Source organism: Mustela nivalis (genome assembly GCF_964662115.1).
Source record: "Mustela nivalis genome assembly, contig: HAP1_SCAFFOLD_889, whole genome shotgun sequence".
NCBI classification, from domain to species: Eukaryota; Metazoa; Chordata; class Mammalia; order Carnivora; family Mustelidae; genus Mustela; species Mustela nivalis.
The window spans coordinates 140,610-284,788 of NW_028135775.1; the positions used below are offsets into that span (position 1 = coordinate 140,610).

A 144,179-nucleotide genomic window follows, 5' to 3' on the forward strand; every position below is an offset into this window, starting at 1 on the left:
TGAGGGTGTATTTTAAAAACAGTGGCTAGCTTTGCTACCCAGAGGAAGCAGGAAGTAGAGCAGTAACAGTTACAAGGATGGAATCAGTCTTCCATTGTGCCAAATCTGCATTTGTATGGTGCTAATCCCAAAGAAACCTTAGAGTCTTTGTGTTTATGAGCTCTCAAGTGCTTGTAGCTCACAGAGCATGCAACACTGGGAGAGGGTTATATGGTCACAAAAGAAACAGACTGGGAAATCAAATTGTTATCCAAACCCTGGCCCAACAAAAATGAGATGGCTATGTCCATTTAGAATCAAGGGTTTAGCAACCAAGTGCTACTTTGTTTAAACAAATGTTTCCGACCAAGAACAGTAAAAACACTTCAGCCTTTAAAAACAGGTGGCTGATTCTCCTTGTGAAAGGAGGGGAGGAAAGGGAAGAAAACAACTGGAAAACAACAACCAAAAAACTTTCCCATCTGTTTGGAAACCTCCTACTCAATGCTATGATTATGGTTCTACATCATTAAGTTTTACAAGTAATGTTTTCTGGGAGGATAATTATAGAACCAGCATTATACTGAGATCTTTTAACTTTGAGTCATTTAAACACATCTTCCAAATAATACAACTTTGTAATATAATTAATTTTAAGATTAATATTGAGCTTTTGGTTCATAGTCTGCACAAAAGGCTCCAGGGTAGTAAGAACAACCCATTTCTGTAGTAGATTCCTTAGGCTTTGTTAAGCCAGAGAGATTCATGCTCTTGTGATACTGGGGATAATAGCCATATTTTATTGAGTCTTGGCCTCCTTTCCTGGTATAGTTTAATAAGAAACAAAAAATGCTACCATTCAAACTATGATACAATGTTTTCTTTTCATTAATATTTTAATTTAAATGTATTCAAAAAGCTCTTTGGTAAGTATTTAGACAGATTTTTATTACATATGGCCTAAATGCATACATAAAAATAAAAGTTAAAATTTTTGGTTAACGTTTTTCCAAACCTCACATTAAGAATCTCACTACTTTTATTTACTTTCTAACTGAGAGATTTCAGTGCCCAGATTTTTCTCACAATATCTTCCTCTGAGCCACCCAGAGCTTCTGTCATGCTGCACTTAAAAAATTATTATTAGACATATAGCTGACATTCAATGTTAAATTAGTTTCAGGTGTACAACATAGTAATTTGACAATTCTATACATTACTCAGTGATCACCACAATAAGTATATCATCACGTCACCATATAAACTTATTATACTATCATTGGCTGTATTCCCAATGCTGTACTTTTCATTTCCAGATGAGAACAGGAAATTATTTTATTTATTTTATAACACGAAATTTGTACCTCTTAATCCCCTTCACCTATTTCACCCATTCATCTACTGATAAACACCTGAACTGCTTCCATATACTGCCTATTATAAATAGTGCTGCAGAAAACCTAGGAGGGCATATATCTTTTTGAATCAAGTGTTTTTATTTCCTTTGGGTAAATATCAAGTCCTAGAATTACTAAAGCATATGGTAAATCTATTTTTAATTTTTTGAGGACCCTCCATACCGTTTTCCACAGTTGTTGCACCAATTTACATTCCCACTAAAAATGTACAGAGGTTCCTTTTTCTCCACATCCTGGCCAACACTTGTTCTTTCTTGTCTTTTTAATACTAGCCATTCTGACAAGTATAAGGTGATAGATCTCCCTGTGGTTTTGATTTTATTTTCCTGGTGATGAGTGATATTGAGCATCTTTTCACATGTCTATTGGATGTCTGTATGTATTTTTTGGAAAAATGTCTATTAAGTCCTCTGCCCATTTTTCAATTGGATTATATGTTGGGGTTTCGGGTTTTTTGGGGTTTTGTGTGTGTGTGTGTGTTCTTTACATATTTTGGTTATTAATCCTTTATTATATTTATCATTCACCACTATCTTCTCCCATTCTGTAGGTTCCCTTTTGGTTTTGTTGCGGGTTTCCCTTACTGTGCAAAATCTTTTTATTTTGTTGTAGTCTTAATAATTTATTTTTGTTCTTGTTTCCCTTGCCTAAGCAGACATACCCACAAATAATGTTGCTAAACATTCTCCAAGTGATAAGTGCTTATTGACTTTTAGGAGTTTTATGGTTTCAGGTCTCTCATTTATTCATTTAATTTTTTTTTAAGTAAGCTTTACACTGAATGTGGGACCTAAACTCACAGCCTCAAGAATAAGAGTCACATCCTGTACAGGCTGAGCAAGACAGGCACACCTCACACTTCACATTTAGATCTTTGATCCATTTTGAGTTTCTTTACGTGTATGGTAAAAGAATGTGGTCTAGTTTCATTCTTTTGCATATGGCTCTCCAGTTTTCCCAGGAGACTTTCTCAGGAGACTTTCTTCTGTTACTTATACTTGCCTCCTTTGTCAAAGATTAATTGACCATATAATTGTGGATTTATTTCTGGGCTCTCTATCCTGTTTCCATTGATTTATGCGTATATTTTCTCCCAGTACCCTACTGTTTTGATTACTATAACTTTGTAGTATATCTTGAAATCCAAGAAACTGATACCTCCAGCTTTGTTCTCCTTTCTCAAGATTGTTTTGCATGCTGCACTTCTTATAAAAGTATTCTGAAGTCATCCAAATTGCCACCCGTCCATTCTGCTTGGTTTGATGCTGGTGGGATTTCTCTTTTTCTTTTTTCTTTTTTTTTCCTTATCTGAGATTTTCATATAATAACCAGTTTATTTTCTTTCTTTAAATGGTCCTCAAAAGGCCTGTGGCTTGCCATGCCAAGGGATGTAGATGATCAGTTGTGCCCTAGGAGCAGTTACCACATGGCACAGGGTCAAGCTGTGGTAACTTTATAGGGACTTCCACCTGCTCAGCCCCAACTATAAGACAATTCCTGACATTGGAGATGTGAAAGAAAATGGGAGGAAAGGGGCATCTTAAAATCCATAAAATATGGCATATTGTCTCCTGTTTGTACTTTTACAATTTCTGATTTTGCAAATGGCCAAGCTGCCGCAGGGAACAAAAATGAGGTCCTAAGGTGGCAGAGACTGACCTGGCCAGCCCTGTACTGCACAGGCTATGCGTTACACGATCAGTATGAATGGAGAAAGCAGGGGTGAGTCAGGGAAGCTGCTGCCTCTCCCTACATTGCCTTCATCACCCACAAGGAGGGGGCCCAAAGCCAAGGAGGACCTCCTGGAACTGAGACAGGGGAGGGGAAAAGAAAGCTGAACGATGCCTCAGCTGCTGATCCATGACCAAAATATGGGGGAGAAGGCTGGAGGCAAATGTGCATGGTACACCGTGACATTTGGAGTCCTAGGTGACATAGAAGCTTAAGGATCCAACCTTGCTCAAACTGATTTTACATGATGATTTTATCTACTAATCAACCCAGAGGTGCAGAGAATGAAATAGGGCAATACTATAGAAAATGCTTGAGAGAAATCTCCCTTATGATGGAGATAACCTGATATTTCCATTGATTCATTCATTCGTTCAACAATTATATACTGAGTATTATGTATCAAATCCTCTTCTGAACACAAAATAAATCAGGAAAAAAGCCCCCACAAATACCATTTTTATAGCACATGCACTCAAATAGAAGAGAGAGAACAGACAGTAAATAAATAAATATATAATATGTCAGCTGTTGATAAGAAGTCAAAAGTAGAGAGGGCCAGAAACTATGTTGATTGTGATGGTGCTGGTGCTGGCTGTGTGCAGTTAGGGGAGATTACTCTGATAAAAAGCCATTGGCAGATCCTTGAGTGGATTCAGAGAACAAGACGGGTACATTTAAGAAGAGGAAACAAGTGCAACCCCCCAAGGGAGGCACACACTTGCTGTACTCTGTTAAACACCAAGGAGGCTGGTGAGCGGAGGCAGAGACAGCTGAGTGAAGAGGTAGGAGATGAATTGAGAAGGAAGTTGAGTGTTACATTTTGTAAGACTGAATTTTGTATTGAGTGAAGTTGGGAGCCATTGGAGATCTTAGAGCAGAGAAATAACAAGGTCTGACTTTTGTCTTAAACGGATTGCTTTAACTGCTGAGTGGAAAATAAACTAGAACAGAGCAAAAATGGAATCCAGAAGACCAGATAGGAGACTATTACAATAACTCAGGCTATAGAAGACGGTGTTTTGGACCACAATGGGAGTAACTGAAGTGTGGAGAACTGGTCAGATTTAGAATATATTTTGAAGATAGAATCCACAGCTTCTACCAAAGAATTAAACGTGGGCAGTGAACGAAAGAGATGAATCAAGAATGACTCTACAGTTTCCTGTTTGAGCTATTGCAAGACCAGCAGAGCTCGAGAAGAATAAGAGCTTCGTTTTGAACATGTTGGGTTTAACTCATCTAGGTAGATCTGGAAAGCAGGCAGTGGAAGAAAGCTCAAAATCCAGGTCTGGACTGTAGGTGGAGATGTGGAGTCATCAGGAGACAGATGGTAGAAGAGGGACAGTCACCAAGGACTCAGGGAAGACAGAGGAGAAGTCTGAGGTTGGGTCCTGGAGCACATTCATACTCAGAGATCAGGGAAATGAGAAGAAACCCCAAGTGGAGGGGCTTGTCCTCACTCAGAAGGGATTTGAGTAAGGGTTCCACCCAGGTAAACTTAATGGGATTCTGTGGGTCTTCTTTCCTTACCGATTTTTCTATTCAAGATTTATTTGACAGAGAGAGAGAGAGAGAGAGAGAGAGAGAGAGAGCAGGAGCACACACATGCAGGGGGAAGAGACAGAAGGAGAGGGAGAGAATCTCAATCAGATTCCCCGCTGAGCATGGAGCCTGAGGTGGGGCTCGATTTCATAACCCTGAGCTCATGACCTGAGCCAAGATTCACATGCTTAACCACTTAGCCACCTACACACCCACCCAGTTTGTCTTTCTTTCTTTTTTTTAAATATTTTATTCATTTATTTATTTGACACAGAGAGAGAGAGAGAGAGAGAGAGAGAGAGATTACAAGTAGGCAGAGAGGCAGGCAGAGGGAGAGAGAGAAGCAGGTTTCCTGCTGAGCAGAGAGCCTAATGCGAGAGCCCGAGACCCTGAGACCATGATCTGAGCTGAAGACACCCAGGTGCCCTCAATTTACTTTTCTCAGTGAAGTCATCAGAATGGTCGGTCATCAGCTGTATCTGATGGAAGGTGTTCAGTTCTCACTCTGAACAAAATGGCTGTACATTAGAATCACTGGGAGAATTTTAAAAGCACACTTATATCCAGACCCTAATTGGATATTAATCTAATTGGTTCTACACCAATTAGATCAGATCCTCTGGAGGTGGGCACTCCTGTGTTTTAAAGTCTTCCAGGTGATTCAAAAGTGTGGCCAGTGTTGAGAAGCCCTGGCTTAAGGTTGGAGGAAAGAAGATGTGAAATAGTCAAAATATTTCATGAGAAGAGTGGAGATTCTGTCGGTCAGAGAAACATACTTGGATTTGTGGCTAAGAATTTAATGTGAAAGGGGCGCCTGGGTGGCTCAGTGGGTTAAGCCGCTGCCTTCGGCTCAGGTCATGATCTTAGGGTCCTGGGATCGAGTCCCACATCGGGCTCTCTGCTCAGCAGGGAGCCTGCTTCCCTTCCTCTCTCTGTGATCTCTTCCCTTCCTCTCTCCTACTGTGATCTCCCTCTCTCAAATAAATAAATAAAATCTTAAAAAAAAAAAAAACTTAATGTGAAAGCTTCCAGCATCGTTGCTTTTCTCACCAATCACCTTCAGCTGCCAGGGGCAGATGTAGGGTGGACAGAGGGTTGGGTTTTTACCAAGGTGCGGTTGTATCAGGTATGTATGATGTATGATGGAGGTGAGAGTATGGGACAGGGATTATAGTTATGGGAGCGGACTCTGTGCCAGCTGCGGAGGCCTGTGAGAATTTGGGGGAAGGGTCAAGAACCACAGAAAATGAAATAGGGGGACGCCTGTGTGACTCAGTTGGTTAAGCAGCTGCCTTCGGCTCAGGCCATGATCCCAGCGTCCTGGGATCAAGTCCCACATCGGGCTCCTTGCTCGGCAGGGAGCCTGCTTCTCCCTCTGTCTCTGCCTGCCACTCTGTCTGCCTGTGCTCACTCTCGCTCCCTCTCTCTCTCTGACAAATGAATAAAATCTTAAAAAAAAATTCTCTTCAAAAAAAGAAAATCAAATAGGTAAATGGCTTCTTCTGAGTGACTTATATAATTAATACTTCTTGAAATAATTTAGTGCAGCCAGACCCCTGCAAAGCAGCACAAACAAGTCTGATGAGTGCTTCAATCTACCACTTCTTCCCAGGGCTTCAATCAATTGCTTTCAACAAGTGAACCTTGAGATATTTAGAGCAAAGGAAAAACAATAAATATTGGAAGTTTGCATTTTTTTTAAGATTTTATTTATTTATTTGACAGAGACACAATGAGATAGGGAATACAAGCAGGGCGAGTGGGAGAGGGAGAAGCAGGTTTTTCCTCTGAGAAGGGAGCCCGACACGGGGCTGGATTCTCAGGCCCCTGGGATCATGACCTGAGCTGAAGGGCCGATGCTTAGCAATTGAGCTACCCAGGCTCCCCTGGAAGTTAGCATTTTACATTCTTGGAAAATGGGATTTTGTATATTTATGTCCTTTTTCTGTCCCCTTGTGGATATTTTCCCTCTTGAAACACACCCAACCCCTGCTCCACAGTTGTCCAGTAAAATAAAGGGATCTGAGTGCCATCCCCAAAGTTCACTTGCGTTTAAAGGAGAAACAATCCTGGGAAGCTGTTTTACACAAAAAGAGTAGATTGCTCAGTTGTAGAAACTCAGGTATTATAAGAAAAATGGAGAGATATTCCTTACTAGAAGGGGGACCTGCTCAGCGTTTCTAAATTCACATTGGTAGATTGTTGAACTGTTGTAGGCTGAGTGTTAAAATCACATTTTTCCCTCCGTTTTCTTACAGAGACAATGATGGTTCATCCAAGATTGTCTGTGAAAGGATAGGCACCTGCAAAACCACACATTTGACTTGAGCCATCACCCAAGTAGAATGTAATCCGCTCTCAGATCATAGGAAAAAAAAGAGAGAGAGAATCCCAAGAAGAAACACTCACGTCAGGAGTTTCATCAAATTTATTGCACGTCTCACCATTTATCTTCATTTGCGGTAATTTTTTAAATAAACACTAATGTCAAATTGCCCTGTGTTACAACGAGCAACTCAGGTATCAGAAAACCACGAGTCTCCAATGTTTGTTCTAATTACTAAAGCAGAAGAGCGGACAGAGTTTAGAAAATTTTCAACAAGGCTTAAACAAGAGAGATTTTCCACTTTTTTCTAATCAGGTCAACATAGATACCACTTTCCCTACAACCTTGTAGGCAGTTGGTATTTTTCAGAGATATCATTTGGTTCTTTATAGAAGGCTTAAAGTTGGAGGTCCATAAAAACGATAATCAACTTTTATGTGTGCCTTCTATAGGCCATGAACTGTGCTAAATGAATAGTATCTAATTTAATCCTCCTAATAAGCCCTGTGAAGTCAATACTACTGACTATTCTCACTCCAAGGGGGGGGGGCAAAGCAGATGCTTCGAGAGTTGAACTCAGTTTTCCAAGTTCATACAGCTCGTATATGATGGAATCAGGACTTGAGCTCAGTCTAATGCCAGGTTGGACTTTCAGTGGCAGCTACTATAGATTTTTGACCGTCACCTGCTTCCCTCCCTCACCCCCGCCCCCATCTCATTCCCATTTAGGGATAATCAGCCATACCTAAATGACAGTGGCCAGGCAGGAAGGGTGGCTACTGGGTTTAATTATTTATATCCAGAGGGAAGAGTCGCCTCGCCCCATACATTCTGCTTCAGCTCTTGCCCTGCCAGGGGAGTAGCCATCCTTCAAACCATCAGTGTTAATTGCTGGTGAGGGATTAATTAGGCGGCAGGGGTCACACACAGTTTACTAGTCATGCATATTTCTTTCAGAACACCTAAGTACCATTCCCTTGGAGATGAGAAGAAATGATGGGAGGGATGTTAAAAGGCACTCCCAGAAATATTTCTGGACCAGTCATGATAACTAGCCCTTATGATACTCTTGGAGTCATTTTACTGGTTCTTGAAATGAGTGCACTTGCCCTAGGATGGCTTGGCCCCTCCCAGTAATCAGAAGCTCCCAGGATGGGTCAAAGATTACTTTATTTGCTATAATTCTGCAAGTTGAATGTATCTCTCAGCCATTTCCTGTGAATGCTATTATGGGGCAGGCAGAGGGGGATGACTATGGGACAGAAACATATCAGGTGAGAGGAATCCTATGCTTTTGTATGAAGGAGAAGCCCATTCTCCTTGGTGATGGGAGTTTCCCTTCTGCTCTGACTCCTGCCCTGCTGGGATCAGTGGGGAGCCTCTTCCTTTGGGCGACAGGTCTCTTTCTTTCTAAATCCTCTTTTTTTGGGCCAAAAAGCAAGACTACCCTTCTTTTCATCTTTCAGCTTTTTCATCCTGGCCAACGACACTCAAACACCCTCGCCCCCAATTTGGGCTGCTAGACTATGCCAAGAGGCCACATACTGGGTATATTACCTCAGGCCCAGTGTTTGGACTTCACTGAACCTTAATTGTAACATCTGAGAAGGGTTGGGGAGGCGGATGTTGTGAGGATTCATTAAGACAATGTTAAATTTTTATCACGGAGTCAAGGAAGATCTCTTGTTAGGAATGTGTTCAATCTTACCAGGATAGAGGGCAAAATAGCATTTTACATATATTTTTTTAATAAAGTATTTCTTTTTTAGAAATTATTTATTTGACAGAGAGACAGAGCAGGAATACAAGCAGGGGGAGTGGGAGAGGGAGAAGAAGGCTTCCTGCTGAGCAGGGAGCCCAATGTGGGCCTCCATCCCAAGACCCTAAGATCATGATCTGAGTGGAAAAAAGACGCTTTAAGGACTGAGCCACCCAGGTTCCCTGCAAAAAGGCATTTTTTAAAAAATTTTATTTATTAATTTGACAGACAGAGATCACAAGTAGGCAGAGAAGCAGGCAGAGAGAGAGGGAGAAGCAGGCTCCCCGCTGAGCAGGGAGGCCGATGCGGGGCTCCATCCCAGGACCCTGGGATCATGACCTGAGCCGAAGGCAGAGGCTTTAACCCACTGAGACACCCAGGCATCCCGGAAAACAGCCTTTTAAACAATATTTTTATTTTTATTTTATACATATATATGTAAACATAGAATTGAATGTATACATATAAATATAATTTGTAAACACTTTTGATATACATTTATGTTTATCCTAGGATGCAACACTGCCCTCCTGAGCAGCGCAAGAGGGTGGGTTTTTACAGAGAATCACCAAATAGCTTGACCCAACTGAAGGGCCAGCCTTGCGCTGCTGTTTAAGAGAAAGCCTTGAGTTGGGAAAGGTTTGACAAATACTGAGAAAAACCAGTCAATTAATATGTTAAAAACACTACCCAACCACAGTATGAACCATTTAGACATATGGCTTTAATTTTGACTTTAGTCTCCAAAGCCTAGGGGTCCCTGGGGAAAGGGGGCAGAGGGAGAAACAGGACCAGCTTCTCTGTGGGCCAGGTTCCTGGGGTTGCTCCCAGCCCTGCCCCCAGAGGGAATGCCCCCACCCAGGGCTTTGCTCCCAGAAGGGCCCCTCCCCCAGAAAGCCCCTTCCCAAAGGGCCCTGCCCTTTGGCCACACCTTCAGAGGTCCCATTATCCACCCCCAACCCGCTCACACCCCCCTAACCGCCAAGCACCGCCCTCAGAAGGGTTCTAAGGTGAAGTCTGTGTGCTTCTCTCTCACTGTCTAGGAATTACTCAGTTTTATTTTTTACTTTGTGTTTTTTGAGCGAAGTGGGTGGTGTAAGGACCTATTTTATATTTTTATATTTTAGCCAGAGGCTTCCATTGAGGTTACACAATAACCTTGTTGTTTAACCCTTAAGCTGTCCCTGCTCCCCTTCTCCCAGGGGACTTACTTAAAAACAAGTCCCGGAAATCAACCTCAGGTAACAAAGCCCAAATACAAGGGTGGGTCAGGCCAGGTAAGATATCTGATCAGTGGAGGGTTGCATACTGTCTCCCTAGCTACCAAGGAGTATGGGTCCCGCCCTTTGTGAGTCTTTTGGGCGCCAATCCTAACCAAGGTGATAGGCTAGGTCAAATATCTACTAAAAGGTAAGTGGTCACCTAGCATCACTGTGCAGCTTTCTCTGTGTGTTACAATTTCATTGGCCACCTGTGCATGACCAGGCCCAACCACATGGCCTATGTCCTTAAAAGCTAGTCCGTAAAGGAGAGAGGGGTTGACTTCTCTGTAAGAAAAGCGGCCCTGGCTGGTCAGTTTGATTCTTGATGCTTGGTGCGAAATAAAGCTTTGTTTGACCTTCGCTTTGTATCAGTCTCGCTCTTTTAATCATGGACCCATTATTGGGGCATAACAGGTGGGACAGTGGAGCACGTACATGGCAGAGGGGACAGCCCAGTGTGGGTATCCACCATTCCTTGCCTCCTCATTTGCATGTACTGCTCGCCCTGCCCGGTGAGCACAGCATGGAAATGGACACCTCGTGAGTGGTGGTCAAGGAGACTCGCCCACCACGTGACGTCTATGACCGAGTCAACCGGAGCTCGCCTTCCCTACAGACCAGAGCTTGCTCTGAGCACCGGCAGGAGGTGGTGGCCTCTTGTGAGCAGCCCAGAACCCTGTCTTGTCCTTTCTCACTCATGTCAACTCCCTGTGTTAGCCAAGCCTTGGAAGTGGTGACTTAGGAGGGAAGGGAAAGAAAGGCAGCCCCCGGCTCCTGATCCTGTCAAGTTCCTTACTCATCAGGAAGCTGAGGGAGGCAGGGTCAGTGGAACATGTGTGAGTCCCCAGGTGAGGTAAAGATGGCAGAGCTGGTCTTGTTCAGGATTTCCACAGTTCTGATAAGAAGAGGGCACGTGGGTGTGCCCCAGCTGTGGAATCCCTGCGTGAATTATCTAACACTGACATTGCACCCTGTGAAGATGAATGGCAAGAATCATGCCCATAATCACATTTTAAAATTTTTATTTGCTTGGAATGACATTAAATGCAAATAGAAAACAGCAGCCATGCCCCTTCAGAAGACAGACCATGGAGGAAATGAGCTTTCTATTTTAGTACCTTTAACAAACACTTCCTCCCTGTTTTTGCCCAAAGGGCCCTATATCTTCATTTTGCATGGGGCTTGTAAATTATGTAGCCAGCCCTGGGGACAGCTGTGCAGTGTCTCAATGACCCAGTGCAGGGAATGGCAGGAGCCTCCCTCCTTGATACAGTAGTATTACACAAGCCCCTGAAGCTGAAACAGAACTTCAGGATAAAGTCTGGGGGGGAGGTCCTCAAATTTCTGAGTCATGGGCTGTCGTAAACAAAATATCAACAGCCGGGTGGCTTAGGCAACATGCAATTTATTTTCTCATGGTTCTGGGTGCTGGAAGTCTAAGATCAAGGTGGCAGTAGGGTTTGATTCTTCAAACGTCTCTCCTTGGCTTACAGATAGCTGTGTTCTCCACTCTGTCTTCAAACGATTGTCCTTCAGTCTGTACTGTCTGTGTCCTAATCTCTTCTTCATGTAAGCACATCACTCCTGTTGGCTTGATGCCCACCCCCAGTGAGCTCGTTTTCCCTTTATCACCTCTTTAAAAATCCTGTCTCTGAATACTGCCACATTCTGAGATGCTGGGTCTTAGGACGTCAATGTAGGAATCTGGGGGCATCCAACTAAGCCCATAACAATAGTCAAAACTGGATCCGAAACTGAAATTTAGACACATTTTAAAATGCTAAAAGTGTATATATATATATATAATTTTTGTGGTAGGCCTGAGATGGTTGGTAGGCTGAGATGTATTTGTAACCTTTGAGGGAAACATCCTTTGGAATGATCAAAGAGAGCTTCTATGTAATTCCATACATCCACAATTAAACCCCAGAGCTTTCTAATTTGGAATTTGGCTATTTTGTGCTTGGTGGCAACCAAAACCAGCCTAGGGCTTTTCTTTTGTTTTGACAGAAAAGTAGGAGGCAGAGGACTTGAGCATTTAGACATCTTGCTGCTCTTTGGTTTAATCATACTCTACTGAGTTGCCCGAAACTAATTAAGCTCTTTGCTCTGTAGAGGAGAGATGATGTTCATTACATGTCATTGGCCACATTGTTCCTTTTTTTAATTGTTGTTAACATTTGTGTTATTTTTCAGTATAAGAGGCAAGCTTTAACTTAGTTTGAGCTGATGTAACAAGAGCACCATAAACTAGGTGCTTTAAAGACATACTTATTTCTCTCAGTTCTGGAAGCTGGGAAGTCTATGATCAAGACCCTGGAAGATTCCGTGTCTGTTCAAGTGCCCAGTTCCTGTGTCACAGATGACCATCTTCTCCCTATAACCTCCAAGGTGCAGGAGGCAAGGGATCTCTGTGGGGTCTCTCTTATGGAGACACTAATCTCGCCCATGAGGACTCCACCCTCATGACCTAAACATCTCCCAAGGACCCCATCTCCTAGTTATGTCCCTTTGGACATTGAGTTTTCAACTTATGAATCCTGGAGGGATACACTGTGTACAGTGAGCTTCGTCAAACATCTTTTACGTTCAAGGCACTGTTTTTTGGCAAAATTAATCATTTCCTACACATCCTTTGAAGCAAGAGTATTTCTGCACTTTGCCTTCCTTTAGAACCTTTCTCTAGAGAGGATCCTAAAAAGTTCAGAAAAGACACAGAAGAAACCTGCTGGTTAGCTCGTTTTTCACAGTAGAGCAGAATTCATTTTGAAGTAGGTTAATCTTAGAAATCCAGGCAAAGACACTTCGCTTGAAAATCATCTCAAATGATCAGTTTTGTTAGTATGAGTAATAGTAACTATAAGATCAATAGAACAACTTTTTGTTCTACTGTGGGCCTACTGTGTGCTGGGTACCTCGGAGCATCTGAGTCGAACCATCTCGTGATCCTTTCAACAGCCCACTGAGGGTCACACTGTCTTCTCATCCACGTTATGGATGAGCCTTAAGTCTGGGCCAGAAATGACACAACTTTCCCAAAGCCATATTGCTACTGAGGGGCCAGCTGGGATCTACGCCCACTCTGGTGCCAGAGCCTGTGATTGCAAACGTGGGCTGCACTAGCTGTTCAGAACAAAGGACTGTTCATGGAGGTGACACAGCTAACCCGTGAGACCCACCACCCTTTTCCCTAAGGTCATCCCGGTACAGCCTGCAGTGATGGCCCGAGTTAAGCATTTGAACTTGGTGCTGCAGAGGGCGTGTTTTAGGGACAAGATTGGTGTTAAGGGGGTCTAATGAAGCCCAGAGGGAATGGAAGGAAACAGGACTTGGGGAAATATCTGGGTCCCTGGAGCAGTGATCTCCTTTTATTACTGTGCACCTCTCTTTCACAAAAATAAATAAATACGTAAATACATACATACATACATACATACATACAAAAATATTTGCGTACATACCACCAATTTAAGCAAATTTTTGATAAATTATAGACTCTACTACTCTAAATTATTATGCACATTATAAATGACATGCAAAAGCTAAACAGTTAAGTGGATGACATGAAATATGAATAAAACCTATAATATTTTCTTCCAGCCCCTTACTGGACTATTTCTCAAACTCCCTTTGGAGAAGACTTTTTAAAGATTTGTTTATTTATTTATTGAGAGAGAGAGAGACAGCATGTGTGTGCACATGTGAGTAGGGGGGTGGGGCAAAGGGAAAAGGAGAGAAGCAGACTCCCTATTGAGCACAGAGGCCTCACTAGGGCTCAATCCCATGACCCTGAGATCATGACTTGAGCCGAAATTTTGAGTCAGACATTTAATCAACTGAGACACCCAGGTGCCCTGGAGAAGACTTTTTAAGAAAGAGATAGGACACTTGGAATTATAGCAATAATTCCTAGAATTAAGCTTTAAAAGTGGGAAGATAGAAATGTTTTTTTTTAAATTATTTAAAAGATTTTCTTTTTTTATTCATAAGAGATGGGAGGCAGAGGCAGAAGCAGGCTTCCCGCAGAGCAGGAAGTCTAGAGTGGGACTTGATCCCAGGACCTGGGATCATGACCCTAGCTGGATATAGACGCTGGTGATACTGATAAACCAAACTTTAGGGAAAAATACTGAACTTTACTGGGAAGATGAAGCAGAACAACAGCATATGGCAGCAACATGAGTTTTAGATAGCTGTTGGTCACCCAGAAGGCTTAAGGTGGAGAGAAAAACAAAAGGCTGTAGTGACCCAAAATTGTCCGAGTTGTGTAATTTGACCCAGGAACTTCCGGTGACATATAGATTTGTTTATTTATTTTGCAGACAGCGCCATGTGGGGAAAGAGCGAGGGGGAATGAGAATTCCATACAAACGTGTGAGTGGCTCTTCTCCCATCTCCAGGGGGGAAGGAAGAAATTGGGTTTACTCCAGTAAGCATGGTGATGAGTTGGTGAGGTAGGTTGACTAGATGTCTGGACACCTGAAAAAGCCAGCTAAGGCTGGCTTCCTGGCCATCTTGTCAGTGTCTTATTGAAAGCTTGTCATGTGCAAGACTTTCTTTTAACAGGTTGCCAGGTGAATCAGACTACCGGCCGCCATGTGTCATTGCTCAGGTGGTCCATGACACAATGTCCTGCAACTAAGGGGATGCACTTAGCATTACAGACATCGTTCTGTCTTTGTTATTTTGAAATTTAGAAAATATCTTATTAATTTGTTCACTCCAAAGAGGCAATTTATTGCTTACTATGACAGTCTTTTGGTAGAGGACACAAAACTGCTTTCTTTGTTATGAAAATCAATGTGTTACACCAATTTTCTGAAAGATGGAAGTAAAGTGCCTCCTTCCAGCTGGGTCAAGACATAAGTGTACCCTATGTATTGGTTTTTCAATAGAGTCCATTTACAGAATGTACATGTCTCTCAATACAGAAGACATTTGCTCACATTTATGTGTAGAACATTCCCGAACCTGGTCCAGGTTGTGGATGAAACCGTCACTCTGACTGGCAAGGCATAACGAAGAAGAGTTTTCCTGTAAACAATATGGGGTCATGGAAGGAATCAGCACTGCAATTCGTGGCTGATTCCAAAAGCTCTAAGAGGTGGTAGATGCACAGGCAAAGAGGTGACTTTTGCAGAGGAAGCAGGCTGGGGAGAGATAGCAAAACAGAAGTTTGAGAGGGCGCTAAAATCTCCTCCTGTGGGATTATTGGCCATTGAGCTTGAGAAAGGCTATGGGGAAAACTTGAAAGAGCATCAGATCAAACCCTTGGCCACTGGAGATTGAAACTGACATGAGCAGCACTATCTCTATTCTTGACCCAAGGCCACAGGATGACAAGCTTTGCTTTTTCAATGTGGTCTCATGTCTCTATAATGCCCTATAAAGAAATTAATACAAATAAATGCTGAGAGTGTAAAATGTAAGCAGAGCTCCCCTTGGCCATTTCCTAAGCTTTGTCCACTCCGAAGTGAGTATCACTTTGGTGAGTGCATTGCAGGAAATGGCCTTAATGATCAATGGCAGACCTCCACTCCAGAGTGACATAAAAAGCAATCTGCACCTCCTTCCTGATTTGTCTGTAATGAAACTTGCTTTCCTCAGGTCCCAGCATTCGAGGCAGATAAATATGTTCCCTTTCGTTGGCTCTTACTCATACTTCAGCAAGATTTCCCATGTGCTTTCCTTGGCTGGCAGGGAAATTGGACCACAATTTATGGGATCTTAGGGGACAGGCACGTAGAATTCCAGTGGGATCCCGGAACAGAACCTAATTGGAGATTAGAGATGGTCTAATGTAAGTTCACACTGTCTATTGAAAATGTATAGACTCATTATGGTCAAGAAGGCTGGAAGATAAGTAGATTTTGGGAAAGATGCAGGTAAATTCAGGGAGGTGGCAAATTACCCCAGAGAAAGTAGAATGGCTAAAGAGTATGGCCCAAACTTTTTAAAAAGATTTTATTCACTTATTTGACACACAGAGAGCCAGAAAGCACAAGTGGGGGGAATGGCAGAGGGAGAAGGAGAAGCAGGCTCGCCGCTGAGCAAGGAGGCAAATGTGTGGGACTCGATGCCAGGACCCTGGGATCATGACCTGAGCTGAAGGCAGACACTTAACCGACTGAGCCACCCAGGCACCCTCTGGCTCCAACTTCCAAAGATGGTGTATGAGCTACCTTTGGTGGGAAGAAATGAAGATCAGCAACTGTCCTTGATTCTGCTTCTCAAGAAGGCATTGTGATGTGGTGCCCAGGACTTTGGAGACAGACACACGCTTGGTGCCCTCTGGCTCTGCCGCAAAAGCAACACCTTCCAGAGGGCAGCTGCAGGCACCGGGTGGGTGGCGTCACACAGGTCAGACCCGGGAGGCACTCAGCCACGTACCCATTCCACCTGCTAGGTTTGGAAGAGCGCTATCAAAGTCCCTGCTGCCGAAGGACCATCCAGAGTGACATGTCCCATGGGGCACGCCGGCATTCATTTACCCCTTCAGGTTATTGGCAGCAAGGCTGGAAATTTTTTAAATTGCCTGGGAAAATGATAGCAAACGTCTCCAAAAAGGAGTTTCAAAACGCAGACTTCATACTATGTTTTGAGTACATTTCATTCATTTGGCAGGTACTGACAGGGTGCTTAAGTGCCAGGTGCTGCTGCATTAGAAACGGACTTGAGAAGTTAACAGGAGGGGGCTCCAACCCTCAACCAGCACAAAGTCGATCAATGGATGCATGTGACAGACAGAGCACTGTGACGGGGAGTACTAGGTGCTCTCATAAGAAGGGTGTGCTAGGAGCTAAGGGAACACTCGGGGGGAGCCAGCACCAACACTCGGGGAGAGCTGTGGGAAATATGATGGATGCAGATGGCTCCAGGGGAAACCAGAGAACTGCTCAGTACCCTGCTTCTTAACAGCTCCAAGTGCCCGCTGCTTCAGAGTGGGGGCTGGGCGAGCAGGGAGCTGGGGTGGGCGCAGGGATGCCTGATTTCCAACCTGCAGCCCCTGCACTGTTTCACCTGTACCTTTAGGAGTACAATGACATAGGATTTCACCAACGGAGGATCTACCCCTGCATCCTGGTACTGGAAAAGCACGTGAGGGCTGCGGAGCTGAAAGCAAGAGTTGGTAGTTCCAGTAATGTGTGCAGGGTTTTAAAAAACTATATATGGGAAAATATCCAGTCTTATTTGCATGTGTTTGTATCATGCACAATTTTTAACTGCAATCCTCCTTTTACCTTCTTCCCTGTTGTTAAGACTCTCCTCTCCTCACCGCTGCCTTCATCCCTATAGTACCTGTTGACAGCCTGGTGCTCATCCATGAGCTCATTCGCCTCTATCCACGCACGCATGGGGCTCTGTCACTGTTTAACAAATATGGGCTTATTTTATCTACCTCTTGATCTAGTGCTTCCCAGTTAATAATCCCTCCTGCATAACGTCCTTCTGTTTTTACCTTCATTTTTATAAAGAATGGCCTCTCACCTTTTATCAGGTGCCTTTATTTTTTTTATCAAATGCATTTATTGCTATGGTCTTAAGAGTTTTTTCACAGTTAATTTAGTGATGAGGTAAATCTTATTGATTTTCTGGTCTTGAGCTCCCTTTATTTTCCTGGAATGAATCCAAGTTGGTCTCAGGATATAGTCCTTTGATAGATGCCTGACTTCTGTTATTTGCTAACATTAGTTCAGTTTCTGTTAACTAATCTGTCCTAAGCCAGATTTGTTAATAGCTTCCCCGTTCCTCCCTCTCAGGTTTGGGTATTAAAATTGTGCTCAGCTTCATCAAGTGAATTGACTTATTATTGTTTAATTGCCTGTTGCCATTTAACAGTAGAATGACAGTTATCCAGCTGCAAACTCGTCTGATCTTGGAACTCATTTTCTGAATTTTCCATTCTTGAATCATTTGGATGATTTTGTTTTCCTAGGAAATCATCGTTTCTTCTAGGTTATCAAATTGATTAGTATAAAGTGCCTTGCAGTTTAGTGATTCTTTTATATTATGCATTTGCTTTTATATCTCTGTTCCCAACCCTTATCTGTTTTGCAACTCTCTCTCTCTCTCTGTCCCCTCCTCCCTGAAACCCCCCTTTCCCCATCCCCCTTCCCTCTCTCCCCACCTCCTCCCACACCCCATCTTCCCCCTCTCTTATCCTTAATAGGGCATGTGAAGTTTTTTTTTAATTTCATTAGTCTTTCATAAAAACAACTTTGAGTTTATTTGCCCCTCACATTTTTTATTAGTTTAAAAATTTATCTTTATTATAACTACTTCCTTTCTTTTGATTGAGCTGCCCTTTTCTGATGGGTTTAACTGAGTAGTTTCTTTTATTCAAGAAAATGTTTGAAATTGAAGATATTTGACACTAAAGTCTCCTTAGAGTATAACTTCTGGTGTCTTCTGTAAGTTTTGGTATGAAATAGTCTCCTTTTCATTGATTTCAAGATTTTCTTCAGTTGTCTTATGATTTCTTCTTTGACTGAAGACTGTATTTCTTAACTTGTGTGTAGTTTCAATTTTTTGTTACCAGGTTATCTAATTCTGATTCTACTGGATTGTGATCAAAGAACTGTTCTTTAAATCTTTAATTTGGAAGGCTTGTAAAGGTTTCCTTTGTTGCCTAGTATGCAATTAATCTTTACAAATATGGCTTTCCTTATGTGTAAGAAAGAAATGTTTTCCGAGGGAAATAAGGATGTCTATTTTCTTTTTTTTTTAAAGATTTTATTTATTTACTTGACAGACAGAGATCACAAGTAGGCAGAGAGGCAGGCAGAGAGTGAGAGAGAAGAGGAAGCAGGCTCCCCGCGGAGCAGAGAGCCTGATGTGGGGCTCAATCCTAGGACCCTGGGATCATGACCTGAGCCGAAGGCAGAGGCTTTAACCCACTGAGCCACCCAGGCGCCCCAGGATGTCTATTTTCTGTGTGTCCTTGTTTTTCCCTCCTTCTAGTAGATACTACCATTTGAAAAGCTAAAATTTTACCTTGTTATTGCATTTTTAGAGTCTTTAGGTATTATGTTGTTAGATGTATACCTGCTTATACCTTTTACATCTTCTTTCCAAACTCTGCCTTTAAAAATGTTCCTCTTCATCTTAGTACCTATAGCTTTAGACCCAACTTGTCTGCGATGAATTTTGCCATTCCGGCTTTCTCTTTTGCATGTTATCTCCTCACCTGATACATTCTCAATCCCTTTTGCATTTTAAGTATGTTTCTTGAACAGCGTGGATCTGTAACCCCCTGATAGGTGCTTTAATAGAAAAAGTCCGTCTGTACACATTTAAATTAATGATAAACAGTCGTGATTTTATTCCTTCCATCTTATTTTGTTTGTTTTTATTTCCCCAATTTTTGATGTTTTTAATCAAGTTCATTCTTTTTCTACTTGATAAATATAGAAGTTCTTTGCATTTTTCGATGACAGCTTAATTGAGTTATAATTCACAGGCCATACCATTCACCATCTAATGTGGACAATTTAATGGCTTTCACTATAGTTAACTATACTATACTGAACTACCTACACATTTTCATCATCCTCAAAAGAAAACTTTAGCCATCACCACCAGTCTTAGGCAACTGCTAATCTACTTTCGGTCTCTGTAGATTTAGCTATTCTGGAAATTCCATATAAATCAAATTATGCAATATGTGGTCTTCTGTGACTGACTTCTCTCAATCAGCAGAATGTTTTCAAGGCTCCTCTGTGTCGTGGCACATATCAAAATTCTATTCTTTTCAAGGCTGAATAATATTCCACTGGCTGGATGGATCACATTTTAGTTATCTCTTCATCAGTTGATGAACATCTGGGTTGTTCTCACCTTTTCGCTATTACGAATAAACCCTAAACCTTCATGCACAAGTTTTTGTGTGGGCATAGTTTTTTTCTTGGCTCTATACACAGGAGTGGTATTGGTGTGTCATATGGCAACTCTGTGTTCTGCATTTTGAGGAGCTACTAAACCATTTCTAATGTGGCTGCGCTATTTTCCAAGCCCACCAGCAATTTACAGGTTCCAGCTCTTCACATCCTTCCAACACCTGCTTTTGGGTTTTTTGATAGTAGCCATCCACGAGGGTGGGAGGTGGTATCTCACCATGGTTTTGATTTGCATTTCCCGAATGATTAGTGATGTTGAGCATATTTTCACGTGCTTATTGTCCCATATATTTTATATATACCTTATATGTAGCTTTAAATATATATATTTCATATTTTATTTATATTTCAATTCATATTTAAGAATGTTAATATATTTACATAAATATGTTTATATAAATATATGATAATGTAAAATATATTTATATATACATTTATATATTAATGTATACATTTGAATATTGGAGAAATGTATATTCAAGTTCTTTGCTCATTTTTTTAAAAAGATTTTATTTATTTATTTGAGAGAGATTTATTGAGAGAGATCACAAGCAGGCAGAGATGCAGGCAGAGAGAAAGAAGCAGGCTCCCTGCTGAGCAGAGAGCCTGATACGGGGATCCATCCCAGGACTCCGAGTTCATGACCTGAGCCGAAGGCAGCAGCTTAACCCGCTGAGCCACCCAGGCGCCCCTCTTTGCTCATTTCTTAACTTGGTTGTCTTTTTATTTGAGTTGTAAGAATTCTTCACACAGTCTGAAGGCATGTTTCTTATATATGACCTGCAAATATTTTCTCCCATTTAGTGGCTTGTCTTTTGACTTTGTCAATGGGGTCCTTGGAAGCACAAAACTGGGATATTTTGGTTGAGTCCCATTTATTTGTTTATTATTTTTTTTAAGTAGCTTGACTTTGGTGTTTGGCTGAGGAGCCGTTGTTAGATTCAAGACCACTAACATTTACCTTTGTGTTTTCTTCTGAAAACTTTATCATTTTACTTTATTTTTATTTTTTAAAAGATTTTATTTATTTGAGAAAGAGACAATGAGAGAGAGCATGAGCGAGGAGAAGGTCAGAGGGAGAAGCAGACTCCCTGTGGAGCTTGGAGCCTGATGCAGGACTCGATCCGGGAACTCCGGGATCATGACCTGAGCAGAAGGCAGCCGTCCAACCAACTGAGCTACCCAGGCATCCCGAACTTTATCATTTTAATGCTTACATTTATGTCTTTGATGCATTTTGGGTTATTTTCTCTGTATGGTGTGAGGCAGGACTCCTGTTTCATTATTTGCATGTGGCTGCTTGGGAGTAAAATACTGTTCTTACCCCCATTGAATTGTTTGGCACCCTTGTCAAACATTAGTTGACTGTAATTTATTTTCCTTTTTTTTTTCCCATTGAGGAATTTCACGTGCCATGTATATTATATTTCTAGGAAAAAGGAATCCCAGGATTTTTCCTCCTGCCTGGATTCTTCCTTCTTCATGGTGCATGATGCCAGAAGAATTTTTCCATGCAGTGAAACCAAACTGAGGGGATGGAAATATTCTGCCACTTTTCTAGATCTTTCAGTTATACAAGTCTAGGGCTGGTCATGCCACACTTGTTTAACTTGCCCGTGAGGTTCACAGCAGTTTTCCCAGCACTGTGGTCATCAATAATTTCAAATTTGCCAATGTACTCATGCTTCCTCATCACAGTGAGGAAACGGGACGATGACTTTGGTGCAGGGCCTCCTAAGAACCTGGCCTTCGCCTCCCCTTTCAGCAGTGTTAATGTTTTTGAGGGCCTTCATATTTTATTAAAAATTTTAGGTGTCCGAATTCAAAAGGTTAACAATATGGTACAATAATAATAATAATAATAATATCATCTAATAATAATATAATAATAATTTCTTCTGCATAGTCACTGCTGTACACTAGTAAAATGAGATGTTTCTTTTCTTTCCTTTTTAAAGATTTTATTTATTTTATTTATTTGACAGACAGAGATCACAAGTAGGCAGAGAGGCAGGCAGAGAGCAGGAGGGAAGTGGGCTCCCCGCTGAGCAAAGAGCCCGACGTGGGGCTCGATCCCAGCCAAAGGCAGAAGCTTAACCCACCCAGGCGCCCCAAGATGTTTATTTTCATTTGGGATTATGGAGGGGCAAGGTGTTTTTGGCTCTCCTGCTGAAGGAGGGACTCAGTCAGTATTGTCTCCACCTTTTTCCCTAATAGTAGCTCTGGAAGATGAAGATGTCCCTCCATCTCCCAGACATGAGGGTTTGACCAGGACATGGGATGGTATAAACTCATTGACATAGTCTCATGAACTAAGCCCTGGTTTATTGGTCACAGTCGTTCTCCAAGTATTTTCAGGAATAAACTTCAGGTGTTGCCCTTACTCTAATTTTTCTTTCTGAGACTTCAGACTGCAATCCCTACTTCCTGCAGTCACTTGAGGAGAAACGAGGCATGTGGCAATGCAACAGTGTGTTTTTCTTTCAAGATGATAGAATCACTCTTGATTTCTGTACACATCTTGGATTTTCATATACGAACATGGATTTTGGTGTCTACCCTGAGGAGGTGATAGTACGGTGTGAGGCACACTTGTATTCTCATGACATGTCACCTGGGTTACACAAAACTTTCTGGGCCCGGCAGAAAGGCAGAAACCCGGGTGAATTCCTCATTGTTCCAGCAGGCTGTCAGCCCTCAAAGGCCTTCTGGATGTGTTTGTGCATCGCAGTGTCTGCTGTGTAAGATACAGAAAGAGCACAGTAGTTCAAGAGGAAAATATTTAGGAACACATTTTCCAGGAGGAACCAGGATTCAGTTTGGGTGACTCTTGACCATTTTTCATCTTCTGATGACTGAAAGTGGTAGTTAGTCTACAGTCATGGTTTTAACATGCATTTCGAATGTAATGTTAGTTTCCATCAACATAAAACTATAAGAACTGTCTTCCTTAAGGGCATTCGTATAAGGCCCGTTATTTTCCAGCTTGATTAATGGAAACAAAATTTTTCTGTAATGCTTTCTTCCTACTCTGTATTAGTTTTCAGGACTGGATTGAAAGTGATTTATTGTGGATAGGGTTATACCTGGTCGTGGAATTTTTTTTTGTTCCTGGGTTTTTAAAGGTGGCAGAGTTGACTTTCTGATTTTAATTCATCTTCACTAGATGAAGAATTCACAAATAGGACTTTTTCTTGAAATAACCATAGCCTGGGGGCGCTTGGGTGGCTCAGTTCATGATCTCAGGGTCCTGGGATCGAGTCCCACATTGGGCTCCCTGCTCAGTGAGGAGCCTGCTTCACTCTTTGCCTCCCCCTCTGCTTATGCTTTCTCTAATAAGTAAATAAATAAATAACCTAAAAAAAAAGAAGTTGTATTTGACTGGAGCTTCATGTGGAGTGACAGATCAACAGAAAGACAAAGGGATATGAGACAGGAAGCAATGAAGGAAAACACAGAGGCGCACAGTATAGACAGATGTTCCTCAGCTTATGACGGCCTCGGCTTCTAATAAACCCATTGTTCAGCTGGAAATCTCTTTAGTTGAAAATGCATGGAAAACACCTAAGCGACTGAACATCAGAGCTTAGCCCCGCCTAACTTAAATGTGTTGAGAAACTTACAGTATTGCACAATTGGGCAAAATCCTCTAACACAAAGCCTATTTCACAATAAAATGTCTGGTATCTCTTGTAACTTACTGAACAGTGCACTGAAAGCCAGAACAGGACGGTTCAAGTGTGTTGGTTGCTGACCCTCGTGATCACGTGGTTTGCCTGGGGGCTGTGCTCGCTGCCCCTGCCAAGCATTAAAAAAGAGGACCCTACTGTAGATCGCCAGCCTGGGAAAAGATCCAAACTAAATGCATATCACTTCTGCACTATTATAAAAAGTCAAAAAACCATAAACTGAACCAAGGTGAAGTCAGGGATCTTCTGTACCAGGTGTGTTAGGGAAGGTCAAGCACTCCTGTCTGGCCAGGAACCATAGTGGTATGGGGTAAAGTTCCACAGTAAAAAGTTCTACAGCGGAGAACCACTAGGACTCAAGCACCAAGGGTTACAGGTTGCGCAGGAAGACTGGATGCTCCCCTGTGGGCGATGAGAAGCCACAAGCGACTCAGGAAGGCTGCAGAGCTCTGGCAGGTGGGACAGCTGAGGGCTGCAATGAAGAGGGACAGGTGGAGCTGGGAGACCAGGTGGGGAGAGCCTGCTACCCTCGAACAAAAGGCGACAAAGGTCTGGACTGAGATGACGGAGATGGTGGAAGGTAATGGGATATTCATAAAGCAGAACTGGAAATCCATGGAAATGAAATAAGAGAGGGAGGGAAAACCGAACATGACTTTAATTGCCATCAGTATAAAATGTGTTGAATTAAAATGAATTGGTATTTCTAGACCAATGATGACATCACAATAATGGAAGGAAACCAATTCTGATTTTGAACCTGGTTAAGGAGAAAGTATAGACAAGAGAAAAGCAGAGGCTCTGGAGTCACACAAATGTCACAGTTGAGATTCGTCCCCACTCTTCATTCCCTTCCCTGTAAACCCAGGCAAGCGACACCTGCCTCACAGCACTGGTAACAAATAGGGAAGAGCACACATTCCCACGTTCCCGGGTCCGACAGGACACCAGGGATCAGCGGCACATGAGGAGGTGACAGGTGGTCACTAAACTGAGCTCAGGTGCATACACAGCAGTTTACATCACCTTGAGATGGCTCCTCCTGTGACCTCTCGAAGAAAGCGGCAGTGGTGAGGAACGAACTCCAGGAGCTTATTAGCATACATGATCTTCAGGCCGTCCGGATGAGACTCAACGATCTGCTCTACAATCACCTAGCAGAAGGAAGAGCGTTTTATTTTTATTTATTTGTTTGTTTGTTTGTTTGTGTTTTTGTTTGTTTTTAAAGCACCTAAAAGAGAATATGAACTATACACTACAGAGAAAAGAATCGAGTAAACCTTACAAATGCACTTCGTCCTTCCTCCTCCCCACTCAGTATGCTTTCTAAACAGGAGGTAAGTAACAACGGCATGAAAATCTAGGTCCCGGGATTTGGGAATACTGCTCCAACCCTGGGGGACACAGAGGCTGAGGGACAGAGACTGGCCTGAAGCTAAAACATCACACACACTCATCTGCTTCCCTTCTGAGCTTAAAAGCGAAATACTGTATCTGCAGACAACAGCTCTGTACCATCTTCACCCTGGCCTTATCCTCTACCGTCTCCAGAACAGGGAAAGGGCTGAGATGGAAAGTGATGGAAGAAAACACATCGTATTTTGCTTTAGTATTTTATTTTTTTTTGGTGAGGCTGAGTTGCAGGAGGTGAATGACAATCATACAATCTTAAATACTTAACGACACGGAAACGTAAAGTACTTCCCTAATTTAGCATATTAGATTCAGTTCAATGAAAAGGGCATAAATTAAACAACTAAAATATTTTCATTTAGTGACAAAGAATAATGTGATCTTTTTCACCCCCACAGAGAGAGCTATGAACTATAATAGGATACATACAAAGAACTGACAGATCATTTACTTTTAGTAGTCTTAATGAAGCTGAGAAGATTACTGAAATTAATCCTTCAATTTCACTTCTATCACTGGGATACTGTCTCGTTTTAAAACTCGAAGCCTTTCATCCTGAAGTCATGGTGGGTAGCTTTATACTTACTGGACAGAAAGAGCACTCGCACTGGCAGGTGACTGGAAGAAAGCCCTCAAACGCTGAGACTGGCTTCATGACTTCTGTCAGCCTGAACTAGATGAAACCAACGCTCTCTAAGTTGGAAGCTGCTTATTGCTGGCGGTCTCACATGGTGCAGCCCATACTCCGGCCGCTCAGAGGCAGGACAAACTGACTTCCTGTATTTAACTGTATCCTTATAGGTCAAGAACACTGGGTAACCAAGTTCCGGACTTAAGGTACTACCCCGCTAACTCGCCCTTCAAAGCCCTTTATCTTTGAATATTCCCTCCCTCCCACCTTCCTAGCCTGGCAAACTCCCCCATGGTCTTCAAGACTTAAGCCACATCAATTCTGCGAAGACGCCTCCCCTCACAGACTTTCCCTGCACACAGAGCTGTCTTCCAGCTCCTCCAGTGGGCACGGGCACCTTGGTGGGGTCACGCTTTTCGGCAACTTCATTAACGTATAACTTATGGAAATAGAAATTGACCTAAAAATGTTCTGATCCGTACCTTCTTCCTAGGCAAGTCCCTCACCCCTACTAAATTAAGATGATCCCTGAGTTATGGCATCACTGGAAGAGAAAAGAGCGCATGCCTGATTCCTGCCATGCTGATGGGCTCCAAGCGGGACCAACCTTTTCTTACATCCAGAAGAGCAGGAACTAAGAGCATCTTCAAGGAAGAGCCCTGAGCTCTCTCGCACCCAGTCAAGAAACGAAGCCAGATTAGATGCTCTGTGTTTGTGGAATGAGGTGCATGGGGGCACAAACCTCATCCATGTACGGTTTCACCAGTACTTGACCAACTAACGCCTCTGCATCCCGTGTCTTGTCAAATGTAGCTTAAGTCCAGAGGCAGTGCCGTATGATGTCCACATTGGAAGTCTGAAGCCCTTCTAGCAACAGGCCTCCCAGGGACTGCTGCAGCATGGCTGTAATGTGGGCTATACACTGCAAGAACAGAGAGACCAGGAAAGAAGGTCCAGGCACAACAGTTTCTAAAAGCTCAAATATATGTGTATAATTTATATACATATGTGTTATATATATAAATCGAGCCTCTAATTCTACCAGAATATATGTAAGATTAAAATCCCAACATTTCCTAGAGAATAACAATGAATCTCTTCTCCCCATGATTGCTTTCTTTCTTTTTTAAAGGTTTTTATTTATTTATTTGTCGAGAGAGAGCACAAGCACATAAGGAGGCATAGGCAGAAAGAGAAGCAGGCTTCCTGCCAAGCAAGGAGCCCAAGGTGGGACTCGATCACAGGACCCTGGGATGATGTCCTAAGCCAGAGGCAGTGGCTTAACTGACCGAGCCACTGAGGCGTCCCCTCCGTATGATTTCTTTGAAAGTAAGTCGGCTTCATCAAAGTGAAGTTTAGACAATTACGGAACGACAAAAAGTTATTTGCCTCTTAAGCTACGGAGTAAATCTGACAAACGTGCATTTAAACCCAGTCAAGGTCTTTGGATAAATGAACTCTGACTATATCATATGATGTGTCAAGTTACATGAAATTCAGAATTAATTTTACTTGCATAGTTTGGAGACTACGCTTGTGTCTTTACACAAAATCTATCTAGTGTGACATAATGGAAGAAGGGTCCAAAGCAGGAGATACTGAAAAAAAAATTCAAAGCTAGCTTCTAAATCCTGTAAAGTAGCAATTATCAGGGGCAATGCTAGGTCAAAGCAAAATCATCCAGGAAATTCGCAAACAGCAAATTGAAAATCGAAACCAACATTTACTGGTCTTACTTTGTCCAGAAGAGGCATGCCTTTGCTCTGAACAGCATGAAAATGTAACTGGTTAAATTCTGTGGCAATTCTCTCCAAAATCTCTCTAGTCCAGAGAGGGCTAGTAGAGACAATTAGAGAAGTGTAATTCCCAAAGTTAAAACCTGCCACCCCCACTGCCCCCCATGCCTTACAGCGCTCAGGCACTTGCACCTGCACGCCATCATTTTCAGGACAAACTGTCTGTGCAGCAGGCCCCAGGTGCGAGGGGTGAGGAGCGGGGAGATCATAGAAACCACCGACACAGCCTGGCCGGGGCCACAGGGACCAGGCAAGGGGATGGAACTATTTTAGGTCAGTGTGGGTACAACTGCATGTTTCCACCACGTTCCTCTGGCTCTCCCATTCGTGCCCTTCTTCTCCCTTCTTCTCCCATTCTCTAACCCCCTCCTCTCTCTTGCCCTGTCCTACCGTTCATACGCGAATCCCCCTCTTCTCTGCCTGCCTCATTCTCCCTCCCAAGTACCTCCCCAGTACCAACTACTGCTGTCTCCTCAATCAGCTAAAACTGACCGCCTAGCAGCAACCTGGGAAATCGCTCAGAGCAGCGGACTCCAAGTTTACATTTACCCAATGGCAGAAAGAGCAAGCTCGGTGCTCTGGGAGCTGGTGAGAAATCACTCACAGTGCATCTGCCATCAAGTGGACTGGATACACTTCCCTCTTGCCCCCCACATTAGAAAGCGTCAACCCCATTCAAAAGGAAGCCGAACAGTGAAAAACAAAACAAAACAAAACAAAGGCCCCAAAGCCCCTGCTGGGCTCTATGAGGCATCCCACATCTGAGGATGGGCAGTCAGGTAGTGAGGAAACACACTGTAAGGAAACCCAAAAATGTCTGGAGACCTGCCACGGTGTGCCCCGTCCCAGAGCATCAGAACTGGTGTGGAGGGAAGGCAGGCGCTGGGCACGACCAATGCAGAAGCCTAATCCCAACCTCTAGTGACTGATCCCATGCGCATTTCCTATTTATCCTTATCTAGGCATTTCTGGGCCTAGCAGAGCATGAAGGATTTACCGTGCGCTGACGCTGCTCTGGCTTTCCTGACTCCAGAGCTCAGAGCTGCTCTTCTGGAGAAAAAAGTCCTCCAAGGTAATTCTGAGCAAGAAAGCACACAATGTCTGTTTATCAAGGACAGTGCTGCAAAGGGACAGGATTGTAGACACAGAGCTCACTGAGGTGTTTTTATCCGAGGAGCATAGCAGCAACAGCAAAGACGGGAAGAACACTGGAGGGCCAGCTCCCCAGGGGCTGAACGTGGACTTGGCTGGAGGGGCTGCAGGTGCTGCCAAGGGCCGCAGCAAAGCAGAGCCGCTGGAGACACACGGGCTGCAGAAGGGCCGCGTACAGACTGTCTGCTAAGTGTGGACAAACCGGGGCAGAAGCACGAGTGCAACGGGCTAGAGACACAAGCACAGTGGAGGCTGACCACTTAGTTGAATGCCTTGATGTGAAGGTCCTAGAGACCTAGAGACCTAGGACCAGAGAATCGCTTCCTTTGGGATGTGTCCGTTCTTAATCTCCATCATGAGACATGTGGAGCATATGGTCTCTCAACTTTCTTCCAAATCTAAAACCTTAATTCCTAAAATTTAGAAACCTAACTCCCCCTGCAGGGGGAGGGACTGTTCGCCTCACACAGCAGAGCACGCAGGGCACGCAGGGCACCAGGCGACCTTGACGCAGGCAGCCCAGCTGGTATGTGCAGAACCAGCCCGGGCTACTCCCACTGCACCACTGTGTGTCTCACGGTGCTGACAGGACCTAACTACTCATTTTCTGAGTCACTCATCTACCCTGGAGAATTGAAAATTCACACCAGGAAGGGAACAAGACAATCACAGTATAACAAAGAGAGCCATCATCTTTTTCCTATTTCATAAGCTTTTTCTTTCCTGTTTGTAAATTTCAACTGGATGTGCCCTATACTGTTTCATAATAATATAATGCTGGTGCAAAATACATCAATGGTAATACTCTGGGCATGTCTAGGAAAAAAAATGAGATGGATGAATGGTAGGTATGCCTTAAAGATCAACAGGACTTTGCTAGTCCTCAGGGAAGGTGGTTCCAAATATACTTTTCCACTGCAAGCATAATGACGTGTTGGAACTGTGGTTTATAACCAAAGGGTTTATAGGAACATGTTATAGATTTCACCATTTCATGCTCTCCACTCTCCTGGAGCTACATTCTAGCCACAAACCTGGATTTTCTTCTTGTTTAGAAATGAATTCTAACTAAGCCGTCCCCGCCTCATTAGACTGGATGTGAAGTATTAATTTATGTGCTACTTAGTTAAAAAAAAATGCTTACCTGCTTGCTTCTAGTGCAGAGGTTTCTTTAGAACTTTGTGAATTTAAGATTTTTTCAATCTTTTCAACTGATCAAGTAACTTGTATAAGCCTCAACACACACATCTATAAAAATAAAAATTAAGCACACAAAAAACGTCACCATCTTTACTCTTAATCATCTTTATTTCCCATGCTAAATGCAGGAAAATATAAGACCAAAAGTTAACTTCAAATATATAGGGCATGCTATATTTTGAATATTTCTATGAAACACAGAATTCTCAAGAATGCAAATCTTAGTTCTAGAATAAGCATACTTCCATATTCTATTGCAAGTTTATAGAGAAAAAAAAACCCTAGACTTTGCTTTCTCATATTCTATACTCTTATTTCTTCTTTTCCCCATCCTGAATCTTTCTATGGGCATTTCTTTCCTATTTTTTTTAAAAAGATTTGTTTATTTGAGAGAGAGAGAGTCTGCAAGTGCGCGTGCAGGGGAGGGGCCGAGGGAGAGAGAGAATCTCGAGCAGACATCCTGCTGAGCATAGAGCTCAATGCGGGGCTCCATCTCATGACCCTGAGATCATGACCTGAGCCAAAATCAAGAGTCGTTTAACCAACTGAGCCACCCGGCGCCCCTCCATTTGTTTTCTTATGGCCCTCTATTCATGTTTTAACTTTGGCTTCCGATCGTACTGACCCTCTCAGTTTACATGTGCATATACCTATATGGCCAAGCACCAAATCATTAAAGACCTTTTACACTACAAATATTATCAAAGAGGTTGAGGGACATTATGAAAACTCTCATCCTTAAAGAACAAAAAAATACAAAGTCATCCATTCAATAAATAGTTACTGAACACCCCTGGGAGCTAGACATTCATTCCGACGGGGGTGGGGGAGGAGGGGGACACGAGAAAATAAAGCAAGAAATACACCCTGCTCTCATAAAGCTTACTGTTTTGTCTGGAAGCGCATGACAAGCATTCTTTGGACAAAAGCTGTGAGGAGATCCAGAGGCGAATTAAACAGAAGGTCCCTCAAACAGGCTTTCTCCCCACTGAGATTTTAACAAATATGCTAATAATACACATAGAAAACATAGTACAGAGCAGCAGGCGAGAGTCAGAAGCCCAGACTCCCAATGCCCGCTGTGCCCCTACATCGTTATGATCATGAATGACATCGGGGACACTTGAAACTGGAGATAGCACTAAGGGGCACACTCCCGGGGTGAGCCCTCAGATGTACAGAGCCGTTGCCTGTCTCACACACCTGAAACTAAGCCAACACCGCATGCTAACTACTGGGAATCGAAAAAATTAAAGTGAACACCAGAACATAAAGAACACAGGATCAGAAAATAACAACAAACCTACGGCAGAATCCTGAGTTTGCTTTGGAAAGCCCACTTCTCCCCTAGTCTCTAATATAGGCCTATTTTCTTTACAGGGCCGCTGACAATTTATACAGTCGTTAACTGTCAAGCGCTGCACCGACAACAGCTATCACGGTTTCTTGTTCTGGAAAAAGTGGGTGATCTTGAGATTGTGTGGGTACCTCTGAAATTCTGTCTTCTTATTTCAGGTAGATATCGTGACGTAATGCATAAAATGCACATGCGTGAGAGCTTTGAAAAAAACCTGAATAGTGCTGACAAGTTCGTGGAGAAAAGAGGAGAGGGCTTCAACTGGCATGCAGCATAAGAAATCTACTGGAGGGTACCTTTTTCTTCCTTATGTCCTGTTGTTTACACATTAGTTCATCTACTGCCCGAATTCCTTCACTGACTGATGACCTGAGACTCTTTAAAAGAATAAAAAATAAAACGTATTACAGACATTGTTTTGTCACATTATCAAGTTCCTACATCTCATTCAATTCCACAGAACTTAATACCTGTGCACCAGTACTATGCAGATATTGACAAAAAAAATGATATACCAGACATAGTTACTGTTGAGGGGACTCATGATCTGGGGGCATAATGACACGAAGGCAGGGTCGCATGGCCAGAAGAAGAATGACACATATACAGTGAAAGTTATGGGGATGAGGGGGCTTAGAATGGAGAACAGATAATATGAAGCAAAGTACAAGAGAGTCTGGAAATGTGACGGGGCTCGAATCGGACTCTGAAAGCCATGTGTACACAGCTGCCGAGGTGGGGAGGGGATGGGGAGCAGATGTAAGTGCAGACATACTCAGGGGCAGGGTCAGACAGGCACACAGCCATGTGCACTGCAGGCTTCCTTCTGGAGAGAAGCAAAAATAGGAATGGAGGGCCAACTTCACTGAGATGAGGTCTTTAGATTCTGCATATTTTGGAGAACGAGAGAGTGTCAAAGCACTGATGCATGATGATGAAATGTGGGTATGGAAATACCAGGAATCAAGAATGAAGAACAGAAGACCAGAAAAAGGCAGAGCACAGAGGTAGAGAAACATGTCCAGAAGCTAATGAATAAAGAGATAATTAGGAATTAGGGCCAAAACAAAGGTTAACAGAAACAACTAGAATGAAGTAGGCATATCACAAAAATTCCACAGGAAGGTGAATTAATTCACTCCATCAACATTATGAAACACCTCCTGGACATCAGTATTGTGGCAGCCCACAGGGATGCAATGAAGACAGATATAGTCGTATCCCTCAGAGGTCTGAGAATCTCACAGAACAGCTTCAGAGTTGGGACCAGAAAGGCAGGTCAGGCCTGTGGCTGAGCAGGACCAAAGTGGCCATAAAAACAGGCCATGGAAAAGGGAGGGGATACGGTGATGGTAGGGGGTGAGGTGGGACGGGAGCCTGTGTGAGTAGAGCAAATATGCCTCCAGGGAGAGAAGAGTGGGAGGCCAAAGGAAGGCTAGGCTTGGCAAACAACACCACTATGAGGCCCCGGGAGGAAGAGGCACACCAAGGAGGCAGTGGGAGAGCCCCACAGCGGCTGGTGTGGAATCCAGCAGCGGACCACAAAAATCCCCTCCATTCCAAGGAAAAGAACCTTTAACAAGATTTTGTAAAATTCAAATGAGACATAAACCATGGAAAGTATTGGCTACCTCAAGGCACAACTCAAGATTTTTACCTGTTTCACAAAGTCTTTCCTGCCTGCCCCTCCCCTAGGCTTCTCAGCACTGATATTTCCATTACTCCGCATTTTTCTTGGTTCTAACCATGTACTGTGTCTTCCCTTAAATTATGTTCTCCTTATATTCTCTCTAGGATGCAGGCACTGTCTTAGGGGAGGGATGCACGAGGCCACTCAAGCTAGAAGAGACAGACAAGGAAGGATGGTGTCGTTTATGACAAGTTTATGACAGGGCATCAGAACGGACAGAGGCCATAAGTCAGGGCACCAGACACAGACGGGGGGGGCGGGGGGGGAGACAGGGCAGCACAGTTTTCTGTTAGAAGTGATGCCACAACTGCCCCTCCACTGTTCACCCAGGTGGAGTTCCTATTCCCAGTGGCTTAGAGGTGGGGAGTCCCATTCCCACAACAGAGATTTTTCTGAGAGAACATGCAAATGTAACATTTATTAAGTATTACATTTTATTTATATTATCCTTCAGTTCCATTAGGGATTACACAGTTTTTGTAGATCAGCCCAGGAACCTAACCACATGTAGATTACGTGGGGTGGGGGGGATATTTACAAGATTACTAACTGTTAAAATACAAGTCATTCGTAAGTTAGAAACCACTTACATATGACCAAAGTGGCATTAATAAGTTGAATTTGGAAATATGCTTCCTCTCCCCTGACATTTTAAGGTTGTCTACTCTGAGAATATGTCTTCTTCAAATCGAACATGTTTTTTTAGGTTTTTAGCATATGCAAAAACAAAATCATTTACAACTCTTCTGAAGGTGAATATTATAATCATGAACCGTTAAAATACAACCACCAGTACCACCAAACTAACAGATGAAAAGAATTCTTAGAGAAAAGCCGACGAGGACAACAGGCGTCACAGCAGACTGTTTTCATAAATTGGGGCCTTACCAGAACTTCTCGTAACTGTCCCAAAGGCACATAAAGTTCATTGAGGGCTTTGTCCATGCCAACCTAAAGGCAAAACCAGGTTGGCACAAACATATCACGATAAGGAGTAATAGTGACGTATCTATTTAACGATCAAAGCGGTACCAGATTTAAGTTATTTTTTTGGCACAACTGTATTTTGCTACATAACTAGCTAAACAACAGAAGTGTTATTTGGCCATTAATGTTGTTCATAGAATATGAAAAAAATCTGTTGAAATACATGGAACTATAAAAATAAGGGAAGTCATGAGAAACGAAAGTTTCCTTAAGAACAATTTGCCTTTAGATGACATTTTAAATGAACGTGAAAAATTTTCACAGAAGGTGAACAGTTCTCTGTCTGTAATTGATGATACTCAGCCAGGTGATGTAAAAGTCTGACGGGCTACGTCTCTCTTAAACATTATTATAAGCCTTGAGAAAAATAGAAATTAAACAGAAGTAAAATTTTCTAGGTTTTTAATCCTATTGGGATATTTATCTTAGTGGTATATTTCCCAAAAGCAAATGTGCATCATTAATTTTAATGCTTCTTGAAATTCCCACGGAGCTGCAACTTTCTGTGCTTCTCTGGACAAACAGATTTAAAACAAAATGAAGCATCAACAAGGAGACTTTTCTGCCAAGTAACAAAATTCAACATTTCTAAACAGCTTTTACAAACAATTGATAAGCTCACTGCAAATCATTCTTATATTTTTATAAAACCAAACTTTTTAAATATCAATATTGGCCAATGTTCCCTCAACCTAGCTCTGGCTAACAGATATACCTGGGAGTAAATTAAACATTGTAAGAGTGGTGGACATGTGCTCCTACAAATTAGTCTAAATCAAGGAAGACTTCAGGGTAATCACTTAGCAACTAATAAAACAACCCCTTGGGTATTATTATCCTTTACTTTTCACTGTTGACTAATGAATTTGAAACATAATCAAAGTAGAGCAACCTTAAATGAATAAAAACTAAAACAAACAAAAAAATGTATTCCAAAAAGTTTAGTTCTTTTATTAATGAAATTGGTAATTTCTTCAAGTTTCTGGTGGGGTTGGTGGGGTAATCAACTGAAAGGTTTCTAAAAACTCTGCCCTTTTATTAAATATGAAGGAGAGAGAAAATGTGTGTGTGTGTGTGTGTGTGTGTAGGACTTGTGAATTTCAGGTTTACCAAGTTTGTGGAAAGGTTGACAAAATCTGCATAATCCTTGTTGATGAGCTCGACCATGGCTGTTTTAAAAGTTTATAGTAGAGTTCAGATCTCCTCTTAGTTCCTCCAGCTGGACATGCTTCCTACAGTCAGACACAAAGTGATCGACGTCGAAATCTTCCTGAAAATCAAACCAGAAAGAAAAAATGATTGCACTGATACCACATTTTACATAGAAAAATAAGATCAGAGAAAGAATAAGAGGCCGTATTACTGCAGGGGAACACACACAGGGACATCATGGGGTCTGCTCACTTCCTAAGATTATGGGAAAGGGGGCCCCCTCACCAAGACCATTCTCTCCAGTTGCCTAACTCTACAGACATTTTATTTCTTTTAATTATACATTTCAAAGAGGGTCTTCTCAAAATAGAAACAGCTTTTTTTCTTAATTTTAAAAGTAACAAATGTTCACTGTCAAACTTTCAACCAACCAAGAAATACTTATGTAAAAGAGAGAAAAAAAAATCACCCACTCTCTAATGCTCTGCAGTTAAGCACTGTTAATATTTATTTTTCTTCACTATTTAACACAGCGATTCACATCCTTCCAGACTTTGTTTTGGTCTTTCTCTTTACTTTTTTTTTTTAAGATTTTATTTATTTGAGAGAGAGAGAGATGGAGAGAACAAGTGGGAGGAGGGGCAGAGGGAGAAGCCGGCTCTCTGCTGAGCTGGGAGCCTGATGCCAGGGTTCATTCCAAGATCCTGAAATCAAGATCTCAACCGAAGGCAGACGCTTAACTGCCTGAGACACCCAGGTGCCCTACTCTTTCTCTTTAAAATATAAATTACTTTTGGGGTGCCTGGCTGGTTCAGTGGGTTAAGGCCTCTGTCGTTAGCTCAGGTCATGATCCCAGGGTTATGGGTTCAAGCCCCGCATTGGGCTTTCTGCTCAGCAGGGAGCCTGCTTCTCTGTCTCTCTCTCTGCCTGCCTCTCTGCCTACTTGTGATCTCTGTCTAATAAATAAATAATTTTTTAAAAAAATAAAATATCAATTACTTTTTAAAGAAACTGGCATATAATGGACACATGTTAGTTTCAGGCATACAACATAAAAATTCCATATTTTTATCTGTTGTGAAATGATCACCCTAAGACTAGTTAACATCCATCACCAAACATACACATTTTTTTCTTGTGCTAAGAACTCTTAAGCTTTAGCAACTTTAAATATATAATAATATACGGCACCTGGGTAGCTCAGTGAGTTAAGGCCTCTGCCTTCGGCTCAGGTCATGATTCCAGGGTCCTGGGATCGAGCCCCACATCAGGCTCTCTCCTCAGCAGGGAGCCTGTTTCCTCCTCTCTCTCTGCCTGCCTCTTCCTATTTGTGATCTCTGTCAAATAAATAAATAAAATCTTAAAAAAAAATATATATATATATATATAATATACTATGCAGCCATCAAAAGAGATGAAATCTTGCCATGTGCAATGACGTGGATGGAACTAGAGGGTATGCTGAGTGAAATAATCAGAGAAAGACAATTATCATACAATCTCCCTTATATGAGGAATTTGAGAGGCAAAGTGGGGGGTGTGGGGGTAGGGAAGGAAAAATGAAACAAGATTGGATTTGGAGGGGGCCACCTGGGTGGCTCAGTGGGTTAAAGCCTCTGCCTTCGGCTCAGGTCATGATCACAGGGTCCTGGAATTGAGCCCCACATCGGGCTCTCTGCTCAACAGGGATCCTGCTTCCTCCTCTCTCTCTCTGCCTGCCTCTCTGCCTATTTGTGATTTCTGTCTGTCCAATAAATAAATAAAAGCTTTAAAAAAAAGATTGGATTGGGAGGGAGAAAAACAATAAAAGACTCTTAATCTCACAAAACAAACTGAGGGTTGCTGGGGGGAGGGGTGTAGGGAGAGGGTGGTGGGGCTGTGGACATTGGGGAAGGTATGTACTATGGTGAGTGCTGGGAAGTGTGTAAGCCTGACAATTCACAGACCTGTAACCCTGGGGCTAATAATACATATTTCTAATAAAAAATAATAAAATTAATATACAATAATACACAGTATTATTTACTACAGTCACTATGATGTACATTACATCCCCAAGGCTTATCTTATTAACTGGAAGTTTATACCACTGGACCCCTTCATCTATTTCCTCCACAACCTCACCTCTGGCAACCACCCATCTGTTCTCTATGACTTCATTTTGTTTTGTTTTTTAGATTCCACATGTGAGGGAGATCATACAGTATTTCTCTTTCTCTGTCTGACTTATTTCACTCAGCACAATATCCTCAAGGTCCATCCATGTTGTTGCAAATGGCAAGACTTCCTTCTTTTTATGGCTGAGTAATATTCCATCGTATACACACACATTTTCTTTATCCATTCACCCCGTTGGTGGACACCTTACTTATTTCCAAGTCTTGGTTGTTGTAAATACTGTGATACTCACTACTGTGAGTGTGAGTCTTGCTGGCCGCTAGAGCCAGGTGATCTAGAGATATACCCTGGGTAGCAACTGCAAACCTCGGGGCATCATACGAGCATTCAAGCTCATTTCCAGGAGATAACAGAAAGCAGAAGTGAGGTAGAGGGACAGCGCAAAGATGGTACCCATCAGCTCCATCTTTGGAGAATACCTTACTAGGCTCCAAGATCCATGTTAAATTAGATGCCTGCCCCTCAGAGCTTTAAGATAAGCAAATGAGCCTCTTTCACAGAAATCTGAACCCATTTCAGTCTGCTGCTTCTGTGCTGAGTTCCAGTGTGGGTCAGTCTACTCACGCGACTGCTTTAGGAACTGTTTCTCAGTTTGCTATAGCCTTGTGGGTCTCATGGGTGCAAGCTCTGATGGCTTTCAAAGCTGGATGTTTTGGGGTCCTGTCTCTTAGATGTACGTCTTGGAAGTTGGGGTGCCAGAAGTGGGGCTCAAACCCTTTGCTCCTCAGGGAGAAGCCTGGGGTTTTGAGTATCCTCCAAATCCCAGGTCGCTGTACCAGGGGTGGGGTTTATGGCAAGACTGATTCTTACTTCAACATAGGTTTTTTTCCTTACTCACCTAATGTGTAGGAGTCACTCAGCTAGTTGTAGGGTTTTTTCCACAGGAAATCTTTCCATATGGAGCTATAGATTCAGTGTGTATTTCATAGAAGAGATGAGTTCAAGATCCTCCTATGCCACCATCTTAAATGGAAACCCCAGACCTTCTCTATGTATGTGTGTACACACACATATGTGTACACACACACACACACACACACACACACACACACACAAATATTCATGCTCTTCTAAACTATTTCCCAGCTAGGGGCACCTGGGTGGCTCAGTGGGTTAAGCCTCTGCCTTTGGCTCAGGTCATATCTCAGGGTCCTGAGATCAAGCCTCACATCAGGCTCTCTGCTCAGCTGTGAGCCTACTTTCCCCCCTCTCTCTGCCTGTCTCTCTGCCTCCTTGTGACCTCTTTGTCTGTCAAATAAATAAAATCTTAAAAAAGAATAAAAAAATAAAACCCATTCTATTAAAAAAAATTTCCCATCTAAAAATATAACTTGAATGTCTTTACATAAAACACATACATTTCTATTAATATTTTATGTGCATGCTGAGTGGCCCATTGAACAGATGTTCCAAATCTTTCATAACCTATTTCCAAGTATTGGTCCCACAGGATTAGCTATCCTGTGTTTCCCCTTTACAATTCTGTGATACCTGGGTAGGCTTATATGCTTAGAGGCAATAAATTACTATCTACTTCCCATGTGACTCTGATACTCCATGACATGTTTAGTCAGCAAGAATCAAATGTGATGATTCCCAAACTAGTTAAGGACACCTACACTTACTTCGTAATTATACAGCTTTATTAAACACTATGTAAACCAACAAAATATGACTGAAAAAAAATCACTGTTCTTTTGAAAACTAACACAGCTACTTTGGAAAGGTTTGATACAAAGAAATCAATAAGAAAATTTTTGCTAAGTTAGGTATGGGTGAGATGACCAAGTACCAGGCAGGGAGGGAGTGATCACAGGATTCTCACACAATTCAGTTAAAGAAACTGAAACTGAATGCAAAAAAAGACAACATAGTAAGCTTTTTAAAAAAAGATTCTTTTTATTTATTTGAGACACAGAAAGACAGTATGAGCAGGGAAAGGGGCAATGGGAGAAGGAGATTCCCTGCTGAACAGGGAGTCCAATGCAGGACTCCATTCCAGGACTCCGAGGTCATGACCTGAACCGAAGGTAGATGCCTAACCTATTGAGCGACCCAAGTACTGTGATAACTCAGAAATCTAATCTGCAGGCCAGTTTCCAGAGAAAAGACCTGGCACTGTTTCAATGGAGAATAAATGTACATATATTTTTTCCAAATAAAATGCTAAAAACTGTATGAACCATTCCCTAAGAGTACTTGTTTAAACTGACTTTTTTAGTTAATCAACCAAAGACTGACCCTGCTAGTGTCAGAGAGAAGGACTTCATACCAAACCGTAATTTCACAGTCATCTACAGAAAGCCACCTGCTTCTTACACTGGTGACCAAATTAGCCTGGACCTTTCTCTCCTGAGACCATCTCAGACCTTACATCATAGTTATGTAATACATCACGGGAGGGGGTCTCGGTTCATAATCCTGGCCATCCTACTCACCAACTGTATACCTATAGGTCAATCACTTTCCCTGCCTCAGTTACACATTGTTGAAGTTCTTGAACTTCATGATGGCATTCTAAATTGTATAACTGGGGTGCCTATGTGGCTCAGTTGGTTAAGCATCTGCCTTTGGCTCAGGTCATGATCCCAGTCTCTTGGGTTTGAGTTCCACATCAGGCGCTCTGCTGAGCAAGGAGCCTGCTTCTCCCTCTGTCCCTTCCTCCTGCTCCCGCACTCTCTCACTCTCAAATAAAATCTTAAATAAATAAATAAATAAATAAATAATATAACTTAGCCTCAGTGAACAAATGCTATTAGGTAATATTAGTACTCAACTTACCATTTATGCATTTGTTCTCAGATAAACAAAAGTTGCATAACACATGACTAAATAACTCAGAACATATGTGAATACTGGGTTAGACAGCATTTGCTGTGAAAAGCACACCCAAACTCACAGTGCCATAATAGAGACCCATTTCACTTAACCAAGAATGGTTTTACTACTTTAGAAATGGTTTTACTTTATAGTGTAGATTTCCCAAGTATTCAAAAAGAAATTATTTACAACCCATACATTTATGGTCAACTGATTTTTCACAAGGATGCCAAGACCATTTAATGGGGGGAAAAGCAGTCTTTTCGAGTGCCTACTACTGGGACAAGTGAATATCTACATGCAAAAGAATGAACTTGGAACAGCAACGTCACACATACACAAAAATATAACTCAAAATGGATCAAAGATTTAAATGTAAGAGTAAAAACTGTAACACTTAGAGAAAACAGGTGAAAATCTGTATGACTTTGGATCGGGAAAAGCTTTCTTAGACATGATACACAAAGCAATAAGAAATATTAGATAAGCTGAACTTGATCAAAATAAAAACTTTCGTGTGTCAAAGGACACTACGGAGAACGTGAAAAGACAACCCACAGAATGGGAGAGAGTATCTGCAAATCATTTGTCTGACAAGGACCTAATAACCAGAATATGCAAATATACTCTTAGAACTCAACAACAAAAAGACAAATAACCTAATTTAAAAACAAGCCAAAGACTTTTGAATAGACATTTCTCCAAAGATGATACACAGACGGTCAAGAGCACATGTCGGGATGTTCGACATCCTTAGTCATTGGGGAAATGCGAATCAAAAGCACATGCAGATGCCACGTCACACACACTAGGACAACTATGGTAAAATAAGAAAAAGAAAAAGAAAAAAAGAAGAAGAAAAGTGCTGGCAAGAAGGCAGAGAAGCTGGAACCTTCCCGTATTGTCGGTGAGAATGTAAAATAGTGTGGCTAAGGCAGCAAACAGCTCGGTAGCTCCTCAAGAAGTTACACACGTACAATTACCCAGCAGTTCTACGTCTAGGGGTATGACACCGAAAGAACTGACAACAGATGTTCCTGCCACAACCTGTACATGAATGTGCACAGTAGCGCTGCTCATAACAGCCAAAATAGTATATACCCAACGTCCATCAACTGATGAATGGATACATAAAATGTGGAAGAGCCTCTTACACAACCATAAAAAGGATTAAACTGTTATATGCTACAACACGAGTGAAGTCTGAAAACATTCTACTCTCAGGTTAAAGGAAGCCAGACACAAAAGGTCACATGTTATACAATTCCACAGATATGAGATGTTCCAGAAAAGGCAAATCCATAAAAACAGAAAGTAGATTCATGATTGCCAGGGAATAAGGGGAGGGGAGAATTGGAACTAAGAGGTTTATTTTTCGGGTGATGGAAGCATTCTGGAATTAGACAGAAGTGACGTATGTACCATATACACAGTAAATATATTAAAAACCAGAGATGAGTACACTTTAAAATGGCAACTATTATGCTTTGTGAATTATATTTTGATGAAAAATGAAACAACTTAAATATCAACAAGTTAAATGCTAGAATACATTAAAAAAAAATCCAAAGTAACACTAATCACAGGAATAATGAAGTAGCTACATGAATTTCAGACAAAGCAGATTTCAGAGAAGGAAAATTATCAGGCATAAAGAGCAGCATTACATAATGATAAAGAAATCGACTGACCAAGAAGACACAATTATCCTTAACTTATGTGTGCCTGATCAACACAGGTGAGACACAACCTAACAGAACTGCAGGGAGAAATATACAATTCCATTATCACAGCTGGTGACTTCAATACTTCTCCATCATTAATGGGCCGATCCAGCAGCAGGGCAACAAGGATCTGACAGATGTGGACATTCAGTCCAGACATGGCACACTTAACACCACCATCAATTACCGTACAACAGATGTACACAGACAATTTCGCCCAGTAATAGTGCAACACACATTCTTCTTAAGCTCACATGGAACACTCATCAAGACAGAATAATTCTGGGCCACAAAACACAACAAATTTTTAAAAATAAAAATTATACCAAGTATGTTCTCAGACTGCAGTGGAATTAAAAATCAGTAACAGAAGATAGCTCAAGAAGTCCAAAATACATGGAGATTAAATGACACACTTATAAATGACAGCAGACCAGTCTCAACAAAATACAATGTAGCAAAATGTGTGGAATGCTGCTTAAAGGGAAAATACAGTACTGAATGCAAATATTAGAAAATAAAAGATTAAAGTCAATAATCTTAGCTTCCATTTTAAGCAACAACAACAAAATCAAATCTAAAGTAAGGAGGGGCTCCTGGGTGGTTCAGTTGGTTAATCATCTGCCTTTGGCTCAGGACATGGTCCTAGGGTCCTGGGGCAGCGCCCTGCATCAGAGCTTTTTGCTCAGGGAGGCTGCTTCTCTGACTCCCAATCCTCCTGCCTGTATTCCCTCTCTCACTGACTCTCTCTGTGTCAAATAAAATCATTAAAAAAAAACCCTAAAGGAAGTAGAAAAAAATAAAAATTAGAGCAGAAATCAATGTAATTAAAACCAGGATTTTTTTTTAATCAATAAACCCCAAGTCTGTTTCTTTGAAAACATCAATAAAACAGATACACCCTTAGCCAGGGAAACAAAGAAAAAAAGGTAGAAGACATAAATTACTAATATCAGATGAAAGAAGGGAGAGCTACTGCTAACAATCCCAATCACTGTAAATTCAACCAAACATTTATGGAATAATACACAATTCTCTAAAATCTCTTCCAGAAAGTAAAACTAGAAGGAATACTTCCTAAATCATTCTAGGAGATCATTATTACCCTGACACCAAAACCAGTACTACAAGAAAAGGAACTACAAACTAGTATCTCTCATGAACACAGACACAAAAATCTTCAACAAAAATTAGCAAATAAAAGCAAACACTATATTAAAAAATTATACACCAGGTTCATGTAGGATTTATTCCAGGTATGCAACATTAGAAAATGTTCAACATTAGAATATCAAAGTGATCCATCATATCAACAGAAAAAAAAATCACATGATCATATCAATGAAGGGAGGAAAAAAATCATTTAACAAAATCCACACCTCTTCATTATTAACCCTCAGGAACTAGGATTAGGAGGACTTCCTCAACTAGATAAAGAATATCTCCAAAAATCCACAGCTAACATGATATTAATACTGAGAAAATAGAAGACAGGGAATCAAGGCAAGGATGTCCCTCCTCCTACTACTATTCAATACTATACTGGAAGGCCCAACTAATGAAATAAGGTAAGAAAAGGAAACAAAAGGTATACAACCTGGGAAAGAATAAAACTTTGTTCACAGATGACATGACTGTCTACAGAAAATACAAAGATTTCATACCCCACACCCACACCCTCCTGAAACTAGTCAAGTGATTATAAGCAAGTCTGCACAATACACAGTTAAAATACAGAAGTCAATTGCTTTCCAATGATGTATCAGACAAAGGGCCAGTATTCAAAATTTATAAAGAACTTATCAAACTCAACATCCAAAAAACAAAAAAATCCAGTCAAGAAATGGACAGAAGACATGAACAGACCAAAGAAGACATCCAAATGGCCAACAGACACATGAAAAAGAGCTCCACATCACTCAGCATCAGGGAAATACAAATCAAAACCACAATGAGACACCACCTAACATCAGTCAAAATGGCTAAAATTAACAAGTCAGGAAACAACAGATGTTGGCGAGGATGTGGAGAAAGGGGAATCCTCCTACACTGTTGGTGGGAATGCAACTCTGGAAAACAGTATGGAGGCTCCTCAAAAAGTTAAAAATATAACAACCCAACGACTTAGCAATTGCCCTATTAGATGTTTATCCAAAGTACACAAAGTGATTTGAAGGGGCAAAAGCACCCCAATGTTTATAGTCAAACTATTGAAAGAGCCCAGATGTCCATCAACAGATGAATGGATAAAGAAGATGTGGTATACAGACACACATACACACATTACTCAGCCATCAAAAAGAACAAAATCTTGCCATTTGCAAGGACATGGATGGAACTAGAAGAAGACAAATACCATATAGTTTCAGTCACATGTGGAACTTAAGAAACAACAGATGAATATAGGAGAAGGGAAGGAAAAATAGAAACAGACAGGGAGGCAAATCACAAGAGACTTAACTACAGGAAACAAACTGAGGGTTACTGGAGAGGGGAAAGTTGGGGTAACTGGGTGAGGGGTATTAAGGAGGGCACTTGTTCGGATGAGCTCTGGGTGTTGTATGCAACCAATGAATCACGAAATTCTAACCATGAAACTAAAAGTACACTATATGTTAACGAGATTGAATTTTAATTAAAAAATTTAAAAAGTCAATTGCTTTCGTATATACCAGCAATGTACAAGTGGAATTTGAAGTTAAAAACACAAGACCATTTACATTAGCATACCAAAAAAAATTAATACTTAGGTGCAAATCTAACAAAATATGCACAAGATCTATATGAGAAAAAGTATAAAATTCTGATGAAAGATAACAAGCAAGGTAAGATGTGAGGTGGAAAGAAAGTCCATAATCTTGGGTAAGAACACTCAATACTGTTAAGAGGTCAGTTCTTCCCAAACTGATCGACAGACTCAATGCAATCCCAATCAAAATGCCAGGAAGTTATTCTGTGGATACCAACATGTTGACTCTAAAATTTGGATGGAAAACTGGAAAACCAAGAGTCCCAGAGTAGTCAACAAAATATTAAAGTGCGGGGGGAAAAAGGAAATTGAGGATTGCCATCATCCAATCTCAAGACTTACTATTAAAGCTATACTGATTAAGACAGAAGGTGCCTGGCAAAAGAGACAGGTGCTTGGAACAGAGTGGAAAGCCCAGAACAACATCCACACACACAGGCAAAGGCAACTCAATGGCAAGGACAGTCTTCAACAAATGGAACCCAACAATGGGACATTGATAAGACAAAACAAACAAATGAAAAGAATAAAAACAAACTTTTCACACCTTTCACAAAACCTAATGTAAAATGCAAAACTTCTTAAAGATGACATAAAAAAAAAATGTAGGGATCCTTGGATTTGGCAATGACTTTTCAGATATAAAACCAAAAGCATGATCTACGAAAGAAAAAAATGGACGAGAGGGACTTTGTTAAAATTAAACTTCTCTGTAAAAGACACTGTTAAGAGAATGAAAAGACGGGACGCCTGGGTGGCTCAGTTGGTTAAGCAGCTGCCTTCCGCTCAGGTCATGATACCAGCGTCCTGGGACCGAGTCCCACTTCGGGATCCTTGCTCCGCAGGGAGCCAGCTTCACCCTCTGACTCTGCCTTCCACTGTCTGCCTGTGCTCATCTCGCTCGCTCTCTCTCTGACAAATAAATAAATAAAATCTTTAAAAAAAAAGAGAGAGAGAATGAAAAGACCAGTCACAGAGTAGAGAAAATATTTGCAAAACACATCCATGGGAAAGGACTTAAAATAAGAAATATAATATAAAGATGTCTTAGTAGCAACAAGAAATCAAACCTAATTTAAAAATGTGAAAAGAGCGGTGGCTAGGAAACCCAGTCAGTTAAGCATCTGCCTTTAGCTCAGGTCCTGGGACTGAACCCCACACTGGGCCCCCGGCAGAGAGGAGCCTGCTTTTTTTCCTCTCCCGCTGCCTGCTGCTACCTCTCGGTGTGCTTGTGCTGTTAATAAATAAATAGAATCTTTAAAAAAAGAAAAAAAAAGGATCTGAAAAGATGTTCAACTTTGTATGTCATTAAGAAATTGCAATTTAAACAAGGTACTATTACATATCATGTAGAATATAAAAAATCCAAAGCACTAGTAATACCAAATGCTAGCAAGGATGTGGGACAACCGAACTCTCATTCACTGTTTGGTCAGAATGCAAAATGGTAGGCACTGTGTGAGACAGCTTGGCAATTTCTCACAGAACTAAACACATTCTCACTATAAGATCAGTAATTGTGCTCCTTTGTATTTACCCAAAAGATCTTAAAACTTGTGTCCACACAAAAACCTGCACACGGATGTTTACAGCAGCTTTATTCTCTGAAGTGCCAAAACTTGGAAGCAATCCAATCTCCTTCAGTAGGTGAACAGGTACACTGTGCCACACCCACACAACGGATTATTCGACAATTAAAAGATGAATTATTAAGCCACAAGACTTTGAAGAACCTTAAATGCATATTGCTAAGTGAAAGACCAGTCTCAAAGGCTAAATACTATATGATTCCAACTCTATGGCATTCTGGAAAAGGTAAAAATTAACCAAAATTTTTATTTTTATTTATTTTTTAGGTCATCTCTATACCCAATGTGGTGGCTAGAACTCACAACCCCGAGATCAAGAGTCAGATGCCCTAGCAACTAAGCCAGCCAGGTGCCTCTGAAAAGGTAAAACTCTAGACAGTCCAAAGATCCTGGGCTGAGGGGTGAGCGAAGAGGGTGCAGAGAGAGGAGAAGAAACAAATAGATGAGATACAGGGTTTTTCAAGGCAATGAAACTAGGCTGTAAGATACCAACAGTAGGTAAATAACATACATTTGTCAAAACCCACAGAACTTTAGAAAGAGGAGTGAACCCTAATGTAAACCATGGATTATTAATTAATACTGTATCAATGCTGGTTCATCAGTTGTAACACATGTACCACAACAATGTAATACATTAATAATAGGAGATAGTGAAGTTAGAAGAAAAATATCTTCTCTTTGTACTCAGGGGTATTTCCTATCTGAACCCAGTTCAAGTACAAATCCCCCAAAAGGCCAGAAGTTGGGAGATCACAAGAGGTGTTGGAACACAGGAAAATAAATGAGCAAACCAGACAAGCTGCAGGTAATTAAGAACCATTAACCATGAGAGAAGCAGTAACATCACTCAAAATTAAAACCAAGTAGAGTTTAAAAGTTTAGCTACTTTACTAACTAGCTGCAATCAGGGATGGCAAACAAAGACTAATTCAAAGTAACCTGGGAATTAATCATTTAAAACTTACCAATAATCTGAAATTAGTAGCTTTAATGCTATGAAAATTACATGGAATTTGGAAAGATTGAAGTTCTCTAAGCTGCCAAGAAGTAAAACACTCCTTCCCAGATACATGGACTTATAAAATCACTATATACTATCTCCACGAGAAGCAGAATCCCCCAGAAGCATCACTCTGTAATGATGAGAAGTACTAAGAGGGCATATGAAATTTATGAGCTCTGCCCTGAAACATGTCCCATTTCATCGAGACAAAAAGCCAAAATAGTTAAGCACTAATCTGCACACTACATAGGGGTTGAAAGACATAGAAAGATTGTGTGAGCTCACGTATGTGTGTGTTTCCAACCATTCTTGAAAACAATGGACAACAGAGATGAATAAATGTCCCTGTATATGCCATAAATATTCCTCAAATATTTATCATGCAACTCCAGCTCTGCTCTAAGACCTGGGGACATAGTCATGAAAAGAAAAGACAAGGTCTCTGCTTTTAAGGAGCAGATATTCTAATGCAGAAATGAGAAAATAAATATGTAAACAAACATTATATTAATGAACAGTGATCAAATAGTGATTAATGAATAGTGATCACAGCTAAAAAGAAAACAGGACACAGTAAAGGTCTGAGTGACAAATGGGATGTATTTTAACTTGGATGAACCAGAAAATATAGAACAATGAGTTGAATCCAAATGACACAAGGGGGCTAGCCACAGGAAGTGTGGGAAGAGTGTTCCCGCCCAAGGTATCAGCATGTATACAAAAATGTCCTTGGAGCTCTTCCCTCCAGCCCCTGCTCTCAAATCTCTGACCCAGCTAGGTGGGGACATAATCTAGGACTTGTGTCTCCCAAAACTCATTCTAAATCTTTGTTCAGTGACTAAATTATTCAAGCTTGAGAAATTAAAAACATATGCTAACAAGATCTTCCCACCATCTACAGAGAGATCATCTTAAAAGCATCATGAAATAGTAACACTGAAATTCTAAAAAACTTCTAACATTTTCATCAATTTTATATCAAACTCCTTTCTTGAATTAATATACCCATTTGACATATTTATGAAGAGACAAAAAAATCCTCTACATTCCGTAAATGTATTTATCCATCTAACAAATATTTGAGTACCTAATTACACTCTGTTCCAGCTGATTTCTTCTCTTTATCTCTTTTTTCCCCTCAATTTAACACCAATCATAATCTATGTAGGCTTTTAGTTCGCTTTTCAAAATTAATTTCTTGAGCTATTTAAAGGAATTATCCCGTGCTAGAGTTCTCAACACTGATCACACATTAGAATCACTTAAGGAACTTTTTTTTTTTTAAGATTTTATTTATTTATTTGACACACAGAGAGATCACAAGTAGGCAGAGAGGGAGGGAATCATGCTCCATGCTGAGCAGAGTGTCCCATGCAGGGCTCGATCCCAGGACCCTGAGACCATGACCTGAGCTGAAGGCAGAAGCTTAACCCTCTGAGCCACTAAGGCAGCCCCTCACCTGAGGAACTTAAAAACAAAAAGCACAAAGGGCACCTGGCTCATTCAGTCACTGGAGCGTGCAGGTCTTGATCTCAGGGTTCTGAGTTCAAGTCCCATGTTGGGTATAGAGATTACTTAAAAAAAAAAAAAAAAGAAAGAGCCCAAGCCCCAGTTTGTGATTAATTTGTTTAAATGTTTCAAGAAATTTGATGCTAAATGTTGTAAGACTAGTTAAATAACAAAAAGATATATTTACATAATACTTCTTGCTCTCAAATTTTGAACAAAGAACTTACTAATAATCAATAACTTAGTAGGCCAACATTTTATTTAAATAAGTTTTATGGTACTACAAAGAGTGAATTAGAAAATCAAAAGCAAGGAGAAATGGGCATGGTGTGAACATGGGGAAGCAAGAGAAAACAAGAAAGTATGTGACCGGGAAGCGAATGCTTAGCTCTGAGATCCTTCTCCGAGAGAAGGACAGATTAAAACCTAAAAAGAAAGAAAAGAAGGATCCCATGCACTCAAGGAAAGAGAAGTCCCCCAACATCCCTCCTGCTTTTTCCAATATAAACACACAGCTGGGCCAACTTACCACATCCTGGTTGGTACCGACTTTATCAACTTTTCTATTTAGGCCAAACTTGACCAGTCAATGATGGACGGGCTGTGTGCCAAGTGTACCAGTTGTACAACTGACTGTGTAATGGCTGAAACTGAGAAACCGGGGTGAAAGTATCAAGAGGCTCTAAGGATTGTGAAAGAGCCAAGATTCAAACGATCATCACGTACACACAAGACAAACTATGCAGATGACTGCTCAGTACGGAAGTAATTCAGAGTGTTACACTGTGGCATCAGCTGACCCAGACCCAGAAGATTGCTGGAGTTCCCATTATGGACATCTCTAACCATACAGACGACACTGAGCGAATGCCAGATGATGATGGAGCCCCTCACTCCTATGTCTTAATAGAGTTCCTCAGCTCTCCTTTACCAACTTTTCCTGTTGCCAGTTCATACAAGCAATTCTCCTTACCCAGTTCCTCTGTTCTGAGCTATGGCAAAAGACACTCATTTTTTATGTTTTGAAACTGATTATCTTGTACCATTTTACTTTTTGTTGCATCTTTTTATAAATCAGATGACCGCTCACAAGATTAAAAAAAAAAAAAAAAAGGAATGGAAAAGATCAAAAGGGAGGACAACAACAACAAAAAAACAGTTCTTTTTTGCCGGGAACCCCACTTACAAGTGCCAATCAGATAAACTATATCTGATGTTACATCGTCACAACTCCTCTATCATCAGGGAAAGTAGTTCACATAAGAAAATATCTCTATAAAATGAGTTCCAGGCTTACATTCCATATTTGGATAATTAGAATTTCATTACGATGTCTGTCTCAAACTGATGCGGAAGAGAATGGAATCTTGTCATCAAGACGTGACATTGAACTAAGAACCCACAGGGTAAGCACTAAGCTCCTGTGATACGAAGACAGCTCCTGGGGATGGGTGACCCTGGGCAACAGTGGCTGACCTGCGGGCCTGCGGCTATCTGTCATCTGTCACTCTTCCCTCTTCCTCCTCTGTCAGCTGCTATCTCCAGCCGCCGTCAACAAAGTCCACCTCAAACAGCCATCACTTCCCTCTGGTCCCATTTACCGTAGCTAAGCTCCAGGCCAGGCATCCAGATCACCAGCCCTGTGGGAACTTCTTCTAAGGTAAGAGGTGGCCCTATTGGTGAAATGCAGGTGCCAAGGCATGCGGACATTGTGCCATCTTCTGCGCTATTCTTAATGTTCTGATTGTCCCACTTCCCTCAGTTCCCACCTGTGGCCTCTGGAAAGGAACATATTACAGTAGGATTTCCAAGGACTGATGCGTGGGGGTCAGGAGATCTGGCCTGTGATTGGCCCCAACTAGCTGTGTGGCTTTAAAGGAAGTCATCACACCTCAGGCCTCAGTTTCCTTATCTGCAAGCCAGAATGGACTGGAGTCTTTTCAGAGGAGCTGGCAAAGATCACATAGATAAGCACCACCTCATTATACTAACAAGCAAACAGAAGGTTGGAGGCGAGTGATTTGCCCCAAGTCAGACATAAGCAGGCAGAGAGCAGAGTCGAGAATGGGACCCACATCTGCAGGTCACAGCTAATCAGCGAGCACAGTACAAACAGATCTGAGCAGCTGCTCATTCTTCCCCTTTTCCGTTTTGTCCATCAGAATGCATGCTCCCTGCAAACAAGGACACACAGGACCTGCTGCCTGTCTCAAAATTCCCAGTTCACCCAATTAGAACAGGGAGGAGCCTCAAGGACTTACCCCCCACCCCCACACACGGTTCTTTTACCTATGGAACATGAGGGTACATACATTCACCGTCCAGAGGGCTCCTGCCTTCACTTCTCATGGAAAAGGTCTTCAAGTGCCTACCCGGGGTGCCAACGAAGCCACAAGTTCCAGAGAGGAACTGACACAGAGAAGTTCGAAGGAGGCAGACTGGCTCAGCACCGAAAGAAACTGTCTACCAAGGAAAACTACCCCATGGGGGACTGATTCTCTTTGAAATACGTTTGAGTGCATGGGAAAATAGTTTTCCAAGAGCTGGTGGACTGACCAGTCACCTGGTACATACAAGATCACATCCGCATTCTGACAAGAGTGGCTTGCCTGCAGTGTAGACCAGGGGCCAGAAAGACAAGGAAGGCACATGGAGACTGGGTGAGAAGCTTCTACGGTGTGATGGCAAGGGCGCACTGCAAAGGTACGAGAAGAGATGGAAAGATGTATATGGACTCAAGAGGTTTAGGAAGCGAAATCCACAGGACTTGGTGTGACAGACTAGATTTTGGAAAGGTGACAGAGTAGGAGTTGACTTCTGGTTTCCCGACTCCAGGCTAAACGGATGAAGTGTTTACTGAGAGAGGCAATAGAATAAGAAAGGTGGTTTTCAGTGGAGGAGGTGCTCATGAATTCCGTCTTGAACCTGATGAGTCTGAGGGGCCACAGACACATCCGAGAAGAAAGGTCAGCAAGTCCGATACACAGAACTGGTGCTCAGGAGGCGTGTGGGCCAGAGACAGGAATCTGCCTTACCTGCTGATAGGTGGTCATGAAGCTGCACAAAAAGTCATCTAGGGAAAGAAAGGAACACGGGGCTGAGCCCATAATTAGCATTCAGTGGCTACCAGGAGCATGACTTTGCACAGGAGACACATCAGAGAGGTAGAAGAAAGACAGGAAGCAATGCAGAGCATTTGGTCTACTGCGATGTCAAGTAAGGAGACAGAGAAAGGTTGGGTCCGCTGACTTAGAAACGGTTTTGGTAAGAACTCTTTAGTGGAACGACAGGGCCTGAAGGGTGGAAGGTGGGAAAGTCAAGTCAACCCCTGAGCACTGGCTGTGATGCGCGACAGTAACAGGGCAATACCTAGAGGTGGGGCAGTCAAGTGGGAGAGAATCAAACAGGAGCGCGTGATGGGAAGGAGTGCAGGGGAGAGGATCCTCGCAGGCTCCCGGAAGGGCGGGAGGGCATGGACTCCGAGCCAGAGTGGAGACTGAACCCAAGGAGGAAGGAGAGCCCCTCCCCGTACCAGGCGAGGAGGAGAAGGGGACAAATACAAGAATGGGATCATGATCAGCAGGATGGAGGAGGTCCCGTGGGATGGCTGCTAATTTTTCTGTACGACTGGAGATGAAGTCATATGTTGAGTTGGAAGAGGAAGGCTACATGTGATGTCAATAGCACACCCATGTAAATGGTCTAATTTATCTGTTATTCCACTTTCTCCCCCTACTACCAATACCTTATGTCCTTCTCATCTCTTAATTGGCTGTCAACCCAAAGGATTTTCGTATTTCTAAGCCGACAAAGTATGATGTTGCCAGTGCCTCTGCCCCAGGTGACCCTTCCCCATCTGCCATTCCTGCACTTTGATCACCTACCTCTTTTGCATACCTTTCCCCTTCTATTTCTCATTAGATCTCATAAACATGACTTTTTAAGTAGTCTCCTGCCACCAGTCAGCTCGAACTCAACAGATATGACCATGCAACTTCCTGCTGTAAACCTGACTGCAGCTCTACCGTGAAGACTGCATCAACGTGGACCCCTCAATGTATGCAGTGTCCAAGGTGCAATCCACAGCCCCACCCCATCTACCTTTCTAACATCCCAGTCTCATTCCAAAATGTGCCAAACAAGACACCTATGTAGAAATACAACCCCGACAGCAAGCTCTCCACTCATTTCTGCCTCGGAACTGTAACTTAACAAAACATCTCTCTGAGGGAAACACAAATTGCAAATAACCTTTATCTCCAGCTCCCACATAGAAGATCAATACCACTTTACACAGAACAGCTGTTCCATGTATTTTCCTTCTATGTATGAAGGGGTCACGTTCATTAACACTACAAATTGTACATTATATTCAGAAATGTCAGAGCCTTGAAAGAATATGGAATTGCTGGCATTCTAGCCACTTTCCCAGTTTGCTCTCTTCCTACCTCTAAGTCCTACTTTAGAACTGCTATTTTGAGATTTCTATTTTCCGAAGCTGCTTTGACCAAAGGCATTCTGTCAGCTCAGAGTGAGAAAGATGGCGGGGCGAGCAAGTGCGAGAAAATGCTAGTGTTAGGCCCAAAGAAAGCCTGACGAAGTCCAAAGACAGACAAGCTAAAGAGACTTCCGTGCTTTGAGATTCTTTAAGTCTGTGTCTGTGCCTTTTCTTCTTCCAATGACCTCTCTCCTCGTCACGTGTCCTTCATTAACAAAAGGTTTCTGGATCCGAGAATTCACTCTGTGCTCTCCTTCAGACACTCCATTCAATTTACACCTTTTATTACAGTGGCTTAACATCACCATACAAGAACAAGAGTACAATATACCTTCGTCTAGGCATCCCTACATATTAAAAATGATATGGCCACACCGCAGAGGATCCAGACATAAGCACTTATAAAGCCAGAGTTTGGGAGATGTGATCTGAATGCAAGTATCAAAAAGGAACTAGCTGGTTAACCCAAAAAAGAAAAAAACATATTATGACTTGAAGCCATAAAAAAGTAAGAAATTCAAACTCTTTTCAGAATTTTAGGTACCTACAGAGCCAAAACTTTTTAACACTGAAACCAGCTACTAAATCCCAATCCTTAGAAATTAAACATATACGTTTTGATAGTTTAAGTACAGATCCAGAGGGATACAGAAAACAGATAAAGCTCCTCCTGGCTCTGATTCAAACCTTGGGACATTTTCAAGGCTATGTCTGATAAACCTTTCCTGTCAGTAAAGTCTTTTCAGTTTAAATTTCTATTCTGTAAGTTTATGTCCTACAGTTATCTGCTGCCAGCTTCAGGCTGACCTCACCAAGAGAAGTAGGGCAACTTTCGAAAAGGAGCTTGGTATGCTTTGTAGTACTGGACCAGAACCAGTAAGGACAGTACAGTCTTTCAGATTTCTCATTCCGGGAGCTTAAGATGAAAGTCAGGCATAAACGTTAGGTTAAGTGCCTTTTTGACCCCATTCCTGGTAAGTACGTGTGTTCAGAGATGTGTTCAACGCACAGTCGCTCAGCTTCTAGGCACAAGGCACTGGGAGGCTTCTGTCAGGCCGGGGGAGCGGCGGTCTGACTGTGCTGCACGGTACCAGAGGCGGGTCCTACGGGTCCGGGGCTTTTACGTTTAGCTCAAAACCACTTGCCCTGAACTTTCAGGCCTTTTCATTCAATGTGCACGATTTCACAGGAGTGCTTTCTCCAGGCTGCACCTAGCCCACCCGAGGCCAAGAGACTCACTGCGAAGTACAGTGAGGTCCCCACCGAGGACCCGTCCGGGGCGGGGACAGCCCAGGAAGCCCGCAGGAGAAGCCCGAGGAGAGGCCCCGGAGGGCCAAGGAGGGCAGGCCACCCACTACCCGGCTCTGGGGAGCAGAGCCCAGGCGTGCACCTTCATGAACTCGTCCTCGTCGAAGCAGAGCATGTCCGGCCCCTTGGGCAGGTTCATCCTACTTCTCTCCATCCCGCTGGCCGCCGCCTCTCAGCACCGACACTCGAGCGAGGAGGAAAGGTAGGAGGCTGCGCTCCCCGACGCTACCAGTGAAGCCACGCCGTTTCCACCACACAGAAGGCACTACTTCCTCCAACATGGCAACGCCCCTGCCCAGCCAATGAAAGAGGACTCCGCAGGCCCGCCTCCGCCTGCCTCCGCCAAGAAAGGCGCGGGGGCCGCTACCGTCGAGCCAGCAGGTGATCCTGCCCCCGAGCGGCGGAGGGCGACACTACAACCTCGCCTACGTTTCTGCAGGGCAACCCGCCGCTGTTGATGCCCGGTGAGCGGGAGAAGGGAGGGCGGGGAGGGTCAGGGGCGCTCCTTCCCCACCTTGCCCTTTCCCTCGGAAAATCGGCCTGCGAACCTCTTCCAGGACCTTCTCCCGAGATTGTCCCGCGGGAAGCATAGTCGTGGCGGGATGCTGGCCCTTTACTTCTGCGGCCGGTTGTCCAGAGACGGGGGCGCGTCCCGGTGTCAGGCCTCCGGCCCGGGCGCCGCCGCTGCAGCCGCCTGGGCGCGGTGGCCTCTGTGGGAACCCGGCTTCCGCCCTTAGCCCCGGCACCCACCCGCGAACGTGGCTTCTCCCCCGCTGAGCTTGGCTCCAGCGATCTGTAGGGAGGAAGGTGGTCAGCTGGCAGCCTCGGGTCGTCTGGGCCGCTCCCAGCTCCACTTCAGCTCAGCTGCGGGGCGGCCACAAGTTTGGGTTCTGAGAGCTCTTAAAGAATCACCTCGCTACCGGCCGGCCAACAAAACGCAGCCGACAAGTAGATGTGCGAGCATGTTTATGTCCAGTCTGCTCTAGAATGGGCGGTATCGTGTGTTTGTGGCTAGCGTTGGTTCGATCGCCACACCTGCCCCCAATTTCTGAGACCCCCTCCTCCTCCTGCCGTCCACCCCACATTTATTTTGAGATTTTTCTTTCCTCTTCCCTTGCTCTTTCTCCCACTGTCCTCCCCTTTAGTGGGAATGTCATGGTCAAATGATGATTCATTTCTCTTTTTTTCCTCCGTGAGACTCTGACAGCTCAAACCACAGATCTCACGCGCGCCCTTCAGGCTGCAGCTTTGCTGTAATAACCCAGGACTGGGCTGCCCCTCCCAATGCTGTGATCTCCCAGAGATAGCACAAGCAGTCCTTAGAAAGACATGGAACACAGCAAGACAACGGCTTACAGCAAGTCTTGCATTCGAGTCACTCCAAACGGGAAACTGGTCACTTTCTTTTAAAAACGTGAGTACAGAGATGCCTGGGTGGCTCACTTGGTTAAGCAGCTGCCTTCGGCTCAGGTCATGATACCAGTGTCCTCAGATCGAGTCCCACATCGGGCTCCTTGCTCAGCAGGGAGCCTGTTTCTCCCTCTGCCTCTGCCTGCCATTCTGTCTGCCTGTGCTCGCTCTCTCCCCCTCTCTCTCTCTGATAAATAAATTTAAAAAAATCTTTAAAACCTGAGTACAGAATCTGAAACAATACATTCCCTAGCAGTGGGCCTGGCAAGGCCTTGTTGAGGAAAACGTTCCCAGTCAATATCCAGAGACTATGACAGGTAGGATGAGAGGTGGAATCTTATTTGGAGAATCAGAATAAATTGCCAGGGGAGCAACTATGAAAGTGCATTCTATGCCCTGTTGTGGTCATTTGGATATAGGGAATGAAAGCCTATTATTTGGTCTTTGTTTGTTTACTCTTATTATGAAAATTCTCAAGCATACACCAAAGTGTGTAGAGCAGAAGGATCCCGGCGCTTCCGAGTACTTATCACTCTGCTTCCCCAACTGTTTCATAGGCTCTCCTCTTCTACTGCCCCCAAAGTGCCTGTATTTTTGTTTTGGGGGGAGAGGGGAGGTCTGGAATATATTTTAAAGTAAATCCCAAACATCACATCATTCCCTGCTCCCGAAATACCTTGGTTTACACATCAAAGAAGGAGGAGGAAGAGGTGGAGGAGGGGAAGACTGAGAAGGAGGAGGGATGAAAAAGAGAGATTTCCGCACAGGCCCACTATGCCAGAATCAATAGGTCTAATAAGCTATTCCGATTGGCTCTGAGAGGCATGACTTTTAGCCTCTCAGACTTTTAGGGCCACAGTGCTAATAAGCGACAAGGGCAAATTCAGGCAGCACAAACAGCAAGGCCCACACTCATCACCAAGGCACTGAGGGGGGTGGGCAAGGGTGCCAGATCGACGCAACAAAGTTGTCTGGGAACTCCACCTGCCCTAGAAGTCCAGATGAGTGAGTAGTTGAACTGTTTTTTACCTTCATTGTCATTCCTTTCTGAAATTATTGCCGGCCTTTGGTAAAGACATGAACCTGAGCTTGTGCAGCCTGGGGTATTGATCTTGGGGTTGCTGAAGAGAGTAGGTGCCAACAAAGAATGAAAATCCCTGCTGCCTGTTCTCCTTCCGAGAGTCAGGAGGGAACAGTCAAGACCCCATACAGTTCACTGCCACTTGGAGCCCTGGCTGTGGCAGTGGCGTGGCCCACCAAAGCCAGGAGCAACAGGCAAGACCCCAGACCCCAAATGCTAATGGAACACCCTGGGGAGGATGAAGGAAAGGCAGAGAGTCAGCGGAAACCTTCCCAAAGGACATTTCCCTCAGTTTCATCTGGGAGCTGACATTCAGCTGGTACACACCCCTTCAGCCACACAAAGTTTGGTGACTAGCCTCTGGCCAGAACCTGCTGTGTGTCTCCCTACCCCGAACCCTTCCCAAGATCCCTACCATGGCCTCGCGATCCAGGCACTGGGTGTGTAACACTTGACTCTGCAGGGGTCCCCGGGCCAGCTTTTGGTTAGTTAGTTGACCACACTGTTAAAGATTTGACTACTGTTACATGTTTGACTCTCGTCTTTGGTGATGGTACCTATTTCATAGGAAATAGAAGCTGGAATCCAGGAAACAGGCTGGAGGATGAAATTAAAAAGTGGATACAAAGCTTCTAATCAGAGCCAGACACAACCGGCGATCAACTATATCCCAGTCTCTCCCCTCTTCTCTCATCTGTACTTTCCTTAATGAGGAATGAGACTTTAAGTTGACTTTTTTTTATCTTCAAGTCTCTCTCTCTCTCGATTCCCTAACTTCCCTCTCCTGCCTTCATTTCATCCTAGAACTTGTGCCCACGACTTCTTTTTAAGTAAATATTAACCCCCTTTGACTCTGAATCTCTGGAAAATTCTCAGTTCCCTATTTTTGCTGGCACTGTGACAGGTCCTCATTTCTCCTTCCCACTCCTCTCTATTTATAGTTTTCACAATTTTTTTGGCAGGTTGGCTACAGAACACTCAAAAATTGCAAAGAGAAATATTGTGTTCTGGAAATTCGCCCGAGCATTTTTTTCCAATATCGTCCTTATGCTCTTCTGATCCTCTCTTGAACTGTTGAACTAAAGCAGCTGACGCTTCCACCAGCAACCAGAGTCATCCTGTCCACTACTGTGGGAACAGAGGGTTTCCATTTGGAACTGCAGACTAAGCCTAAAGTCTGGTGGCCCTTTGGTGCCAGGATAGCAGGTATGGGACGGGTGGGACATGGAGGACAAGCATCATGGTAGAGGTCTCCATTCGACCAGGAAAGCTCACAATGAGCCAACAGGTCCATTTCAACATCTTCTGTATTTTCCTTATAACCTGTTTCATTCCAGAGTGGATTTGAGATCATTTAGTTTGATTCTTAAATGTTTCCCATTCCAACCGGAAACAGACTCATCCTACGGGCTCCCAAATTCTGCCTCATCTTCCTAATCAGTTAGTACCTCAAATTGGGTATGATAGTGCCAGAACATTCTTCCATGTGTATTTTATAACAGACTAGTATTTTATTAGTTTTTTTTCAAACTAATAAGAATGATAAGGGTAACTTTTTTTTCTTTTAAAGCATAGGCAAAATCACGAAAGACATTGAAATGAACCTAAAAGATTATAGTGTCTTCCAAGGGAAAACAGGTGTTGTCTCATGTACCCTTCTGGGCTGACCAATTCTATGGGATATTCTGTGCCTTTCTTGTCTTTGAGCTATTTTGCAACTCTATAGATTGTACATAATTGATGTGGATGCAGATGATCTTGTCTAGCTATATGTAAATGAATTTTGTCCACTGGAAGTACAGTTGACCCCCTTTCCTTTGGTAGAAGGCAGTTTTGCATTCATTTGCATTCTATTTGCATCTATCAAAGCAAATTCGTTTAAGTATTACTGATTGTATATGTGTCTGCCTTGAGATTCTTGCTTGAAGTGGTGGTAACATCTTAGTGGTTCCCGAGCTAATGAATGAATTAAACAAAATCCCTTCAGGCATTTATCTCATATTTGCAAAATGGTCCTTATTTAATCTTTTCGAGAAAATGATACAGTAGCAAACCATGACAAGATTCTGGTAAATGAAAAGTGCAATGAAATCAAATCGGAATGAATTTTAGAATTACCTTCAATGTGGCCCACGCTATGCCAGAGGCAGAGAATGAATGAATCTCAAAGACATGGCTTCTGGCCCCCAGGAGTTACAGTAATCTGTGTCAACATTGGCATGCCTGAGAAATGCATGTGACATTCCCATCAGGGTTCCCCCGGGGGTTCAGTTAACCTTTCTCTTCCAAGCTACCCTCTCTTGTAGTGATATCAACTGTGCCCTTGGTTTCAGCTCCCATTCCCTAGCCAACATCTCTCCCACTGATACAGGACCATCTGTTTCTTTCCTACCCACCAGGCCCGTGTAACTGACTACCTACTCATGCTATTTCACTGATGTCCCACCTGTGCCTCAAAACCCAGCATGTTCAAAACTTGATTCATCATCGTTTGTGAAAGAATGGCTTATCCTCTTTTGCTTTGTTTCTTTAGAAATGATTCTACCAATGCCAGCGGCATGCACCAGAAACCAGGAAAGAATCATACAGCTGAGCCAACCTGCTGTACTTTAAAACACTTGACCACAATTCTCCAGTGGATACTCAACCCTGGCTTCAAACTCCCTTGTCTCTCCGGTGAGTTTGCTTTCCCTCCTTCAAGACTTGCCTCAACAATCCCTACCCCCACCTCTTCTGAACTATGTCACCTCACTCCCAGCTCCTGTCCTAGGGATGAGGGAGCAGAAGGCAAGCTTAGGACAAAGCAGAAACTGGCACCCTACACCCTCTCCCCATGCCATATGTGTAACATTCCTCATAAACTCCTGGCTGCCCTAAAGGAAAAACGGTGCTTAACTGATAGAGATCCCAGTCCTGCAAAACAGGAGTATCCCTTCATCTACGAATGTCCTAGTGACTTACAAGGAAGGAAGAAGCTTTCTCATCAATAGCCTGGCTTCCAGAGACCCATACCTCAGTTTCCGGAAGCCCTAACATCACCCTCCCCTCCATAAAATTGAGGGAGGCTAAGGGGGAGGGAAGTGTAATAAAACTGAATTTCTTTTAAGCCCAAAGCCCACTGACAAGGATGTGTGATAGGAGGAATGTAACATATCTCTAGGAAACTCCCGACTGTCTTCATGCTTTCCCTCATTAGAGGCAAAAACAGCCTTGACTTGACAATAACCAGGTCTCCCTTATCCTGAAATTCTTCTTTAGCATATGACAGTCCTTCTGGACACCCCCTTTGTCCTCACCTTCCTCAGCTCCCAGTCAACCATGCCTCTGTCTGAGCAGCTCTTTCTGCCCTTGGGTCCTGTCCCTGTGTTTTAATAAAACCACCATTTGCACCTAAGACGTCTCAAGAATCCTTTCTTGGTCATCGGCTCTGGACCTCACCCCACCAAACCTCACCTGTGTTCCAAAACTTCATCACCAGTGTCACACTTCAAGAAAATAAAAGCCCTTTGTGCAGGAATTCCCTTATCTTACCACCACCCAATCAAATCTACACCTACATTTGTATCCATTTTTAATTTGTTTTTAGACATTTACTCAACAAATATTTAGTCAATACCTACTGTGTGCTACACACTGCCCTGAGTGTTTGTAAATCTGTGGCGAATGACACAGAAAAGTCCCTGGCATCATGGAATTTACATGGTAATTGGAGAAATGTACAAGAAACACAGAAAGAGTTGAAGACAGAGCAGATTTATTGAGAAGAGCAGACATCCCCAGCTAGGGTTTGTTCTTCCTTGTGCCTGGGATTTGTTCCTTCCAGCCCTCTCCAGGACTCCACTCCCAGGGTCAATATCAAGTTCTTGTTCCAATGGATCCTTCCAGTCAGAAGACAAATGATCTTTTTCTTAAAAACAAAAGGAAAAAACCCAAAACAAAGACTTCCTTTAACCTTCTACCTTCCTATAACAACCTCCATATTTCTCTCCCCACCTCATTCCCAGCATAGCTTGTAAAATATTTGTCTACACCTGTGGGTGTAGGGTACCATGTCCCCAAGGGTAGTTGAAAAATCTCTATAAAGAATCCTTATGTGCAGATCATTTTAAGGGAGTCCATTTCCAGATCCAAACTCCATGTGTGCTCTGTAGGATAGGTGATATGCCCATTCTTGGGTCTGATATCAGGATACTCCTCTCCTTCCTGGAAGATCAAGACACTCCTCTCAGATCTTATTAGAGTGTAGGACTTGGGCTGATACCAAAGTTGAAATACCAGTTTTGTTTCAAATAATGCCCTTCTGTGGGCAGTCCTGGGGCTCCACCTTTAGAGCTTCCTCTCCTTATTAAGGGTAAAGGTTAACATCGGAAAGGGGATTAGGGCAGATGTTGGAAGTGCTCTGACATCAGAATAAGAATCAGTTTTGGTTAGTGACACTCAATCCTTCATATTTAAATTAAACTACATATTTTTAGGGACATAATAGGGAAAAGCACAAGTAAGGATTTTAATGGTTTCATTCCATTCTAGTGTGGTTTGGGAAATAAAATAACAGAAAATGAGACTGTTCTGATTTAAAAAAAAAAATCAACTTGTAGCAGGCAAATGTTATTCCAATGAAGTCGATCCTTTTCTTTCTCATTTTCTTTTTAAAGATTTATTTATTTATTTATTTGGTAGAGAGACACACACACACACACACACACACACACACACAGAACACAAGTAGGGAGAGCAGGGGAGGGAGAAGCAGGCTTCCTGCTGATCAGGAATGTGGGCCTTCATCCCAGGCCCCTGGGATCATGACCTGAGCCAAAGGCAGCTGCTTAGTGACTGAGCCACCCAGGTGCCCTCTATCTCATTTTTTAAATGTTTAATATTTTCAACACCTAGTTAATAAAATATACATATATTGTGATGAAAAGTTTATGATTAAAAAGTTTCAGATGTCCACTTAAAAATGTGCAAGGTGTGTGAATTCTCATAGGCGGTCCATGCACCATACATGCCTATCACTAGCAAACGTGGATGTACTCGGTGTCTCTAGGTTCCCGCTTCCTTAGTGCCCTCTTAATCACATGGTTTCTCTTCCTACCATCCTGGACCTGTATTCTCAATTTGCTTCTCTATTTCATCTCTGCCCCTTTGAAGAGCTTGATTCTGGGTCTTCTGTAGCTATGCGTTCGCTCTCTCTCTCTCTATCTCTCTCTCCCTCGATCAGGCTTTCACAACCTAGCACTATTGATACCTGGTGGGTGATTCTCTGTGGGGCTGTCCTGTGCCCTGCAGGACAGTTAGCAGCATCTCTGGTCTCTAGCCACTAGATGCCAGCAGCACCCCCCCCAGTGGTGACCACCAAAAATGTCGCCAGATATTGTTCAATCGGCCCTGGGAGCAAAACTCCTTGCCTCCCAGCCCCAGTTTTAAAACCACTGCTTTGGCCGATTCCATTCAGCATCATTGATTTAAGTTCTTTGTAGAAGCTGAAGGCTCTGAAGTTAACGTCTTTAATCCTAATCCGCCCTTGGAGCTGAGAATCACATGGCCAGCTGCCTGCAGCATATTTCTCCATGAATATGTAACAGGAGTCTTATTTTCACCATGATTTCTATCCTGCTCCCTCCTCACCTGCTCCTGTCCCAGTCTCCCCATCTTAGTAAACAGCATCCCCACCTCCTACTGGCTAAAGCCTCAGCCCCTGGGATAAATTTCCCCTTTCCCTTCTCTCATATCTAATCCATCAACAAAACCAACTGATTTGACCTCCAAAACAGAAGTCAGACTTGCTCACTGCTCTTTATATCCATTGCTCCCATTTGAATCCAAACCTTGAAATTTTTTTTGCACTTCAGACACTGTTAACAGTCATTGGTCCCACGACTACACCTACACAGATATTTTACAAGATCGCTAATCACCATCAAGTTGCCAAATCCAATGATTAACTTTCAGATCCAAATGAATCAACCTGTCAGTCCTATAGACATAGAACTCCCTCCACTTCTCTGGAAATATTCTATCTTTTTCATCGTGATGTTGGCTCTCCCTTCCTCTTCCACACTGGTCAGTGATGATGTCTCCTTTCCTGGCTGGGTTTTGTTGAGCTTCCTGACCTTTAGACATCAGTCCTGTGCTCTGGGACTCGGACCTTCTGCTTGAGTTTTCTGTTGTGTTAAAAAAAAATTCAGCTGAGTACATTTTAAAGAACCTATTGGCTTTATTTAATGATTCACAAAATGGGCAGCATCCTGCTTGCAGACTGAAAGGAGCTCGGAGGAGCGGTACAAAAAGAAAGACTTTTATAGGCAGAAGAGAGGAGGAGCAAGGAAGTCACGTCAGGCAAACAAGGCAGGTTGGTTATGGCCAGGTGACTTGGCTTCTGGGGATGGCAGGGGTCCGAGGGAGTGGGGATCAGGTGGTGTCTGCTGGCCTGGGCTCAGATTCCATTTCTGGGACAGCTGAAATCATAATTAAGTCTGGTTTGGGGGACATGGGGCTTAGCATAAGCAACTCCATTTTGGGCCTCTTGTTTTGTTTTTAATAGTTACTTCATAACAAATAATAACAAGTTTAGTAACTGTAAACAGCTCAGTTTACTATCTTACCATCTCTAGCTGTCAGGAGGCCAGAAACAGCTTAACCAGGGTCCTCGGCTCTGGGTCTCACTCAAAGGAGGAGAGAAGGCGCCCACCAAGCTGTGTTCTCACCTGCAGGTTCCACTAGGGAAGGCTCTGCTTCCAAACTCACTCGGGTTGTTGGAAGAACTCATTTTGTTGTAGCTGTGTGATTTGGGGGGCAGCCCATGCTGGGGTGGGCCAGAGAGATTCTCCAGGCTATTAACTGGAAACCATCCTCAGCCCCCAGAGGCTGCTTGCGGTTTCCTGCCATATAACTCTCTCCACAGGTGATTCTGAATTTGGCTCTTTGCTTCTTCAGGTCCAGGACAGCCTCTCACTCCAATCAGTAAAACAGTCTGATTTAATATAATGAGATCATAATAGTGACATCTTCTTACCTTGCCAAATTCTACTGGTTAAAAGCAACTCCCAAGTCCCATACACACTCCCATCCATACTCACAGGACAAATACCAAGGGAAAGATATCATGAAGCTGCCTTATCATGTTGCCAAACACACCTCTGTCCATACTCACTGCATAGGTAAGCCCAATTCTTCTCAGGGCTTGAACCCTATGTCCTAACGGTGCTCATATTTGTGCCTCCAGCCTGGACCTCACCCATAAATGCCAGACTCATGTGTTCAGCTGCTGGTTTGGCATCTCCATGTGGATTCAGCCACCATCTCCAGAACCAAACACCTGTTGCCCATCAAACTTGCTTCTCCCGTCGTCTTTCCCATCTTAGCAAGTGGTAACGTCACTGTTCCAGGGCCTCAGGCCCCCAAAATTGTAAAATAATCCCAACTCTTGTCTTTTACCGCACACTCCACACTTAATATATTTACAAATCCTGCGTGTTTTGTCTTCAATATACACCCAGAATCTCCCCCTTTCTCCCCACCCCTACATCTACTGCTCTGGTCTGGGCCAATACCCCTTCTCACCCAGATCAGTGGTCCTCAACCAGGAGAGTTTTGTGTACCTGCTCCTCCGCAGAAGATTTTGACAGGGTCTGGACACACTTTTCGTTGTCACAACTTGAGAGTGGGAAAGGGCGCTCCTGCGATCTATTGGTCAGTGCACAGGACAGCTCCCCATAACAAAAATTAATGTGGCCCCAAATGTAAGCAGTATAGAAATCTCAGTCTACATTAATGCAAGAAGCATCCCCACCCCACAACCCCTCAAGTCCGTTCTGCACACAGCAGCCTGAGTGATTCTTTTCTTTTCTCTTTAAGATTTTATTTATTTATTTGACAGAGCGAGAGAGAGATCCATGTAGGCAGAGAGGCAGGCAGTCGGAAAGGGAGAATCAGGCTCCCTGATGAGCAGAGAGCCCAATGCGGGGCTCGATGCCAGGACGCCAAGACCATGACCTGAGCTGAAGGCAGAGGCTTAACCCACTGAGCCACCCAGGCGCCCCGATCCTTTTCTAATCTAAATCAAGTCAAGCCTCTTCGAAACCATCCAAGCTCTTCTCATCTGGCACAAAGTTAAGGGCAAATCTTTACAATGGCCTTCAAGACTTTATGTGATCTTGATGAGGGAGCAGGAGGCTGGCTGAGGACAAAGCAAGAGCTGGCGCCTTGCACCCCCCCCCTTCATCCGCTCCCCTCCATATGTGTAGCATTGCTCAGGCACCCCTGACTGCCATAAAATGATAAATAGTTAACTTGATGAGATCACAATACTGCAAGACAGGAGTCTCCCTTGGTTTTCAAATTTCCTTGAGATTACAACAAAGAAGTTACCTTATCAATAGCCCAATTTCCAAAGACACAGAACTCAGTTCCTCAAGCCTAATGTCACCCTCCCCTCCATAAAAACCGAAGGAGGCGGAGGGAGAAGGAAAAGTAAATAAAGTTAAATTTCTTCTAAACCTAAATCTCATTAACAAGGATGCTTGATAGCAGGAATGTAACATTCCACCAGACTTCCAATTGTCTTTACTTGATAACAACTAAGCCTTCAATATCCTGATAGTATTCTTTGCCCCAATAGCCCTGCTGAACACCCCTTTGTCCTCACCTACCCAACTCCTGTGTATATAACCAACCACTCCTAACAACCCGGGGCGGCAGCCGCATCTCTGCCTGCCCACAGGCCCTGTCCCCGTGCTTTAATAAACCACCATTTTGCACCAATGACGTCTTAAGAATTCTTTCTTTAGTCGTCGGCTCCGAACCTCCTCACCCCACCGAACCTGACTTAGGTTCTGGGACTTTTCAATCTGACCCCACTACCTTCTTTACCTACCTCCTACCACTTGCCGTCTTGCTCATTTTTTGCCCAGCATTATTGGTCGCTGTGTCATTCTTTAAACACACCAGATGTGCTCCCACCTTGGGCTTACTGTTTGCTTTGTGTGGGATGCTCTTCTCCAAACAGCACAACTGCTTGTTCTGAAAGACCCGCGGATCCCCTTACCCAAGAATCCAACACTGCCACTGGATGCAATCAGCAAGAGGTTCTTTATTGTTACGCAGGCGCCTGCGGGTGGTCAGCGCGCGCCTGCGGGTGGTCAGCAGCTCCTGCTAGCTGAGCACACCAGGCTGGGGTGGTGCAGGATTTTTATAGACAGGTACAAACAAGTCCCGGATGGGACGGGGCCGATTGGCTGACAATTTGAACATTTGAAAAAAGGCATACTTGGTGTTAGTGGATTGGCCCTGGAAGACCCCCTCACGCGAAGAGAAAGGCGGGAAGGGGAAACAAAGAGGGGAAGTTTTAATCTTATTACTTCAGCAGAAAGACATCCTGTCTATGTGACTATGCAGCCCCTTGCCTACGTGACCATGCCCCGGCTATTAGGAGAGGGTATCTTGTTCAAACAGGAGTCAAGTGTCATGCCCTAAAAGCCAAGCGGTTACAGAAAGGCAAAAGAGCAGTTACATTGAGTTCAACCCTGGGGGAAGGGTCTTTTCATTGCAAGGGGAGGAGGGGTACTTTTACACAACAAAAGAGCAGTTAATTACTTAACGACGAGGGGGGGGTCTTTCATTCCCCCCTTTTTCTTGATCATGGATAGAATCTTATATCCATTTGTCCTTTTCTTGCCCTAAGTGGGGTGCAAGGCGCCAGCTTTTGCTTTCTCCTCAGCCAGCCTCCTGCTCCTTCATTTCCCCCTGAACAATCTTGACCCTGAAATCTTTAAGGGGGTTGAAGGTGGAAGGTCTCATCTTCTGTAACTTCTTCCTGCTGAATAGGGGCGTAGAGCTGTCCCTACCTACTGGGGTCAATATTGATCAGGGTAGGAACGTATAAGGGAGTTACAAAGGTGGAGGCAGCTGAATCCAGTGCTGACAGTGAATAGGCGTCCTCGTGCGCGAGAAGGGTCGTCTGCCGTGGTGTAGTCATTGTAACTTGGAGTCTCGGCACCAAGTAGAGAAACATGGAACAAAGCAACATATTAAGATTAATAAGGCAATAAGAATGAGAAGCCCGAAAGGGAGATTCGGCCATAGTCCTCCTTCAAATTAGGAACTTAACCATTTACTGAGAGAGAAGGATCTTGTAGGGCCTTAATCTGGGTGTTCATATCCTTCAGTATTCCTGTGACATTTTTGTGATAGTCTGGGACGTACACACAACATTCTGTCTTGATAATTGCACACGTGCCACCCTGGGCTGCTGTCAGGACATCTAAGGCCATCCTGTTTTGTAGGACTGTCTTGCATATCTGTGACACTTCGGTATTAAGCCGGGAGATGCCATTTAGTGAATCATTGAGTGCCTTTGTAGTATATTTATTAAGGGCTTCTACTTGCCACATGACATCCTCTAGTCCCGCAGATGGAACAAAGATGGATACTAAGTAATCATACCATTTAAAAACAGATCGTGTCCATCTTTGTTTCAAGTTGGAGAGATTAGCTAGAGTTGTAATGGTTTTAGTAATGCGCCCATGAATCCAGGCAAATCCTAAAGTACAGCGACCTATCCATCCTGGAGGAAGCCAGGCCCACAGGTTAGTTCCACATATCCAGTGGGTTCTGTTTGGAGCTGGCCATCTGATGCCAGGTCACCTTGCCCAATCAGTAGCAAACCAGTCAGTAGCCTGGAGTACTATTACTTGGGAACGCATTTCTAGTGAGCCATCCTAGACATCATGTGTTATTTGCCCAAGTACCACTCGTATGATTCCTTTGTTCCCAGCATAAAACTGCCTTCTGACTGAGCTGTCCAATCGTGAGCGTAAGCCAGAGATATGTATCCCAGATTTGATATATGCCATCCTTAGTATAGCGATAAGGAGGGTTTTGTAACTTAGGCCCATATTTGATTGGGGAGTTATGGCTTGACAGTAATCCCCTTTCCTTCCAAATAGCTCCATGGGCATGTAGTACCAGGAAAGCATATTTGGAGTCAGTACAAATGTTAATTCTTAGGCTTTGGCAATTGCAAAGTGCTAGTGAGCACTATGGCACACCTAGCTTTTCTTATTCTTTCTATGAAAATTACTGTCATCAGAAAACCAACTGTCATTCATATTTTTAACAGGGGCACCTTAAATCTGGCCAGATAGAGTAAGCAAGATCAATAACCTTTGAACATTTTTGCTCTATAGAGAAAGAAGTACAGTGGTCAGGTTCAGGCATACAGGTAACTAGGTTTAAAGTTTGACAAGTTTTAAGTATTATTTCTGGCATATAGCCCAATATTTAAATTAGTTGGCCTATATCATCCATTGGTGGTCTTTGGCTTCTAAGACAAATCTGGACCTGATGTGACATCATTACAGTCAAGGACTGTCCCATAGTGAGCTTTGAGGCTCTTTTTATGAGGAGGGCTGTTCTAAGTTTTGCTAAAGCATCTGTTTGCAATTGTACCTCAACAGAGGTGACTTCTAAGATAAATATGACTAAGGGATAAAACCAGTAAGACCTTTGAGTGGTCCAGCCTTAACAGTATCCTGATTACAGAGGATCACTGGCAAGTGAGAAAACTTGTCAAGAGATAAGGGGAGTCCGCCATGCATCATCCAATCCACTCATAAAGAAAGTGGGGTCATCCATTATCTCCACAAGTCCATAGTTAATCCTATGGAGTGTGGTATGGTGGCTTTAATAAGATTGACTAAAGAAGCTATTGTGCAACTTTTCTTTAGTTTACCTCAAATTGTTTAGCATAGGTAAACAAACATTTAAAGACAATCAAATCTAGAATTTAACATCCATAAAGGTGTGTTACTAAAACAATTTTTCTCTCTAAAATAACCCTCATTTCCAGAGATAGCCAAATCAGGACTAATTCACTTGTGAAACAAGTCCAGTTTTAACAAACTTGGCCTATTATTTACATAAGCTCAGCAAGAACAGTGAGTGTCATCAATAGATCTTTTAGAATCTGCTTTGCTGGAACTTTGTATAAGGAATCTCTAGGTTGAACTTTTACTAGCCTCTCCGGGCCAGAAGCCAAGCCCTGTACTTGCCATGAGGCATGCCTGCAATACCTTTGGGCGAATTCCTCTTCCTGAGACTGCACCTACCAAGGAGTGACATTCTTTACTCACCTGGTGAGGCTGCTGGGAACTCTGTAAGCAAGGTATCAGGCCAACAGTCCCAAGGGGCTTTATGGCTCCAGGTTTCATAAAGTCAACCTTAGTTCATTAAAGCTGTCTGGTCATATCTGAGTCTTTTCAAATATGACATCCCAGTCAAAGCCTTGGTAAAATAACAGTTTCCAATGGTGTCCTGTTACAAGGAAAACAGATTCTTATTGAACTTATGCAAATGACTGATTGCCATGGAAGAAAGAATACTTACTGAGACCTTTTGGTTTCAGAGGGTTCAGATAGAGAGAAAATTTGAATGCCTTGAGCACTTTTACATCTCTATAATTTACAGATAACTTAAGAAAAAGTATCCCTAGTCTGGAAGAGCAAACATTAGAGAGAACCGGCAATGTTTAAAATAAGACAAAACATTAAGAGACATAACACTATAATCTTTTAGTTCATTTAGTCCCATATTACTAATTCTGGTGAATGCGGCTTTAGTCAGTTTTGGAAATTCTTACCCATTTCAGTTTTAAGATTTTCAAGTATATCAAATATCTGTATTTGTCCTGAAAGTCCTTTATAGGAATCTCCTTGAAGATAAAACTCATTTTACAAGAGAATTAAAACAATTATAAATGACAAAAACTCAGAATGGATATGGTTAGAGCTAAAGAGACACGGGAGTTTACAATTTAGCTGCAAGGAAATCAGGTTATTTCTGTGATACATATAACATTTCCATAATTACAGTATCAAGTGGTGATTTCTCAAAACGTTAAAACTTTAGGAAGTGCGTAGAATCTCTAGAATAGTTATAGCATTTTCCCAAATGTAACCCAAGGTTTATCATTGGTTCCGTAGTACTTCATGAGCAACTTCACATACCAAGGAAAAGCCTGAGTTAAAGAGATTTACGATTTAAATCTTGTCAACATTTCCTAAAATCTTAGAAAGTGTTGAAGCACATGCCTAAATATAATTAGGGATGTTGAACACCTGATAAAACAAAACATAGGAACTGAATTTTTCAGGCAGGCAAAGAGAAAACCATTTACACTTTTTAACAGATCAATTAGCTAAGAAAACTTTGCCCCTTTTAAACAGAAAGAAAACCAGCTTTTTATACCAGTGTCTTTCCCTTTTTTTTTTTTTATTTTACTTCTAAGTGTGCAGTCTTAAGATAGGAGTTTTCTGGGTTTCCCTCCTATCATGAATGATGTCACAGACAAGGGGGGGGGGGATCTTTCCCCTTCTGTCCTGTTTGCATCCCTCACGGGAATTTAGGATCGTCTTAGCTAAGGCCTGTCCGCATAAACCCCGGAACAGGCTACTACTCCGTGGAGTAGATGACTGTTATGCCATATGATGCCCCGTGAGACTCAAGGTGCAGCCCACTCAGACTCCGTAGCCGAAGTGGTGGAGCCATACAGACACATTCACACAGTCAGGCACTCTTCAGATTCAAACAGGTTGGATACCCTCCCCTTCTGGGCATCTCTGGCTAATGGGAGGTAATCAGTCTCCCCTTTCACTCTTTACAGATTAGAGTGAGTTTCTATGGTTACAGGCAATGGAGGATGGTAACAGGGTGTTTTTGCAGTCCCTCAAGGTTGGGCTGTTTCCTTAACCCTTAAGGCCAAATGGCCCTTATACTTGGAAGTATAATCTGTGTGGAGGCAGGTCAGGAGAGTGCTAAATTACCTTGGAGGCTGTTTTTCTTTCTTTTTTAGTCTGTCCTGACCATATCTAAAATTTCTTTTGTGAAGATTTCCGTTCACAAACCTTTTATAATTTTCCTTTGCATTCAGGTTTTATCCTGAGTCATTTCCTTCCAAACAACCATCTCATTTAGGACAAAATTACCTTCCCTTACCTTCAACAAAATGTATTCCCATTCCTTAAATCTTTCTTATTTATCATCTACTTTCCTACAGAGTTTCCCTTATTTCCATCAGTCTTAGTTACACTAAGCAGAACTTTATATTCTTAGAAACACCTTTAGTTATTAACCAATTGTAAACTGTTACACAACAGAATTCTTCAGGTGGCAAATTTATGAATCAGTTAAGTGGCAAACAAGTTTACCAACAGATTTAAATACTCTTAGTTTCTTTGCAGTAAGAAGTCAAAAGCACAAACCTACATCCAATAATTAACGACTTAGCATTTTATCCTGTTAGGTTAAGACAATTCAATTCCATTTGTCATCCAAGTGAGACTTTAAAACTTTCAGATTACCAAAGACTTTGAAAGCTACTCCAGCAATTACCCATTAGAACTTTGAGATAGACAATTAACCATCAGTTTAGTCATTTCTTTGCTAACAAATTTTAATAACACAAGCTTATTTGACCTTCAGTAAACTTCGAAGTTTCACATCTACTGCTGTAACTTCAAAGACACGTCTTATCTTAATTAAACCAACAAACTTAACTTAGTTCCAATACTGATTTACGTTCCACCTGGACCCACTCCACTTTGAATGTAAGATCTGGAGTGGGGGTGTTCTTCTTGCTCCTTGACAGTGAAGAGAGAAGGAGCTGTGGTGCATGATCTAGAGGCACACACGTTGGTACAGAAACACGTAAGGGGGAAACAGAAGAAACAAAGCGCCGCCAGGAGGCAGAGAAAGGATTCCCAGTTTTGGAGCTCCTAAGCCCCAACAGAGGAGCAGACACCATGCTTTCCCACCAGCAAGGGGGGAGGGGTTAGGCAGTCCAAGTCAGGCCAGAGGACACAGGGAAACTTCCCCGAAACAAAGAGAGTTTCGGCAGCTGCTTGGGAATATTCCCTATGGTCTCTGTCTCGAGTTAGACCAACCCCAGTTGGCTCCAGTTAACCTTAATCAAGGGAAACACAAAGGGCGACGAGAAAAGCACACAAGACACACAAGACAATTAACAAAAAGGTCGCTGCGCGGTTTCGGTATATCACCGAAAGCAAAATTTCCACCGGCCCAGGGAGCCTCGAGGTCTCCCTGCGGTGGACAGACTCCGTCCAGAGCCGAGGCACCTCTGGAACGGACAGACGGATATAACCCTCGGACAGATGAGGGGCACCGAAAAATCGGGCCCCTCGACACCCTGGAGCGTCCCCCAGGGCTGGCAGGGGAGAAGTCCGAGCTCGTCAGCTCCTTCTCAAGCTGCCTACAGAATACAGACCAACAACGCACGCTGTTGTACAGTCCTATTCTGCTACCCGCAGAACAGGCAGGACAGAGGCCTCACAAGACGAGAGACAAACAAGGACGTGAGAAAGGAGACAAAGACACAGTTATTAAAAGTTAAATGCTGGCCAGCTTACCTCCCGGTGGGAGTCAGTTGGATCCGTGGGCAGGAGTCCGATGATCTCGGTGGGACCTCCAAATGAAAGACCCGCGGATCCCCTTACCCAAGAATCCAACACTGCCACTGGATGCAATCAGCAAGAGGTTCTTTATTGTTACGCAGGCGCCTGCGGGTGGTCAGCGCGCGCCTGCGGGTGGTCAGCAGCTCCTGCTAGCTGAGCACACCAGGCTGGGGTGGTGCAGGATTTTTATAGACAGGTACAAACAAGTCCCGGATGGGACGGGGCCGATTGGCTGACAATTTGAACATTTGAAAAAAGGCATACTTGGTGTTAGTGGATTGGCCCTGGAAGACCCCCTCACGCGAAGAGAAAGGCGGGAAGGGGAAACAAAGAGGGGAAGTTTTAATCTTATTACTTCAGCAGAAAGACATCCTGTCTATGTGACTATGCAGCCCCTTGCCTACGTGACCATGCCCCGGCTATTAGGAGAGGGTATCTTGTTCAAACAGGAGTCAAGTGTCATGCCCTAAAAGCCAAGCGGTTACAGAAAGGCAAAAGAGCAGTTACATTGAGTTCAACCCTGGGGGAAGGGTCTTTTCATTGCAAGGGGAGGAGGGGTACTTTTACACAACAAAAGAGCAGTTAATTACTTAACGACGAGGGGGGGGTCTTTCAGTTCCTTAATTTCCTCCAGGTCTTTTCTCAAATGAGGGAGACTTCCCTGACACAGTCCCATAGAAAATACCAACCTGCTCCCCTAAACCCCACACCCCATGTCCACTCACTCAGCTTAGTTTCCTTCCTACCCCACATAAACCCCTGATATGTATGTGTATTTATTTGCTTCATTTCTCACTCAACAACTAAAATGAAAACTCCAAGAGGACATCAAATTTATTTTGTCTCTTGTTAACTATTCTGTCTTTAGGGTTTAGAACAGTACCTGACACATAGTAGATGTTCCGTAAATATTGGAGAATGATTTGTTACTATCTCTGCCTTTTCTCTATCCATTCTTTACACAGCAGCCAAAAATGACATTTTAAAAATGCAAAAGGAATCCCATGACCACCCTCCACTCACCAGTGTAAAACCCTTCAACGGCTTTTCGTTGTGCTCAAGCCGCAGCTGACATTCTACAGCCCAGGCCAGATTAAGATTTCAGAGTTCTTAATCACTGGAAAGACGATGGTGTTGTCACCACCAGAGATATTTAAATATTTTTGAAGATTAGATCCCAAAGTAAATGTGCTAAAAGCCTAGCAATATCCGATTTCACAAACTCAGATTTCATAAAATCTTATTAGTCTTCTCACCTTGTGTAAGTTTAATCTTTCCTCGGCCCCCTTTTCTCTTCTGTTTCAGGCACTCACCATACTTTGCCAGAATGATCATAACGGCCTTCCAACCTGTCATCTCATCTTCAGGAATATGCCCCTTTCCCTCCCCTCCTCACACCAATTCATCCTCTAAACTTATTCTAAGATGATCACTCTAAAATGTGCATCTCACTGTGTCCTTCCCCTACAGGAACTTACTCAATAGCTCCAAAGGACGTGTGAATTTCCTTGGTGTGGTATTTTTACAAGACCCTTTGCTTGCAAGTGGCAGCAATCCAAAGAAAACTGGAGGAACCAAAAGGGAAAAGCAAGCAAACAAACAAAAAACAAAGGAATGTCCAGGTTCCTGTAGGGGTGGATACCACAGAAGTTCATAAAAATCTAAAAGAAGATGGGGAACCTGGGTGGCTCAGTGGGTTAAGCCTCTGCCTTCGGCTCAGGTCATGATCCCAGGGTCCTGGGATCGAGCCCCACATCAGGCTCTCTGCTCTGCAGGGAGCCTGCTTCCTCCTCTCTCCTCTCTCTCTCTGCTTGCCTCTCTGCCTACTTGTGATCTTGAAAGACCCCCCCCACCAGTCGTTAACTAATTAACTGTGCTTTTGTTGTGTAAAAGTACCCCTCCTCCCCTTGCAATGAAAAGACCCTTCCCCCAGGGTTGAATTCAATGTAACTGTTTTTTTGCCTTTCTGTAACCACTTGGCTTTTAGGGCATCACACTTGACTCCTGTTTGAACAAGATACCCCCTCCTAATAGCCGGGGCATGGTCCCGTAGGTCACGTAGGCAAGGGGGCTGCATGGTCCCGTAGGTCACGTAGGCAAGGGGGCTGCATGGTCATGTAGGTCACGTAGACAGGATGCCTTTCTGCCCAGTAATAAGGTCAAACTTCCCCTCTTTGTTTCCCCTTCCCGCTTTTCTCTTCGCGTGTGGGGGGTCTTCCAGGGCCAATCCACTAACACCAAAGTATGCCTTTTTCAAAAGTTCAAACTGTCCACCAATCAGTTTCACCCCACCCAAAACTTGTTTGTACCTTTCTATAAAAGACCCCGCTTCACTCCGGTCGGTGTGCTCAGTTAGCTGGAGCTGCCGACCACCCGCCGGTACCTGCGTGACAATAAACCTCTTGCTGTTTGCATCCAGTGGCAGTGTTGGATTCTTGGGTAAGGGGATCCGCGGGTCTTTCATTTGGAGGTCCCACCGAGATCATTGGACTCCTGCCCACGGATCCAACTGACTCCCACCGGGAGGTAAGCTGGCCAGCATTTCAATTTTAATAGCTGTGTGTTTTTGTCTCCTGTCTCGTGTTCTTGTTTGTCTCTAGTCTTGTGAGGCCTCTGTTTGACCTATACTGCAGGTAGCGGTATAGTTTTTGTACAACAGCGTGCGTTGTTGCTCTGTATTCTGTAGGCAGCTTGAGAAGGAGTTGACGAACTCGGACTTCTCCCCTGCCGCCCTGGGGGACGCCCCAGGGATCAGAGGGGCCCGATTTTTGGGGGCCCCGCAGGTAGCCGAGGGTTATATCCGTCTGTCTGTTCCAGAGGTGCCTCAGCTCTGGACGGAGTCTGTCCACCGCAGGGAGACCTCGAGGCTCCCTGGGCCGGTGGAAACCTTGCTTTCGGTAGTATACCGAAACCGCGCAGCGACATCTTTGTTAATTGTTTTGTGTGTCCTACTCGTTGTCCTTGGTGTTTTCTTTGATTCTAAAATGGGGCAAACTCTCACAACCCCTTTGAGCCTCACTCTAGGCCACTGGAAAGATGTTCAGATCCGAGCCAACAACTTATCGGTGGAGATCAAAAGAAGAAGATGGCAGACTCTCTGCACCTCTGAATGGCCCACCTTCAAGGTCGAATGGCCTGTAGAGGGAACCTTTAACATCAATGTTATCTTACAGGTCAAGGAGCAAATCTTCAATCAAGGACCACAAGGTCGTCAGGACCAAGCACCTTATATAATAGTCTGGGAAAGCCTGGTCAAAGAGCCCCCCCCCCCCGTGGGTCTTTCCCTTTGTTCCTCCTTGCCCTCCCTTAAGCCCCTGGGCGCCGCCTCCGCCGGCTTCTACCCCTCCCCCAGCTTCCTCCACTCCACTGGCCCCACACCCCACACCAACTCCTACTGATCCTTCCAAACCGCCCACCTCTTCCAGCCTTTACCCTGTAGTCCCTATTGACCCTCCCTCGTCCAACAACAACTCCTCTCTGTGGCGCCCCAGGCAGGTCCTCCCTCCCGAGGAATCCCCTTTAATAGACCTCCTAACCAAGGACCCCCCCACCTTACCATCCTCCCAGGGCGACACTCAGCCCCAAGGGGGAACCAGATCCTCCATCTCCAATCGCTGGCAGAGTTAGAAGCCGACAAAGACCAGAACAGGAGGAGACTTCTAGACTCTTTCCCTTTCGCCAAGGGAGGGAACCAGGGAGCCTCCAATATTGGCCCTTCTCTGCATCAGACTTATACAATTGGAAGTCTCAAAACTCTTCCTTCTCACAGGACCCCGTGGCCCTAACCGCCTTAATTGAATCTATCTTAGTTACACATCAGCCTACCTGGGATGATTGCCAGCAGCTCTTGCAGGCTCTCCTCACTACAGAGGAAAGACAAAGGGTATTTTTAGAGGCCAGAAAAAATGTCCCAGGGGACGACGGAAGGCCCACACAACTTCCTAACGTAATAGATGAAGCTTTCCCTCTGACTCGCCCTGACTGGGAATTCAATACGGCTGCAGGTAGGACCCACCTACGTCTTTACCGCCAGTTACTTATAACAGGCCTCCATAATGTGGGGCGCCGCCCCACTAATTTGGCCCAGGTAAGGCAGGTGACTCAAGGTAAGGAGGAATCTCCAACCGCCTTCCTAGAAAGGCTTAAAGAAGCCTACCGCAGATATACGCCTTTTGACCCAGACAGTGATGAACAGAGAGGAAATGTCTCCATGACATTCATCTGGCAGTCAGCTCCAGACATTAGAAATAAGCTACAGCGTTTGGAGAATCTACAAGATTTTTCTTTGCAGGATTTATTGAAAGAGGCAGAAAAGATTTTTAATAAAAGAGAGACTCAGGAGGAGAAAGAAGAACGACTTAGGAAGTTGCAGGAGGAAAAAGAGGAAAAGCTAAGGAAGGAAGCTGAAGAGAAGGAAGAAAAGCGAGAACGTAAACGAAACAAGGAACTTAGTAAAATATTGGCCACCGTAGTGCAAGGCAGTCAGAGCTTAGGGATAGGGGAGTCAGATAGGGAGGGAGACGTAATGAGGCTTCGGATAGACCAGGACCAATGTGCCTATTGTAAGGATAGAGGACATTGGGCCAGAAACTGCCTGAAGAGGCCTAAGGGAAATACTAAGCAAGTTGCAAGACTTATGGCTTTAAATGAAGACTAGGGGCGTCAGGGTCAGGAGCCCCCCCCTGAACCCCGGGTAACCCTAACCGTTGGGGGGCAACCAATCACCTTCCTAGTAGATACAGGGGCTCAACACTCCGTTTTGACTAAGAACCCGGGGCCACTCAGCAACCGGATGGCCTGGGTTCAAGGAGCCACCGGAGGAAAGCAATATCACTGGACTATGGACAGGAAAGTACACCTGGCCTCAGGTAAAGTTTCTCATTCATTTCTTCATGTTCCCGATTGCCCCTATCCACTTCTGGGTAGAGACTTATTAACCAAACTCAAAGCCCAGATCCATTTTGAACCACAGGGGGCCACCGTAACCGGCCCTAATGGGACTCCTCTACATGTCCTCACCTTACAATTGGAAGAGGAATATAGACTACATGAGAAGCCCTCTCAACCTCAGAGGGACATAGAATCCTGGCTCACATCTTACCCGGATGCCTGGGCAGAAACAGGAGGAATGGGACTGGCTATCCAACAGCCCCCCATTCACATACAGTTAAAGGCAACCGCCGTTCCTGTCAATGTTAAACAGTATCCCATGTCCAATGAGGCCTATCAGGGCATCAAGCCACACATACGGCGGTTACTAGACCAGGGCATTTTGGCCCCATGCCGGTCTCCTTGGAACACCCCTCTGTTGCCCATCAAGAAACCCGGCACCAATGATTACCGGCCAGTTCAGGACCTCAGGGAGATCAATAAGAGGGTAGAAGACATCCACCCTACAGTGCCCAACCCTTACAACTTACTTAGCACCCTGCCTCAACCCATTCCTGGTATACCGTCTTGGACCTCAAGGATGCTTTCTTCTGTTTAAGACTGAGTCCGCAGAGCCAGCCTCTCTTCGCCTTTGAATGGAGGGACCCAGACTTAGGAATATCAGGCCAGCTGACCTGGACTCGGTTACCGCAAGGGTTCAAGAACAGCCCAACGCTGTTCGATGAGGCTCTTCACCAGGACTTGGCCGACTTTCGGGTAAGGCACCCCTCCCTGATCCTGCTTTAATACGTCGATGACATCCTACTGGTGGCCACCAATGAGGAAGACTGCCGGACGGGTACTGGGGATCTCTTAACAACCCTAGGCCAATTGGGATATAGGGCATCCGCCAAGAAGGCCCAGATTTGTCAGGTTAGAGTCACCTACCTGGGCTATGAACTATATGATGGCCAACGGTGGCTAATGGCTGCAAGGAAAGAAGCTATTTCTAACATTCCTGCGCCTCAAAACCATAGGCAACTGCAAGAGTTTCTAGGAAAAGCGGGCTTTTGCAGACTATGGATCCCGGGATTCGCAGAGATAGCGGCCCCTCTATATCCATTAACTAAACAAGATACTCCTTTTGTTTTGACTGAGCATCAGCAACAGGCGTTTGATCATATCAAACAAGCGCTTCTTGAGTCTCCGGCATTAGGCCTGCCAGATATAATGAAGCCCTTTGACCTCTTCGTTGATGAAAAACAAGGCTTCGCTAAAGGGGTCTTGACCCAAAGACTCGGGCCTTGGAGACGCCCCATCGCCTATCTCTCTAAGAAATTAGACCCCGTAGCGGCCGGCTGGCCCCCATGCTTAAAGATGATAGCAGCAATTGCAGTCCTTATTAAAGACGCCACCAAATTGACACTGGGACAGCCCCTAACCATACTAGCTCCACATTCAGTGGAGTCTTTAATCAGACAACCAACGGACCGCTGGCTGTCAAACGCCCGCCTGACTCATTATCAGTCCCTCCTCCTGGACCCAGACAGGATTCAGTTCTGGCCTGTGGTAACTCTTAACCCTGCGACCTTGCTGCCCACTCCTGGAGAGACGCCGCCATTACATGACTGTCACCAGATCCTTGCAGAGACGCAAGGGACACGACCCGACCTGACTGATCAGCCCATGAAGGATGCAGATCTGACCTGGTATACAGATGGCAGCAGCTATCTACAAGATGGGAAGCGATGGGCAGGGGCGGCCATCACGACCGACTCTCAGCTTGTATGGGCAAGCGCGCTACCAGAAGGTACATCAGCACAATGGGCAGAGCTGATAGCCCTGACCCAGGCCCTCCAACTGGCAGAAGGTAAGAGTCTTAATGTCTACACAGACAGTAGATATGCTTTTTCCACTGCCCATGTCCATGGAGAAATCTATAGGAGGAGGGGACTGCTCACCTCAGATGGCAAAGAAATCAAGAATAAAGCCGAGATATTGGCCTTATTAAAAGCCTTATTCCTTCTCAAACGGCTGAGCATAATGCACTGTCCTGGCCACCAGAAAAAGGAGACCCCTGAGGCAAGGGGAAACCGCCTGGCTGATACAATGGCTAAACAGGCAGCCCTGGGACCCCAATTGCTAACTGTCACTATACTTACTGAGACAGAAGACATAGATAATGCCACCATTTGGAATTATGAGGAAGCCGACTTGGACTATGTACAAAAACTGGGAGCTGACTATAATCCAGCCCTCAATCGATGGGAATACAAAGGGAAAGCTATAATGCCCATAAAAATGGCAAAGGAGCTAATAACTCACCTTCATCGGCTAACTCACCTGAGTGCAAACAAAATGAAGGCCCTCATGGAAAAGGCCAACTCAGAAAGCTATTTCCCCAAACTAAATTTTCTTCTTCATCAAGCAGCTGCTAATTGTAGAGCCTGTGCTCAAGTCAATCCTGGAAAGACTGTTATTGGACCAGGTGTCCCGGCATGCGGGTGGCGACCTGGCACACACTGGGAAGTTGATTTTACCGAGATTAAACCTGGCATGTATGGATATAAGTATCTCTTAGTATTTCTAGACACCTTTTCAGGATGGACAGAAGCTTTTACTACCAAAAAGGAGACAGCTACCATGGTTGCTAAGAAAGTATTAGAAGAAATCTTCCCAAGGTATGGTATGCCTGAGGTGCTAGGGTCCAACAACAGGCCTGCCTTTGTCTCCCAGGTAAGTCAGTCGGTGGCCAAGCTACTGGGGATTTATTGGAAACTACATTGTGCTTATAGACCCCAGAGCTCAGGGCAGGTAGAAAGAATGAATAGAACCATCAAGGAGGTTTTAACTAAATTACTGCTTGAAACTGGCTCTAAAGATTAGGTATCACTCCTACCTCTAGCACTCTATCGTGCTAGAAATACCCCAGGACCTTACGGCCTGACTCCCTTTGAGATTCTCTATGGTGCTCCACCCCCCGCTGTCACATTCTTTGCCCCCGATATCTCTGCTCATGCCCCCTCCCCTTCCATACAGGCCCACCTGCAAGCTCTGCAGCTGGTGCAGCAGGAAATATGGAGGCCCCTGGCAGCCGATTACAAGGAGAAACTTGACGTCCCACTGCGGCCACACCCCTATAAGATAGGGGACACCGTCTGGGTTCGCAGACACCGGGCCACAAACCTTGAACCCCGTTGGAAGGGACCCCACACAGTGCTCCTGACGACACCCACAGCACTAAAGGTCGACGGGATTGCAGCCTGGATCCACGCCTCCCACGTGAAAGCCGTGCATCCAGAAGAACAGACCGAACCCCTCCAGGACTCAGAATGGACCATTCGACGATATTCAAATCCCCTAAAGATAAGACTCGTGCACCGCTAGTCTTTCTCCTTGTTTACACCTTCCTTTCCTTTGGGAACCCCAGTCCACATTCCCCCAAACAATTAACTTGGCAAATCTCCTCTCAGACGGGAGAAGTTTTTTGGACCATAACAGGCCGACACATGCCCGGTATTTGGTGGCCTACTCTCACCCCTGATTTTTGTCAGCTGGCGGCAGGGCTAGAAACCTGGGATATCCCATCCTGGTACCCTACAAATCTTCAACCCTACATGGGGGCTAGAGCCCAACAAATGACCGCCCATGGTTGCAGCAGCCCCACTGCCAGCACAATCCGATTTCTATGTATGCCCCAAAGACAACAGAAATAGAGCTACGGGCTACAGATGTGGAGGATATCAAGTGTACTTTTGTTATGAATGGGGTTGCAAGACCACTGGAGCTGCCTATTGGCATCCAACGTCCTCCTGGGATTCAATTACCGTTGGCAGGAATTACACCAAGGCCCATCCCGACGGGCGAACCTGCTACCATCCTAAAGGGGGAGACGGGACTGGAAATGCTCGTTGGAAACCAGCCTTGTCACTACCACTAAAAATTAGCTTCACAGACAAGGGCAAAAACCGACCGCTCACAGAGTGGCAACAGGGGTATACATGGGGCCTTAGATGGCATCTTTCAGGAGAAGATAAAGGTGTCATCTTCAAAATCAGTCTTAAAATAGAAAATCCCCAAACTCTCTCTGTAGGGCCAAATTTTGTCCTGCCAGACTAAAAACCCTCTAAACCCCAGCGCCCTCAAGCTCTGCCCAGTCCCGCCCGACAACCTCCCATGTGCCCACGTCCAACTCCCGCCTTAACGCATGGAATGGGAACTTCTAGAGGGACTTCCACACCCTCCTCACCCCCTGCTGCTAGCCCTGGTCAAAAATCTCTAAAATTAGAAACTCCACTTGTCGGAACCGGGGACCGGCTCTTTAATCTAATTTTAGGAACTTATACGGCCCTCAATTATTCCAATCCTGAATTTACTGAAGACTGTTGGCTCTGTTTGCTTTCAAGCCCCCCCTACTACGAGGGGATAGCCATTGTCGCCAATTATACCAACCACACAAGTCCCCCACCTGCTTGCAACTCCCCGGAACATAAACTCACCCTTTCTGAGGTGTCTGGCCAAGGACTATGCCTAGGCCCCGTGCCCACTTCCCATCAGGCACTATGCAATACCACCATCTGGATTGTCCCACCTGGTACTTATTATCTAGCAGCACCCAACGGGACATATTGGGCTTGTAGCACCGGCCTGACCCCTTGTGTTGCTGCCCAAACTTTCAATGTCGCTGCAGACTATTGCATATTAGTTCAACTTTGGCACAAGGTAACTTACCATAGGTCGAGATTTGTCCTTGACTTCTTCGAGCAAAAGCAAAGGTCTCATTACCGGAGGGAGCCCATAACCCTGACTATAGCCTTGTTATTGGGCATCGGGGGAATAACAGCAGGTATTGGGACAGGAGCTTCCGCTTTAGTCCAAGGTAATCAGCTCATGCAGTTACAAGTTGCTATAAACGCTGACCTCGAGGCCATAGAGAAATCAATCACAGCCTTAGAAAAGTCCTTGACTTTCTTGTCAGAAGTTGTACTGCAGAACAGGAGAGGGCTAGACCTCTTATTTTTAAAAGAAGGATAAGTATGTGCAGCCTTAAAAGAAGAGTGCTGTTTTTATGCCAACCATACCGGGGTGATCAGAGAAACAATGGACAAACTAAGAGAAAAACTAGCCCAAAGAAAAAGAGATTTTGAATCCCAACAAGGCTGGTTTGAAGTTTGGTTCAACCGTTCACCTTGGTTCACAACCTTAGTATCCGCCCTCATGGGGCCCCTTATAATCTTATTACTAATTCTATCAATTGGCCCTTGCATTATTAATAGGCTTGTCCAATTCACTAAGGACCACTTGTCCGTAATTCAGACTATGGTTCTAACGCAACAATACCAACTTTTAAAACGCTCAGAGTCCCGGACAAGCTTAGCGAAGGAGCGAGACAAATGGATATAGGATTCTATCCATGATCAAGAAAAAGGGGGGAATGAAAGACACCCCCCCCCCGTCGTTAACTAATTAACTGCTCTTTTGTTGTGTAAAAGTACCCCTCCTCCCCTTGCAATGAAAAGACTCTTCCCCCAGGATTGAATTCAATGTAACTGCTTTTTTGCCTTTCTGTAACCGCTTGGTTTTTAGGGCATCACACTTGACTCCTGTTTGAACAAGATAGCCCCTCCTAGTAGCTGGGGCATGGTCCTGTAGGTCACATAGGCAAGGGGGCTGCATGGTCCCGTAGGTCACGTAGGCAAGGGGGCTGCATGGTCCCGTAAGTCACGTAGGCAAGGGGGCTGCATGGTCATGTAGGTCACGTAGACAGGATGCCTTTCTGCCCAGTAATAAGGTCTAACTTCCCCTCTTTGTTTCCCCTTCCCGCTTTTCTCTTCTCACGTGGGGGTCTTCCAGGGCCAATCCACTAACACCAAGTATGCCTTTTTCAAAAGTTCAAACTGTCCACCAATCAGTTGCACCCCACTCAAAACTTGTTTGTACCTTCCTATAAAAGACCCCGCTTCAATCCGGTGGGTGTGCTCTGTTAGCTGGAGCTGCCGACCACCCGCCGGTACCTGCGTGACAATAAACCTCTTGCTGTTTGCATCCAGTGGCAGTGTTGGATTCTTGGGTAAGGGGATCCACGGGTCTTTCAATCTCTGTCAGATAAATTAAAAAAATCTTTTTAGAAAATCAAAAGAAGAGCTGCATATCTAAAATTTCAGAATCAAGAACTAGGACTGGAAAACGGCAAAACACTTTTCTCTTTGTCCATGTCTCATGTTTACTCGTCTCCATATGGCTGCTTTCTTCTCTGGTCAGACTCTTCAAGTGTCCAGGAAGATGGCCATGGCCAGCTCCTGAATCCCATCCAGCAAGACCAGTCACTCGCCTAAAGAGAGAACTTTGTCTTCCTGTCATTTACATATCAATCCCAGGGAGACTCTGATTGGTCCTATTGGTCTCAGGTGGACCAATCACTATTTGGGTTTATATGTGTGCCCATCCTCCCCCAGACTGCATAAAGCACAGGTGAAATTTTTTTAAATTAACATATAATGTATTATTTGTCCCAAGGGTGCAGGTCTGTGATTCATCTGTGTTACACATTTCACAGAACTCACCATATCACATACCCTCCCCAATGTTTATAACCCGGCCACCCTCTCCATCCCTTCAAACCTCAGTTTGTTTTGTGAGATTAAGTCTGTTATGGTTTGTCTCTCTCCCCAACCCATCTTGTTTCATTTTTTCCCTCCCTACCTCCCATGACCCGTTACCCTGCCTTTCAAATACCTCATATCAGAGAGATCATATGATAATTGCCTTTCTCTGATAGACTTACTTCACTTAGCATAATACCCTCTAGTTTCATCCAAGTCATTGCAAATGGAAAGATTTCATTTTTGATGGCTGCATAGTATACCTGTGTGTGTGTGTGTGTGTGTGTGTTTGTGTGTGTGCCTCTGGGTGTCTGTGTTTCTGTGTGTAAAGAGGACCTGGCCATGCCATCGTGGGTGGAGATGCCCCAAGCAGGATCAGGCTGATGAGGGGTAAGAAGTCTAGTGGGCAAGTCATGTTCAAACACCAGTTTAAGGCTAGTTAAGTGGGATGGGGTTTAGGGTCTACAGCCTTCTGCCCAGGGTTTATCCTGAGACCCTGAGGGGATGGGTCCATGTCCCAGGAGCGGGGCTAACCCTAACAGTAACCACCAACCCTGACCCTGACACTGATGTGAGCCTGACACAAATGCTAACCCAAGCCCTGACACGACCCTGACCCTGACTCTGACTGTGATCCTGACCTGAACCCTAAACCTAAACCTAAGGCTGACACTGACCCTGATGCGGACCGTGAACCTAAACCTAAAGCTGACATAACCATAACCATGACTCACACCTAACCATGACCCTGACCCTGACCCTAATCCTAACCCTGACGCTGACCTAACACTGACCCTAACCCTAACCCTGACCGTGACTGTGAGCCTGACCCTAACCCTAAACCTAAAGGTAATTCTAACCATGACCCTAATACGGACCCTGAACCTAAACCGAACGCTGACCCTAAACCTGCACTAACCACCACCCTAAACCAAACCCTAACCCTGACCTTACTCTGTCTAACCCTAACCCTAACCATAACCCTACTTCTAACTCTAACCCTAACCCCAATCCCAAACCCTACTGCCAAAACCTAACTGTGACACTGAACCAAACATTGACCTTAAACCAAAGCCTGACCCCAAAACTGACCCTTGCCCTGACCTTCACGTGACCCTGACCCTGACCCTAAGCCTAACCATGACACTAACACTGACCACTACATAATTTTGTCCCTGACCCGAATGCGGACTTTAATCCAATACCTGAACCTGACAGTAAACCTGACACTGGCGCTAAACTTCACCCTGAATCAGACCCAGACCATGAATATAAAACTACCCTGACCCTAACAGTCACCCAGACCCTGACCTGAACACTAAACCTGACCCTGACTGTGAGCCTGACCCTAACTCTAACCCTAAATGTAGCCCTGACCCTGAACCTAACACGGGCCCTCCCCCGAATCCTATCGCTGAAACTAACCCTAACATTAAAAACTAACCCTACCACGGACCCTGACCCTAACAAGTTCTAACCCTAACCATCAACCAGACGCTAACCCTAACACTAACCCTAAACTTTAACAATAACCCTGACCCTGTACCTGACTATGATCATAACCCTAACCCTGAACTTTGCCTATACCAGACCCTGACTCTAAACCTGACCCTGGCCCTGACCCTAAACCTAACCATGACCCTAACAATGACCACTATATAACCCTGTTGCTGACCCGAATGTGGACTTTAAACCAATATCTGATCCTGACCGTAAACCTGACACTGGCCCTAGACTTCACACTGACCCTGACCCAGGCAAAGACCATAAACCTAACCCTGACACTAACAGTGACCCTGACCCTGACCCTAACACTAACCCTGACACGTAACCCTAAACGTAACCCTGACCCTGACACTAACACGGTCCCTGACCCAAAACCTAATCCTGAACCTAACCCTGAAACTAACCCCTAACATTGTCCTGAAAGACCTGCGGATCCCCTTACCCAAGAATTCAACACTGCCACAGGATGCAAACAGCAAGAGGTTCTTTATTGTTATGCAGGCACCTGCGGGTGGTCAGTGCACGCCTGCGGGTGGTCAGCAGCTCCTGCTAGCTGAGCACACCTGGCTGGGGTGGTGCAGGATTTTTATAGACAGGTACATACAAGTCCCGGATGGGACAGGGCCGATTGGCTGACAATTTGAACATTTGAAAAAAGGCATACTTGGTGTTAGTGGATTGGCTTTGGAAGACCCCCTCACGCGAAGAGAAAGGCGGGAAGGGGAGACAAAGAGGGGAAGTTTGACCTTATTACTCAGCAGAAAGACATCCTGTCTACGTGACTATGCAGCCCCTGTCTACATGACCTACGTGACCATGCAACCCCCTTGCCTGCGTGACCATGCCTCGGCTATTAGGAGAAGGTATCTTGTTCAAACAGGAGTCAAGTGTCATGCCCTAAGAGCCAAGTGGTTACAGAAAGGCAAAAGAGCAGTTACATTGAATTCAACCCTGGGGGAAGGGTCTTTTCATTGCAAGGGGAGGAGGGGTACTCTTACACAACAAAAGAGCAGTTAATTAGTTAACGACGGGGGAGGGGGATCTTTCATTCCCCCCTTTTTCTTTATCATGGATAGAATCTTATATCAATTTGTCCTTTTCTTGCACTAAGTGGGGTGCAAGGCGCCAGCTTTTGCTTTCTCCTCAGCCAGCCTCCTGCTCCTTCATTTCCCCCTGAACAATCTTGACCCTGAAATCTTTAAGGGGGTTGAAGGTGGAAGGTCTCATCTTCTGTAACTTCTTCGTGCTGAATAGGGGCACAGAGCTGTCCCTACCTACTGGGGTCAATATTGAACAGGGTAGGAATGTATAAGGGAGTTACGAAAGGTGGAGGCAGCTGAATCCAGCGCTGACAGTAAAAAGGCGTCCTCGCGCGCGAGAAGGATCGTCTGCCGTGGTGCAGTCATTGTAACAATGGAGTCACGGCACCAAGTAGAGAAACAGTGAACAAAGCAACATATTAAGATTAATAAGGCAATAAGAATGAGAAGCCTGAAAAGGAGATTCGGCCATAGTCCTCCTTCAAATTAGGAACTTGACCATTTACTGAGAGAGAGAGAAGGATCCTGTAGGGCCTTAATCTGGGCATTCATATCCTTTATTAGTCCTGTGATATTTTTGTGATAGTCTGGGATGTACACACAACTTTCTGTCTTGATAATTGCACATGTGCCACCCTGGGCTGCTGTCAGGACATCGAAGGCCATCCTATTTTGTAGGACTGCCCTGCGTGTCTGTGACACTTCGGTATTGAGTAGGGAGATGCCATTTAGTGAATCATTGAGTGCCTCTGTAGTATATTTATTAAGGGCTTCTACATGCCACAGGACATCCTCTAGTCCCACAGATGGAACAAAAATAGATGCTAAGTGACTATATCATTTAAAAACAGATCACTTCCATCTTTGTTTTAAATTGGAGAGATTAGCTGGAGTTGTAATGGTTTTAGTAATGCGCCCATGGATCCAGGCAAATCCTAAAGTACAGCGACCTATCCACCCTGGAGGAAGCCAGGGCCACAGGTTGGTTCCATATAACCAGTGGGTTCCGTTTGGAGCTGGTCATCTGATGCCAGGTCGCCTTGCCCAGTCAGTAGCAAACCAGTCAGTAGCCTGGAGTACTATTACTTGGGAACACATTTCTAAAGACAGCCATCCTAGATGTCGTGTGTTATTTGCCCAAGTATCATACATATGATTCTTTTGTTCCCAGCATAAAACTGCCTTTAGACTGAGCCATCCAATTGTGGGTGTAAGCCACATGTCCTCAAAGGCCTGGTTCCCAAACTCTCCCCATGGGGGAACCCTGAGCTGCCCCGCACAAATGTCCTAGATTCCAAAAGGAAATCATGCCCTCTCTTTTATATATTTATTATTTATGTATTTATTTATTCATTGCTTCAAGATTTTAATTTTTCACTTTGCAGGGAGCGAAAAGATGTAGGCAGTGTTGCACGCCCAGAAAAGGGAAAGAAGGCTCCCTGCTGAGGAGACAGCCCGATGTGGGGCTCCATCCCAGGACTCTGGGATCATGTCCTGAGCTGAAGGCAGTGGCCTAACCCACTGACTCACCCAGGTGTTACCAACAGCATTCACTTGTGAAATAACCTTCACGGTAATCCTGATGCAAAGCCCCTGTCCCATGCTCAGGCTTCTGTCCTCAGTAGCCTGGTCCATGAACTCTGCAGATGCGGGAACCCTGAGGTGCACCGCACAATGTCCATAGATGCCAATGGGAACGTTTGCCCTTTAGAAATGAGCTGAATCCGTAGAACAGGTGAAATCTGCATGCACCCCTTGGGACACAGCTCCAAGGAGCGCCCACCTAAAGCGGGAACCAGGAGTTTGATGATCCCTGAGCAAGGGCCAGTAGGGCCTCCCATGTGCATCGGCCTAACCCTAACCCGAGGGTGCTTCTTCAGACTTCTATCCCCGGTTGCCTGCCCTGGTAGCCCTATAGGTAGGGGATTCCTTCTTCACATCGCAGGCTTCAGGGTGCCGTCCACTATGATAATGGGAAATTTAGCTCTGTGGTAGACCCTCGGTGCGGGAGAAATCTTCCTGTCCGATCATTCTACCAACACCTTCCTAGGACCCCCACACAACAATCCGGGAATACGATGGTCCGCCAGGGCTACGTCCTCAACTGAGTCCCGTGGAAAGCCTAATTCTGCCCTGACAAATCAGGTCAGCCATTCTCCCAGAGCCAAAGGCTAAGCCTAGGTTACGTGATCAGACTCTGGACACCGGAGGACTGAACCCAGGTCCTCCTGTGGATGGGAAAGTCAGTCTGTAGGAAGGACTCAGACTCTCAGGCAGAAACTGACCCTTTCCTTCTATGCTATCCAGTACCTTCAGATATATAGAAACCAGCATGCTCCCCTGAGGGCATTCCACCCTCTTGGCCTGTCCCGTCCAAAATTCCATCGCCTGAGGATTCTGCTGAGTCCCACCCTCAACTCAGCCCTTGGTGTGGCAGTATTGTGTGGCCAGTTCCGACATGCCTTGTTCCTAAGACATAACCCTAACCCTTACTCTAACCCTCACCTAAACATAACCCTAACCCAACCCATACCCCTAACCCTACCCCTAACACTATACCTCACATGAAGCCGTGGTCGGCTGCTCAGCCTTCCAACCTCAGAGGCCTGGTTCCCAAAATCTCCCGATGGAAGAACCCTGAGCCACACTGCAGAATTGCACTTGATCACTATATAAAACATGCCTGAATATATTTATTTATTTATTTATTTATAATGATTTTATTTATTTGTTGGACAGACTGAGATCACAAGTAGGCTGTGTTTTTGTCTGAAGGAAGGGGGAATAAGGCTCCCTGCAGTGGGGAGGGCCCCGTGTCCAACTAGATTCCTCTTCCCTGGGATCTTGACCTGGGCCGAGGCAAGAGGTCACATTCATTGAGGTACACAGGTGTCTGGAAAGCATACCCTATAGCAATGACCTTCAGCCTTAGCATAATGCGAAGCCCAAGTCATGTGCTCAGTCTTCTGTCCTCAAAGGCCTGGTTCCCAAACTCTCCCCATGGGGGAACCCTGAGCTGCCCCGCACAAATGTCCTAGATTCCAAAAGGAAATCATGCCCTCTCTTTTATATATTTATTATTTATGTATTTATTTATTCATTGCTTCAAGATTTTAATTTTTCACTTTGCAGGGAGCGAAAAGATGTAGGCAGTGTTGCACGCCCAGAAAAGGGAAAGAAGGCTCCCTGCTGAGGAGACAGCCCGATGTGGGGCTCCATCCCAGGACTCTGGGATCATGTCCTGATCTGAAGGCAGTGGCCTAACCCACTGACTCACCCAGGTGTTACCAACAGCATTCACTTGTGAAATAACCTTCACGGTAATCCTGATGCAAAGCCCCTGTCCCATGCTCAGGCTTCTGTCCTCAGTAGCCTGGTCCATGAACTCTGCAGATGCGGGAACCCTGAGGTGCACCGCACAATGTCCATAGATGCCAATGGGAACGTTTGCCCTTTAGAAATGAGCTGAATCCGTAGAACAGGTGAAATCTGCATGCACCCCTTGGGACACAGCTCCAAGGAGCGCCCACCTAAAGCGGGAACCAGGAGTTTGATGATCCCTGAGCAAGGGCCGGTAGGGCCTCCCATGTGCATCGGCCTAACCCTAACCCGAGGGTGCTTCTTCAGACTTCTATCCCCGGTTGCCTGCCCTGATAGCCCTATAGGTAGGGGATTCCTTCTTCACATCGCAGGCTTCAGGGTGCCGTCCACTATGATAATGGGAAATTTAGCCCTGTGGTAGACCCTCGGGGCGGGAGAAATCTTCCTGTCCGATCATTCTACCAACACCTTCCTAGGACCCCCACACCACAATCCAGGAAAAGGATGGTCCGCCAGGGCTACGTCCTCAACTGAGTCCCGTGGAAAGCCTAATTCTGCCCTGACAAATCAGGTCAGCCATTCTCCCAGAGCCAAAGGCTAAGCCTAGGTTACGTGATCAGACTCTGGACACCGGAGGACTGAACCCAGGTCCTCCTGTGGATGGGAAAGTCAGTCTGTAGGAAGGACTCAGCCTCTCAGGCAGAAACTGACCCTTTCCTTCTATGCTATCCAGTACCTTCAGATATATAGAAACCAGCATGCTCCCCTGAGGGCATTCCACCCTCTTGGCCTGTCCCGACCAAAATTCCATCGCCTGAGGATTCTGCTGAGTCCCACCCTCAACTCAGCCCTTGGTGTGGCAGTATTGTGTGGCCAGTTCCGACATGCCTTGTTCCTAAGACATAACCCTAACCCTTACTCTAACCCTCACCTAAACATAACCCTAACCCTACCCATACCCCTAACCCTAACCCTAACCCTATACCTCACATGAAGCCGTGGTCGGCTGCTCAGCCTTCCAACCTCAGAGGCCTGGTTCCCAAAATCTCCCGATGGAAGAACCCTGAGCCACACTGCAGAATTGCACTTGATCACTATATAAAACATGCCTGAATATATTTATTTATTTATTTATTTATAATGATTTTATTTATTTGTTGGACAGACTGAGATCACAAGTAGGCTGTGTTTTTGTCTGAAGGAAGGGGGAATAAGGCTCCCTGCAGTGGGGAGGGCCCCGTGTCCAACTAGATTCCTCTTCCCTGGGATCTTGACCTGGGCCGAGGCAAGAGGTCACATCCATTGAGGTACACAGGTGTTCTGGAAAGCATACCCTATAGCAATGACCTTCAGCCTTAGCATAATGCGAAGCCCAAGTCATGTGCTCAGTCTTCTGTCCTCAAAGGCCTGGTTCCCAAACTCTCCCCATGGGGGAACCCTGAGCTGCCCCGCACAAATGACCTAGATTCCAATAGGAAATCATGCCCTCTCTTTTATATATTTATTATTAATTAATTTATTTATTTATTCATTGCTTCAAGATTTTACTTTTTCACTTTGCAGGGAGCGAACAGATGTAGGCAGTGTTGCAGGCCCAGAGAAGGGAAATAAGGCTCCCTGCTGAGGACACAGCCCGATGTGGGGCTCCATCCCAGGACTCTGGGATCATGTCCTGAGCTGAAGGCAGTGGCCTAACCCACTGACTCACCCAGGTGTTACCAACAGCATTCACTTGTGAAATAACCTTCACGGTAATCCTGATGCAAAGCCCCTGTCCCATGCTCAGGCTTCTGTCCTCAGTAGCCTGGTCCATGAACTCTGCAGATGCGGGAACCCTGAGGTGCACCGCACAATGTCCATAGATCCCAATGGGCACGTTTGCCCTTTAGAAATGAGCTGAATCCGTAGAACAGGTGAAATCTGCATGCACCCCTTGGGACACAGCTCCAAGGAGCGCCCACCTGAAGCGGGAACCAGGAATTTGATGATCCCTGAGCAAGGGCCGGTAGGGCCTCCCATGTGAATCGGCCTAACCCTAACCCGAGGGTGCTTCTTCAGACTTCTATCCCCGGTTGACTGCCCTGGTAGCCCTATAGGTAGGGGATTCCTTCTTCACATCGCAGGCTTCAGGGTGCCGTCTACTATGATAATGGGAAATTTAGCTCTGTGGTAGACCCTCGGTGCGGGAGAAATCTTCCTGTCCGATCATTCTACCAACACCTTCCTAGGACCCCCACACCACAATCCAGGAATAGGATGGTCCGCCAGGGCTACGTCCTCAACTGAGTCCCGTGGAAAGCCTAATTCTGCCCTGACAAATCAGGTCAGCCATTCTCCCAGAGCCAAAGGCTAAGCCTAGGTTACGTGATCAGACTCTGGACACCGGAGGACTGAACCCAGGTCCTCCTGTGGATGGGAAAGTCAGTCTGTAGGAAGGACTCAGACTCTCAGGCAGAAACTGACCCTTTCCTTCTATGCTATCCAGTACCTTCAGATATATAGAAACCAGCATGCTCCCCTGAGGGCATTCCACCCTCTTGGCCTGTCCCGTCCAAAATTCCATCGCCTGAGGATTCTGCTGAGTCCCACCCTCAACTCAGCCCTTGGTGTGGCAGTATTGTGTGGCCAGTTCCGACATGCCTTGTTCCTAAGACATAACCCTAACCCTTACTCAACCCTCACCTAAACATAACCCTAACCCAACCCATACCCCTAACCCTACCCCTAACCCTATACCTCACATGAAGCCGTGGTCGGCTGCTCAGCCTTCCAACCTCAGAGGCCTGGTTCCCAAAATCTCCCGATGGAAGAACCCTGAGCCACACTGCAGAATTGCACTTGATCACTATATAAAACATGCCTGAATATATTTATTTATTTATTTATTTATAATGATTTTATTTATTTGTTGGACAGACTGAGATCACAAGTAGGCTGTGTTTTTGTCTGAAGGAAGGGGGAATAAGGCTCCCTGCAGTGGGGAGGGCCCCGTGTCCAACTAGATTCCTCTTCCCTGGGATCTTGACCTGGGCCGAGGCAAGAGGTCACATTCATTGAGGTACACAGGTGTTCTGGAAAGCATACCCTATAGCAATGACCTTCAGCCTTAGCATAATGCGAAGCCCAAGTCATGTGCTCAGTCTTCTGTCCTCAAAGGCCTGGTTCCCAAACTCTCCCCATGGGGGAACCCTGAGCTGCCCCGCACAAAAGACCTAGATTCCAATAGGAAATCATGCCCTCTCTTTTATATATTTATTATTAATTTATTTATTTATTTATTCATTGCTTCAAGATTTTACTTTTTCAATTTGCAGGGAGCGAACAGATGTAGGCAGTGTTGCACGCCCAGAAAAGGGAATGAAGGCTCCCTGCTGAGGAGACAGCCCGATGTGGGGCTCCATCCCAGGACTCTGGGATCATGTCCTGAGCTGAAGGCAGTGGCCTAACCCACTGACTCACCCAGGTGTTACCAACAGCATTCACTTGTGAAATAACCTTCACGGTGATCCTGATGCAAAGCCCCTGTCCCATGCTCAGGCTTCTGTCCTCAGTAGCCTGGTCCATGAACTCTGCAGATGCGGGAACCCTGAGGTGCACCGCACAATGTCCATAGATGCCAATGGGAACGTTTGCCCTTTAGAAATGAGCTGAATCCGTAGAACAGGTGAAATCTGCATGCACCCCTTGGGACACAGCTCCAAGGAGCGCCCACCTGAAGCGGGAACCAGGAGTTTGATGATCCCTGAGCAAGGGCCGGTAGGGCCTCCCATGTGCATCGGCCTAACCCTAACCCGAGGGTGCTTCTTCAGACTTCTATCCCCGGTTGCCTGCCCTGGTAGCCCTCTAGGTAGGGGATTCCTTCTTCACATCGCAGGCTTCTGGGTGCTGCCCACTATGATAATGGGAAATTTAGCCCTGTGGAAGACCCTCGGGGCGGGAGAAATCTGCCTGTCCGATCATTCAACCAACACCTTCCTAAGACCCCCACACCACAATCCAAAAATAGGATGGTCCGCCAGGGCTACGTCCTCAACTGTGTCCCGTGGAAAGCCTAATTCTGCCCTGACAAATCAGGTCAGCCATTCTCCCAGAGCCAAAGGCTAAGCCTAGGTTACGTGATCAGACTCTGGACACCGGAGGACTGAACCCAGGTCCTCCTGTGGATGGGAAAGTCAGTCTGTAGGAAGGACTCAGCCTCTCAGGCAGAAACTGACCCTTTCCTTCTGTGCTATCCAGTACCTTCAGATATATAGAAACCAGCATGCTCCCCTGAGGGCATTCCACCCTCTTGGCCTGTCCCGTCCAAAATTCCATCGCCTGAGGATTCTGCTGAGTCCCACCCTCAACTCAGCCCTTGGTGTGCCAGTATTGTGTGGCCAGTTCCGACATGCCTTGTTCCTAAGACATAACCCTAACCCTTACTCTAACCCTCACCTAAACATAACCCTAACCCTAACCCTAACCCTAACCCTTACCCTATACCTCACATGAAGCCGTGGTCGGCTGCTCAGCTTTCCAACCTCAGAGGCCTGGTTCCCAAAATCTCCCGATGGAAGAACCCTGAGCCACACTGCAGAATTGCACTTGATCACTATATAAAACATGCCTGAATATATTTTTTTTATAATGATTTCATTTATTTGTTGGACAGACTGAGATCACAAGTAGGCTGTGTTTTTGTCTGAAGGAAGGGGGAATGAGGCTCCCTCCAGTGGGCAGGTCCGGTGTCAAACTAGATTCCTCTTCTCTGGGATCTTGACCTGGGCCGAGGCAAGAGGTCACATCCAATGAGGTACACAGGTGTTCTGGAAAGCATACCCTAAAGCAATGACCTTCAGCCTTAGCATAATGCGAAGCCCAAGTCATGTGCTCAGTCTTCTGTCCTCAAAGGCCTGGTTCCCAAACTCTCCCCATGGGGGAACCCTGAGCTGCCCCGCACAAATGACCTAGATTCCAATAGGAAATCATGCCCTCCCTTTTATATATTTATTATTTATGTATTTATTTATTCATTGCTTCAAGATTTTACTTTTTCACTTTGCAGGGAGCGAAAAGATGTAGGCAGTGTTGCACGCCCAGAGAAGGGAAAGAAGGCTCCCTGCTGAGGAGACAGCCCGATGTGGGGCTCCATCCCAGGACTCTGGGATCATGTCCTGAGCTGAAGGCAGTGGCCTAACCCACTGACTCACCCAGGTGTTACCAACAGCATTCACTTGTGAAATAACCTTCACGGTAATCCTGATGCAAAGCCCCTGTCCCATGCTCAGGCTTCTGTCCTCAGTAGTCTGGTCCATGAACTCTGCAGATGCGGGAACCCTGAGGTGCACCGCACAATGTCCATAGATGCCAATGGGAACGTTTGCCCTTTAGAAATGAGCTTAATCCGTAGAACAGGTGAAATCTGCATGCACCCCTTGGGACACAGCTCCAAGGAGCGCCCACCTGAAGCGGGAACCAGGAGTTTGATGATCCCTCAGCAAGGGCCGGTAGGGCCTCCCATGTGCATCGGCCTAACCCTAACCCGAGGGTGCTTCTTCAGACTTCTATCCCCGGTTGCCTGCCCTGGTAGCCCTCTAGGTAGGGGATTCCTTCTTCCCATCGCAGGCCTCTGGGTGCCGCCCACTATGATAATGGGAAGTTTAGCCTGTGCAAGACCCTCGGGGCGGGAGAAATCTGCCTGTCCAATCATTCTACCAACACCTTCCTAGGACCCCCACACCACAATCCGGCAATAGGATGGTCCGCCAGGGCTACGTCCTCAACTGAGTCCTGTGGAAAGCCTAATTCTGCCCTGACAAATCAGGTCAGCCATTCTCCCAGAGCCAAAGGCTAAGCCTAGGTTACGTGATCAGGCTCTGGACACCGGAGAACTGAACCCAGGTCCTGCTGTGGATGGGAAAGTCAGTCTGTAGGAAGGACTCAGCCTCTCAGGCAGAAACTGACCCTTTCCTTCTGTGCTATCCAGTACCATCAGATATGTAGAAAACAGCATGCTCCCATGAGGGCATTCCACCCTCTTGGCCTGTCCCGTCCAAAATTCCATCGCCTGAGAATTCTGCTGAGTCCCACCCTCAACTCAGCCCTTGGTGTGCCAGTATTGTGTGGCCAGTTCCGACATGCCTTGTTCCTAAGACATAACCCTAACCCTTACTCTAACCCTCACCTAAACATAACCTTAACCCTAACCCTAATCCTAACCATTACCCTATACCTCACATGAAGCCGTGGTCGGCTGCTCAGCCTTCCAACCTCAGAGGCCTGGTTCCCAAAATCTCCCGATGGAAGAACCCTGAGCCACACTGCAGAATTGCACTTGATCACTATATAAAACATGCCTGAATATATTTATTTATTTATTTATAATGATTTTATTTATTTGTTGGACAGACTGAGATCACAAGTAGGCTGTGTTTTTGTCTGAAGGAAGGGGGAATAAGGCTCCCTGCAGTGGGGAGGGCCCCGTGTCAAACTAGATTCCTCTTCCCTGGGATCTTGACCTGGGCCGAGGCAAGAGGTCACATCCAATGAGGTACACAGGTGTTCTGGAAAGCATACCCTATAGCAATGACCTTCAGCCTTAGCATAATGCGAAGCCCAAGTCATGTGCTCAGTCTTCTGTCCTCAAAGGCCTGGTTCCCAAACTCTCCCCATGGGGGAACCCTGAGCTGCCCCGCACAAATGACCTAGATTCCAATAGGAAATCATTCCCTCTCTTTTATATATTTATTATTTATTTAATATTCATTGCTTCTAGATTTTACTTTTTCACTTTGCAGGTAGTGAAAAGATGTAGGCAGTGTTGCACGCCCAGAGAAGGGAAAGAAGGCTCCCTGCTGAGGAGACAGCCCAATGTGGGTCTCCATCCCAGGACTCTGGGATCATGTCCTGAGCTGACGGCAGTGGCCTAACCCACTGACTCACCCAGGTGTTACCAACAGCATTCACTTGTGAAATAACCTTCACGGTAATCCTGATGCAAAGCCCCTGTCCCATGCTCAGGCTTCTGTCCTCAGTATCCTGGTCCATGAACTCTGCAGATGCGGGAACCCTGAGGTGCACCGCACAATGTCCATAGATCCCAATGGGAACGTTTGCCCTTTAGAAATGAGCTGAATCCGTAGAACAGGTGAAATCTGCATGCACCCCTTGGGACACAGCTCCAAGGAGTGCCCACCTGAAGCGGGAACCAGGAGTTTGATGATCCCTCAGCAAGGTCCGGTAGGGCCTCCCATGTGCATCGGCCTAACCCTAACCCGAGGATGCTTCTTCAGACTTCTATCCCCGGTTGCCTGCCCTGGTAGCTCTCTAGGTAGGGGATTCCTTCTTCACATCGCAGGCTTCTGGGTGCCGCCCACTATGATAATGGGAAATTTAGCCCTGTGGAAGACCTCGGGGCGGGAGAAATCTGCCTGTCCGATCATTCTACCAACACCTTCCTAGGACCCCCACACCACAATCCGGGAATAGGATGGTCCGCCAGGGCTACGTCCTCAACTGAGTCCCGTGGAAAGCCTAATTCTGCCCTGACAAATCAGGTCAGCCATTCTCCCAGAGCCAAACCCTAAGCCTAGGTTACGGGATCAGACTCTGGACACCGGAGGACTGAACCCAGGTCCTCCTGTGGATGGGAAAGTCAGTCTGTAGGAAGGACTCAGCCTCTCAGGCAGAAACTGACCCTTTCCTTCTGTGCTATCCAGTACCTTCAGATATATAGAAACCAGCATGCTCCCCTGAGGGCATTCCACCCTCTTGGCCTGTCCCGTCCAAAATTCCATCGCCTGAGGATTCTGCTGAGTCCCACCCTCAACTCAGCCCTTGGTGTGCCAGTATTGTGTGGCCAGTTCCGACATGCCTTGTTCCTAAGACATAACCCTAACCCTTACTCTAACCCTCACCTAAACATAACCCTAACCCTAACCCTAACCCTAACCCTAACCCTAACCCTATACCTCACATGAAGCCGTGGTCGGCTGCTCAGCCTTCCAACCTCAGAGGCCTGGTTCCCAAAATCTCCCGATGGAAGAACCCTGAGCCACACTGCAGAATTGCACTTGATCACTATATAAAACATGCCTGAATATATTTATTTATTTATTTATAATGATTTTATTTATTTGTTGGACAGACTGAGATCACAAGTAGGCTGTGTTTTTGTCTGAAGGAAGGGGGAATAAGGCTCCCTGCAGTGGGGAGGGCCCCGTGTCAAACTAGATTCCTCTTCCCTGGGATCTTGACCTGGGCCGAGGCAAGAGGTCACATCCAATGAGGTACACAGGTGTTCTGGAAAGCATACCCTATAGCAATGACCTTCAGCCTTAGCATAATGCGAAGCCCAAGTCATGTGCTCAGTCTTCTGTCCTCAAAGGCCTGGTTCCCAAACTCTCCCCATGGGGGAACCCTGAGCTGCCCCGCACAAATGACCTAGATTCCAATAGGAAATCATGCCCTCTCTTTTATATATTTATTATTTATGTATTTATTTATTTATTGCCTCAAGATTTTACTTTTTCACTTTGCAGGAAGCGAAAAGATGTAGGCAGTGTTGCACGCCCAGAGAAGGGAAAGAAGGCTCCCTGCTGAGGAGACAGCCCGATGTGGGGCTCCATCCCAGGACTCTGGGATCATGTCCTGAGCTGAAGGCAATGGCCTAACCCACTGACTCACCCAGGTGTTACCAACAGCATTCACTTGTGAAATAACCTTCACGGTAATCCTGATGCAAAGCCCCTGTCCCATGCTCAGGCTTCTGTCCTCAGTATCCTGGACCATGAACTCTGCAGATGCGGGAACCCTGAGGTGCACCGCACAATGTCCATAGATCCCAATGGGAACGTTTGCCCTTTAGAAATGAGCTGAATCCGTAGAACAGGTGAAATCTGCATGCACCCCTTGGGACACAGCTCCAAGGAGTGCCCACCTGAAGCGGGAACCAGGAGTTTGATGATCCCTCAGCAAGGGCCGGTAGGGCCTCCCATGTGCATCGGCCTAACCCTAACCCGAGGATGCTTCTTCAGACTTCTATCCCCGGTTGCCTGCCCTGGTAGCTCTCTAGGTAGGGGATTCCTTCTTCACATCGCAGGCTTCTGGGTGCCGCCCACTATGATAATGGGAAATTTAGCCCTGTGGAAGACCTCGGGGCGGGAGAAATCTGCCTGTCCGATCATTCTACCAACACCTTCCTAGGACCCCCACACCACAATCCGGGAATAGGATGGTCCGCCAGGGCTACGTCCTCAACTGAGTCCCGTGGAAAGCCTAATTCTGCCCTGACAAATCAGGTCAGCCATTCTCCCAGAGCCAAACCCTAAGCCTAGGTTACGGGATCAGACTCTGGACACCGGAGGACTGAACCCAGGTCCTCCTGTGGATGGGAAAGTCAGTCTGTAGGAAGGACTCAGCCTCTCAGGCAGAAACTGACCCTTTCCTTCTGTGCTATCCAGTACCTTCAGATATATAGAAACCAGCATGCTCCCCTGAGGGCATTCCACCCTCTTGGCCTGTCCCGTCCAAAATTCCATCGCCTGAGGATTCTGCTGAGTCCCACCCTCAACTCAGCCCTTGGTGTGCCAGTATTGTGTGGCCAGTTCCGACATGCCTTGTTCCTAAGACATAACCCTAACCCTTACTCTAACCCTCACCTAAACATAACCCTAACCCTAACCCTAACCCTAACCCTAACCCTAACCCTATACCTCACATGAAGCCGTGGTCGGCTGCTCAGCCTTCCAACCTCAGAGGCCTGGTTCCCAAAATCTCCCGATGGAAGAACCCTGAGCCACACTGCAGAATTGCACTTGATCACTATATAAATCATGCCTGAATATATTTATTTATTTATTTATAATGATTTTATTTATTTGTTGGACAGACTGAGATCACAAGTAGGCTGTGTTTTTGTCTGAAGGAAGGGGGAATAAGGCTCCCTGCAGTGGGGAGGGCCCCGTGTCAAACTAGATTCCTCTTCCCTGGGATCTTGACCTGGGCCGAGGCAAGAGGTCACATCCAATGAGGTACACAGGTGTTCTGGAAAGCATACCCTATAGCAATGACCTTCAGCCTTAGCATAATGCGAAGCCCAAGTCATGTGCTCAGTCTTCTGTCCTCAAAGGCCTGGTTCCCAAACTCTCCCCATGGGGGAACCCTGAGCTGCCCCGCACAAATGACCTAGATTCCAATAGGAAATCATGCCCTCTCTTTTATATATTTATTATTTATGTATTTATTTATTTATTGCCTCAAGATTTTACTTTTTCACTTTGCAGGAAGCGAAAAGATGTAGGCAGTGTTGCACGCCCAGAGAAGGGAAAGAAGGCTCCCTGCTGAGGAGACAGCCCGATGTGGGGCTCCATCCCAGGACTCTGGGATCATGTCCTGAGCTGAAGGCAATGGCCTAACCCACTGACTCACCCAGGTGTTACCAACAGCATTCACTTGTGAAATAACCTTCACGGTAATCCTGATGCAAAGCCCCTGTCCCATGCTCAGGCTTCTGTCCTCAGTAGCCTGGTCCATGAACTCTGCAGATGCGGGAAACCTGAGGTGCACCGCACAATGTCCATAGATCCCAATGGGAACGTTTGACCTTTAGAAATGAGCTGAATCCGTAGAACAGGTGAAATCTGCATGCACCCCTTGGGACACAGCTCCAAGGAGCGCCCACCTGAAGCGGGAACCAGGAGTTTGATGATCCCTCAGCAAGGGCCGGTAGGGCCTCCCATGTGCATCGGCCTAACCCTAACCCGAGGGTGCTTCTTCAGACTTCTATCCCCGGTTGACTGCCCTGGTAGCCCTCTAGGTAGGGGATTCCTTCTTCACATCGCAGGCCTCTGGTTGCCGCTCACTAGGCAAATGGGAAGTTTAGCCCTGTGGAAGACCCTCGGGGAGGGAGAAATCTGCCTGTCCGATCATTCTACCAACACCTTCCTAGGACCCCCACACCACAATCCGGGAATAGGATGGTCCGCCAGGGCTACGTCCTCAACTGAGTCCCTTGGAAAGAATAATTCTGCCCTGACGAATCAGGTCAGCCATTCTCCCAGAGCCAAAGGCTAAGCCTAGGTTACGGGATCAGACTCTGGACACCGGAGGACTGAACCCAGGTCCTCCTGTGGATGGGAAAGTCAGTCTGTAGGAAGGACTCAGCCTCTCAGGCAGAAACTGACCCTTTCCTTCTGTGCTATCCAGTACCTTCAGATATATAGAAACCAGAATGCCCCCCTGAGGGCATTCCACCCTCTTGGCCTGTCCCGTCCAAAATTCCATCGCCTGAGGATTCTTCTGAGTCCCACCCTCATCTAAGCCCTTGGTGTGCCAGTATTGTGTGGCCAGTTCCGACATGCCTTGTTCCTAAAACATAACCCTAACCCTTACTCTAACCCTCACCTAAACATAACCCTAACCCTAACCCTAACCCTAACCCTAACCCTATACCTCACATGAAGCCGTGGTCGGCTGCTCAGCCTTCCAACCTCAGAGGCCTGGTTCCCAAAATCTCCCGATGGAAGAACCCTGAGCCACACTGCAGAATTGCACTTGATCACTATATAAAACATGCCTGAATATATTTATTTATTTATTTATAATGATTTTATTTATTTCTTGGACAGACTGTGATCACAAGTAGGCTGTGTTTTTGTCTGAAGGAAGGGGGAATAAGGCTCCCTGCAGTGGGGAGGGCCCGGTGTCAAACTAGATTCCTCTTCCCTGGGATCTTGACCTGGGCCGAGGCAAGAGGTCACATCCAATGAGGTACACAGGTGTTCTGGAAAGCATACCCTATAGCAATGACCTTCAGCCTTAGCATAATGCGAAGCCCAAGTCATGTGCTCAGTCTTCTGTCCTCAAAGGCCTGGTTCCCAAACTCTCCCCATGGGGGAACCCTGAGCTGCCCCGCACAAATGACCTAGATTCCAATAGGAAATCATGCCCTCTCTTTTATATATTTACTATTTATGTATTTATTTATTTATTGCCTCAAGATTTTACTTTTTCACTTTGCAGGGCGCGAAAAGATGTAGGCAGTGTTGCACGCCCAGAGAAGGGAAAGAAGGCTCCCTGCTGAGGAGACAGCCCGATGTGGGGCTCCATCCCAGGACTCTGGGATCATGTCCTGAGCTGAAGGCAGTGGCCTAACCCACTGACTCACCCAGGTGTTACCAACAGCATTCACTTGTGAAATAACCTTCACGGTAATCCTGATGCAAAGCCCCTGTCCCATGCTCAGGCTTCTGTCCTCAGTAGCCTGGTCCATGAACTCTGCAGATGCGGGAACCCTGAGGTGCACCGCACAATGTCCATAGATGCCAATGGGAACGTTTGCCCTTTAGAAATGAGCTGAATCCGTAGAACAGGTGAAATCTGCATGCACCCCTTGGGACACAGCTCCAAGGAGTGCCCACCTGAAGCGGGAACCAGGAGTTTGATGATCCCTCAGCAAGGGCCGGTAGGGCCTCCCATGTGCATCGGCCTAACCCTAACCCGAGGATGCTTCTTCAGACTTCTATCCCCGGTTGCCTGCCCTGGTAGCTCTCTAGGTAGGGGATTCCTTCTTCACATCGCAGGCTTCTGGGTGCCGCCCACTATGATAATGGGAAATTTAGCCCTGTGGAAGACCTCGGGGCGGGAGAAATCTGCCTGTCCGATCATTCTACCAACACCTTCCTAGGACCCCCACACCACAATCCGGGAATAGGATGGTCCGCCAGGGCTACGTCCTCAACTGAGTCCCGTGGAAAGCCTAATTCTGCCCTGACAAATCAGGTCAGCCATTCTCCCAGAGCCAAACCCTAAGCCTAGGTTACGGGATCAGACTCTGGACACCGGAGGACTGAACCCAGGTCCTCCTGTGGATGGGAAAGTCAGTCTGTAGGAAGGACTCAGCCTCTCAGGCAGAAACTGACCCTTTCCTTCTGTGCTATCCAGTACCTTCAGATATATAGAAACCAGCATGCTCCCCTGAGGGCATTCCACCCTCTTGGCCTGTCCCGTCCAAAATTCCATCGCCTGAGGATTCTGCTGAGTCCCACCCTCAACTCAGCCCTTGGTGTGCCAGTATTGTGTGGCCAGTTCCGACATGCCTTGTTCCTAAGACATAACCCTAACCCTTACTCTAACCCTCACCTAAACATAACCCTAACCCTAACCCTAACCCTAACCCTAACCCTAACCCTATACCTCACATGAAGCCGTGGTCGGCTGCTCAGCCTTCCAACCTCAGAGGCCTGGTTCCCAAAATCTCCCGATGGAAGAACCCTGAGCCACACTGCAGAATTGCACTTGATCACTATATAAAACATGCCTGAATATATTTATTTATTTATTTATAATGATTTTATTTATTTGTTGGACAGACTGAGATCACAAGTAGGCTGTGTTTTTGTCTGAAGGAAGGGGGAATAAGGCTCCCTGCAGTGGGGAGGGCCCCGTGTCAAACTAGATTCCTCTTCCCTGGGATCTTGACCTGGGCCGAGGCAAGAGGTCACATCCAATGAGGTACACAGGTGTTCTGGAAAGCATACCCTATAGCAATGACCTTCAGCCTTAGCATAATGCGAAGCCCAAGTCATGTGCTCAGTCTTCTGTCCTCAAAGGCCTGGTTCCCAAACTCTCCCCATGGGGGAACCCTGAGCTGCCCCGCACAAATGACCTAGATTCCAATAGGAAATCATGCCCTCTCTTTTATATATTTATTATTTATGTATTTATTTATTTATTGCCTCAAGATTTTACTTTTTCACTTTGCAGGAAGCGAAAAGATGTAGGCAGTGTTGCACGCCCAGAGAAGGGAAAGAAGGCTCCCTGCTGAGGAGACAGCCCGATGTGGGGCTCCATCCCAGGACTCTGGGATCATGTCCTGAGCTGAAGGCAATGGCCTAACCCACTGACTCACCCAGGTGTTACCAACAGCATTCACTTGTGAAATAACCTTCACGGTAATCCTGATGCAAAGCCCCTGTCCCATGCTCAGGCTTCTGTCCTCAGTAGCCTGGTCCATGAACTCTGCAGATGCGGGAAACCTGAGGTGCACCGCACAATGTCCATAGATCCCAATGGGAACGTTTGACCTTTAGAAATGAGCTGAATCCGTAGAACAGGTGAAATCTGCATGCACCCCTTGGGACACAGCTCCAAGGAGCGCCCACCTGAAGCGGGAACCAGGAGTTTGATGATCCCTCAGCAAGGTCCGGTAGGGCCTCCCATGTGCATCGGCCTAACCCTAACCCGAGGGTGCTTCTTCAGACTTCTATCCCCGGTTGCCTGCCCTGGTAGCCCTCTAGGTAGGGGATTCCTTCTTCACATCGCAGGCCTCTGGTTGCCGCTCACTAGGCAAATGGGAAGTTTAGCCCTGTGGAAGACCCTCGGGGAGGGAGAAATCTGCCTGTCCGATCATTCTACCAACACCTTCCTAGGACCCCCACACCACAATCCGGGAATAGGATGGTCCGCCAGGGCTACGTCCTCAACTGAGTCCCTTGGAAAGAATAATTCTGCCCTGACGAATCAGGTCAGCCATTCTCCCAGAGCCAAAGGCTAAGCCTAGGTTACGGGATCAGACTCTGGACACCGGAGGACTGAACCCAGGTCCTCCTGTGGATGGGAAAGTCAGTCTGTAGGAAGGACTCAGCCTCTCAGGCAGAAACTGACCCTTTCCTTCTGTGCTATCCAGTACCTTCAGATATATAGAAACCAGAATGCCCCCCTGAGGGCATTCCACCCTCTTGGCCTGTCCCGTCCAAAATTCCATCGCCTGAGGATTCTTCTGAGTCCCACCCTCATCTAAGCCCTTGGTGTGCCAGTATTGTGTGGCCAGTTCCGACATGCCTTGTTCCTAAAACATAACCCTAACCCTTACTCTAACCCTCACCTAAACATAACCCTAACCCTAACCCTAACCCTAACCCTAACCCTAACCCTAACCCTATACCTCACATGAAGCCGTGGTCGGCTGCTCAGCCTTCCAACCTCAGAGGCCTGGTTCCCAAAATCTCCCGATGGAAGAACCCTGAGCCACACTGCAGAATTGCACTTGATCACTATATAAAACATGCCTGAATATATTTATTTATTTATTTATAATGATTTTATTTATTTCTTGGACAGACTGTGATCACAAGTAGGCTGTGTTTTTGTCTGAAGGAAGGGGGAATAAGGCTCCCTGCAGTGGGGAGGGCCCGGTGTCAAACTAGATTCCTCTTCCCTGGGATCTTGACCTGGGCCGAGGCAAGAGGTCACATCCAATGAGGTACACAGGTGTTCTGGAAAGCATACCCTATAGCAATGACCTTCAGCCTTATCATAATGCGAAGCCCAAGTCATGTGCTCAGTCTTCTGTCCTCAAAGGCCTGGTTCCCAAACTCTCCCCATGGGGGAACCCTGAGCTGCCCCGCACAAATGACCTAGATTCCAATAGGAAATCATGCCCTCTCTTTTATATATTTACTATTTATGTATTTATTTATTTATTGCCTCAAGATTTTACTTTTTCACTTTGCAGGGCGCGAAAAGATGTAGGCAGTGTTGCACGCCCAGAGAAGGGAAAGAAGGCTCCCTGCTGAGGAGACAGCCCGATGTGGGGCTCCATCCCAGGACTCTGGGATCATGTCCTGAGCTGAAGGCAGTGGCCTAACCCACTGACTCACCCAGGTGTTACCAACAGCATTCACTTGTGAAATAACCTTCACGGTAATCCTGATGCAAAGCCCCTGTCCCATGCTCAGGCTTCTGTCCTCAGTAGCCTGGTCCATGAACTCTGCAGATGCGGGAACCCTGAGGTGCACCGCAAAATGTCCATAGATCCCAATGGGAACGTTTGCCCTTTAGAAATGAGCTGAATCCGTAGAACAGGTGAAATCTGCATGCACCCCTTGGGACACAGCACCAAGGAGCGCCCACCTGAAGCGGGAACCAGGAGTTTGATGATCCCTCAGCAAGGGCCGGTAGGGCCTCCCATGTGCATCGGCCTAACCCTAACCCGAGGGTGCTTCTTCAGACTTCTATCCCCGGTTGCCTGCCCTGGTAGCCCTCTAGGTAGGGGATTCCTTCTTCACATCGCAGGCCTCTGGGTGCCGCCCACTAGGCAAATGGGAAGTTTAGCCCTGTGGAAGACCCTCGGGGCGGGAGAAATCTGCCTTTCCGATCATTCTACCAACAACTTCCTAGGACCCCCACACCACAATCCGGGAATAGGATGGTCCGCCAGGGCTACGTCCTCAACTGAGTCCCGTGGAAAGCCTAATTCTGCCCTGACGAATCAGGTCAGCCATTCTCCCAGAGCCAAAAGCTAAGCCTAGGTTACGTGATCAGGCTCTGGACACCGGAGAACTGAACCCAGGTCCTGCTGTGGATGGGAAAGTCAGTCTGTAGGAAGGATTCAGCCTCTCAGGCAGAAACTGACCCTTTCCTTCTGTGCTATCCAGTACCATCAGATATATAGAAACCAGCATGCTCCCATGAGGGCATTCCACCCTCTTGGCCTGTCCCGTCCAAAATTCCATCGCCTGAGAATTCTGCTGAGTCCCACCCTCAACTCAGCCCTTGGTGTGCCAGTATTGTGTGGCCAGTTCCGACATGCCTTGTTCCTAAGACATAACCCTAACCCTTACTCTAACCCTCACCTAAACATAACCTTAACCCTAACCCTAATCCTAACCATTACCCTATACCTCACATGAAGCCGTGGTCGGCTGCTCAGCCTTCCAACCTCAGAGGCCTGGTTCCCAAAATCTCCCGATGGAAGAACCCTGAGCCACACTGCAGAATTGCACTTGATCACTATATAAAACATGCCTGAATATATTTATTTATTTATTTATAATGATTTTATTTATTTGTTGGACAGACTGAGATCACAAGTAGGCTGTGTTTTTGTCTGAAGGAAGGGGGAATAAGGCTCCCTGCAGTGGGGAGGGCCCGGTGTCAAACTAGATTCCTCTTCCCTGGGATCTTGACCTGGGCCGAGGCAAGAGTTCACATCCAATGAGGTACACAGGTGTTCTGGAAAGCATACCCTATAGCAATGACCTTCAGCCTTAGCATAATGCGAAGCCCAAGTCATGTGCTCAGTCTTCTGTCCTCAAAGGCCTGGTTCCCAAACTCTCCCCATGGGGGAACCCTGAGCTGCCCCGCACAAATGACCTAGATTCCAATAGGAAATCATGCCCTCTCTTTTATATATTTATTATTTATGTATTTATTTATTTATTGCCTCAAGATTTTACTTTTTCACTTTGCAGGAAGCGAAAAGATGTAGGCAGTGTTGCACGCCCAGAGAAGGGAAAGAAGGCTCCCTGCTGAGGAGACAGCCCGATGTGGGGCTCCATCCCAGGACTCTGGGATCATGTCCTGAGCTGAAGGCAATGGCCTAACCCACTGACTCACCCAGGTGTTACCAACAGCATTCACTTGTGAAATAACCTTCACGGTAATCCTGATGCAAAGCCCCTGTCCCATGCTCAGGCTTCTGTCCTCAGTAGCCTGGTCCATGAACTCTGCAGATGCGGGAAACCTGAGGTGCACCGCACAATGTCCATAGATCCCAATGGGAACGTTTGACCTTTAGAAATGAGCTGAATCCGTAGAACAGGTGAAATCTGCATGCACCCCTTGGGACACAGCTCCAAGGAGCGCCCACCTGAAGCGGGAACCAGGAGTTTGATGATCCCTCAGCAAGGGCCGGTAGGGCCTCCCATGTGCATCGGCCTAACCCTAACCCGAGGGTGCTTCTTCAGACTTCTATCCCCGGTTGCCTGCCCTGGTAGCCCTCTAGGTAGGGGATTCCTTCTTCACATCGCAGGCCTCTGGTTGCCGCTCACTAGGCAAATGGGAAGTTTAGCCCTGTGGAAGACCCTCGGGGAGGGAGAAATCTGCCTGTCCGATCATTCTACCAACACCTTCCTAGGACCCCCACACCACAATCCGGGAATAGGATGGTCCGCCAGGGCTACGTCCTCAACTGAGTCCCTTGGAAAGAATAATTCTGCCCTGACGAATCAGGTCAGCCATTCTCCCAGAGCCAAAGGCTAAGCCTAGGTTACGGGATCAGACTCTGGACACCGGAGGACTGAACCCAGGTCCTCCTGTGGATGGGAAAGTCAGTCTGTAGGAAGGACTCAGCCTCTCAGGCAGAAACTGACCCTTTCCTTCTGTGCTATCCAGTACCTTCAGATATATAGAAACCAGAATGCCCCCCTGAGGGCATTCCACCCTCTTGGCCTGTCCCGTCCAAAATTCCATCGCCTGAGGATTCTTCTGAGTCCCACCCTCATCTAAGCCCTTGGTGTGCCAGTATTGTGTGGCCAGTTCCGACATGCCTTGTTCCTAAAACATAACCCTAACCCTTACTCTAACCCTCACCTAAACATAACCCTAACCCTAACCCTAACCCTAACCCTAACCCTAACCCTAACCCTATACCTCACATGAAGCCGTGGTCGGCTGCTCAGCCTTCCAACCTCAGAGGCCTGGTTCCCAAAATCTCCCGATGGAAGAACCCTGAGCCACACTGCAGAATTGCACTTGATCACTATATAAAACATGCCTGAATATATTTATTTATTTATTTATAATGATTTTATTTATTTCTTGGACAGACTGTGATCACAAGTAGGCTGTGTTTTTGTCTGAAGGAAGGGGGAATAAGGCTCCCTGCAGTGGGGAGGGCCCGGTGTCAAACTAGATTCCTCTTCCCTGGGATCTTGACCTGGGCCGAGGCAAGAGGTCACATCCAATGAGGTACACAGGTGTTCTGGAAAGCATACCCTATAGCAATGACCTTCAGCCTTATCATAATGCGAAGCCCAAGTCATGTGCTCAGTCTTCTGTCCTCAAAGGCCTGGTTCCCAAACTCTCCCCATGGGGGAACCCTGAGCTGCCCCGCACAAATGACCTAGATTCCAATAGGAAATCATGCCCTCTCTTTTATATATTTACTATTTATGTATTTATTTATTTATTGCCTCAAGATTTTACTTTTTCACTTTGCAGGGCGCGAAAAGATGTAGGCAGTGTTGCACGCCCAGAGAAGGGAAAGAAGGCTCCCTGCTGAGGAGACAGCCCGATGTGGGGCTCCATCCCAGGACTCTGGGATCATGTCCTGAGCTGAAGGCAGTGGCCTAACCCACTGACTCACCCAGGTGTTACCAACAGCATTCACTTGTGAAATAACCTTCACGGTAATCCTGATGCAAAGCCCCTGTCCCATGCTCAGGCTTCTGTCCTCAGTAGCCTGGTCCATGAACTCTGCAGATGCGGGAACCCTGAGGTGCACTGCAAAATGTCCATAGATCCCAATGGGAACGTTTGCCCTTTAGAAATGAGCTGAATCCGTAGAACAGGTGAAATCTGCATGCACCCCTTGGGACACAGCACCAAGGAGCGCCCACCTGAAGCGGGAACCAGGAGTTTGATGATCCCTCAGCAAGGGCCGGTAGGGCCTCCCATGTGCATCGGCCTAACCCTAACCCGAGGGTGCTTCTTCAGACTTCTATCCCCGGTTGCCTGCCCTGGTAGCCCTCTAGGTAGGGGATTCCTTCTTCACATCGCAGGCCTCTGGGTGCCGCCCACTAGGCAAATGGGAAGTTTAGCCCTGTGGAAGACCCTCGGGGCGGGAGAAATCTGCCTTTCCGATCATTCTACCAACAACTTCCTAGGACCCCCACACCACAATCCGGGAATAGGATGGTCCGCCAGGGCTACGTCCTCAACTGAGTCCCGTGGAAAGCCTAATTCTGCCCTGACGAATCAGGTCAGCCATTCTCCCAGAGCCAAAAGCTAAGCCTAGGTTACGTGATCAGGCTCTGGACACCGGAGAACTGAACCCAGGTCCTGCTGTGGATGGGAAAGTCAGTCTGTAGGAAGGATTCAGCCTCTCAGGCAGAAACTGACCCTTTCCTTCTGTGCTATCCAGTACCATCAGATATATAGAAACCAGCATGCTCCCATGAGGGCATTCCACCCTCTTGGCCTGTCCCGTCCAAAATTCCATCGCCTGAGAATTCTGCTGAGTCCCACCCTCAACTCAGCCCTTGGTGTGCCAGTATTGTGTGGCCAGTTCCGACATGCCTTGTTCCTAAGACATAACCCTAACCCTTACTCTAACCCTCACCTAAACATAACCTTAACCCTAACCCTAATCCTAACCATTACCCTATACCTCACATGAAGCCGTGGTCGGCTGCTCAGCCTTCCAACCTCAGAGGCCTGGTTCCCAAAATCTCCCGATGGAAGAACCCTGAGCCACACTGCAGAATTGCACTTGATCACTATATAAAACATGCCTGAATATATTTATTTATTTATTTATAATGATTTTATTTATTTGTTGGACAGACTGAGATCACAAGTAGGCTGTGTTTTTGTCTGAAGGAAGGGGGAATAAGGCTCCCTGCAGTGGGGAGGGCCCGGTGTCAAACTAGATTCCTCTTCCCTGGGATCTTGACCTGGGCCGAGGCAAGAGGTCACATCCAATGAGGTACACAGGTGTTCTGGAAAGCATACCCTATAGCAATGACCTTCAGCCTTAGCATAATGCGAAGCCCAAGTCATGTGCTCAGTCTTCTGTCCTCAAAGGCCTGGTTCCCAAACTCTCCCCATGGGGGAACCCTGAGCTGCCCCGCACAAATGACCTAGATTCCAATAGGAAATCATGCCCTCTCTTTTATATATTTATTATTTATTTAATATTCATTGCTTCTAGATTTTACTTTTTCACTTTGCAGGTAGTGAAAAGATGTAGGCAGTGTTGCACGCCCAGAGAAGGGAAAGAAGGCTCCCTGCTGAGGAGACAGCCCAATGTGGGTCTCCATCCCAGGACTCTGGGATCATGTCCTGAGCTGACGGCAGTGGCCTAACCCACTGACTCACCCAGGTGTTACCAACAGCATTCACTTGTGAAATAACCTTCACGGTAATCCTGATGCAAAGCCCCTGTCCCATGCTCAGGCTTCTGTCCTCAGTATCCTGGTCCATGAACTCTGCAGATGCGGGAACCCTGAGGTGCACCGCACAATGTCCATAGATCCCAATGGGAACGTTTGCCCTTTAGAAATGAGCTGAATCCGTAGAACAGGTGAAATCTGCATGCACCCCTTGGGACACAGCTCCAAGGAGTGCCCACCTGAAGCGGGAACCAGGAGTTTGATGATCCCTCAGCAAGGGCCGGTAGGGCCTCCCATGTGCATCGGCCTAACCCTAACCCGAGGATGCTTCTTCAGACTTCTATCCCCGGTTGCCTGCCCTGGTAGCTCTCTAGGTAGGGGATTCCTTCTTCACATCGCAGGCTTCTGGGTGCCGCCCACTATGATAATGGGAAATTTAGCCCTGTGGAAGACCTCGGGGCGGGAGAAATCTGCCTGTCCGATCATTCTACCAACACCTTCCTAGGACCCCCACACCACAATCCGGGAATAGGATGGTCCGCCAGGGCTACGTCCTCAACTGAGTCCCGTGGAAAGCCTAATTCTGCCCTGACAAATCAGGTCAGCCATTCTCCCAGAGCCAAACCCTAAGCCTAGGTTACGGGATCAGACTCTGGACACCGGAGGACTGAACCCAGGTCCTCCTGTGGATGGGAAAGTCAGTCTGTAGGAAGGACTCAGCCTCTCAGGCAGAAACTGACCCTTTCCTTCTGTGCTATCCAGTACCTTCAGATATATAGAAACCAGCATGCTCCCATGAGGGCATTCCACCCTCTTGGCCTGTCCCGTCCAAAATTCCATCGCCTGAGGATTCTGCTGAGTCCCACCCTCAACTCAGCCCTTGGTGTGCCAGTATTGTGTGGCCAGTTCCGACATGCCTTGTTCCTAAGACATAACCCTAACCCTTACTCTAACCCTCACCTAAACATAACCTTAACCCTAACCCTAATCCTAACCATTACCCTATACCTCACATGAAGCCGTGGTCGGCTGCTCAGCCTTCCAACCTCAGAGGCCTGGTTCCCAAAATCTCCCGATGGAAGAACCCTGAGCCACACTGCAGAATTGCACTTGATCACTATATAAAACATGCCTGAATATATTTATTTATTTATTTATAATGATTTTATTTATTTGTTGGACAGACTGAGATCACAAGTAGGCTGTGTTTTTGTCTGAAGGAAGGGGGAATAAGGCTCCCTGCAGTGGGGAGGGCCCGGTGTCAAACTAGATTCCTCTTCCCTGGGATCTTGACCTGGGCCGAGGCAAGAGGTCACATCCAATGAGGTACACAGGTGTTCTGGAAAGCATACCCTATAGCAATGACCTTCAGCCTTAGCATAATGCGAAGCCCAAGTCATGTGCTCAGTCTTCTGTCCTCAAAGGCCTGGTTCCCAAACTCTCCCCATGGGGGAACCCTGAGCTGCCCCGCACAAATGACCTAGATTCCAATAGGAAATCATGCCCTCTCTTTTATATATTTATTATTTATTTAATATTCATTGCTTCTAGATTTTACTTTTTCACTTTGCAGGTAGTGAAAAGATGTAGGCAGTGTTGCACGCCCAGAGAAGGGAAAGAAGGCTCCCTGCTGAGGAGACAGCCCAATGTGGGTCTCCATCCCAGGACTCTGGGATCATGTCCTGAGCTGACGGCAGTGGCCTAACCCACTGACTCACCCAGGTGTTACCAACAGCATTCACTTGTGAAATAACCTTCACGGTAATCCTGATGCAAAGCCCCTGTCCCATGCTCAGGCTTCTGTCCTCAGTATCCTGGTCCATGAACTCTGCAGATGCGGGAACCCTGAGGTGCACCGCACAATGTCCATAGATCCCAATGGGAACGTTTGCCCTTTAGAAATGAGCTGAATCCGTAGAACAGGTGAAATCTGCATGCACCCCTTGGGACACAGCTCCAAGGAGTGCCCACCTGAAGCGGGAACCAGGAGTTTGATGATCCCTCAGCAAGGGCCGGTAGGGCCTCCCATGTGCATCGGCCTAACCCTAACCCGAGGATGCTTCTTCAGACTTCTATCCCCGGTTGCCTGCCCTGGTAGCTCTCTAGGTAGGGGATTCCTTCTTCACATCGCAGGCTTCTGGGTGCCGCCCACTATGATAATGGGAAATTTAGCCCTGTGGAAGACCTCGGGGCGGGAGAAATCTGCCTGTCCGATCATTCTACCAACACCTTCCTAGGACCCCCACACCACAATCCGGGAATAGGATGGTCCGCCAGGGCTACGTCCTCAACTGAGTCCCGTGGAAAGCCTAATTCTGCCCTGACAAATCAGGTCAGCCATTCTCCCAGAGCCAAACCCTAAGCCTAGGTTACGGGATCAGACTCTGGACACCGGAGGACTGAACCCAGGTCCTCCTGTGGATGGGAAAGTCAGTCTGTAGGAAGGACTCAGCCTCTCAGGCAGAAACTGACCCTTTCCTTCTGTGCTATCCAGTACCTTCAGATATATAGAAACCAGCATGCTCCCCTGAGGGCATTCCACCCTCTTGGCCTGTCCCGTCCAAAATTCCATCGCCTGAGGATTCTGCTGAGTCCCACCCTCAACTCAGCCCTTGGTGTGCCAGTATTGTGTGGCCAGTTCCGACATGCCTTGTTCCTAAGACATAACCCTAACCCTTACTCTAACCCTCACCTAAACATAACCCTAACCCTAACCCTAACCCTAACCCTAACCCTAACCCTATACCTCACATGAAGCCGTGGTCGGCTGCTCAGCCTTCCAACCTCAGAGGCCTGGTTCCCAAAATCTCCCGATGGAAGAACCCTGAGCCACACTGCAGAATTGCACTTGATCACTATATAAAACATGCCTGAATATATTTATTTATTTATTTATAATGATTTTATTTATTTGTTGGACAGACTGAGATCACAAGTAGGCTGTGTTTTTGTCTGAAGGAAGGGGGAATAAGGCTCCCTGCAGTGGGGAGGGCCCCGTGTCAAACTAGATTCCTCTTCCCTGGGATCTTGACCTGGGCCGAGGCAAGAGGTCACATCCAATGAGGTACACAGGTGTTCTGGAAAGCATACCCTATAGCAATGACCTTCAGCCTTAGCATAATGCGAAGCCCAAGTCATGTGCTCAGTCTTCTGTCCTCAAAGGCCTGGTTCCCAAACTCTCCCCATGGGGGAACCCTGAGCTGCCCCGCACAAATGACCTAGATTCCAATAGGAAATCATGCCCTCTCTTTTATATATTTATTATTTATGTATTTATTTATTTATTGCCTCAAGATTTTACTTTTTCACTTTGCAGGAAGCGATAAGATGTAGGCAGTGTTGCACGCCCAGAGAAGGGAAAGAAGGCTCCCTGCTGAGGAGACAGCCCGATGTGGGGCTCCATCCCAGGACTCTGGGATCATGTCCTGAGCTGAAGGCAATGGCCTAACCCACTGACTCACCCAGGTGTTACCAACAGCATTCACTTGTGAAATAACCTTCACGGTAATCCTGATGCAAAGCCCCTGTCCCATGCTCAGGCTTCTGTCCTCAGTAGCCTGGTCCATGAACTCTGCAGATGCGGGAAACCTGAGGTGCACCGCACAATGTCCATAGATCCCAATGGGAACGTTTGACCTTTAGAAATGAGCTGAATCCGTAGAACAGGTGAAATCTGCATGCACCCCTTGGGACACAGCTCCAAGGAGCGCCCACCTGAAGCGGGAACCAGGAGTTTGATGATCCCTCAGCAAGGGCCGGTAGGGCCTCCCATGTGCATCGGCCTAACCCTAACCCGAGGGTGCTTCTTCAGACTTCTATCCCCGGTTGCCTGCCCTGGTAGCCCTCTAGGTAGGGGATTCCTTCTTCACATCGCAGGCCTCTGGGTGCCGCTCACTAGGCAAATGGGAAGTTTAGCCCTGTGGAAGACCCTCGGGGAGGGAGAAATCTGCCTGTCCGATCATTCTACCAACACCTTCCTAGGACCCCCACACCACAATCCGGGAATAGGATGGTCCGCCAGGGCTACGTCCTCAACTGAGTCCCTTGGAAAGAATAATTCTGCCCTGACGAATCAGGTCAGCCATTCTCCCAGAGCCAAAGGCTAAGCCTAGGTTACGGGATCAGACTCTGGACACCGGAGGACTGAACCCAGGTCCTCCTGTGGATGGGAAAGTCAGTCTGTAGGAAGGACTCAGCCTCTCAGGCAGAAACTGACCCTTTCCTTCTGTGCTATCCAGTACCTTCAGATATATAGAAACCAGAATGCCCCCCTGAGGGCATTCCACCCTCTTGGCCTGTCCCGTCCAAAATTCCATCGCCTGAGTATTCTTCTGAGTCCCACCCTCATCTAAGCCCTTGGTGTGCCAGTATTGTGTGGCCAGTTCCGACATGCCTTGTTCCTAAAACATAACCCTAACCCTTACTCTAACCCTCACCTAAACATAACCCTAACCCTAACCCTAACCCTAACCCTAACCCTAACCCTATACCTCACATGAAGCCGTGGTCGGCTGCTCAGCCTTCCAACCTCAGAGGCCTGGTTCCCAAAATCTCCCGATGGAAGAACCCTGAGCCACACTGCAGAATTGCACTTGATCACTATATAAAACATGCCTGAATATATTTATTTATTTATTTATAATGATTTTATTTATTTCTTGGACAGACTGTGATCACAAGTAGGCTGTGTTTTTGTCTGAAGGAAGGGGGAATAAGGCTCCCTGCAGTGGGGAGGGCCCGGTGTCAAACTAGATTCCTCTTCCCTGGGATCTTGACCTGGGCCGAGGCAAGAGGTCACATCCAATGAGGTACACAGGTGTTCTGGAAAGCATACCCTATAGCAATGACCTTCAGCCTTAGCATAATGCGAAGCCCAAGTCATGTGCTCAGTCTTCTGTCCTCAAAGGCCTGGTTCCCAAACTCTCCCCATGGGGGAACCCTGAGCTGCCCCGCACAAATGACCTAGATTCCAATAGGAAATCATGCCCTCTCTTTTATATATTTACTATTTATGTATTTATTTATTTATTGCCTCAAGATTTTACTTTTTCACTTTGCAGGGCGCGAAAAGATGTAGGCAGTGTTGCACGCCCAGAGAAGGGAAAGAAGGCTCCCTGCTGAGGAGACAGCCCGATGTGGGGCTCCATCCCAGGACTCTGGGATCATGTCCTGAGCTGAAGGCAGTGGCCTAACCCACTGACTCACCCAGGTGTTACCAACAGCATTCACTTGTGAAATAACCTTCACGGTAATCCTGATGCAAAGCCCCTGTCCCATGCTCAGGCTTCTGTCCTCAGTAGCCTGGTCCATGAACTCTGCAGATGCGGGAACCCTGAGGTGTACCGCACAATGTTCATAGATCCCAATGGGAACGTTTGCCCTTTAGAAATGAGCTGAATCCGTAGAACAGGTGAAATATGCATGCACCCCTTGGGACACAGCTCCAAGGAGTGCCCACCTGAAGCGGGAACCAGGAGTTTGATGATCCCTCAGCAAGGGCCGGTAGGGCCTCCCATGTGCATCGGCCTAACCCTAACCCTAGGAAGCTTCTTTAGACTTCTATCCCTGGTTGGCTGCCCTGGTAGCTCTCTAGGTAGGGGATTCCTTCTTCACATCGCAGGCTTCTGGGTGCCGCCCACTATGATAATGGGAAATTTAGCCCTGTGGAAGACCTCGGGGCGGGAGAAATCTGCCTGTCCGATCATTCTACCAACACCTTCCTAGGACCCCCACACCACAATCCGGGAATAGGATGGTCCGCCAGGGCTACGTCCTCAACTGAGTCCCGTGGAAAGCCTAATTCTGCCCTGACAAATCAGGTCAGCCATTCTCCCAGAGCCAAAGGCTAAGCCTAGGTTACGGGATCAGACTCTGGACACCGGAGGACTGAACCCAGGTCCTCCTGTGGATGGGAAAGTCAGTCTGTAGGAAGGACTCAGCCTCTCAGGCAGAAACTGACCCTTTCCTTCTGTGCTATCCAGTACCTTCAGATATATAGAAACCAGCATGCTCCCCTGAGGGCATTCCACCCTCTTGGCCTGTCCCGTCCAAAATTCCATCGCCTGAGGATTCTTCTGAGTCCCACCCTCAACTCAGCCCTTGGTGTGCCAGTATTGTGTGGCCAGTTCCGACATGCCTTGTTCCTAAAACATAACCCTAACCCTTACTCTAACCCTCACCTAAACATAACCCTAACCCTAACCCTAACCCTAACCCTAACCCTATACCTCACATGAAGCCGTGGTCGGCTGCTCAGTCTTCCAACCTCAGAGGCCTGGTTCCCAAAATCTCCCGATGGAAGAACCCTGACCCACACTGCAGAATTCCACTTGATCACTATAAAAAACATGCCTGAATATATTTATTTATTTATTTATAATGATTTTATTTATTTGTTGGACAGACTGAGATCACAAGTAGGCTGTGTTTTTGTCTGAAGGAAGGGGGAATAAGGCTCCCTGCAGTGGGGAGGGCCCCGTGTCAAACTAGATTCCTCTTCCCTGGGATCTTGACCTGGGCCGAGGCAAGAGGTCACATCCAATGAGGTACACAGGTGTTCTGGAAAGCATACCCTATAGCAATGACCTTCAGCCTTAGCATAATGCGAAGCCCAAGTCATGTGCTCAGTCTTCTGTCCTCAAAGGCCTGGTTCCCAAACTCTCCCCATGGGGGAACCCTGAGCTGCCCCGCACAAATGACCTAGATTCCAATAGGAAATCATGCCCTCTCTTTTATATATTTACTATTTATGTATTTATTTATTTATTGCCTCAAGATTTTACTTTTTCACTTTGCAGGGTGCGAAAAGATGTAGGCAGTGTTGCACGCCCAGAGAAGGGAAAGAAGGCTCCCTGCTGAGGAGACAGCCCGATGTGGGGCTCCATCCCAGGACTCTGGGATCATGTCCTGAGCTGAAGGCAGTGGCCTAACCCACTGACTCACCCAGGTGTTACCAACAGCATTCACTTGTGAAATAACCTTCACGGGAATCCTGATGCAAAGCCCCTGTCCCATGCTCAGGCTTCTGTCCTCAGTAGCCTGGTCCATGAACTCTGCAGATGCGGGAACCCTGAGGTGTACCGCACAATGTCCATAGATCCCAATGGGAACGTTTGCCCTTTAGAAATGAGCTGAATCCGTAGAACAGGTGAAATCTGCATGCACCCCTTGGGACACAGCTCCAAGGAGCGCCCACCTGAAGCGGGAACCAGGAGTTTGATGATCCCTCAGCAAGGGCCGGTAGGGCCTCCCATGTGCATCGGCCTAACCCTAACCCGAGGATGCTTCTTTAGACTTCTATCCCTGGTTGCCTGCCCTGGTAGCTCTCTAGGTAGGGGATTCCTTCTTCACATCGCAGGCTTCTGGGTGCCGCCCACTATGATAATGGGAAATTTAGCCCTGTGGAAGACCTCGGGGCGGGAGAAATCTGCCTGTCCGATCATTCTACCAACACCTTCCTAGGACCCCCACACCACAAACCGGGAATAGGATGGTCCGCCAGGGCTACGTCCTCAACTGAGTCCCGTGGAAAGCCTAATTCTGCCCTGACAAATCAGGTCAGCCATTCTCCCAGAGCCAAAGGCTAAGCCTAGGTTAAGGGATCAGACTCTGGACACCGGAGGACTGAACCCAGGTCCTCCTGTGGATGGGAAAGTCAGTCTGTAGGAAGGATTCAGCCTCTCAGGCAGAAACTGACCCTTTCCTTCTGTGCTATCCAGTACCTTCAGATATATAGAAACCAGCATGCTACCCTGAGGGCATTCCACCCTCTTGGCCTGTCCCGTCCAAAATTCCATCGCCTGAGGATTCTGCTGAGTCCCACCCTCAACTCAGCCCTTGGTGTGCCAGTATTGTGTGGCCAGTTCCGACATGCCTTGTTCCTAAGACATAACCCTAACCCTTACTCTAACCCTCACCTAAACATAACCCTAACCCTAACCCTAACCCTAACCCTAACCCTATACCTCACATGAAGCCGTGGTCGGCTGCTCAGCCTTCCAACCTCAGAGGCCTGGTTCCCAAAATCTCCCGATGGAAGAACCCTGAGCCACACTGCAGAATTGCACTTGATCACTATATAAAACATGCCTGAATATATTTATTTATTTATTTATAATGATTTTATTTATTTGTTGGACAGACTGAGATCACAAGTAGGCTGTGTTTTTGTCTGAAGGAAGGGGGAATAAGGCTCCCTGCAGTGGGGAGGGCCCCGTGTCAAACTAGATTCCTCTTCCCTGGGATCTTGACCTGGGCCGAGGCAAGAGGTCACATCCAATGAGGTACACAGGTGTTCTGGAAAGCATACCCTATAGCAATGACCTTCAGCCTTAGCATAATGCGAAGCCCAAGTCATGTGCTCAGTCTTCTGTCCTCAAAGGCCTGGTTCCCAAACTCTCCCCATGGGGGAACCCTGAGCTGCCCCGCACAAATGACCTAGATTCCAATAGGAAATCATGCCCTCTCTTTTATATATTTACTATTTATGTATTTATTTATTTATTGCCTCAAGATTTTACTTTTTCACTTTGCAGGAAGCGAAAAGATGTAGGCAGTGTTGCACGCCCAGAGAAGGGAAAGAAGGCTCCCTGCTGAGGAGACAGCCCGATGTGGGGCTCCATCCCAGGACTCTGGGATCATGTCCTGAGCTGAAGGCAATGGCCTAACCCACTGACTCACCCAGGTGTTACCAACAGCATTCACTTGTGAAATAACCTTCACGGTAATCCTGATGCAAAGCCCCTGTCCCATGCTCAGGCTTCTGTCCTCAGTAGCCTGGTCCATGAACTCTGCAGATGCGGGAAACCTGAGGTGCACCGCACAATGTCCATAGATCCCAATGGGAACGTTTGACCTTTAGAAATGAGCTGAATCCGTAGAACAGGTGAAATCTGCATGCACCCCTTGGGACACAGCTCCAAGGAGTGCCCACCTGAAGCGGGAACCAGGAGTTTGATGAGCCCTCAGCAAGGGCCGGTAGGGCCTCCCATGCGCATCAGCCTAACCCTAACCCGAGGGTGCTTCTTCAGACTTCTATCCCCGGTTGCCTGCCCTGGTAGCCCTCTAGGTAGGGGATTCCTTCTTCACATCGCAGGCCTCTGGGTGCCGCTCACTAGGCAAATGGGAAGTTTAGCCCTGTGGAAGACCCTCGGGGAGGGAGAAATCTGCCTGTCCGATCATTCTACCAACACCTTCCTAGGACCCCCACACCACAATCCGGGAATAGGATGGTCCGCCAGGGCTACGTCCTCAACTGAGTCCCGTGGAAAGCCTAATTCTGCCCTGACAAATCAGGTCAGCCATTCTCCCAGAGCCAAAGGCTAAGCCTAGGTTACGGGATCAGACTCTGGACACCGGAGGATTGAACCCAGGTCCTCCTGTGGATGGGAAAGTCAGTCTGTAGGAAGGACTCAGCCTCTCAGGCAGAAACTGACCCTTTCCTTCTGTGCTATCCAGTACCTTCAGATATATAGAAAGCAGCATGCTCCCCTGAGGGCATTCCACCCTCTTGGCCTGTCCCGTCCAAAATTCCATCGCCTGAGGATTCTGCTGAGTCCCACCCTCAACTCAGCCCTTGGTGTGCCAGTATTGTGTGGCCAGTTCCGACATGCCTTGTTCCTAAGACATAACCCTAACCCTTACTCTAACCCTCACCTAAACATAACCCTAACCCTAACCCTAACCCTAACCCTAACCCTAACCCTATACCTCACATGAAGCCGTGGTCGGCTGCTCAGCCTTCCAACCTCAGAGGCCTGGTTCCCAAAATCTCCCGATGGAAGAACCCTGAGCCACACTGCAGAATTGCACTTGATCACTATATAAATCATGCCTGAATATATTTATTTATTTATTTATAATGATTTTATTTATTTGTTGGACAGACTGAGATCACAAGTAGGCTGTGTTTTTGTCTGAAGGAAGGGGGAATAAGGCTCCCTGCAGTGGGGAGGGCCCCGTGTCAAACTAGATTCCTCTTCCCTGGGATCTTGACCTGGGCCGAGGCAAGAGGTCACATCCAATGAGGTACACAGGTGTTCTGGAAAGCATACCCTATAGCAATGACCTTCAGCCTTAGCATAATGCGAAGCCCAAGTCATGTGCTCAGTCTTCTGTCCTCAAAGGCCTGGTTCCCAAACTCTCCCCATGGGGGAACCCTGAGCTGCCCCGCACAAATGACCTAGATTCCAATAGGAAATCATGCCCTCTCTTTTATATATTTATTATTTATGTATTTATTTATTTATTGCCTCAAGATTTTACTTTTTCACTTTGCAGGAAGCGAAAAGATGTAGGCAGTGTTGCACGCCCAGAGAAGGGAAAGAAGGCTCCCTGCTGAGGAGACAGCCCGATGTGGGGCTCCATCCCAGGACTCTGGGATCATGTCCTGAGCTGAAGGCAATGGCCTAACCCACTGACTCACCCAGGTGTTACCAACAGCATTCACTTGTGAAATATCCTTCACGGTAATCCTGATGCAAAGCCCCTGTCCCATGCTCAGGCTTCTGTCCTCAGTAGCCTGGTCCATGAACTCTGCAGATGCGGGAACCCTGAGGTGCACCGCACAATGTCCATAGATCCCAATGGGCACGTTTGACCTTTAGAAATGAGCTGAATCCGTAGAACAGGTGAAATCTGCATGCACCCCTTGGGACACAGCTCCAAGGAGCGCCCACCTGAAGCGGGAACCAGGAGTTTGATGATCCCTCAGCAAGGGCCGGTAGGGCCTCCCATGTGCATCGGCCTAACCCTAACCCGAGGGTGCTTCTTCAGACTTCTATCCCCGGTTGCCTGCCCTGGTAGCCCTCTAGGTAGGGGATTCCTTCTTCACATCGCAGGCCTCTGGGTGCCGCTCACTAGGCAAATGGGAAGTTTAGCCCTGTGGAAGACCCTCGGGGAGGGAGAAATCTGCCTGTCCGATCATTCTACCAACACCTTCCTAGGACCCCCACACCACAATCCGGGAATAGGATGGTCCGCCAGGGCTACGTCCTCAACTGAGTCCCGTGGAAAGCCTAATTCTGCCCTGACAAATCAGGTCAGCCATTCTCCCAGAGCCAAAGGCTAAGCCTAGGTTACGGGATCAGACTCTGGACACCGGAGGACTGAACCCAGGTCCTCCTGTGGATGGGAAAGTCAGTCTGTAGGAAGGACTCAGCCTCTCAGGCAGAAACTGACCCTTTCCTTCTGTGCTATCCAGTACCTTCAGATATATAGAAACCAGCATGCTACCCTGAGGGCATTCCACCCTCTTGGCCTATCCCGTCCAAAATTCCATCGCCTGAGGATTCTGCTGAGTCCCACCCTCAACTCAGCCCTTGGTGTGCCAGTATTGTGTGGCCAGTTCCGACATGCCTTGTTCCTAAGACATAACCCTAACCCTTACTCTAACCCTCACCTAAACATAACCCTAACCCTAACCCTAACCCTAACCCTAACCCTAACCCTATACCTCACATGAAGCCGTGGTCGGCTGCTCAGCCTTCCAACCTCAGAGGCCTGGTTCCCAAAATCTCCCGATGGAAGAACCCTGAGCCACACTGCAGAATTGCACTTGATCACTATATAAAACATGCCTGAATATATTTATTTATTTATTTATAATGATTTTATTTATTTGTTGGACAGACTGAGATCACAAGTAGGCTGTGTTTTTGTCTGAAGGAAGGGGGAATAAGGCTCCCTGCAGTGGGGAGGGCCCCGTGTCAAACTAGATTCCTCTTCCCTGGGATCTTGACCTGGGCCGAGGCAAGAGGTCACATCCAATGAGGTACACAGGTGTTCTGGAAAGCATACCCTATAGCAATGACCTTCAGCCTTAGCATAATGCGAAGCCCAAGTCATGTGCTCAGTCTTCTGTCCTCAAAGGCCTGGTTCCCAAACTCTCCCCATGGGGGAACCCTGAGCTGCCCTGCACAAATGACCTAGATTCCAATAGGAAATCATGCCCTCTCTTTTATATATTTACTATTTATGTATTTATTTATTTATTGCCTCAAGATTTTACTTTTTCACTTTGCAGGAAGCGAAAAGATGTAGGCAGTGTTGCACGCCCAGAGAAGGGAAAGAAGGCTCCCTGCTGAGGAGACAGCCCGATGTGGGGCTCCATCCCAGGACTCTGGGATCATGTCCTGAGCTGAAGGCAATGGCCTAACCCACTGACTCACCCAGGTGTTACCAACAGCATTCACTTGTGAAATAACCTTCACGGTAATCCTGATGCAAAGCCCCTGTCCCATGCTCAGGCTTCTGTCCTCAGTAGCCTGGTCCATGAACTCTGCAGATGCGGGAAACCTGAGGTGCACCGCACAATGTCCATAGATCCCAATGGGAACGTTTGACCTTTAGAAATGAGCTGAATCCGTAGAACAGGTGAAATCTGCATGCACCCCTTGGGACACAGCTCCAAGGAGCGCCCACCTGAAGCGGGAACCAGGAGTTTGATGATCCCTCAGCAAGGGCCGGTAGGGCCTCCCATGTGCATCGGCCTAACCCTAACCCGAGGGTGCTTCTTCAGACTTCTATCCCCGGTTGCCTGCCCTGGTAGCCCTCTAGGTAGGGGATTCCTTCTTCACATCGCAGGCCTCTGGGTGCCGCTCACTAGGCAAATGGGAAGTTTAGCCCTGTGGAAGACCCTCGGGGAGGGAGAAATCTGCCTGTCCGATCATTCTACCAACACCTTCCTAGGACCCCCACACCACAATCCGGGAATAGGATGGTCCGCCAGGGCTACGTCCTCAACTGAGTCCCGTGGAAAGCCTAATTCTGCCCTGACAAATCAGGTCAGCCATTCTCCCAGAGCCAAAGGCTAAGCCTAGGTTACGGGATCAGACTCTGGACACCGGAGGACTGAACCCAGGTCCTCCTGTGGATGGGAAAGTCAGTCTGTAGGAAGGACTCAGCCTCTCAGGCAGAAACTGACCCTTTCCTTCTGTGCTATCCAGTACCTTCAGATATATAGAAACCAGCATGCTCCCCTGAGGGCATTCCACCCTCTTGGCCTGTCCCGTCCAAAATTCCATCGCCTGAGGATTCTTCTGAGTCCCACCCTCAACTCAGCCCTTGGTGTGCCAGTATTGTGTGGCCAGTTCCGACATGCCTTGTTCCTAAAACATAACCCTAACCCTTACTCTAACCCTCACCTAAACATAACCCTAACCCTAACCCTAACCCTAACCCTAACCCTATACCTCACATGAAGCCGTGGTCGGCTGCTCAGCCTTCCAACCTCAGAGGCCTGGTTCCCAAAATCTCCCGATGGAAGAACCCTGAGCCACACTGCAGAATTGCACTTGATCACTATATAAAACATGCCTGAATATATTTATTTATTTATTTATAATGATTTTATTTATTTGTTGGACAGACTGTGATCACAAGTAGGCTGTGTTTTTGTCTGAAGGAAGGGGGAATAATGCTCCCTGCAGTGGGGAGGGCCCGGTGTCAAACTAGATTCCTCTTCCCTGGGATCTTGACCTGGGCCGAGGCAAGAGGTCACATCCAATGAGGTACACAGGTGTTCTGGAAAGCATACCCTATAGCAATGACCTTCAGCCTTATCATAATGCGAAGCCCAAGTCATGTGCTCAGTCTTCTGTCCTCAAAGGCCTGGTTCCCAAACTCTCCCCATGGGGGAACCCTGAGCTGCCCCGCACAAATGACCTAGATTCCAATAGGAAATCATGCCCTCTCTTTTATATATTTACTATTTATGTATTTATTTATTTATTGCCTCAAGATTTTACTTTTTCACTTTGCAGGGCGCGAAAAGATGTAGGCAGTGTTGCACGCCCAGAGAAGGGAAAGAAGGCTCCCTGCTGAGGAGACAGCCCGATGTGGGGCTCCATCCCAGGACTCTGGGATCATGTCCTGAGCTGAAGGCAGTGGCCTAACCCACTGACTCACCCAGGTGTTACCAACAGCATTCACTTGTGAAATAACCTTCACGGGAATCCTGATGCAAAGCCCCTGTCCCATGCTCAGGCTTCTGTCCTCAGTAGCCTGGTCCATGAACTCTGCAGATGCGGGAAACCTGAGGTGCACCGCACAATGTCCATAGATCCCAATGGGAACGTTTGACCTTTAGAAATGAGCTGAATCCGTAGAACAGGTGAAATCTGCATGCACCCCTTGGGACACAGCTCCAAGGAGTGCCCACCTGAAGCGGGAACCAGGAGTTTGATGAGCCCTCAGCAAGGGCCGGTAGGGCCTCCCATGCGCATCAGCCTAACCCTAACCCGAGGGTGCTTCTTCAGACTTCTATCCCCGGTTGCCTGCCCTGGTAGCCCTCTAGGTAGGGGATTCCTTCTTCACATCGCAGGCCTCTGGGTGCCGCTCACTAGGCAAATGGGAAGTTTAGCCCTGTGGAAGACCCTCGGGGAGGGAGAAATCTGCCTGTCCGATCATTCTACCAACACCTTCCTAGGACCCCCACACCACAATCCGGGAATAGGATGGTCCGCCAGGGCTACGTCCTCAACTGAGTCCCGTGGAAAGCCTAATTCTGCCCTGACAAATCAGGTCAGCCATTCTCCCAGAGCCAAAGGCTAAGCCTAGGTTACGGGATCAGACTCTGGACACCGGAGGATTGAACCCAGGTCCTCCTGTGGATGGGAAAGTCAGTCTGTAGGAAGGACTCAGCCTCTCAGGCAGAAACTGACCCTTTCCTTCTGTGCTATCCAGTACCTTCAGATATATAGAAAGCAGCATGCTCCCCTGAGGGCATTCCACCCTCTTGGCCTGTCCCGTCCAAAATTCCATCGCCTGAGGATTCTGCTGAGTCCCACCCTCAACTCAGCCCTTGGTGTGCCAGTATTGTGTGGCCAGTTCCGACATGCCTTGTTCCTAAGACATAACCCTAACCCTTACTCTAACCCTCACCTAAACATAACCCTAACCCTAACCCTAACCCTAACCCTAACCCTAACCCTATACCTCACATGAAGCCGTGGTCGGCTGCTCAGCCTTCCAACCTCAGAGGCCTGGTTCCCAAAATCTCCCGATGGAAGAACCCTGAGCCACACTGCAGAATTGCACTTGATCACTATATAAATCATGCCTGAATATATTTATTTATTTATTTATAATGATTTTATTTATTTGTTGGACAGACTGAGATCACAAGTAGGCTGTGTTTTTGTCTGAAGGAAGGGGGAATAAGGCTCCCTGCAGTGGGGAGGGCCCCGTGTCAAACTAGATTCCTCTTCCCTGGGATCTTGACCTGGGCCGAGGCAAGAGGTCACATCCAATGAGGTACACAGGTGTTCTGGAAAGCATACCCTATAGCAATGACCTTCAGCCTTAGCATAATGCGAAGCCCAAGTCATGTGCTCAGTCTTCTGTCCTCAAAGGCCTGGTTCCCAAACTCTCCCCATGGGGGAACCCTGAGCTGCCCCGCACAAATGACCTAGATTCCAATAGGAAATCATGCCCTCTCTTTTATATATTTATTATTTATGTATTTATTTATTTATTGCCTCAAGATTTTACTTTTTCACTTTGCAGGAAGCGAAAAGATGTAGGCAGTGTTGCACGCCCAGAGAAGGGAAAGAAGGCTCCCTGCTGAGGAGACAGCCCGATGTGGGGCTCCATCCCAGGACTCTGGGATCATGTCCTGAGCTGAAGGCAATGGCCTAACCCACTGACTCACCCAGGTGTTACCAACAGCATTCACTTGTGAAATATCCTTCACGGTAATCCTGATGCAAAGCCCCTGTCCCATGCTCAGGCTTCTGTCCTCAGTAGCCTGGTCCATGAACTCTGCAGATGCGGGAACCCTGAGGTGCACCGCACAATGTCCATAGATCCCAATGGGCACGTTTGACCTTTAGAAATGAGCTGAATCCGTAGAACAGGTGAAATCTGCATGCACCCCTTGGGACACAGCTCCAAGGAGCGCCCACCTGAAGCGGGAACCAGGAGTTTGATGATCCCTCAGCAAGGGCCGGTAGGGCCTCCCATGTGCATCGGCCTAACCCTAACCCGAGGGTGCTTCTTCAGACTTCTATCCCCGGTTGCCTGCCCTGGTAGCCCTCTAGGTAGGGGATTCCTTCTTCACATCGCAGGCCTCTGGGTGCCGCTCACTAGGCAAATGGGAAGTTTAGCCCTGTGGAAGACCCTCGGGGAGGGAGAAATCTGCCTGTCCGATCATTCTACCAACACCTTCCTAGGACCCCCACACCACAATCCGGGAATAGGATGGTCCGCCAGGGCTACGTCCTCAACTGAGTCCCGTGGAAAGCCTAATTCTGCCCTGACAAATCAGGTCAGCCATTCTCCCAGAGCCAAAGGCTAAGCCTAGGTTACGGGATCAGACTCTGGACACCGGAGGACTGAACCCAGGTCCTCCTGTGGATGGGAAAGTCAGTCTGTAGGAAGGACTCAGCCTCTCAGGCAGAAACTGACCCTTTCCTTCTGTGCTATCCAGTACCTTCAGATATATAGAAACCAGCATGCTACCCTGAGGGCATTCCACCCTCTTGGCCTATCCCGTCCAAAATTCCATCGCCTGAGGATTCTGCTGAGTCCCACCCTCAACTCAGCCCTTGGTGTGCCAGTATTGTGTGGCCAGTTCCGACATGCCTTGTTCCTAAGACATAACCCTAACCCTTACTCTAACCCTCACCTAAACATAACCCTAACCCTAACCCTAACCCTAACCCTAACCCTAACCCTATACCTCACATGAAGCCGTGGTCGGCTGCTCAGCCTTCCAACCTCAGAGGCCTGGTTCCCAAAATCTCCCGATGGAAGAACCCTGAGCCACACTGCAGAATTGCACTTGATCACTATATAAAACATGCCTGAATATATTTATTTATTTATTTATAATGATTTTATTTATTTGTTGGACAGACTGAGATCACAAGTAGGCTGTGTTTTTGTCTGAAGGAAGGGGGAATAAGGCTCCCTGCAGTGGGGAGGGCCCCGTGTCAAACTAGATTCCTCTTCCCTGGGATCTTGACCTGGGCCGAGGCAAGAGGTCACATCCAATGAGGTACACAGGTGTTCTGGAAAGCATACCCTATAGCAATGACCTTCAGCCTTAGCATAATGCGAAGCCCAAGTCATGTGCTCAGTCTTCTGTCCTCAAAGGCCTGGTTCCCAAACTCTCCCCATGGGGGAACCCTGAGCTGCCCTGCACAAATGACCTAGATTCCAATAGGAAATCATGCCCTCTCTTTTATATATTTACTATTTATGTATTTATTTATTTATTGCCTCAAGATTTTACTTTTTCACTTTGCAGGAAGCGAAAAGATGTAGGCAGTGTTGCACGCCCAGAGAAGGGAAAGAAGGCTCCCTGCTGAGGAGACAGCCCGATGTGGGGCTCCATCCCAGGACTCTGGGATCATGTCCTGAGCTGAAGGCAATGGCCTAACCCACTGACTCACCCAGGTGTTACCAACAGCATTCACTTGTGAAATAACCTTCACGGTAATCCTGATGCAAAGCCCCTGTCCCATGCTCAGGCTTCTGTCCTCAGTAGCCTGGTCCATGAACTCTGCAGATGCGGGAAACCTGAGGTGCACCGCACAATGTCCATAGATCCCAATGGGAACGTTTGCCCTTTAGAAATGAGCTGAATCCGTAGAACAGGTGAAATCTGCATGCACCCCTTGGGACACAGCTCCAAGGAGCGCCCACCTGAAGCGGGAACCAGGAGTTTGATGATCCCTCAGCAAGGGCCGGTAGGGCCTCCCATGTGCATCGGCCTAACCCTAACCCGAGGGTGCTTCTTCAGACTTCTATCCCCGGTTGCCTGCCCTGGTAGCCCTCTAGGTAGGGGATTCCTTCTTCACATCGCAGGCCTCTGGGTGCCGCTCACTAGGCAAATGGGAAGTTTAGCCCTGTGGAAGACCCTCGGGGAGGGAGAAATCTGCCTGTCCGATCATTCTACCAACACCTTCCTAGGACCCCCACACCACAATCCGGGAATAGGATGGTCCGCCAGGGCTACGTCCTCAACTGAGTCCCGTGGAAAGCCTAATTCTGCCCTGACAAATCAGGTCAGCCATTCTCCCAGAGCCAAAGGCTAAGCCTAGGTTACGGGATCAGACTCTGGACACCGGAGGACTGAACCCAGGTCCTCCTGTGGATGGGAAAGTCAGTCTGTAGGAAGGACTCAGCCTCTCAGGCAGAAACTGACCCTTTCCTTCTGTGCTATCCAGTACCTTCAGATATATAGAAACCAGCATGCTCCCCTGAGGGCATTCCACCCTCTTGGCCTGTCCCGTCCAAAATTCCATCGCCTGAGGATTCTTCTGAGTCCCACCCTCAACTCAGCCCTTGGTGTGCCAGTATTGTGTGGCCAGTTCCGACATGCCTTGTTCCTAAAACATAACCCTAACCCTTACTCTAACCCTCACCTAAACATAACCCTAACCCTAACCCTAACCCTAACCCTAACCCTATACCTCACATGAAGCCGTGGTCGGCTGCTCAGCCTTCCAACCTCAGAGGCCTGGTTCCCAAAATCTCCCGATGGAAGAACCCTGAGCCACACTGCAGAATTGCACTTGATCACTATATAAAACATGCCTGAATATATTTATTTATTTATTTATAATGATTTTATTTATTTGTTGGACAGACTGTGATCACAAGTAGGCTGTGTTTTTGTCTGAAGGAAGGGGGAATAATGCTCCCTGCAGTGGGGAGGGCCCGGTGTCAAACTAGATTCCTCTTCCCTGGGATCTTGACCTGGGCCGAGGCAAGAGGTCACATCCAATGAGGTACACAGGTGTTCTGGAAAGCATACCCTATAGCAATGACCTTCAGCCTTATCATAATGCGAAGCCCAAGTCATGTGCTCAGTCTTCTGTCCTCAAAGGCCTGGTTCCCAAACTCTCCCCATGGGGGAACCCTGAGCTGCCCCGCACAAATGACCTAGATTCCAATAGGAAATCATGCCCTCTCTTTTATATATTTACTATTTATGTATTTATTTATTTATTGCCTCAAGATTTTACTTTTTCACTTTGCAGGGCGCGAAAAGATGTAGGCAGTGTTGCACGCCCAGAGAAGGGAAAGAAGGCTCCCTGCTGAGGAGACAGCCCGATGTGGGGCTCCATCCCAGGACTCTGGGATCATGTCCTGAGCTGAAGGCAGTGGCCTAACCCACTGACTCACCCAGGTGTTACCAACAGCATTCACTTGTGAAATAACCTTCACGGGAATCCTGATGCAAAGCCCCTGTCCCATGCTCAGGCTTCTGTCCTCAGTAGCCTGGTCCATGAACTCTGCAGATGCGGGAACCCTGAGGTGTACCGCACAAAGTCCATAGATCCCAATGGGAACGTTTGCCCTTTAGAAATGAGCTGAATCCATAGAACAGGTGAAATCTGCATGCACCCCTTGGGACACAGCTCCAAGGAGTGCCCACCTGAAGCGGGAACCAGGAGTTTGATGATCCCTCAGCAAGGGCCGGTAGGGCCTCCCATGTGCATCGGCCTAACCCTAACCCGAGGGTGCTTCTTCAGACTTCTAACCCCGGTTGCCTGCCCTGGTAGCTCTCTAGGTAGGGGATTCCTTCTTCACATCGCAGGCTTCTGGGTGCCGCCCACTATGATAATGGTAAATTTAGCCCTGTGGAAGACCTCGGGGCGGGAGAAATCTGCCTGTCCGATCATTCTACCAACACCTTCCTAGGACCCCCACACCACAATCCGGGAATAGGTTGGTCCGCCAGGGCTACGTCCTCAACTGAGTCCCGTGGAAAGCCTAATTCTGCCCTGACAAATCAGGTCAGCCATTCTCCCAGAGCCAAAGGCTAATCCTAGGTTACGGGATCAGACTCTGGACACCGGAGGACTGAACCCAGGTCCTCCTGTGGATGGGAAAGTCAGTCTGTAGGAAGGACTCAGCCTCTCAGGCAGAAATTGACCCTTTCCTTCTGTGCTATCCAGTACCTTCAGATATATAGAAACCAGCATGCTACCCTGAGGGCATTCCACCCTCTTGGCCTGTCCCGTCCAAAATTCCATCGCCTGAGGATTCTGCTGAGTCCCACCCTCAACTCAGCCCTTGGTGTGCCAGTATTGTGTGGCCAGTTCCGACATGCCTTGTTCCTAAAACATAACCCTAACCCTTACTCTAACCCTCACCTAAACATAACCCTAACCCTAACCCTAACCCTAACCCTAACCCTAACCCTATACCTCACATGAAGCCGTGGTCGGCTGCTCAGCCTTCCAACCTCAGAGGCCTGGTTCCCAAAATCTCCCGATGGAAGAACCCTGAGCCACACTGCAGAATTGCACTTGATCACTATATAAAACATGCCTGAATATATTTATTTATTTATTTATAATGATTTTATTTATTTGTTGGACAGACTGAGATCACAAGTAGGCTGTGTTTTTGTCTGAAGGAAGGGGGAATAAGGCTCCCTGCAGTGGGGAGGGCCCGGTGTCAAACTAGATTCCTCTTCCCTGGGATCTTGACCTGGGCCGAGGCAAGAGGTCACATCCAATGAGGTACACAGGTGTTCTGGAAAGCATACCCTATAGCAATGACCTTCAGCCTTAGCATAATGCGAAGCCCAAGTCATGTGCTCAGTCTTCTGTCCTCAAAGGCCTGGTTCCCAAACTCTCCCCATGGGGGAACCCTGAGCTGCCCCGCACAAATTACCTAGATTCCAATAGGAAATCATGCCCTCTCTTTTATATATTTATTATTTATGTATTTATTTATTTATTGCCTCAAGATTTTACTTTTTCACTTTGCAGGAAGCGAAAAGATGTAGGCAGTGTTGCATGCCCAGAGAAGGGAAAGAAGGCTTCCTGTTGCTAAGCAGGGTCGGGCCTGGTTAGTACTTGGATGGGAGAAGGCTTCCTGCTGAGGAGACAGCCCGATGTGGGGCTCCATCCCAGGACTCTGGGATCATGTCCTGAGCTGAAGGCAATGGCCTAACCCACTGACTCAGAGCATACCTTCAAAGCTATCAATATACTTACTCTGGTATATTATTTTTGTATTTTTGTAAATTAAAATAATTAAATTATAGAACAAGAGTTTCAGGTGGTAGGTGTTGTAAGTTTTACCCAAACTGACTTTTGTCAACCTCGTTTTTGTCATCATATATGTCAAGTAGTTTTCTCAGGTTTATTTTTAGAATATCCTTGTATAATGAATATTTACACTGATATCTAGTATAAAAAGCTTGCAATTTATTTTAGAAACATTAAGATATTGAAAATCAATCTATTTCTTTAATTCATTAAAGACATTTTTGGCTTGTTTCCAGTACTTTCTTACTGGTTAAAAAATGAATTTGAAGTAGTCTGAATTTCATTATTATATGGCGCTTTCCCTTTGATGAATACAAAGATGATATTCTATATTAGCTCTCTGAAAAGAATTCATTTTTTTAATTTTATTTATTTGTAAGAGAGAGAGTGAGAGAGAGCACAAGCAGGGGGAGCAGCAGGGTGAGGGAGAAGCAAACTCCCAGCTAAGCAGGGTATCTGTTGCAGAACTGAGTCCCAGGACCCTAAGATCATGACCTGAGCTAAAGGCTCAGGTGTTTAACTGACTGAGCCACCCAGGTGTCCCAATCTGAGAAGAGTTCTGTATGTTATTCCTATTCATATGAAGTTTAAAGTCTAGGTAATTAACTTAATATTTTAGTGGCTATTACATAGATAGCACTATGTTCCAGGCAGAGAGTAAGAAAGAAATATTAAATCAACCATATTCTATGCATTCTAAATGAAAATAATTCATCAATCATAATAAATCCTTCTATTTATGGAATATCAACTTATAAGCTTTCCTCCATATGAACAATGCCAAATACCAGAATAAAGGGTCATCTAATACAAATAAAGGATAGAATTAAAGAATTCTGGTAAGCCATTTAATTTTGAAAAATGGTGCTATACTGTTGCTGAGTTGTGGTTTTCAGTTACATAATATCTGATAAGTGTAGAAGTAACGTGAGTGTTACGTGAGATGAGAAATGGTATATAATGAAGATATTTTTAAAAGTACAGATAAATACAAATTTGTAAACATAGCATTATGGAGGAATAAAAATAAATGATAGCTACACACTCTAAAGTGAATAAATCTTGGAAAGTTAATAGAGAACTAAAACAAGGACAGTGAAAAAAGTATGCTACATTTTTATGAAGTTCAAACAAATTCTGTGAAACCGTGGATGAACTTAAAGATACTATTATGTGTCAAATATTGTAAAAATTAAGCAAGGAAGTAGCAAACATAAAATAACCAAAGCATATAAACTTGGGTAGATACAATAGGTGTGATCATGTTCTACTTCATAAAGAGATGAGTTAATAGATAAATAAAAGTAACTAGACTTTTAGAAGTTAATAAAATTTTGCCTGTTATTTCTTAGCAATATAAAATATATGGTTTTCTAACAAAAACGTTTATCTTAAAAATATTTAAAAATAAATTTCAGGCTACTCATAAGGTTCTATTTACTTTTCCACTGAAGGAAAAGCTGGTTGTTGTAGTTGTAGTTGTTTGTTTGTTTTAGTCTCCTCCTAGTTTTTATTATTATAATGTGGAATGAGGAATGTTAGATTGAAAAGTGAATTATTTTATAGACAAAAATCATTACTTGATTCACCTCCTGGTACAGCAGATGGAACTCCTGAAAATATGCCCTTTTGCCTTATGGAAGAGTAACAGTTATGCTTACTTCTAAAACATGCTTGGTGGCGGCCCTAATTAGTGACACCATAGTAAACATTTTGAATATTTGCAATTAATTTTTATATTCATAGGGCTCCAAAAGGCACTGCTGGTATCTTAGCAGGTATTTCAATAAAGCTAAAAGTTGCCTGACTGTTTAAAAATATTAAGAAGGCACAAAACATGGCAGAAGTATTGTCCTCAGATATTATTTTTTTCCATATGCTCCTGATTCCAGACATGACAAGTAATTTTTTTAAATTTTTGTTATAAAAGATTTTATTTATTTATTTGACAGAGATCACAAGTAGGCAGAGTCAGGCAGAGAGATAGGAGGAAGCAGGCTCCCTGCTGAGCAGAGAGCCCAACGCAGGGCTCGATCCCAGGACCCTGAGATCATGACCCGAACCGAAGGCAGCAGCCCAAACCACTGAGCCACCCAGGCGCCCCAATGTTTTACTTTTCAATATACTACTTAGAATATAAAACCTATTCCATTTTGTAAGAAGTTTACTATTTAAAAAATGGTAATTTTCTCATTGTGTCTTCCCCTCTCATTGCTTTATTTTGAATAAAAAATTTCACAATAAACATAACGGATGCTTTCCTTTTGATGGTCCCTCTGTTGGTCATATTGTATATGAGTCATGACAATTCGTTTTACAAAATTTATTGATGTTTGTTGATATGTTTTATCATAACTAATTTTCCCTCCCTTATCTAGATTCCCCAGCTTTCATACCGGTGGACACTTCAATAAAACATACCCAACGGATGTATCAAGTACTTCTTAGACATCTCTCAGATCCTTGAGGTCTCATTTTCCCTAGGGATTTGCAATAGGTTCTGCCAGAGGCACCACTGTGACAACTGATGTCCATGGTCTATCTCCTGCTAAGCTCAAGAGGTCACTGGTTTCCAAGGTTATCTATACAATTAATGCATTCCAGCAAGTTCTTTTTTTTTTTTTTTTTACTATTAACAAACTTATTTTAAAGTTTATATGGAGAAGCAAAGACTCACAATAGTCAACATAGTGTTGAAGGAGAACAAAGACTGAGGACTGCCTTCAAAGTTTACCATAACGATGGGGCGCCTGGGTGGCTCAGTGGGTTAAGCCTCTAACTTTGGCTCAGGTCATGATCCCAGGGGCCTGGGATCGAGTCCCGCATAGGGCTCTCTGATCAGCAGGGAGCCTGCTTCTCTTCATCTCTCTCTCTGTCTGTCTCTCTGCCTATTTGTGATCTCTCTCTCTGTCAAATAAATAAATAAAATCTTTTAAAAAAAAGTATACCATAACGATAATTATAAGCAAGATAATGTAATATCACAGAAAGACTAGATTAAAGGAACGGAATATATATTATCAATTATATTTTATATTTAATATAAAAGCAAAAGCAATACAAGAGAGAAAAATACAATCTTTCAAACAAATGGTTCTGGAGTAATGGTGAAGCTAAATGTAAAAATATAAAATAAAAATAAAATAAAATAATAAAATAAAATAAATCCAGGCAGATATCATACACTCTTCACAAAAATTAACTCAGATTGGATTATAAACCTAAACATGAAACATGTAGAAGGTAATATAGAAGAAAATTTAAATGACCTTGGTTTTGGAAATAACTTTAGCTACAAAAGCACAAGCACTGAATTTAAAAATGTCTACTCTGTGAAACACAATGCCAAGAGAATGAAAAGGCAAAGCACAGACTATGAGAAAAAATTTGCAAAATACACATCTGGCAAAGGACTCTTAATCAAAAATACACAAAGACCCCTTAAAACTCAACAATGGGGGAAAAACCTGATTAAAAATGAGCCAAAGATCTTAGCAGATACCTCACAGAAGAAAATATTACAGATGGCAAATAAGCATATAAAAAGATGCTTCACATCATATGTCATCAGGAAAATGCAAATTAAAAAGAAAAAGAGACACCAGTACATATCCAGAATCCAGAACACTGACAACAGAACACGAAATGTTGGTGAGGATGTGGAGCAACAGGAATGTTCTTCCATGTCTATTGAGAATAAAGAATGGAAAACAACATGGCAGTTTCTTACAAAACTAAACATATTCTTGCCAGATGATTCAGCAGTAGCAGTTCTTGGTATTTATCCAAAGAAGATGAAATCTATACCCACAAAGATGTCTATAGTAGTTTTATTCATAACTGACAAAAGCTTGGAAGCAACCAAGATATCCTTCCATAGGTGAAAGGTCAAATAAAGTGTAGTACATGCAAACAATGGAATCTTATTTAATGCTAAAGAAATGAATTACCACGCCATGAAAAGATATGGATATAAATATTTAATAAATATTTGATTTTAGGCTTCTACCAGTCTATCAATAGTATTAGAATATTTTAACAGTGAATGCTCAGCATTCATGAATTTACCTACTAAAATATTTTGGGTTCAATATTTTAAATACTTCAACCTCTATGATTAACTTCCTAATAATTTTGAATTGGGGTAAATAAACCTTAATTTTTTGTAACTTGTTTCTTATTGCAAAAGAGCTCAATGAAATTTTAGAAAATAAAAATTTACCAAAAAAAAAGTTTAGTTTACTATTGCCAAATAATTTAAAACTTTACCTTATATTCAAATACATATATTTTTCTAAATTGATTTATATGCTACTAAAACCAAAAACTTTTAGTTATACTAGATTTCATATCATGCAATCAATGCCAGAAAGCCATCTGGCGATGACTTGTCTTAAATAGAGTTAAGATGGGTGTTATTACAATGCAAGATGGAAACAAAGATAGTATAACAATTGAGTGTTACATAACTTTTCTGTTTTGATCAAGTTACTAATCTACAAAAGGCTTTTATCGGTGACAGACTTGGGAATTTAACATAACTTTTAAGCTAGCATGTGCGACTCATTCCTAGAAAACAACACAATCAATAACACTTTATTTAGATTAAATCATGACTATTTCTCCATTTGAATAAAAAAGGTAGCAACCCCAATAAGTTTATTGAACAGGAAAAGTTGAAATGCTATAATGCTCCTAAGGAATTAAATGATCCAGTCATGAATTACAAAAAAAGGATATAAATTACCAAAGTGTTTGTATAATTGGAATGTACAACTGCCCGTTATCGTTCAATAGTGTAGGCTTGTACAAGAACTCTACAAAAGAACTCCAACTTCTAAACCGTGGAAAATATGTTCCCTTTCACCCTATATACAACTATTAAGCCATTCATTTAGCTTTTAAAATATCCACTTAATACAGGCTTTTTACTCATTTGAACAGGCAGCAGGGCTCTATTCTTATTGCTTACATCTGAGGGATAGACTTCTAGCGTAAGAGGTAAAGCCCATAAAGGAGCCCAATAATAACAACAAAATACAGTTTACTGAGCCCTTACAATCTGCCAGCTACCTTTCTGAGAATACTTCAATTAATAAAACATATAAAATACCTGACCACAAAGAGCTTACATTCTTTTGAAATATAATAGTGAAATAAACCAATAATAAAGGAGCACCTCAGTGGCTCAGTCCATTGAGTGACTGCCTTTGGCTTGGGTCATGATCTCAGGGTCCTGGGATGTAACTCCCCAGCAGGCTTTCTAGGCAGTGGGGTGTTTTCTTCTTCCTCTGCGCCCCCTCCCAATTCTTTCTCTCTCTGTCTCCAATAAGAAAATAAACCAGTAATAGAATAATGATTGATGGTTGATGGTGATAAGAGTTACAAAGAAATACAAGAAAGGTAAAAGCCATTGGAGAATGCTGGGATGAAAGTTAATTTTATTTTGTGTTGGGTGGTTATATCTCATTTATGAGATGTTATTTGCACAAAGACTCACGAAGTGAAGGAGGGTGTTATACACATATTAAAGGAAAAGATTGCTCTAGGCAGAGCAAGTAAGTATATAGACTTTGTGTGAACAGCTGGTCTGTTACTTTTGAGGAAAAGCAAGGAGGCCAATGAGGAGTTCATAGTGGTGGAGAGAGGAAGAACGTATTGATGCATGACCTTCTAGTACATTGAAACGCCTTCAGTTTTTATTTAATATGAAATGGAAAGATACCAAAAGACTTTCAACAGCAGAATAAAATCATCTGACTTGATTTTTAGGTTAAGTTGCTTTACCAAAATAAATTTGCAGGGAGAAAGGAGTGCAGTATGTGTGGAAGTGGGGTTATCAATCAAGTCAAAAATTCAGGAACATATGATGGTGTTTTTAGCATGCTGGGTGGTAATAGAAGTGGTGAGGTATGGTTTTTATTTTGTATATATTTTGATGGTGAATATTCTGGTGAACAGGATGGAGTATGTGCAGGACAGACAATATCAACATTTATTTTACCTGCACAAGCAGAAGGGTGGAGTCTTCATTCCCTGATATGGAGAGAACTCTGAGTTCAAATGCTCTTTCTGATTAAATGGCATAGTGATGATGAGGATTTAGTCAGACAGTGAAAGAGAACAGTAAGCATAGTGTTAAGTGGTAAGACATTATAACATTTGAACAGCAAAAAACGTTGTGTTGGATCATCTGTTTATGTGAGTAAATAAATAAATAAAGCTTCCTGGGGTTCTGATAGAGGTAAAGAAGACTACTATATGATCCAAAGGGGCATGTGCACCAAATGTTTATAGCAGCAATATCCACAATAGCCAAACTATGGAAAGAACCTAGATGTCCATCAACAAATGAAATATATATATATATATATATATATATATATATATATATATGTGTGTGTGTGTGTGTGTGTGTGTGTGTGTGTGTGTGTGTATACGATGGAATACTATGCAGCCATCAAAAGAAACGAAATCTTGCCATTTGCAATGACATGGATGAAACTAGAGGGTATTATGCTTAGCAAAATAAGTCAACCAGAGAAAGACACTATCATATGATCTCCCTGATATGAGGAAATGGAGGTGCAATATGGGGGCTTTGGGGGACAGGAAAAGAGTAAATGAAACAAGATGGGTTCGGGAGGGAGACAAACCATAAGAGACTCTTAATCTCACAAAACAAACTGAGAGTTGCCGGGGGGGTGGGGAGGGTAGGGAGAGGGTGGTGGGGTTATGAACATTGGGGAGGGTATGTGCTGTGGTGAGTGCTGTGAAGTGTGTAAACCTGGCGATTCACAGACCTGTACCCCTGGGGCTAATAATACATTATATGTTAATTAAAAAAAAGAAGAAGAAGAAGACTACTATAAATCAAATGCTATGGTTTTCAGCAAAGAGTGTGTAATCAGGCATATTTTATTAAAGTAACCAAGTAAAATGATGGTCGAAAATTGGAATAACAGAAAACATAAAAATCAGAAATTTTAAAAAGAGATATGGGACAGTGTAGAGAATATAGTCAATGATATTATAATAATGTTATATGGTGACAGATGGTGGCTATATTTGTAGTGATCATAGAATAATGTATGGAGATATTGAAAACCTGAAACCAATGTAACACTGAATATCAACTATACTCAAATAAAAGAATAGTAAAAATAAAATATTTTAATTTAAAAAGATAAAAAGAGGGACAAGAATTTGAAAAGTGAATTTCAAAAAGAGTAAAGATGAGGCTAAGACATACTCTGAACCTTGAGGAAAACACCATTTTGAAAATTCTTCCCATTTTGAGAAAGCCCAAATGAATCAATACCATAAAAGAACCCATTTTAACTGAGAGATGTAATGAATGCTCAAGAAATAATTTTATGACAGGATAATTCTTCCCTATGAAACAGCATACAGAAACCAGGGGAAACACCTGGAAGCAAAATAAACTATACTGAAAATAAGAATTAGGAAAATGATAAATGATGAAAGATAAGAAAACTATACCTGCGACAGAGACCTAGTGAAGAGAACTTTTAGCTTGTGGTTTAATGTTTTTGAGGATAATCTAGAGTTCATAACTGCCTTGAGACAGGCTGGTTGTAGGTAGTTTAGGCAGACCCCTAGGACAGGCATACTTTGGGCAGGTGGTGTTGGAGGAGGCCATTGGCTGGACAAAGAAAAATCCAACCATTTGACTAAAGTGTCTGTGAAGATGTTGAAGTCAGATGCAACAGAGAAAGACCTGTCAAACCTAATCTCAGAAATGGAGATGATGAAGATGATTGAACAGCACAAGGACACCATCAACCTGCTGGGTCCTGCACACAGGATGGTCCTTTGTACACTCTCATGGAATATGCCTCCAAAGACAACATACAGGAGTACCTGCAGGCCCAGAGGCCTCCTGAGCTGGAGTACTGTTACAATATCAGCCACAATGCAGCAGAGCAACTCTCCTCCAAGGACCTGGTATCCTGTGCCTATCAGGTAGCCTGGCGCATGGAGCACCTTGCCTCCAAGAAGTGCATACACCAAGACCTGGCCACCAGGGAAGTGCTGGTGACAAAGGACAACATGATGAAGATCTCAGACTTCAGCCTTGCCAGAGATATCACCACATCAGTTACTATAAAAAGACAACCAACAGTGGACTGCCTGTGAAGTGGATGGTCCCTAAGGCCATGTTTGACCAGATCTACGTCCACCAGAGTGACTTCTGGTCTTTTGGGGTGATCCTGTGCAAAATCTTCACTCTGGAAGCGTACCATATCCTGGAGTGCCTGTGGAGGTGGTTTTCAAGCTGCTGAAGGAGTCATTTGATGGATAAGCCAATAAGTGCACCAGAGAGTTATACACAATAATGAGGGGTGGCTGGCATGTGGTACCTTCAAGCTGGTGGTAGGAGACCTGGATCATACTGTGGCCTTGACCTCCAACCAGGAGTACCCGGACCTGTCCTTGGCCCTGGAACAATACTGTCTATGCTTTCCCAACACCCAAAGCTCCACCTGCTCCTCAGAGAAGAATTCCACCTTCTCTCATGTGCCGTTGCCCAGGGAGGCCTATCTGCCCTGACACCCAGCCCAGCTTGCCAATGGTGAACTCAAATGACTAGTATCCCTATTACTCCTGTCCAGATTCCGTCATAAGCTGTAACCCTTACCCCCCACCCTCCCTGCAAGACTCACTGCCTTCTCCTTTGTCCCTTTCCTACTGGCAGGAGCTAGCTGCCTACCTGAGGCCTTCACCCCTTGAAGTTCACCTCTCTTCCCCTTCCTCTTCCTCCTCCTTACAACCTGCTCATGAAAGAAAGGCACAGAGAGGCAGGTACTTGCTCGTGGCTACTTCCTTCCCTCCCATATGTTGGACCAAGGCCCCTCCCTGGCATCTGGTACTGCCTGGACGTCGAGGGAGTGGGAGATGAGGCATGCCAGTGAAAGCTATCAGAGCTTTCCTGTTTTGGTTTTGTCTGCTTAGCATAACATGTAAGACTGAGTTCTGATGGCAGGGACCTAGTCCTTGGGGCTATAGCACTAGCGAGGGGAGCTCAACTGCTCTGGGCCTTGGCTAAGAGCAACCCCTGCTCCAGAGATATGGTGCCAAGGGCTTATTAATTTTGATACTAATTTGCTTTGCTGACCAAATACCTGGTATTAAAAGATGGGATGGCAAAGACTGGGAGCAGTGTTGTGACCATGGGGTCCAGCCCCAAACTATGAAGAAAACACAAAGTGTATAAATCTGAGTAAGTATATATTTACACACCTCTTTAAATAGGTTGTTATCAAAGATTTAATCAATGGGTAATATGCTCCTCGTGGCTGGGAAGCATCAGTTGCCATATATTAAAACCAAAGAAAAGAGGTGTCTGGGTGGCTTCCTCCATAAGTGTCCCTTCTTTTCAGGTCATGAACCCAGGGTCCTGGGATGGAGCCCCACATCAGGCTCTCTGCTCAGTGGGAAACCTGCTTCTCCTTTTCCCTCTGCCCTGCTTATAGTTCCTCTTCCTGTCTCTCTGACTGTCAAATAAATAAAATATTAAAAAAAAGAAACAAACAAAATGTTTTTAAAAGGTCTTTTTTTTTTTTAATTTTCTAGGGGTGCCTGGGTGACTCAGTTGTTTAGGCAGATGTTTGCCTTTGGCTGATGTTATGATTCCAGTGTACAGGGATCCAGCCCTGCATGAGACTACTTGCACCCCAAGGAGCTTGCTTCTTCCTCTCCCTCTGCACGTGATTAACCCTGCTTGTGTGCTTCCTCTCTCTCCCTCTCTCTCTCGCTGTCAATAAACAAAATAAAATCTTTTATTAAATAAATAAATAAATAAATAAATAAAGTTCTAAACCTACTTTCAGTTTAGGTCCCTTAACAAAAATTACTACTGATTCATTAAAAAAAAAAAAAAAAGAAAAGATAATTTAGAAAGATGCTTCCAGAGCTAAAAACCTGGTTTTTTTTTTTCAGGATTAAATATAGAAGTGCTTTATAAATTAAAAGAAAAACTATGGTATATTAACACTAATCACACTATAACTTTGGTGGTTATGTCAAGATAATGAAAAGTGATTTTAAAACAAATTTCATTATCAGACATAAAGATCAATTCAAAATTACAGAAGAGTAAAAGCATGAATTCATCAGGGTGTATAATAATTCTTGACTTTTAATACTTAATAACAGTTTTGGGGATATATAGGGATATATAGCAGTTACACGAATAGCCATTTTACTTCTAGGCATTTAACCAAGAGAAACAAACCCTATGTTTGTACAAGGACTTGTATATGAATTTCATAGCAGCTTTATTTTTAAGAATTGAAAACAGTGGAAATGTTCATCAATGTCCATCAATAGAGCAAAGACAAATTATGATCTATTATTAAAGAAATTACTGTTCAACATCAAAATGAACTATTTACAATTGGAGATTCTCAAAGTAATGGTGCTGAGAAAAGAAAAGCCAGGCAATGTATAGTATATACTGTGTGATTCCATGACTATAAAAAAATCTAGAAAATACAAATTTATATATAGTCACAGTCATCAAATATATTGGTGTGATTTTAGTGCCTTCTTCTGTGCTCCCATAGCTTCCTACACTTGGATCTCCGAGCATTTGTTACACCATGTGAAAATTTGAACTCTTTTTCTTTATTCTGTCTTACTAGAAAAAGAATTCTTGAAATTTTATGGACATTTGAACTCTCAGATACTAGCAGAAATTCTATCACACAGTAAATTTCCAAATATAAAAGCCAGAGTTTTACCATGACTTCTAAGCTTTTACATGATCTAGCCACTCATTTAACCTCTGTGACCTCTTTCCCTGCTACTCTTCAGTCCCTCACAGTGGCCTCCTTGCTATTCCTCAGATATGCCAGTCACGATCCAACCTTATGGCCTTCAAGATAGCCAATTCCTTTGTCTGGAGTGACCTTATTGCTGATAGTTCTGGGCAAATTCATCACCTTTCCATACCTTTGTTCAATTGTCAGCTTCATTGTAACTACCCTGATCTTCCTATTAAAATTCTTAACTCCCCATCCCCTGCCTAGCAACCTTGATTTTTCTCACCCTGATCTAATTTTTCTTTTTCCCCATTGTACTCATCATTTTTGAATGCACTATGCAATTTTTATTAAGGTTCATAGCTTTTAATTGTCTCACCCATTAAAATAAAAGTTCTACAAAGCCAAGTATTTCATTTACCAGTGTAGTCTGAAGTAATATCTGCCATATAATAGGTTCAGTAGACAATTGGTAAATTTCAGAATAAATTAATGTTGAGAGTATACTGAATTTCATAAGTCATTTCAATATTTTTTTTCCAAAAAATAAACTATTTAAAAAATACCTTAAATTTACTTTCAAAATATTTTATAGCATATAATGGACAAAATAAGACAAAAAAAAAACAAAATAAGACAAAAGCCTTAAAGAAACAATCATATAAATAACCATTTCAAACCTACTTAAAAATTGCATAATACCACACTCCTAGATCCTCTCTGAATGCTCTAAAATAACCCTTCAAAGGAAATACATTTTTAAAAATAACAGATTTTTTGGCAAATAATTTAATAAAATAAAAGTTTCATTCATCTATATAGATCATAATAAATGTTTTTAATAAGCATGAAATTATAACTCTGAAGTGTGCTAAAATGAAACCACCTGCTAAGGGTGAGAGAACAAAAATAAACATCATTTTTCCAAATAAGAGGAATTTATTACCTTTGAATCAAAGCATGTGGATTTGTTCAAACTGGCAATAAAGGAATATGGAAACACAAACCATAGAAAGTCCTATTTTAGATTTCTAAAAGACTTCATAGTGAAGAGTATACATTTTTTAAATGCTACATAATGCTACATAATGACAAGATGACAGGATGTGACAAATAGCATTTTAAAAGCTCTACTCATAATGGAACGGAGGGTGTCATTTCCCGACAATTTTATATATGTCATTAATTTACTATATCTGGATACAACACATTACCAAACAGATGTTCATCAAAGACTAAATCATTTTTAATGGAACATAATAATTTGAACCTACATTTATTAATCATTTATTTCGATATAACATTTATAGTCTCGCTAAACATTTTATCAGTTGTCGACAAAAATTAAAAAAAATAGGATAAAAATTCGTGTTTGGAAAAGTGGATTTTATTTGAAATTTGCATTTAAATGAAAATATTTGCTGATATTTTTAAAACTTTAAATGTAATTTTATATATATCTGACCTATCAGATGATATAAAATTTTTGGAGAACATATGACATATTTTTTTGATCTTGGTTGAAGGTATTAATAAAGAGCAACTGTTTGTATTATTTGTATTGTGATATCTTAGTTAATAAACATGAATAACTGGTATAAAATATGTTTTTTTAAAAATTTTATTTATTTCCTTGACAGAGATCACAGGAAGGCAGAGAGGCAGGCAGAGAGAGAGGAATGGAAGCAGGCTCCCTGCTGAGAAGAGATCCCACTGTGGGACTCAATCCCAGGAACCTGGAATCATGACCTGAGCTGAAGGCAGAGATTTTAACCCATTGAGCCACCCAGCTGCCCTAAAATATGTTCTTTTTTTTAAATATAGAATTATAGTTCTTGCAAAAATATG

General features: G+C 45.2%; 3 long non-coding RNA genes across 8 annotated transcripts; 1 reads left to right on the top strand and 2 right to left on the bottom strand.

The window, feature by feature from the left end:
• Positions 1-22,537: 22,537 nt before the first annotated feature.
• LOC309857560 lies at positions 22,538-57,900 on the bottom strand. Of its 3 annotated transcripts, none has more exons than XR_014307772.1 (10): positions 57,804-57,900; positions 54,447-54,815; positions 34,942-35,101; positions 33,733-33,795; positions 31,451-31,531; positions 29,742-29,845; positions 27,377-27,485; positions 26,257-26,571; positions 24,632-24,759; positions 22,538-22,653 (listed from the first exon to the last, which is right to left on the bottom strand). It is a non-coding gene; the product is annotated as an uncharacterized lncRNA (long non-coding RNA). The 3 variants fall into 3 exon arrangements; XR_014307773.1 differs by having other exon boundaries at positions 22,539-22,653; positions 26,392-26,571; XR_014307774.1 differs by having other exon boundaries at positions 22,541-22,653; positions 25,605-26,571.
• On the top strand, positions 54,692-73,805 carry LOC309857561. Of its 3 annotated transcripts, none has more exons than XR_014307775.1 (4): positions 54,692-54,828; positions 57,818-58,061; positions 59,389-59,531; positions 73,793-73,805. It is a non-coding gene; the product is annotated as an uncharacterized lncRNA (long non-coding RNA). The 3 variants fall into 3 exon arrangements; XR_014307776.1 differs by lacking the exon at positions 73,793-73,805 and adding an exon at positions 59,614-59,719; XR_014307777.1 differs by lacking the exons at positions 54,692-54,828; positions 73,793-73,805 and adding exons at positions 55,014-55,312; positions 59,614-59,731.
• Positions 60,593-63,031, bottom strand: LOC309857558. Of its 2 annotated transcripts, XR_014307769.1 has the most exons (3): positions 62,824-63,031; positions 60,887-61,058; positions 60,593-60,762 (listed from the first exon to the last, which is right to left on the bottom strand). It is a non-coding gene; the product is annotated as an uncharacterized lncRNA (long non-coding RNA). The 2 variants fall into 2 exon arrangements; XR_014307770.1 differs by having other exon boundaries at positions 60,593-61,058.
• Positions 73,806-144,179: the final 70,374 nt, after the last annotated feature.